Source organism: Saccoglossus kowalevskii, chromosome 18 (assembly GCF_978046115.1).
Source record: "Saccoglossus kowalevskii chromosome 18, keSacKowa6.1, whole genome shotgun sequence".
Classification (NCBI taxonomy): domain Eukaryota; kingdom Metazoa; phylum Hemichordata; class Enteropneusta; family Harrimaniidae; genus Saccoglossus; species Saccoglossus kowalevskii.
Genome location: NC_140658.1, coordinates 5,887,563 through 6,031,741, shown reverse-complemented (window position 1 = coordinate 6,031,741; position 144,179 = coordinate 5,887,563). Strand labels below are relative to the sequence as shown.

The 144,179-nt window shown below is 33.8% G+C and overlaps 2 protein-coding genes across 4 annotated transcripts; one reads left to right on the top strand and one right to left on the bottom strand.

Moving 5' to 3' along the window:
* The first annotated feature begins 23,202 nt into the window (after positions 1 to 23,202).
* On the top strand, positions 23,203 to 27,241 carry tgif1 (TGFB-induced factor homeobox 1). The gene is given in 2 exon segments (NM_001164980.1): positions 23,203 to 23,400; positions 25,704 to 27,241. Coding segments are annotated over 2 exon segments (1,005 nt in total). The 5' UTR covers positions 23,203 to 23,384; the 3' UTR covers positions 26,693 to 27,241.
* A 14,846-nt stretch (positions 27,242 to 42,087) lies between these two features.
* Positions 42,088 to 142,399, bottom strand: LOC100372006 (uncharacterized). Of its 3 annotated transcripts, none has more exons than XM_006812582.3 (5): positions 141,997 to 142,399; positions 141,678 to 141,750; positions 49,516 to 49,685; positions 44,727 to 45,050; positions 42,088 to 44,088 (listed from the first exon to the last, which is right to left on the bottom strand). In XM_006812582.3, exons 1-5 carry the CDS (start codon positions 142,262 to 142,264, stop codon positions 43,943 to 43,945), a joined length of 981 nt encoding a protein of 326 aa, XP_006812645.1. In that variant the 5' UTR covers positions 142,265 to 142,399; the 3' UTR covers positions 42,088 to 43,942. The 3 variants fall into 3 exon arrangements, with proteins under 3 accessions (XP_006812645.1, XP_085348933.1, XP_077861626.1); XM_085492807.1 differs by lacking the exons at positions 141,678 to 141,750; positions 141,997 to 142,399 and adding exons at positions 105,208 to 105,246; positions 114,384 to 114,776; XM_078005500.2 differs by lacking the exons at positions 141,678 to 141,750; positions 141,997 to 142,399 and adding an exon at positions 93,743 to 94,083.
* Positions 142,400 to 144,179: the final 1,780 nt, after the last annotated feature.

The window sequence follows — 144,179 nt, the reverse complement described above, 5'->3', positions numbered from 1 at the left end:
ACTGAGTAACAATGAACACACACTATATGTCTTTATACGTAATGGATTTCTGGTGACTGGTGACTGGTCGTCAAACATTTTTCGTAATCTGGGGGTCAATGTAAAATGATTTTCCGGCAATAATGATTAATAATTCTCGCACACAGCGAAAATAGTTGCATTTTTACCATAGCCATTTTACTCCAATGATTCTGCATCTGTAGATCTTTTTTCTCTGTAATTTATTCATTTATTCGGGAAAAAAACAGATGGTAACCTGCGTCAACACATTTTTGTTGCAAGTTACTGTACCAGTGAAGTGCGCCACACACGGTAGAATCGGGAAATTATTATTTTTTGGGTACAGTCTGAAGACATGTACTAGTATTTCTTTTCGGAGGATGAAAAAAACGCTCGTATTCAGGAGTATTATCTTATGGTATAAAACGTCGAAAATGGACCATTTTATAATCAATAATTCTAACGCAAGAACAAACAAAAAGCGCATCATTTTTCAATTTGTGTTCGGGCGTAAAGCAAAAACTTTTTGTTGCCTTACAAATGTACACCCCCCCCTAAAACAGAGAGCCACGTGGCACGTTCTACCACATGAGATTACTTAATGATTACCGGTTTTATGTGCCTATTCAATGAAAATAAAGACGTTTTACTGGACTCCACTAGAAGCACAGCGTGTGCATGTGTAATGTTGCTTTTTTTAAAAACTAATTATAAAACCCGCGTACACGTTATAACAATGATCGAAGTTCCACAACTAGAGTTGCACTTGGAAAATCCCTTTGTACAAAAAAGCTATTTTCATGTAAATTTTATAATTACAAAAATGACAGCGTGTTATAATATGCAAATGGTCCTTGTTAAAAGGGGTATGGTGCGTATGTTTTTGAGAGGGTTTCAAATTTACGTGACCACAGATCACGTTACCACAAGCTGGTGCATTGAAATTGAACATCACGGATATACATCATTAACGAACGACTGGTTTCCATGACAATCACAGGCAACAGGCGTTTTGTTAGGTTTTGAACTGATGTCGTAAATGCAGTTTTACATAAAAATTGTGTTATGTCATCAATCTGAATAAATATAAGAGAACACATGTTTCTCATTCATTCTAAATCACGTAACGTCAATGGTATTTTCTGAATATGATTTTTTTATCTATCCGGGTGATATGTCGATAATTAGTTATTTTTGGATTTGTGGTTAAATCTCAGTGTCAATATAGTTTGCTGCATATGAGTTATCTGTCCCTTGGATACATTGGACGCCATTTACTTTTCCATTGTTGGAATACCGTCAATATCAGTACAATCTCGGTGACGTTTTTTGCGTTGTAATTCTGGAATCGTTCTTTTGTGTGGTGACACTAATATCATCTCACGCTGTTTTGTCAAATGAGTGTGTGTTTTTTTTCTGGTTGACCGAATAGACATTGAACATAGCCTACTTCAGATTTATATATAATAACAATGAACTCGTTATGTACGTTTGGCAAACTTTACAGTTGACGCAGTATAGTGTCATGCAATGAACTTACACGTGTTGATTTACATATACTTCTTGCGTTAAAATTGCGAAATTTAATTCCCTCGAATTGTCTTTTAGAATAATTACTGTAATCTGTTTAAAACTCCAAGACTTAGCAGACAATGTTAAGCCTTTGTTTCATTTCATCGCATCAATGACCAGAGAACAGATAGCCGCGAGGGCTTGTTTATACACAGACAAAGGAACTGTTTGTTTTATACATTCAGTCAAAAGACTGGGAATAATTTGATTTAAAATGTTCTGCTCAGCTGTTGCCAAATACAAACCTGACGCTAAAAATGGTTTCCAAATTTGCTAAGTTAAGATAATATACTGATACGCCATCCATCCAACTTTATGATGAGAACTCGCATTCCTTGCTTCATAATCGGAAGAATAGATTCACCAATTGTGTGAATTATTAGAATGCACTCACATCTCGTGTACAATTTAGTATATTTTCAATCCTTTGTTTAAAACGAACTCGTTTGTAAATTATTAGAATATACACGCGATTTAAATTTAAATTGAATTGAAGAAATCAGTAAACGTGACAGAAAATTACAAAGTGTTCAGTTTCTGGTTGAGACGGAATTTTAGTATGGTATATATAACATCGTGTAGCGGAACTATCGATGATACGCACGGAGTAATACCCATTATTGATTGAACCAGTGTTTGTACATGTATAGTAGTCTGGCGGCGTGTTTGTATTTATATAACTTATGTGTACAACCAATGTTAAACCATAGAAAGAGAATCATCGATAGTTAAACATCTGCTTAAATTGTTTTTAATTTTTGCAAGTTGATGTTATTGAGTTAAACGACTGTACTGGTTCTCAGGGTTCACAATGAAATGTACATACACTGGTTGTTGACAGCTGCGGTGAATTCGTTCTCGAATACAAAACAAAACAAAACAAAAAGATGATTACTGACTCGGGGTAATCTGCTCAACTTTCACAACACGAACGTAGAGGGAGGTGTTAGCACAGTAACACGTGTTAGTTCGTTGTCTGACATCACTGCACGAACTGTCACTTTTGACAAACGTACTGTATATTTAAAGTGGCTACGTCTATTATTTATATGATTTTGTTCATTATTTGACACAGTGACGTAACAACATCAGTGTCAGCAACACACATAAAAATGATTCAAGAATACGAAAAAAAACGACTGTAATACGTTGCTATGGTGATACGCACGATTGACGCCCAACATTCGCATAGAACAACAAAGACGTTGACGCAAATCATCGACTCATTTCAACATACAATCACATCACATCACACACACACCCCCCATGAAAAAAATATTGATTTCACGTTAGTATTTTGAGGTGAACCACGTGATATCGTAAAATTTGACGATACGTCAGCAGTACACCCATCAGCAATATGTGAGCTGAATTCACGACACCAATTGTTGATTTCAAAATCCGAAATAAATGAAAAAGTACAGAACGCGTGTTGCGTATAATCGTGATGATGGAATTTAGTGGCGCCCATTGATTATGTCCTTGAGTGCGACACTTTCCATGCACCAGCCTGTGATCAGTCTCACCATATTTGACGATTGTATTTGCATAATAATAACATACAGCCATTGTTATGGTAATGTGGTAATATTATTATTATGGTATTATAGGTTTTTTAACAAAAGGGTTTTCCCCACTGGGAGGAACGAAAAGTTGTTTTCACGTGTGCACAGGTGATATAATTTGTCGATATTTAAATTTGCACATGAAGTCCAGTGAAAAATGAAAACCATGAGTGGGGCCATGTGGTTGGGCGTGTCACATGATTCTTGTTCATTTTGCGGGAACAGTTAGCTTTTTTTATAAATACATCACTGAAATATATCTAGTAAAGAAAATTTATTGAAATAAATTGGTCAAAATAACAAAACACAAAATCAAGAAGGGTCACGTGCGACTAATTGTCAGCTTTGTTTTACTCAACATTAAAAATGTTTGACTGAAGAAAACAATTCCCTCAAAAATGTGTACGTAAAATGTATAACAAAAGTTGTCGGTTTCACTTTCACAACGAGAATAAAACGCCTGTATGCTCTAACTTGTACAGCTTCTATGACCCGGAGTGTGACATCCATCGTACGAGTGTTTTCCATAAGAAAAGAACGCACAATAGACTAAACGGGGACATAGCGGAACCACAAAAATACACAGTGATAATGGAATAGCCGTATTATTTCCGCTTTCCCTTTTAGTGTTCCCCTCCCCATGGTGATGTTGTTGATTGATTGGCAGGAAAGATATCAATTTTCACTGGCCATAATTCACTTCTAAGATGTTACATCCGGGCATATCACAATAAGGTATATTGAGGACAGTCTTCATCCCGTTTGATGCTCGTATCATTATTATAAACAATTTAACTCATAATAAATTAGACTTAATTAAAATCTAATAATTTGACAATAGTCACTAATTACAGATACGATTGCAAACAATTAAAGGTTTCATTAACATTGCGCAAAAACGGTCATGACGTCACTAGCATATCGTTTTCCGTGCTACTTTTTTGAAAAAAGTCCGGCCATGGCTGACGGTAATTCCCAACGTAAATTACCGGCGTGTTGCTGTATGTTCAGGAAGTAGACGAACAATGACGGTTTGTCGAACATAATGTCTCATTTAATTTACGAGTGCAAGTTCTTTTCTTTCTTTATCGGGTTTCGCTTCTCTGTAATCAGTCTCCAGAACCCGTCTAAACCTGTTCAACTATTTTATTATATTGATTACAATATACATACAGCATAGAGTAGAATGGTGAGCTTAAACATCATTCCTGTTTTTTCGTGTGTGTGTGTGTGTGTGTGACCCGGATGATGTCTGACGTCATCGTAGACCCACTGAGATCCATGCCGCCGTCCAAATAACACGTACACGCTGTTTTGAGGAATTTGTGAAACTAGTGCTGTACGTAAATGAATGAAACTAAATGAGAAGCAAATCGAGAAGGATTGACAACATAATACTCACTTTGGTCACTATAATACCTACAGTTTGACAATGTATATGGCTTGCTTATATGTCATAAAGTCTGCCCTCTAGAGTTACCGATAGAATTGACTACCATCATCTATTGCTGATCATATTTATATTCGCTTTTGTTTCCTTTTTACAGTTGTCTCATTGAGCAAAATTGGTACTCTCTGTTTATTAAAAAACAAAAGATAAATCGCTTCAAAATGAGCAGCTCAGCTGTTACTAAATACAAACCTGACGCCAAATTTGTTGTTCGAATCCATTCAATTTAAACAAAAATAATAGCGTTAATCTAGTGGGTTAATATATGTCCGTATCTATGGCAACACCACATGAGCCATGACCTATTGCTCTTCTTAACCAGGTGAATAAATTGGGAGAATCATGATATTCAATTTTTAAAGTTTTTTATTTTTAAACAAACTTGCCGATACATTGTGACGTCACAAACCTGCTCTGTGATGTGTATTTGCAAGAGTCAAAGTTCAACATTCCAGTACAAGATTTGGAACCCACTTGGTAGAGGATCGGCAAGGGGTATTTTCGTAAGCTGTAATCAATTGTTTTGTTAATAATGTAATTTAAATAAATAAAAAAACGTGAATTTGTAGACATGGGCAAGGTGTAAAATGTAATCAGCTATTTTATTCGTCCGGCATTTCCTATATTAAATGTCGTAATTCAAACACCCCCCTCCCCGGTATAATTTAGGGCTGTATGCGGGATTGTACATACTGTACGTGTGTATTGTCTCTATGTATACGATTGGTAAGGTTTGATTTTTGTGTAATAACGATTATGATCGATGACATCTGCTGCAATAATGTTGTCTCTCATTATTTCTTCATGAATATGTAAATTACAAATACAATTATTAATTAAAATCAAATACTAATGACAATACAGTGAATTCTTGCAACAGCCGTATGCCGTGTTTTTGGCCATACGAAACGGCCGTGTGACTATATTTCGACCACAATGGCATGATTTAATACTCTAGAGTCCCAGCGCCAACCAGACTCAGTCGGTCGAGCATAATCACCCGTGAATCTCAACCAAGATTCCCCCAAAGTTGCATTCAAGTTCGTTAGAAAAGAATCTCGGCCAGTGGTTCTGGTTTTTCAACTGAGTCGGCACTCACATATAGTTGGGATCGACCATTTTGGGGGTTCAACCGATCATAAGTCTAGAACGACATTCACCATTGATCTAGTCAGAGATTATACGCTGTAAACTTTTCAATTTTCGTTCAGTGCTTGAAATGTTTGCGACTAAAGGATTCTATGGCGTTCTTGAGGACTAACTGAGAATTTCGCGGCGAAACCACGTGTTGTAGGAGTCCAGAGAAATGTATGACTACTACAAAATTTCGCGATGTCCATTGTCTCGCGGAATTCGTGAATATTTGTCTTTCGCGTGATCAACTTGAAAGTGGGTTACAGTATTCAAGACGGGGTGCCCCAGGTCGTAATTATGCAATACGCATGTATTATTTTAACCAATTATTGTACCCGGATGTTGAGATTTCCATGGTATATTATGAAATATTCACAACCAGTATTGATTATTGGCAGTTGTTGTGAGTTCGTTTTATTATTAGGATTATTGAACGACCAAGGAAATCTGCTCAACTTTCACCTAACGTAGAGGGGAGTGTGTACACAAATCAACACGTTTAAATTCGTTGTCTGACAATACTGCACGAACTGTCGCTTTTAACAAATATATTTGAAGTGGTCTACATTCAGTGTTTATATGATAAGCAAAAAATCACTTGTTTGATAAAAAAAATGACAAAATGAAGTGTCACTCTGACAAAAGATTGATTCAAGAATTTGAAAACAGAACGTCAAGAATGAAAACATCACCTGTTCGTTTCTCATGGCGATATACGTTTGTCAAATAATGTTATTGTGGGGGTATTGTTATCAATAAATCACGAGAATAGATTTACAAAAAAAAAAATATTATATTGAAGACAACTGGCAAAAATAACAAAACAGTTCATAATAAAATGAAAATGATCACATGACAGACGAAAGCCATCAACAACCGAGATGAAGAGCCATGCTTTGACAAGCACCATTTTCTTAATTTATTTGTGCCAGACAGGGCTTTGTGACCATCTCTTTTTCCTAATGCCGTTAAGGGAAGTTAAAACGCTATTTCGGTGTCGGCCAGGTTTGAAACACAAGGTTTCCGCTAAGTTGAACTCGTTATTGAATCAATTTCGACCAGCGGCTTTGGGCTGATTATTGAATCTGCGGCACTCTCACCCATACCAGGGTTCAAACCCAGGTAGGATTTTATATGACCCTTTATATGGGGCAGTTATCATTTACGTTTCCTATTAATATTCAATTATTGAAATTTAAATGAATAGACCAAATTAAAACCTAATAATTAAACAATATGAATTAATTTCTGATTGGATTACAATTTTAATGAAAGATTGTGTTCCAACTTTATGAAAACAATGACGTCACTACTCTTTCAAGTTCTTCTGTCATTCTGCATGCATTTTCATGAAAAAAAAAAACGGTCGTGGCTCATGATAATCCCCGACGTGAATTGCCAGCGTGTTGCTGTATGCCCAGGAAGTAGACAAACAATGACGGTATGTCGAACATAATGTCTCATATCGGAGTGCAAGCTCTTTTCTTTCTTTAACAGGTTTCGCTTCAATCTCTGTAATCAGTCTCCGGGACTCGTTCAAACATGTCCCACCGTTTTATTTGTTAATTATAATATATATACAATACAGAATAGAGTTCTGATCTTAAATATCTTTCCCGTTCTGTGGTTAGATTGTTGTGTGAAACACAAGTCCAAGCGTGGTTCATGTCATGTAAATGAATATGAATATGCAAATCGATGCAATCATTGTAGAGTGACTTCTCTGGAGTAATTCATGAATCGTGCTTTTGATAGTGTCATCGAAACCGTGACCGTGTTGAAAAAAATATGTTTACACGAAAGGGGACGGGATATATCGTAAATCTGCCCCTCCAGAGTTTATATTTGAACCAAACTACTATCATCTGTTTTAAGCTAAAAGTACCTTACTGGGCGTATTTATTTTATTAACCGCTGTTTCTTAGTTACTGCCGTAAACGTTCAGACAAAAGACAGAATACAATACCAAATGCAAACCTTTTATCCAAAAGTTTATGTTCCAAGATTATCTATTAAATTTAGAAAATATATACATGTTAATATCATCCGTATCCATGACAACGTCACATGAACCCCAGGTTCTGCTTTTCAGAATTGCTATTCATGGCTAATGCAAACAGTTGTTCAAAACGAACTCGTAGGACATTGTTTGAAGATAATAATATTAAGAATACATTTGATTTGAATCCTCCCAAATAAAAATTATTATTATTATTATTATTTGCAAATGTAAATTTCATCAACATGTCAGCACAAAATTTGATGCAAAATCGGTGCATTTATTACATAAATACGTGAAATACATGACACTTAAGTTACACATCGCGCAATATGCGAGATTACGCCCTAAGTCACTCGAGACAGGGATAAGACCCATCCACTGTTTCCAGTCATACGGGTCTTGATTATAATTAACTGTTTTTTGCTTTGTTTTTGTAGATTTTTTTTTCCATTATGCCAGCGACAGATCCGGGTGTAATATTGGTGGGCATATTGTCTCTTCAAGGTTTACGTGCAAATTACATGTGCATTGTTACCGCAGAAACCATATGGTGGAATCGTAGTAAGATATTATGACGTCTTTTTCAGGCGTCAACCACTGAGTCCCGGCTGAACACACCATTAAGTTATACTGCCCCTTCCGTGTCCCTTCCCCAACACATGCACACACCATCACCACTGCGGTGTCACGTGGATTACTGTCACCCAGTGTCAGTGCTGGTATATCCGTGTGTGCTCAACCCTTGACCTATTGATCATAAACCAAGTGCAACAACCATTATTGATTGAATCAGAAAGTGTTTATTCGTGTAGAAAATGGCAGTGTATCTGTATTTACACAACATATTATGCTAACCATCGTTGAACAATAAAAAGGACATCTCTATGGTTAAAAACCAAAGTGTTTTCAATTATTGTTGATTTTATTGATTTTAACAATTGTACCCGGATGTTAGCGCTCTCATCGTTCACAATGAAATGTACACATTCAACATTGGTTGTTGGCGATTCAGATGAATTCGTTCTCGAACAGACTCGTTCCTTGCCCCAGGGTTCCTTGCGCAACGACACTCATCCGTTTCGGCCAAGTATCTGAAGTATCAACGGCAATATCAGTCAACGAAATGATTTCTTTCTCGCTTCTCCACTATTAATTTGCTGTTGATCGCATCCTAACATATAGTTTGAGAAAATTAATTCACGGTTTCAGAAAAATACGATGACATAATTCATATACAAAAGAGGATTTCGGACCCCTTTTGTTGAATTCCGGTAAATAGTTTTGAATGAATCATTAGGTGTTACACTAAGTAAAGTTGTCGTGTGTTTGTATACTGCGTCCGATAGTTCGATCGAAAACGTATATTTCTCGGGATTAAATCATTGTAAAATAGACTTAAAGTGCCTGTGAAATGCCCACCCACACATTTCCCGTTTCTTCTGAGATAGACAGGTATTGATTTTTTGGTTGAAAATGATTATTCGTATCCGAGTAAATTTGAGATATTTCTCGTGTTGTAACCAGGGTCGTATAAACAAATAAAACATTTATTGTTTTTTTTTAATTTGATGAACTCTTTTTGTGATACCGTGCGAGGTCCATCTGCCAGATCTTAATTTGTGTTGTTAATCAAGACGTTTGTTATCATACGAGCGTTTCATGAGCACCAGAACGGAGTGATGTGTTCCCTTATATACCCCTGCCAGCATTCGAGCACCTCTCCAAAGTGCAACAAGTTGGTAATACGGGAGTTAGTTTTCTAGATAAGAGAGGTCAGCTGTTTCAGTTCAGTGAGAAATACCTTAAATGTTGCGTATAAACAACTATCAATTTGTGCATTTCCTTTATGTGTTCAGGCACTTCGTTTAATTATATTGTCTCATCTTCAGCTTCCCTTCAAATTGCCTGATTGTTCATTTGCTCAATTTCTGGTAGTATTTTTTTCATGATTTTTTTTTTTTTAGATCTGTCTAGTATATGCGTGAGAGCTTTTGTGGAGTGATGACCTAATGTAATCTGGCGAGAAAAAAAAACGCGTGGTCTCTATGTTTTTCCCACTTTGCGTAGCCTAATGTAAATGGATCTACGAATAGAAATGACTAGCTGTGATTTAATGATTCATATCTGATACTCGAGTGACAAATTAGACAACGCCTGTTGCATTTGGTTGTTATGGAAACCAGTCATCCGCTGATGGTGTCGCCGGGTGTTCACTTTCAGTGCACCAGCTTGTGATCACGTGATTTGTTACGTTCAATGCGGGACACAGTTTGGGGCACGATTTACATAACATTACCATACCGGCATTTTTTACGTCAGAGACACCAAATTTACATATCAATAGGTGTTCGCAACAAAAGAATTTTCCCCGTAGAACTGAGAAGTTCATCTTGTCTTCGCGGATGTTATAATTACTTTTTTTTAAATACAGTATTATTAGCGCTCTCGATATTTCTAGTGGAGTTCAGTAAGACGTTTTTATTTAGGGTGAATATCAATCGTAAACCACTAATCATGACATCGTGTGCCTAATCTTATTTTACAACAAAATTTTAAAATGCTAGCCGTTCGATCAGTCGCCCAAAATACTTACGAACAACTGCAGAAAAAAAAATATTTTTCATGCGTTCATAATCTCTTATTTTTCAGTGCAGGCAATGTCACGTGACATCTTCCATGGTCAGTGAGAGGTTGGACGTAATTTGCATTCTAAAGGGCACAGAATATACAAAGAGTAGACCTAACAGAAGGTATCGCAATAGCACAGTAATGGAATACCCGTATTATTTCGGCTTTTACTTTTAGTGTCACCCCACCTTCTATAGTTCCTGTTACATCCGGGCATACAAGATGGTATCGTAGATGTATTGTCGTTAAACATAATAAATTATACATAATTAAATTCCAATATTCATCACTTTCAGACACGATTGCAGTAATAAAATGCTTCGTTCGCATCTGGAAACAATGACACCAAACGCCTTTTTTTCTCTCTCGTCGCATACGTTTTTGTGAAGAAAGATGGGTGGCTAAAGGCGATTCCCGACGTAAATTACCGGCGTGTTGCGGCTGTCTCTTCAGGAAGTAAACGAACAATGACTATATGTCGAACATAATTCCTCATTCAAAAGTAGAAGTTCTTTTTATTACTTTTCTATATCTGGTTTCACATCTAAAAACTGCCCCCAGAACCCGTCTAAACATGCTCTGCCATTCTGTGTATGACACCGCGACTAATAAATAAAAGAATGTCGAATTTTAACATCGTTTCCGTTCAGAGTCTTCCGGTGATATTGCCTGGTTGTACCAAAACGATCGTGGAGTGCATTTGTTCATTTTTTGTAATAATGTACATCGTTGTGAAATGAAATGAAGTTAAGATAATCGTTATTCATGATGTCTCCCGGTAAGAACTTGAAATCGTTCGTTTCATGAAATGAACACACCACGGCTTCTATTGAGAGAAATGAGCTAGCATATGTTATGAGTCTGTTACATAGTTAATTATTACCATCTATCCGTTATTTCCATGTTCTTGATTGTTTTAATGACCACAGACTTTAATGTGATCTGATCAGCTGTTGCCAAATAACAAACGTGACGTCACAATTTTGTCTTCGTATCTACGCAATTGAGATTTGTACCTTGTTTTAGTTGTATGTTAATGTCTGGAATGGCACTGTGAGTTCGCCCGTACCCATGACAACATCAGATAACCCTGGCCACTGTTATGAAAAACACCAGTTTATATTACTGGCATACCAACCAGTACATTATAAATCCTGCCTTTAGTTTTAAATAAAAATAAACTGAAACTGACATACATTGATTAATTCATCTAAATTTAGAGAAAAACAGTAAGTTTCTTGTTATACTTAAAATAGATATGGGGTAAATGTTGTTTCTGATCGATTCAAGGTTCTATTAAATCTATTTGATCACGTGATTTATCATCAACCTAACAATAACTTGAAAATAACGTTTTTAACATTTGTATTACTTGAAAATTTTAACTGCTTGCAACGTGACGTTCAGTCAGTTCAATATCGTAGCTGACACACTGAATAATATTCTCTAATAACATCGCCCTCTATCGGCAAAATTCAACATGTTGAGTCACACTGCAGAATGCATGGTTTCACATATGAAATACGATTAACTCGAACAGTCACGAATTTCTGCACACTGTCACAGATGTTGTGGTACTCGACTATCCCTAAAACAAAATGTATGTTTCTAACTGTTGTTGTTGTTGTTTTTGCATGACACCCCAGTGGGATAGTTTTATTATTTATCTAAGGGTGTGCGAGACATCATGGTAAAACGGTCCTAACATTGCCACGTACTAGTGTCGGACATTGTCCCAAAAAAATCTTTTGATTCCTAAAAATGGCAAATGACCATTTCTCGAAATAGTACCTGCATCACAACAATTCTCCAAATTCATCCGAAGGTTATGTAAAAATCCTAAAACGTGCTTAAAATAAAATAAAATATGCTTGTCAGCGGAACGCATTTGGTAATTCCTAACCAGCGAGATATCGAAACGATACGGGCCATGACACATAAATTGACATAAAATGGAACACTGTGTGAGCTTTGACCTGTGTGCACCATCCGAGTAATCTGATAATCTTGCAGACGATAACTAGACATCACAAGCATTTTACCAACAACCTTGACCACAAATATTGTTTAATCATTTTAACCTCCAGGGCAAAAATCATACAGACCTTTGCTGCAATGTCACCAAAGTGACGAAGGTCATAGGTCAGCAGTAAGAAATAAAACGTATCAAATGAAGTTACAAAAACTTTCATTTTAACATCAATTGCTGAACTCCATGAATAATTACTAATAGATACGGCATTTATTGCTGATATTAAAACATTCTCAACCATATCGGCATTTCAAACCAACTTCTAGTTTTGTTCTTTACTTATGCGCATTGTGCATTCTACTGTATTCTGTGTAATGTATTTTACTTATATCTGTATTCTGTGTAATGTATTTTACTTATATCTGTATTCTGTGTAATGTATTTTACTTACATCTGTATTCTGTGTAATGTATTTTACTTATATCTGTATTCTGTGTAATGTATTTTACTTACATCTGTATTCTGTGTAATGTATTTTACTTACATCTGTATTCTGTGTAATGTATTTTACTTATATCTGTATTCTGTGTAATGTATTTTACTTACATCTGTATTCTGTGTAATGTATTTTACTTATATCTGTATTCTGTGTAATGTATTTTACTTACATCTGTATTCTGTGGATTGTATATTACTTACATCTGTATTCTGTAGAATGTATATTACTTACATCTGTATTCTGTAGAATGTATATTACTTATATCTGTATTCTGTAGAATGTATATTACTTACATCTGTATTCTGTAGAATGTATATTACTTATATCTGTATTCTGTAGAATGTATATTACTTATAGCGATATTCGGTGGAATGTATATTACTTACATCTGTATTCTGTGGAATGTATATTACTTATATCTGTATTCTGTGTAATGTATTTTACTTATATCTGTATTCTGTGTAATGTATTTTACTTACATCTGTATTCTGTGGATTGTATATTACTTACATCTGTATTCTGTAGAATGTATATTACTTACATCTGTATTCTGTAGAATGTATATTACTTACATCTGTATTCTGTGTAATGTATTTTACTTATATCTGTATTCTGTGTAATGTATTTTACTTATATCTGTATTCTGTGTAATGTATTTTACTTACATCTGTATTCTGTGGATTGTATATTACTTACATCTGTATTCTGTAGAATGTATATTACTTACATCTGTATTCTGTAGAATGTATATTACTTATATCTGTATTCTGTAGAATGTATATTACTTACATCTGTATTCTGTAGAATGTATATTACTTATAGCGATATTCGGTGGAATGTATATTACTTACATCTGTATTCTGTGGAATGTATATTACTTACATCTGTATTCTGTGTAATGTATTTTACTTATATCTGTATTCTGTGTAATGTATTTTACTTATATCTGTATTCTGTGTAATGTATTTTACTTACATCTGTATTCTGTGGATTGTATATTACTTACATCTGTATTCTGTAGAATGTATATTACTTACATCTGTATTCTGTAGAATGTATATTACTTATATCTGTATTCTGTAGAATGTATATTACTTACATCTGTATTCTGTAGAATGTATATTACTTATATCTGTATTCTGTAGAATGTATATTACTTACATCTGTATTCTGTAGAATGTATATTACTTATAGCGATATTCGGTGGAATGTATATTACTTACATCTGTATTCTGTGGAATGTATATTACTTACATCTGTATTCTGTGTAATGTATTTTACTTATATCTGTATTCTGTGTAATGTATTTTACTTATATCTGTATTCTGTGTAATGTATTTTACTTACATCTGTATTCTGTGGATTGTATATTACTTACATCTGTATTCTGTAGAATGTATATTACTTACATCTGTATTCTGTAGAATGTATATTACTTATATCTGTATTCTGTAGAATGTATATTACTTACATCTGTATTCTGTAGAATGTATATTACTTATATCTGTATTCTGTAGAATGTATATTACTTATAGCGATATTCGGTGGAATGTATATTACTTACATCTGTATTCTGTGGAATGTATATTACTTATATCTGTATTCTGTGGAATGTATATTACTTACATCTGTCTTCTGTAGAATGTATATTACTTACATCTGTATTCTATGGAATGTATATTACTTATATCTGTATTATATGGAAAGTATACGCTTACCACTATATTATATGGAAAGTATACTGTTTACCATTGTATTATATGGAAAGTATACTGCTTACCACTGTATTATATGGGACGTATACTGCTTACCGCTGTATTATATGGAAAGTATACTGTTTACCATTGTATTATATGGAAAGTATACTGTTTACCATTGTATTATATGGAAAGTATACTGTTTACCATTGTATTATATGGAAAGTATATTGCTTACCATTGTATTATATGGAAAGTGCACTGCTTACCACTGTATTATATGGAAAGTATATTGCTTACCATTGTATTATATGGGAAGTATACTGTTTACCATTGTATTATATGGGAAGTGCACTGCTTGCCATTGTATTGTATGGAATGTATACTGCTTAACACTGTATTATATGGGAAGTATATTGCTTACCATTGTATTATATGGAAAGTATACTGTTTACCACTGTATTATATGGAAAATATATTGCTTACCATTGTATTATATGGAGAGTATACTGCTTACCACTGTATTATATTGGGAAGTATACTGCTTACCATTGTATTATATGGAAAGTATACTGCTTACCATTGTATTATATGGAAAATATATTGCTAACCATTGTATTGTATGGAATGTATACTGCTTAACACTGTATTATATGGGAAGTATATTGCTTACCATTGTATTATATGGAAAGTATACTGTTTACCACTGTATTATATGGAAAATATATTGCTTACCATTGTATTATATGGAGAGTATACTGCTTACCACTGTATTATATTGGGAAGTATACTGCTTACCATTGTATTATATGGAAAGTATACTGCTTACCATTGTATTATATGGAAAATATATTGCTTACCATTGTATTATATGGAGAGTATACTGCTTACCACTGTATTATATGGGAAGTATACTGCTTACCATTGTATTATATGGAAAGTATACTGCTTACCACTGTATTATATGGGAAGTATACTGCTTACCATTGTATTATATGGAAAGTATACAGCTTACCATTGTATTATATAGAAAATATAATGTTTACCACTGTATTATATGGGACGTATATTGCTTACCATTGTATTGTATTATATGGAAAGTATATTGCTTACCATTGTATTATATGGAAAGTATACTGTTTACCATTGTATTATATGGAAAGTATATTGCATATCATTAGATTATATGGCTAGCATATTGCTTACCATTGTATTATATGGAAAGTATATTGCTTACCATTGTATTGTATTATATGGAAAGTATATTGCTTACCATTGTATTATATGGAAATATACTGCTTACCATTGTATTATATGGAAAGTATATTGCATATCATTAGATTATATGGCTAGCATATTGCTTACCATTGTATTATATGGAAAGTATATTGCTTACCATTGTATTGTATTATATGGAAAGTATATTGCTTACCATTGTATTATATGGAAAATATACTGCTTACCATTGTATTATATGGAAAGTATATTGCTTACCATTGTATTATATGGGAAGTATATTGCTTACCATTGTATTATATGGAAAGTATACTGTTTACCACTGTATTATATGGAAAGTATACTGCTTACCATTGTATTATATGGAAAGTATATTGCTTACCATTGTATTATATGGAAAGTATACTGTTTACCATTGTATTATATGGAAAGTATACTGCTTACCATTGTATTATATGGAAAGTATATTGCTTACCATTGTATTGTATTATATGGAAAGTATACAGCTTACCATTGAATTATATGGAAAATATACTGCTTACCATTGTATTATATGGAAAGTATACTGTTTACCATTGTATTATATGGAAAGTATACTGTTTACCATTGTATTATATGGAAAGTATACTGTTTACCATTGTATTATATGGAAAGTATACTGCTTACCATTGTATTATATGGAAATATACTGCTTACCATTGAATTATATGGAAAGTATACTGCTTGTCATTGTATTATATGGAAAGTATACTGCTTACCATTGTATTATATGGAAAGTATACTGCTTACCATTGTATTATATGGAAAGTATACTGCTTACCATTGTATTATATGGAAATATACTGCTTACCATTGAATTATATGGAAAGTATACTGCTTGTCATTGTATTATATGGAAAGTATACTGCTTACCATTGTATTATATGGAAAGTATACTGCTTACCATTGTATTATATGGAAAGTATACTGTTTACCATTGTATTATATGGGAAGTATACTTGTAATTTATTCATTTAGAACAGTACATCCATAAATGGTTTTTCATGCACAGCATATAGATATAAAAATTAACATAGAATTAAACAAACCACTGTAAAAATGACAGAGAACACAATAAAGAAAAGTATAAATAGGGTATAAAATAAAATGACTACGAAATAATATGATAAAATTACAATAAAATAAATGACAATAACATAGCAGTCCGAACAAAACGATAAAATGCATAAATGGGGTAAAATATGAATTGACAACAAAGTAGTAAGATAAAATTAAACAATATTATATAATTAGCAGCTGTAGCTGCGCGATATTTAAAAGAGCGAGTGTGAGATTTTGAAATATGAAATCGGTTTCTGGTGTTGTAGGAATGGATGGCAGAGTTTAAAATGAGAAGGTCAGATACTGCTCACCATTGTATTATATTATATGTAGAACTTATCGGGGAATATTTTCACAACATAATTGTATAGTATCTTTTTCTCTGTTAAAATTAAAAAGATCTATGTCACCCTTTCTGGCAGAGAGTTCTGATCTCTGACATGACGATACTATTGGTGACATAAACGGGTCGGTACTATATGAATTCAGTCAATATAAGGTGTGTTTACCAGGGCATCCATCATCGCCTGGAAGGTCGCCAAGTCAGAAAACAGTTAGTGTGTCTACCATGATAAGATAGAGACATTAATATTCTAAATCAGCATTCATATCAATTGACATAGTACGCGTTGACATTCCGTACACAGTAAGTACAGTGTATACAATACTGGATAAGAGCGATCTCGAGTTGAAGCCGGTGTCCATCGCGCATCGTGCGTTCGAATTCCGAGTAAAAACAATGTAATATTTACGCGCGTTGTAAACAGAGTAGTGGGACACATGTCGAAAGAACACGTCATATCGCGACGTTTATCGCCCGTAAAAAACATTTTTTATATACTAGTACTAGTAAATAATGTTTCTGTGTCGGGACAAAGTGGGGAAAATTTGGATGAACAAAATTCGGTAAAACAAATTTGTCAAGGCATCAGAATAAGAAATGAATGAGATAAATAGTCATTGCAGTAAATAGTGTGCGCAACTGTCCCCTTTATATAGACAAGGGTACGCAATGTTTAACTAAAAATGGGTAGAGGATTCAGCTAGTATTTAAAATTGATTTTTAAAAGTCGGTGATTGTTTTCAATGCGTGGTATTTAAATGCATATAACGCTCTACTGAAATTTGAAAAAAAAGATTCCCTTCAATTTCAAGGGTCAGAAAATGTTGCTCTCCGCTCCACTCCAACCTTTTTTTCAGTCTCGCACACGACACTTATCACCTCTGATAATATTTTTGTTTTGCTATTCAAGTTGAAATTTGAAGTTGTGTCAAATTATACGTAATATAAAGAGTGGACGCAGAAGATATCGCCAATGGGATTTTCCCAGTCATTTATTTATTATTTGTTTGTTTATTTACATACAAATGTTAACGGGTGTTACGGTTCATTGAGGCGATGCGCGCGCATGTCGAGGTGAACTCAGCTCAAATGTATCGGTACAGATAAGGTTGCCTTGACTACGGATACTATATCTGTGCCATACATACTTCATTCATAAAGTCACTAAATGCCGCCTGATGTGTGACGTCTATCTGGTTCTCACATCAGATATGGCCGGGTGATACAACTTTTGAATGACGCAATTTTGGGGTGAATTGCGGAGCTTTTTAGTAAGATGCTCCGCGAAGTGAGCAATCGTGCAACTCTCGCTTCGCTGCGTGGCAAATCTCGCGCAACCTCCCTCGAGAAAGCTGTCAAGTTTCGTATTTTTGAAACGGGTATGGTTGGGCACCCAATCAAAACAACTGTTACATATATCACCTATACGTGCATGAAATGACAGTTGTTGCCTTGACCGCCAGAATGGTACATACGGCGCACTAGATGGGGTATGAGAAAACGCTTCTGGTCTCAGATAAGACTATCAGCTGTCTGAAAGCTGGCATGCTTTTGTCGTTTTTAACACATCTTCATATGGGGCATAGACCCTGCTTCGGCTTGTTTCTTGACGTCGCTCTGTTTACAGTAATTCAGTTTGGGGTGTGTTTAGTGTCTATTATGATAACGTTCACGCTCGCTTCCATGGGCAAAAACGTTCATTAGTTATCATTTTAGTACTAAAAGGTTTTTCAGAAATGTCCAAGTGTTATTCTATTTCAAAACAATGGGTGCGTAGCACACATTAAAATAAGGCCACTCAATGCAGCCGTCGGAATTACTGTGCACTGTGTATTATTTTGTTTTGTTTTTGCAAAGACATTAGAAAGAGATTGTCTTTGGTTTTTGAGACTCAGGGAAAAGTGATCGCTTACTTAATGAACTATTTTTGTTCTCGGAGAACTCTAGCTATATATCGCACACCTTCTCCACCAACATGACCGGCGGGTTGATATACTAGTAATATGCCGGCTGTTTCACTTCAAGTTGTTTAATGTATTCAATCCTTAATGTTACGTCACTGCGGAGTCTTTGTACGCCTCACCATACGGTTCTCGTCCGAGTATCAATTATTCAAATCTTAGTAATGCACGAATGCAGACAACGTATGGTGGCCCACATGTGACAAAAACAAGTATCTTTGTTACTAAAGCAAAAGTGGGCGGACATGCGGGCTATAGCTATTTATTTGGCACAGGTCCGAGTCCGATTATTAGCAAATAGCGTTCAACTTGAAAGGTTGTGTAAATCAGAAGGTGATGGTCTGCTTGATTGATGGCGTGATGTGTAATGTCAACTAAAAGTAACTTAATTTTAAGATAGTTTATGATATAGTCTTCAAGTAAAGAATACGGTCAAAACTAAATTACAACAAATTTTAAAGAAAGATTGAATCGCTTATATTGTAGAATTGGGGTTATTAAAATAAAATCGTAAGACAGTTTAATAAGTTAAGTTACAATCGGGATAGTGATATTAAAGATTATGAAACTGAATTTAATCTTAACTAGACTCACAATTATTTATATTTCATTACAATTGCTTGATAATATCAGCATTTCTCGTATCGTCTAGTTTTATTCAAATCTGTTGCATGCGTGCTCCAGATCTGAAGGAGCATCAGTGTTACTGGCTCCTGACAAACGATCAAAGCTGTCTCCTTGATTTGAGTTACAGCGCAGTTCCACAAAGCGTTAGTGTGCTCATGCACTGTGCGCTATGGCAGTGACGTCATTTTCACAAAATTTGTTTTCAGATGCCTTGTTATCCGTGTGTGGTTGACCACGTGATATGTGTCATATAAATGCATGTCATTGGGTTTTTTTTTCTTTCTTTCATCTCTAGTAGTAAGATACTCTTTTCAGAAATTCACTTTTGGAGTAAAAATGCAATATAAGTCCAAATCCTGGTTGAGAAAGTTTAAAATTAGAAGGGGTTAACAAACAACAAAACAACTCTACAGCTGACACCATCCCGATTTGTTTAGCGCAAAACTATGCGAAGGAAACACAAATAATGTTTCTATCATCTCCCAATTCCAGTGTTTCTAATAGTGAGTTTTCTTGGAGCGCGCTTAATATGCTAATATGCAAGCTACCGTCCTTTGCTTCATTTTTCAGTGTTTTTGAAGAACTAGACCTGTCACTATAATTGAGTTTTCGAATTCCAAGAGACACTTATTATAAGTGTATATCATTTAAGTTGGGTCTGAGTCGGTTTGTTTTGAATATCGAATCCAAATAAACACTCGACACACATAATTGTTTGACAAAAAGGGCGATCTCACAAATATAGAAATGTGATTTTATATTATATGCTGTTTCTTGGTATTTGAAACGAAAACTAGTATGTATCTCTGATGACAACTGTGGTGCTTCTTGTGGCCACGTTTGCAGGTAGCGTCTGGAGTGTCAGCGTACTTATCGTCACCTAGCGCCAAAATACAAAAGTGTTTTTCACGGGTGATTGTGTTGGAAAACTGACGACGCACACTGTGATATCAACACGAAATGAGCTTGGAACAAAGCATTCTCGACTTTAGCCATCAAAAGATAGGCTTTAATCACTAAACAAAGAGCTCAAAGTATGGGCACGCGTCAACCACCCGGAAAGAATCTCCACAATTCGGCATCTCATCTCCATGTCAACGGGTAGTTCATTTTATCCGAAGACGGACTTGAAAACAAAAGAACGATTCTCGCCAAGATGCGGGCACGTGCCAGTGACCAAGATGTTCTGTGTTGACGAATTAATCAAGCGGCTCTTTTATAAAAATAATTTAAATTGTACCTTGAATAAAGAACATACCGGCAACTGTAACGTGACGGAGGCACAACGTGAATTTCTAATACTGATGAAGGGCATGGCAAAGCGGAAAAGAAAATTAATATTATACAATCAGTTTTTTTCTTCACTATTAGCGTACTGCACATAGAAACAACGGCCGGTGCATATTTTACAATGCAGGTTAATATGGTCCGCGTTCTGTTCTGGTGATTAGACTAACTTTCCAGCAGTTATTGACATTTCTCTCAAACGTGTTTATTTATACTGTGGAATTTATTTCATAATACTTTCAAAGTTTACACATGTTTTAGTATTATTCTGGGCGTATGATTGCCTGGGAATTGGGCGGAATTTACGGAAATGTGAGAACAAGCCGTGTGTGTTGTTAACATCAAAGACAGTTAAAAAATGAAAAGGAGTGATTGTACAATCGACGACAGGACCTTGGTGACATCGGGAGTTGACTTCTCCATGGAATTGCCATGTTCATTTCTTTTAAAAGTCTAATTAGTTTTCGGCAAGCTGTTTCGCTCCTTAGAGAGTCGTTGCTTTTGAAAATGAGGGTAATTTGCATATTGGCGTACGACCCACACAATCGCTATTCATAATACGGCATTGTAGCGGGGTTGGAGAAAACAGAGCTCCGTAAACTCAATAGTCCTTATTACAATAGGCGAGAACGAGGCTAATTTGACAAGTGAGTATGTTTCAGTTGTAACAACGTCAGCTGACGCACGCCAACGACCACCCCAACATGACAAGCTGGGTACACTGAACACAATGGAATACAGTTGACAATTCTCGTAAGGTGGTATATACCGTGTTGTTGTCAGCGTTAACTGCGTACTCGATGCTATCTTGAAATACAAAACCAATATCATAATTGTGAGAAGGCGTGCACCCCTAATAGCGGTGTCTGTCGAAAACAAATTGTTGAAAACCTCCTCTCATGCCGACCTGGACTAAATTACGTTTGTGGCGTGGAAATAAAGACAAAAATAACACGTTCAAACTTTTAAAATGGCCGAAAAGGGAATATAACGCCGATAGTCTATTTTAAGGGAATCGAGAATAATCCGCCTCCCTGCTGATACACAAAATAGTTTAAAATATGTCTTACTCATGATAGTCGCCTCTATTCGGTTGGCGTGTTGCCTGTGTACTACATGTTTACTGTTGCTAGTCGTAGTTTGAAAAAATGCTGCACTTAACGTGCTTTTTTTTCGAGTGTGAATGTGTCGATTTCGGCAGGAAAACCGTTGTTTTAAGATGTACGGTTGTATTTATGCCATTAATCCAAAACAATGGAACAATAGATGATATTTTTTGTTAAAAATAGACTTATGACTACCCTCATAATGACTGGCTACTTATCATATGGTGCATCGCTGTCATGGGAGGTAGCTGGCAGGGAGAGGGGGATTTTGTTTTGTTATTGGCAGGAGTTACGGGCATTTTGGAACGTCAAACCGAGTGGCTGTTGATTTACACCGCCTTTAGTTACCACGCTGTTGTGGGAAATCTTTGATCGGGCGCGACACGTCAAATGAAATACGACAGACATTTTTTTACTCGTTTCCACAATTTATTAAACCGTACTCATTGTTTTGTCCTGTTTGTTTTTAATATTACATTGACGATTTCATAAACGATCTCGCGCGTGGTCACTTGACAGTGTTGAATATGTTTTCGTCCGGTGTTTTGGCGAATTCAATGTACCGTTTTGGGGGCTTGTCTTGTTATCATGAGAATGTGATCAAGTTAGCGGACGAATCAAAACCACGAGCCTCGGCTATGTCAACATATCTTGTTGGAGGCCTTGTAAATAATAAACTAGTGTACTAGTATTTCAAATAACGACCATGTTGTCAACAGAGAACTGTCAGTTCCCATCCTTCTAAGCGTTTCTCCCCAAAACGGCGTAATGGATCACTTCCTGGCTGCCTTTACTCAAAATCAACGGAAGTTCCATAAGTTGGAACTTGTTTCTGCATAATTAAGTGGCCGATATGGTCTCCTTTGTGTGTTTATCCGTATCGTTCATTGTTGTCTTTTTGTGTTCGCGTACTACAATCCGTCTTTAGTGGGAGGAGCGTGTGACACGCTGAGGACGCGCGCTGATTGGTCAGAGATCATTTAAATGACCCGTATGTTGTCCCACGTGGAGTAGAGCTGTCAAAATCGACTGCGACAAGCGTCGTGTATCTATTCGCATTGCAGCAGCCATAAGGGTTACTACGAGAACACGCTCATTGCTACCGCTGCTGAAAATCGTACAGGATTTGTCCGGAATCCTTGTGTCAACCCACCAACTGTCAACATACGACGATCCTTTGGATAACCTATCCACGTCCACTACTATGAAGCCAAAGCGAGGTAAGATTTTCTCCCCCTTTTTTTTAAAAGCATGATCGGTAGAGTGTTGACACATTAATGTTCTCCAACTATAGTATATCACTCTTGTACACTAACCTGTCGTACCACGATGGCAAACCACAACAACTGACATACACATGACAGTGTCGACCGAGCCGGGAGTCAGTCTCCAACGGGTGAGGTTGGGAGGCTTAAGGTGATTTGGGGGGAAGAGGGGCGATCTCTTATTTACCACGCGGTCCCCATACCAGCGAATTTGCATTGGTGCATGGATACCTGCCTGACGTGCTTTATAACCCCAAGCTATATTTAGTTGTTATCGACGATATATAGGGGCTATTACGGTACTGACTAAGAAACAGTCGTACAACCATATGTTGTAGCGTGTGTGTACGTTAGGCGCGTGGTCAGTTGCCCTTATTGTCAATGCGCGTGTAAAGTTAATTTAGAGACTACACAGGCAATTCTGCTCCCCATATTGCGGGGTGTAATTATTCGAATTATATATATATATTTATATTATTTTCTATTGATCCTGGAATCGTGGGAATTGAATATAGCATGACAAATGTTTTAATGCGCGGTGGCAATATTTTACCGTCTGTTTATGTTTAGGTTTGTTTTCTGCTCGAGGCAAGGAGACCAAATTCAAAACAACGCATCTAAATCGATCAACACCGTCGCGTTTGGACAATGGACGGATTCCGAGCTAAGTCCTCGTTTCGTTTCGGTGTATTTTAAATACTGACCTTGTCAGTCCATGCATATCGGTTCTTTACAAACAGGACAATTTTGTGTATGGATCTGAAGGAATCCTTGGCAGGCAAACACAACGAGCATCATCCTGCGATACATGCCAGTACACTATCCCCATGGGCTTTAATAACAAATATGCAAAGCGTTAGATTTACGATTTTTGCTTATTTTGTTTTTAATTCGGCCAGATGAGTTTAAAAACGTCGTTTTTAAAGTGAATGGCACCCAGTGCCATGGAAAGTGTGTGTATCTGCGCGGTGCTATTGTTTTGTCCCTGTGTCACGGCACTCCAGTCTCGTAAAAGGCCCCGTATGGTTTATATGGGCTTTGTCCCAGAATTGATACAAATTATTGCGGGCAATTTAAATAGTGATCTGCTGGGGGGGGGGGGGGGGCTGTCATTCACAGCATTCCTCGCACCTTATTGTGTCAAATAACGTGCCAATGTGTTTGTCAGGCTTTGTACCATATTTTTGCTCTTCGCGTTTTTTTTACGGATTCTTGTCTTAGCTTGAAATTTAATCGGTTTTCAGTTTCCCCGTGCTGTATGCCGATAAGCAGTTGTATGAAACATATCTCCCTTCCGGCTAGCTGGACAAGTCTAAGCATTGCTCACAACACAGACTATCACTCAACACTCGAAAGCTCGTCAGAGAAACAGGAAGCGGCGAAGTGATTTTGCTTAAAAAAAAAATACAAAAGATGCTTCAAACCACAGTCTCTCTATACAGGGTGTATTCACAACATTTTGGCAGTGTTTAGAGCGAAAATTGTTTTCACGAGATTTCCCTGGCTGACACAGATGAAATTGTCATTTGCGTACCCACGAGTTCAGTTTAAATTTATCCTTGCAACTTGAGGTTAGATTTTACCGGAGATAGGAAAGTTTTCTATTCATGCGCAGTTACTTTAAAATAATTTTAGTAACCGTGATTCATACGATGGTCACACTGTTAAAAATTGACCAAAGTAATTTGGTTTGTTTGCCCGCTCGTCGGTTTGAATGCTTTGTAAACTATTATAGTATTTACGGGGTTCAGAGTTGATTGGCTGTTGTAATAAGCTTCCAGTCCCCCTTAATCATGGCCACTTGCTTTACAATTATGTTTTTGTCAAAGCGTGTTACTTTCATCGTAGTGGGTCATTTATTGGTCAAGGTGTCGTCAGGTATTAATTAGCCATGACGGGAGTTTTGCCTTGGAGCAGTGTCAATTTGGGAGACATTGTCTGCGTTTTGGCAGTTCTAAACTGCGTCGCCACCCTATCGCGTCGGCATAGACCTGACAGTTATTGCGCGATCTGTCAGAACTTCTTTCACGCATTTCGTTCCATATACGTTGAGTGGTGATTTTTCAAAAAGAGTTTAACAATGGTGTGTGCTGTTATTTAGTGGTCATTTTTATAGGCTAGTAAACATGTCAACGTAGCCTTGACGGAAAGTCATTTGACAGGAAGGTTGTATATTTGAGTAAGAGTTATCTTGCCGATAACGTTTACATTGTATTTTATTTAAAACTTATGTGTTTTTTTTTTGTTATCTTTCTCAGTACGCAGTTCCAAACTCCGTTTCCTTGACAACGAATTTGAGGATTCATACGACACAGACGCCTTCATGTCAAGTAAAAAGCATCGCCTTGATGGTCTCCATCCCAAGAAGCGAAGAGGAAACTTGCCAAAAGAAGCTGTGAACGTCTTGAAAAACTGGCTGTATGAACATAGGTTGAACGCGTATCCTAGCGACCAGGACAAGCTGCTCCTGTCTCGCTCGGCCAACCTGTCTATTCTACAGGTGTGCAACTGGTTCATTAACGCAAGACGCCGAATATTACCGGAGATGATCCGACGTGATGGCAGAGACCCAACAGAATACACAATCAGTAGAAAAAACAACACTGTCAAATCGCATGTGAAAAGAGATAAAGAAAGAGTCAAATGTAGCGTCAAAAAAGAGAAGTCTTACTCTGAAAACTATGATGCAAAACACAATAAAGCTCCAGACACTCCTCCTTATAACCCTACAGATTCCTGTGCCTACGCACCGCCGCCTTATTTCCCGATGTCGTATCCTGCTTCGGAATCAGAGACCGAATGTGCCAAGCATCTTGCGGCGATCAGCAACGGCCAGTATCACCCGTATTACAGCGATAGAGTCAACCCAATATCATACAACAGTACGTGTTACCAGACCGCTGTGAATATGACAGCCCAAGCAAGTTGTAACGACTATGTTGACAATAGTACCCCGACAAACACTGCTCCCAGGCAAACAACTTTGGACTTTGATCACCGCACTGGTTTCCCTGATAACACATCGAACTGTGATCGCTCATCAACCTCGACGCCTCCTCCCCCCGCTGTGACTACGTCACAGACCCCTCCCCCTACGCCTCCAGCCCGTGAAGAAGATGTTTTCTCACGGTTCAAGATACTCGTGGATGTTGCAATCAGTCAAATGAAGGAACTTGAACAGGAAGAACAACTAGTGAAACAACAACAACAGCAACAACAACAACATTTAGTGACAGGAAGAGCGTGACAGTTTTCACCTCACTAGTCAGTACCTTCCATGCTCGTATTGAATTATGGTGATTTTTTTATATTTTGTGTACACATTTAATAAACGTACACACAGAGTATTTATCGACATTTTTATTTCTTTTTACTTTTTTGCAATATCGCTAACTGGCGAGAAACATAGCCCTATATTTTACACATATTGTTTTTAATATGCTTGTCAACTAGGAATTTATATATAGCGTGCGTAGTGACTGGAGTAAGCACTAATACTCCCTATTGTAGATTTATACATTTCATATTTTTTATAGTGCTTTTAAAAAATATTGCCTGTGTAGTTTTATAGTTGTAATATTGTTCAGTTTTGATAAATTTGCCATGTGGTGTTTTCATTAAGCCTGGGCAATACCTCCCCCACCGTATGGCTGCATATTCCCAAAATGAATTTATATATAATATGTGCCGAGTTTAATTTTTTAAACTTCATCACCTTTTGAAATGTAGTATTTTCATTGTGTATATATATTTTTCAATTTTATTTTCTTGAATAATTTTTCGTGTTTTAACACGATTTTTTGTAATCTACACGGCCTCAACCAATGAAATTGGGCCACATACAGAGTGGCGACTTTAACAGATGTTTACTTAATTTGCATAATCACTCTCTAACGAGCGCGACACGGTGGAAATTTACTACAGTTTTTTCTATATTTGTATGGTGCGCGATTGCCCTTGTTATAAAATATTTCCAAATATTGTGTAATATTTGTCTAGTAAAATAAAAAAAAACGCATTACGATTGATAATTACATTTGTGAGTGGCGTATGTTTCTCACGTGGTTGAATGTTGCAATGTTATATTTGTAAGCAATTTTGTAAGCTATCGTACCGCATCGGGCAAGGTACAAGGTTGGACGTGACTAAACAGTGTCTAACAGACTATCGATATTTTGGACGTGTTCTTATCAGTGACCATCAGTAAACACCTTCGTTATCGAGTGGGCCTGGTATGATTGTTGGGCGGCCAGGTATTTGTCTTGTAGACCCGTTAAAAGTGTGTTGCAATGCAATATGTTTTTTTGTTTTATTTTTATCGTTCTATAAATTTCCCGCTTATATTCTGTAAGCGTGAGGCGGTCGGGAGAAGCAACAGGTAGTTAAATTGAACAAACATTCTCTACGTTTCAATCTCTTTTCACGGGGGTGTAGAAACGAGCCTACAGAAGAATTTCATTTTTTGCATTTTAGTGAAGGAGCATTACATATAGTATATACAGTACTAGTATATGAGACCTTGCTACCTTATTTGACCCACACTGCATCGCCTCACAACCCGGCACGGACAGTAGACAACTCACTATCAGACAGCGAGTTGATGCAAATAGATCACGTGATCAAGTCCCACTATTAGCTGTCAAACAGTTTGACAGCAGTCACTAAACCAGTGTATGTGATAGCGTAATTTGCATTAAAAACGATTAAAAAATAAATTCTTATTTTACGCATTGTGCTTTCTCGCGTATTTTATAATTTCCCCCACCAAATCACGATTTGCGTGTTTCGGCGAGCCGACGCCGTGGTAACAGCTGGTTAAGTTTTCCTTTGTTGCTGTTCAAATAGTAATGCTTGAATGGAAAATTGAAATTCTGTTTGGTACTGTATGTTTTATTTCCCATGCTCGAACCGACTCCAGTATCATCATTATCTCCATCTTAAGACCACAGCTTCTGAATAGTTGTATCTTTTATTTAGCAAAACCTTTGCTGGTGCTGAATGTGACACACATATTGAAGTATTTTGCATCGATTCGCCTGTACATTGGAACAGTGTATTCTCTGATTTTGATGGTAAGATTCTGCAGTATCATGGTGCTGCTGCCGGCTCGTTTTAGCAAAAAAAATGCATAACAGAATTGACAACTGACATTTGTCAGGCACTATTTGCGCATGCTCTCCTTCTTTACTGCATTGTATTCTCTCAAAATAAGAAGTACGAGTAAATAAAAAAAAACAACGATGTCACTGATTCTTCGGTCACGTGATCTACACATACATGCGAACTCTGTTAAGCTGTCACCATCGTTCGCTCCCGTCTCCGAGATTAATTATGAAAAAAAAATGCATTTTACATTTATTGTGTCGCTTGAGTAATTTTACCTTTCCAACGAACAAAGAACGGTACGCCAGCTTGCAACATCGTGAATTCATCAAGTAGCTCTCAATGTTTTTTATGAAAAGATAAAAGCTGAAATCGGGCCATTTTTTTGGCAACAGGTGTCACCAGGGGAGTCCGCGAGAGGTGCCAACCCTCCAAAACCGACAATGGACTACAAATACTACTACTTCTGACGCCCAGTGAACAAACTGTAACATGTCTAACATCACAATATCAATCGATTTCTCATATCGTATAAGCGCTACTTTCTGTTATCACAACTCCCACGATCTGCATTGTGATATGTATGTGTATTTGCTATCTATAACATGCTCATTCTAGCCAGAATGAACACGTGCTTCTTCTCATCGCGGGCTCCCCGGGGTCCTGTTTTTTTTTCCTTTTTTTTTGTAAAACTGGAACAGACCGTTGGTTGGGCATAAATTAAAATGTCACTCGAAGTGTTCATATCAGTTGAAATTATAAACTCGTTTCTTATCAGTAATGACAGTTGTTTGACTGATACCTCGTCGCGCTGTGACGTTTTATTTGTTAGCGTGGATACTTATTTCGCGGTTATCGCTCCTTTGTATGGTACCCCCGGTATTTTTTTTATTGGACCCGTATAACGACCAACAGCTAAACCATCAGTCGACTGTAATTTACGGGCTGGATTGACCCCCTCAAATTTAAAAACCTGGATGTGAACTGATTGTCGCCATTAGCCAATGTATCTCACAAGCATACAATTGGTGTAGGTGGCAGGGGGAGGGGTCGCGTCTCTTTCAATTGTCCTGTGCGGCCGCCATTTCAACAACCAAATTAATGTTATTCTCATCAATAAATGTAGTGTGTGATATTACAAACCATACTCCTGTCAGCGTTTAGTAAGGGGACGCTGACGTCCATTAGTAAGCGACTTAATACTGCAGTTAACGAAGCAAATCAACTATACACTACTTGCCTGTGACGACCGAACAGTTTGCACTTTGACCCTAACCATCCGATATAATTTAGCGCGAATATCAAGTGTTTGACCGAGGAATAAAATCACGGGATTGACAGTCACGTTTAGTCGGTACATCGAAGTATATTTCCAACCACATCCAAATTGTCGATCTTTTTTTTTTTCGTAACGCATGATGTATGTGAGGTTATACTCTAGCTTCTCCATCCACACGGATTTGCCAAGCGGAACTACAAACTATTTCAAAGGAAACAAGGTGGTTGTTTTTCCCGTGGTTTGTAGTTCTATGGACTTACATAGCGAAAACGACATTCGTGTAACGGATTACGCAATAGTAAAATAACATGGCGTGCTATCATAATTACTAGTCATATGATATACTGTGTTGTTTTCAGATAAGGTACACATAGCGTGACGCATCGTAATTTCAAGTGTAGATAGAAGTTCTACTGTGTGATATTGTTGACATACATCGTGTGCGTATGAACATATCTCACGATGTTAACACCAGTTTTATTATTATTATAATTTGCGCATCCCTGGACCAAAGTGATATGAGGGGGTGCCATGGTAACATGCCTCATCACTTCTGTACAATGCATATAAAAGTACACCATTATAATGAATATTCTATTAACGAAAAAGCCGATCGTGGTATATATAGACGGCATGGTTCCCCTTGATGTGCCCGGTGCCCGGCATGGAACGCCACGTTTTTTGATGAAATGTAATTATATTTTTTTTGGAAAGAATACGCGTTGACACGTGCTGACTACTGTCACCGTGGTATTTTGTCAATGTGACTGGTCGTCAAATGCCCGACCAGCTACTATACAAGAGGAGGACGGGGGGTGTAGTTGCAGGAGTGACACAGAATAGAGAAATTGTGACATCATTGAAATGCAAATATTAAAATGATCTATAGAATTAAGCCATGCGGTACCGTCATTGTCAAATTCCGTGTACATTCAGTTAAAACTGTCACGTTTCCGCCATTTTTATCGTCGTATTGGATTCATGCCGGAACGTCACAGCTTGGGGTTGGTTGATGTGAATTCATAGCTTTCTCAAGGTCTCGCATGCGAATTTGCTGGTTTGAAGTTGTTTTCACCGGGGGTAACACACTCAACAAAATGTGAATTTTACCTCATACATGTACACACTTCCTACAACCTATAACATTGACACATCCTGTATTACTTTCACCGACATGCACCCCCCCCCACCACCACCACGAGTCGCGCTTTGACAAAATAAAATACCGTAGCCTACTTGCAATTGTTTTCAAAAGCTTTTAAATTGGCCATCAAAGTTATTCTTTTCGAATTCATAATAAATACCGCGATAATGGAGTTATTGACACTTGTTGAAGACAAGGCAACGCTGCACCAGATGCTGCCAGTGTATGTTTTTTAGTCTGTTTGTAATAAATTACAGCCGATGAATTGACGCTCTCGCTCTCGCCCATACTCGCGTTCTAGTCCACACTCGCGTCAAATTACACATTTCAACGCCAAATTCGTCCTTGTCTGTATTTCGAACGATTTCACATTGGTGACTGAATAGGTAACTTCTCTTCGAATATACATACAAATCACAGTTTTCAACATGCAAGCTGACTAACAACTCTCGGCCAATCCAAAGTATTCCATCACCGATTCACGTCACGGTACATTTTTATTTTGCGAAGTGAAGAGTGAAAACCTAACTACTCATGTCGCTACCCTATTCGTGAGAGTTGAGAGGCAAAAAAAAAAAAAAAAAGAACGAGTTTATTTTCTCTTATCCTGCTGTGAGCTTTGGGTGAATAATCACAAAGGGAGGTGAAACTGTAATCGCCTTATTTCCCAGGTAGTTATAGCATGGCACACCAGTGTGTGTGTGTGCGTACAGGCACAGGTATATAGTCTCTGCATATAAGCCGATTTTACGGCTATTTTTGTTATTGATCGATCTAGTCGAATTTACTAGCTTCGTTGTTTTCTTGATGTACGTGCAGTGTTGGAATATATAATTTCAATCACTGTTTAATTAACTTGTCGTTGAAAACTCTGTTCCTCTCCAGACTAAAACGTTTTACGTAATTGTTCTTAGAAATGACTGTTTCTCCACGTGTTTTTGTTTTGTTTGTTTTTTTCATTCAAATGCTCCCGATAAAGGCAATACAATCCAATTGTTATTTGATCAATATGACATATGAGCAACTGGGTAGTTTGTCACCAAAACCCTGTCATCACCGGCAGATGTCACCAAAACCAAGTCATCACCGACATCGTTTCACTGAGCCAAAGGTGAATCGAGGTCCTGTAGTCAGTCAAACGCAGACCGTGCTGTCATTCTAGCAACATGTGTACCGAAATGTATGATGGGTAAAATATTCGTAGCTGTCATGACTCATACTCACGCAGCACACATGGTATAAATATGTAAATATTGATTTCACAGTAAAACGCTTCACAGTGAATGTTAATATTCAATTCACGCTATTGCCGGGTTCAACCTGTATGATGGTTGAATATTTCTACTAAGCGGCCCTGAACGTGAATAAAATGATGTCAACTGCGCACGCTATTTCGTGTCACTGTTAATTACTTTTGTTAATGAGCTATGATTTGATCAAGTTGAACATATACCGTGTAACCACATGGTTAGTACTCTTGGTCTTACATCCTTATTTCGACCTTCATTCTAGCAGCTGCATTTACATACCATTAACCGACAATGCGAATAAAAAAAGGAGGATCAAACTGGACTACTCTTACCAGCAATAAAAATGGCGGACCCGTCACTGGAAACACAGATGTTATGACGGCACTTTGAAAGATCGCCAATGCTAAAGAACACAGTACGGATCACGTAACGCACCACTGTTTCGATTTAATTGAAGAGAGCTTGAATTTACGGTTGATGCATAATTAGGATTTATCGTAAAATGAAATTACTCGTGTATTTTGAATTGATAGTACGTACCATTATTATGTATAGTGTGTATTTGCATCGAGCAAAATTACTGAAAATATTTTCAACCGTCATTACGAAGGGAATGTCACAAACATGATTCATGTGAACCAAAACCGAATCGAAATCCTTCCGACAATCGCGTGAGATTTGACAATCGGTGAAATCACGCCAGAGTTACGAGATTCACATGTGCGTCGGGTTCGCGCGGAGATTTGCGCGGATATAGAAGGTTTCTTTCATGCTTCGAAAAGAAACCTTCTATATCACCACAGGAAAGTGTACTGTTATAGTAAATTATTATTTCAGACAGCCGAAAATGCACTTGCAGTTTATGACGCTTTCTTTAACGACGGATCCCCGCTGCTTTTAATTCCCAAACCTGTTTCTCAGGAAATCGACGACGTTATCATGAAGCGCAGACAATTAACATTCCGTAGTCGGCGCAACATGGTACGCAGGATGCCATTCAAACGCTTTCTATTTCAAACCAATAAACATACAGAGATGTTTTTAGTGGTTCATAACCGCCACGAAACTTAGTCACTGGTCTTAAATTCAATTAACAAGTTAGCTTTAATATTTAGTACTCGAAACCACATTTACATCTGTCATCACTATGGCAACTCCACAGACAATGGAAAGTATGACATTTTATATTTGTTTCAAAGCGTAATTATGTTTTCTATAATTGTATACTAGTAGTTTTTGTAAGAATACGATAATATTGACTCATTGCACCGTCTGCGACACAGTCACGCGTCAGCTGGAAGATTAATCCGAAATATCGAAGGATTGACGGTAAGTTCATGGCACGGTTGACTGAAGTCATTGAATTCATTAATATTTGCCGTGCCTGGTTTGAATGTTTACTAGAAAAGCACACGTTGCGTTTTATGGTGTACGTAGGTGAGAATGATTGAGTTGTTTCGCCCTTTGAACGCCACATTTTGTTTCCCTCCTTAAAGTTTGATGTATCATTTTGTACATTTTTTATATTTTTCTCAAATAACTTTATTAAACATAATTCCCCATCGGATACAGAATTTGATCATTTTTTGTGTGAAAAGAATATGTAAATAATGTTAGAGGTGCCGTGAAAAGTCGGACGTGAATGTTAAAAAGCGGCACCGGCATAACGACCACCGTGATCCCAGTCCTTGAAATATGCTATTTGGAAATGAGTAATCCCCAATAGTATTAAAAGTTATTCGTACTTAATTCGATATGTATTCACTTCAATTCAATACTGATGTTTGGAACTAGTCACACAAAAACAAACGAGAGGTCCCCCACATTGCACCAATTCACCTTCAAGTTGGATGCAACTTGCCACCGTAATCTCGCCGAGTGCGAGAGCGTCACGAGACTCGTTGGTGCTTCTCAAATGGTGTTCCATTCTATTCGCCATCGTGTTTGCTGTTCAAAATACCATGGTTACATCGATCAGGGAATTGTATTGTAAATGATCACCATTTTGTGTTTTAACGCTATGGAGATAGCATGAAAATTGTGACAATTTCTATAGAAACGAGTTCGGTGCGAACTCATCGCTGTTTCACTCGTTTAATATGTGACAGTTTTAGGCGCGACCATTAGAAACATTCAAAAAATACAACTGGGGAATAATATTTTTATGAAAAATAACACATTTGATACACAAAATAATACAGTATATAATTGTTTAAAAATATAGTTGAAAAAGTAAGTGAAGAAAAAATATTACATCATTACTGCTATTTGATATTGGAAGTTCTACTGTTTGTATGTAATATCAATGAGTACTGTTTTTCCCTTCATTCTCCAAAACCTCACACTACTATAGAATGTAGTGGTATGAGCGAATACGCACGTGCATTGGCTGTCGTACGCACAATCACTGCGCATGCGTATTAGACGAATATGTGTATTTTCAGTTAAAAAAATATATAATCCCATTTGGCTCTAAACATGTCAAATAATAATATTAAAAATACACGTTTTCGCCTTTATTGCACCATTAAGAGAAATTAGATACTTAAATACTGGACAATATTTAACAAAAACGAAATTGAATGATGATGAAATGTATGCAGTTATTGAATCACATGCCAACTTCAGTGTTCACACCGAACTTTACACCGACTATTAGGAAGAAGGTGAAGCTTTGCGGTAGGATATTCGCAGTTGACAGTCTGAGTATCGTCCTCGATAAAAGCTCATTATTGGACACGACGAGTAGTAAAGTTCATAAAATTGAAATGTACACCATGTCATGCATGTTTTGGCAAGTCGCATGATTGTCTGATTGTCAATCCTTTAGTCAATTGAACATTGGTTTTCAATTATTGCTGAAAATGTGGAAATAAGTATGAATACAATTATTATCGACAAAAAACGGTGGCGAAGAAAACGTTTCTCGTTATTTTAAATTCAGAAACCTTACCATGGTAACGAATTTGCCTAAAGACGACGGTATTACGCATGTGCGAACTACTTGCATGAAGTCAATGTTAACTGTTTAAACGAATGTCTCAAGGAATTCCACAGTGTACAAGCAAATGCGTAAGATCTTAACGAGTGATATCAGTTTTGTGTTTGTTGTACCGAGAGGAGAACTGAGTAAAGGCTACAAACACTGTTTGTGGCCATTATCAAGAATGCTCGTTGTTTGGTTATTATCGATGCTGGGCCAAGGCCTTTAGCTTTACAGACGTATTTTACAGATAACATTATGAATATATTTCATAGAACGATAACAACATTTACACAACAAGGCTGACATATTCTGAAGTAATTAACTAGAAATTGTTTTTATAATTTGAGATCAATATGTTTCTGAAAATTACAACCGAAAAAAAAGCATGCAATATGCTTCCAGGTGTCGTCCGTACGTTGCCATCTGAATACGATGCAAATGGGGTCGGGTTCGATCACCTGAGAGTTCAAGTTCCTAATCACATGGTTTGTCATAAAACCACAAAGATTAGTAATGTTGTGGGTGATTTTGATAACTCACATCAATACAAAAAAGAGAGATCGTGCAGGTTATATTTGACAGAGAATTTTAATACAAATGGGAGAGAAGTGCTGTCCCGAAGCACGTGATTCTCATTGACCAATCAGAGTCAGGAAAATGCATGTTGACACTTGTTGAGTCAGCGTTGTAAAAATATGAATAAGAACAACTTGAATTATTTCCGTATGACGATAACTTCATTGTTTGGGATGGCAAAATTGCGATATAGACGTATAGTATACGTCGTGTTCCACTCAATACACAGACATCGCCTAAATTGCAATATTATATTTAGTGTTTTCATATAAGTCAACTTACGTAAATACGTTCAGATGTCACCAGATTACTTTTCCGAAGTGATGTAGTTAAAAATTCGGTTTCATCGCCCATTTTGTCAATTTTAGAACAATTTTATCTTTCATTAGTATATATTTTTCCTTTCAGACTGTAAAGTAATTTATTTTCACTTGGAATTTGTTAAGTTTTGCTATTTTCGCCGAATACCCTATATTTTGCATTCAACTCACCAAAAATAGCGAAATTGAACTTTAAACAAGACACCCAAATTGTCTTTTCAGCAAAAAATATTTCCAGCTAAAACAAAAATATCTTACAGTATTATTAAAAAAAACAGAGATTTTAAAAACTTTGACATATGCATTTTATCGGTGAAAACAATTCTTAAAATAGTAAATTTTCATTTATACATGTAGGCAGTTCAAAATATTATGCATTTAGGATTTCTAATCAGAATCACCAAAAACCGCACTTAATCGAACAGTGATGTATGTGCTATTCAGTATTAAATCTCCTAAAGTTTTAAATCGTCTATCCATAAGGTAAATCCACGATCAAATATGGAGGGCTTAGTTTATCTTCCAATTTAATTTATCGATACTATACTAGTAGGTGGCGAGGTCAGGATTATTATACAGTAGCAACGCATCAGTTGATTCAGAAAAGAACCGTATCCCGGGCAACTGACTTTCGGGTTTGTTCAAAGCGCTAGGTCTGTTGTGTTCAAAATCATCGCATTACCATAGCTACACAGCCTGTGCCTTACTAAAATCAGATCATTATGCGAATTGAAAGTGTTATAATGTTATTTTATTTCAATTTCCAGAAATCTAAACCATCGGGTCGCTGTACTGTGTTGGTGTTGTTTGTTTGAGCAACTCGTTATCGCCACTACCACACGGTGAAACTAGCTCCATGAGACCCGTCGATGAGCGTATCATTTGTTGTTTTACTTTCGGCTATTCTGTTACTATAGTAGCAGCCATCACGACACATGGATACTTATCTCCGCCTTACTGGATGTAAACAACATGTCTTCATAACTAAAACATCCTGGAAATGAACACGTGTGGCACCAGTATGTCCAGTCATCCACTGCGCGATATGAACACAACCAAATCTTGAACGTTCATGACGTACTAGTAAGTATGCGATGACATCATCGTAATTAGAAACGTACTAGTGTCTTCGATCTAAAACTCTCTTCACCTGCATTCGTTTGGCAACCTATCTTATCCCAGAAGTCGGGATTATTACGTCAGTTCACCAAGACAACGAGTGTGGTTTTACTTTCGTTATTGTTAACACATTTCTATATACAATTTGACTGGACCGATTCTGACAGATTCTGCTTTCCAGTGACGTCATTTGCTCCTGTACTCCGAGTAACCTCACCCGACACAGTGTTGAAGGGAATGGGAGTCCGGCATCGCCGCCTGGTAAAATCACGCCGATGTTCCAGGCCTCTGCAGAATGGCCGAGCTGTTTTCAGAAAAAAAAAACATATTTGGAAATTAATAACGCATGCATTCAATTCTACAAATGTTCATTTTCATCCAAAATAGAGGTATTGGACCGCGAGCAATCCAGTGACAGCCTGGTTCGGGGCGTAGCGCCCTCTATATGTTCAATCAGGTAACAACGTGAAGCCTAAAAGTCGGCTTATCATGTTATTATTCCAGGGTTACGTTTTAACAGCCATATTATAAGAAAACAGCGAAATCCCTATAAATAAAACGTTTCTGGTGATTACAGTGAAGACAACTTGTCATTAAAACAGTGTATTTTATTATTCTGATACAAGCATTTTATCATTACCTGTTTTTATTTATTTTATGTTTTTTACTTTTAGCTTTTTGTTAAATGTATTAATGTAACTGCTGTTTTTTTCAGAAACAGGCCACACTGTCCAAAATATAACTTTAGCTGACTACATGTGTACGAATATACAGAACCTTGCTTGCACGACACTTAGCGATGGTTTAACAGATAACGAGAGTAACAGTGTTTATTTCGCTACGCCGCTATTTGAAGACCTCTGCATCCACAGCCTTGGATACCATTCATTACTATGCAAATTCGGTGCGTATTCTGACTGAAATAAAACACACTTATTAAATGGGTTGCAATATTGAATCGTGTCCTGTTCTGTCACATCGGAGTGTATTGGTCTCTGATGTGGCTAAAGAGCGAATTTCGTCGTAACGTTCTCCACTTTATATGAAAGAACATTCAGAACTACACATGAGAAAGGGGGGGGGGGCATGCACGAGCGTGGGAATCATCGCCCAGAGATATTTAAATGTAATACATGCAGACAAAAACAGTACCTGTGTATTTACGTCTGCGTTTGTCAGTATACTAAATATAACACACAGTTTGCATGCACACATAACAGAAACAAAAATGATGATTTAAACTTCCGGTATAAACTAGTACTCGGTATCTCAGCATAATGGTACCCGCGCATTCAAATTTGTCAACACTGCGCACGATATGCGCCAGTTTTTAAAACAGCCCACCAGACTCGTCAGTTTGACTCGTACTGGACTGTACGAGAGAGACGATCTATTCCAGAGAAGAAACATGTGGACTTGAGGGCGTACTTTATTCGAGCAGACTGGTAACTTTTTCTTGGTAGAACATTGTCTGTCATACAGTGGCATACACTACGCATACAGTAGTCAGACACATGTTGAAACATGTGACGTCATACGCTGACACACACCATATTAATAGTTACATGTAATTAGTTAGTCTGACACGTGTTCTTTGCAATGCGTCAAACTTGTATTATTATTTTTTTTAAATGACTCGACATGGAAAAAAAATCCCGACCATTTCCGCTTCATTGGTGAATAAATTATTACTCCATTGCAGATCACGATAACAGAGTGGACATAGCGGGTAAAGCAATCATCCGCGCACACTCATTGAAAATACAATTTAAAGAGGACCAGGTTATGAACAGATACATGTGGGTTGATTTACGTTAGTACTGAACCGTTGTTCTCGTGGGGATGTCGGAATTGAAAAGTAAAAAAAAAATGACCTGCACAAAAATTGTTTCAAATAAATAATAATCATAATGAATAACAAGCACAGTACATTTACATAATGTAATGAACGAGGGTGCACTTTGCAATTTGTCAACAACATAGCAATATGCCTGCCCGGGTTAAAAATAAAAAAAAAAACGACCATCGAGAATTATTTTACTGCAAATAAAAAAAAAAAAAACTGGCGCCTTTTCAGAATCGTGTTTATACATGAATTACACGGCTAACAAAAAGGTAATTCTCATTTATCTCACATTTCATACGAACATGCACCATTCAGAAACTAGTGAAGTATATTTTGACACAGTAGGAGACTTTTGTATGTACCTATTTGATTCAAGTCTGGTATTGTCGAGACGCACACGAATAGAAGCACCGTGTCATAATATCCATCACCAAAACAATTAGTTTTAAATAAAAACTCCACGACTCAAATAGAATGAGTATTTTTTGTATAATTCATATTTTTGATCATGCCATGTCATGTTAATACATGTTACTTGACATGCGCATAATGGTTTCCTGCTGGTGAAATAACCGAACTAGGGTCGGACCATTAGAAACTTTGAGGGCGATGGCAGAAAAACGATGCAAAATATTTTTTCCTTCACTCAGTTTTGTGATTTTATTTCAATGATGAATTCGCAGTATTTTTATTTCCTCTGTGTGTAATATTTTCCCCTAATAAATGGGCGTGCAGATTTTTTGTTTTTGTTTTTAAGGCTATGAGACTTTTTTCCACACAAATTAGACACATATTTTGGGACTTTTTCACATAAATTGCACCCTTGTTTAGATCTCTTTTTCACATAAATTGGACATTCATGAGTAAACGTCTTGAAAACAAATGACCTATCTGAGATTTTATTGGAACGGGAGCACGAATCACAAACAACTGCCAAATCGAATTTCTAAGATCTTTTAATACAGACATTTTAAATGTCTCATTTATCATCTTCATCGTCAGTATGTAGTTCCCCAGTTGTTACATCGAACCGAGTAAAGAGTGAAGTTTCGACACGATTGAAAAAACTGCCATGACGCATGCACCCGAAACTACAACATAGAGGGCGTTATCAACATAACAGTTACAGTATGCACGTGTGTTTGTGTTTGTGTTTGGTGAAATAGCAAGCTCGCCCTCATTTAAATTACTTTAGTTAGGCACTTCAACAACTTCAATGATATATCGCCAGCCAATAAAGTGGAACTTAAAGTGTTACAAGTGCTTGCTACCCCTGCTGTCAACGATTCAATTTCTTCTAGTTAGGGATGAACCATTGTTTATAGTAAGGGTGGCCATTTTAGAGTTAATTTATTATTTGTGGATTTATGATAACTGAATTTTTATTAATCAGCTTTTGCATATCACTGTACTAGGTTTTAGATTTAATTTCTTGTTTGTTTTGCAATAACCATCTTTATGCTCTGCATCATGTTTTTTCAGAAAACATTTTTGTATTAATCTTTTAAATCCTACAGCCACAATTTGAATGCAAAACAGAAAATAACTGAAGGTCATACTATAAAATACTGAATTCTATCTGAAATTAACTTTTGCTAAAACATAAAATTTCACTTTATGAGTTGAATGTAAAATATAGGAAAAAAAGGGATTTTTGCTGGAATTTATTTTAACAGGATGTCCTTAAAGCGAAAATAGCAAAAATTAAATCCAACTGAAAATAAAATCTATTACAGTAAATGCAAATGAACCATAATGGTCACAAAAACTGTATTTGCTCTATTAGTAGTACATGTGTTTACGTAAGGTACAGATGTGCTCCTATTGTTTTATGATTCAATATACATTTTGTACAAGTGCGATTTTTGGTTTATCTGTGGCTTTATTGGAGACACACTTTAGAATCACTTAGAGCAGCTATCAAACTTGTGATATATGTGGTATATATTTTAAAACATCTTTTAACTTCTTAAATGCCACAGTTTTTCTTACCAAACAAACATTTGGTTCAACATTTTGTAAATTGTTTTGTATTTTTCTATTACATGTATTTCTTTTGTTAATATTACCGTACACCAAATTAACATTACCGTTATTTTCTAAACGTTTTGCTATTTTCTTTTTAAACATAGAAAAAATTATGTGACATTTTTTTTTACCAAAAATGACAAAGAATGCATTATAGTTACACATGCAATTCATTGTTCTTGAGCTAGAAATATGTATGAGATTTTCACTTAAATAGTTTGACTTTCAGCAGCCACCATTGATTTATGTCACATGTTTATATAAATCTTTGTGCTAAATTATGTTACAGTACTATTGACACAACAAACCCATTTCTTTCATAATAATAGCAGCTGAAAGCATTCCAGTGTTATTCCAATCGATGAATAGAAACCTTACTTTTCATTTTTTTCAATAATAAAAATGAAAGAAGTATATGACATGTAATTATGTAGGATGTTTCACTCTATGTGATACAAAGTTAGTCAGTCCTAGTGGCACAAATAGTAAATTGATCTATAGACATAAAAAGTTACTTTTTAGTAAGAAACTGTGAAAATATTGGGTCAATGTCATCTATAGTTAAGAATTTGATATTAGGCATTCTAAGGTGAAGTCAGACTTCAGGCTTGATTTGTTACCTGTAGTATCTCAGTCACAATGGCCCATAAAATGACTTTAAGTGTCCCATATGGTTTAATGTCTTATAGTGAATAATGTTTCAGTTGACCTTTCTAGAGGTATACCAGGTTGACTTGTTGATAGCAATTTGTATATTATTACTTACTACTCTATGTACAAAATACTCTAAAATACACTACAGGTGCGAAACCTACGCATGCTGCCCACAGGCACCTGTAGTGTATTTTGTGTGGGACAGGTCAGAATAGTAATGACGCTAATCCATCCCTGCCCCTTCTTAAAAAATTACCACTTTCTTGAACCATTTTAGTTCATAAAGGATAATCAAGAATATTTTAAAAAATGATAAAAGAAAATAACATACACAATATAAAGATAAACAATTGTTTATTTTTCTAAATTTACTTAATTTCTTAAAATTCATGTAAAACTGTACAACGTTCCACATGGGGAACAAACATTAGCAAATATAAACAGTGCAAAAACAACAACTTTTGCTCCTACAAATGCTGAAACAACTGAAGATGAATGAACGTTAATTGGCTATAGAAAATAATAACATTGTCAAGTTTTTGGTTATAAATGTAAAATGTTTATCAGGTTTTGGTCATTTTAATGACAATATTGGTTGTAAGAATTTTAGTAATTTATATCAAACATACCATACCAAGGCCAGTATGCAAATACCGTATTAGCTGCATTAGAAGGGCATCTCAATCAGAAGTACACATGTACATATGAACAGAAAATATTAGTGCATTCTCATTTAGGACAGAATCATAATTTACCATACTTCGTATAGAAGTATGATAGGGGCAATCTTATTACATCACCAAATTGACAGCTGAAAGAAACAACCTAGTGTTCATTTCAACTTGTATACACCAACAATAAGGGACCTTGTGCATTAACCCTTATCCTGCCAGCTCCCTGTACTTTCACATTGACTTGACCAGATAAGGGTCAATTGTATGAAAAATCTAGGGGTAATATGACCAATATATTTTACATGGTCATTATTGAAAATAAGGAGAAGAGAAAAATGCCATTTTGTAAATGAGAGCATTCAATACACTTTTAGTGTCAAGTTTAACACCATATGTAATTTGGAGTTTTTACATGGATTTGTGATAGGCTGAAGAATGTGCGTTCCCTCAAAATGTGACAATTTTTAGCAAACATATGCGCTTTAATTAGAAATAACATGGTAATGTGACATCATTATCAAATGTTCTGTTGAGGAGAAATTACTTGTATCTACAGTATGCAACATTTGTTGCACATACAGTTGCACAGTTTTCAACATGTTGCATTTATCATCAAGACTGTGGTTTTGTGTAAACTACAAGCACCTTGATTAGTTCCTGCAAACATGCATTAAACTTGTGCTTCATTTATTGAACTGTAATGTTGGCATTTTTACCACACACATATGAAGATATGTAAATGAAGGATTAGCTTGGTACAGCACTCTTTGCAAAGGGCAAGCTCAGTACAAAAAAAAAGATATTTTTCACGTCTTCACTTGTGAAACTCATGTAGTATTTCTGATGCAGTTCTCATGATGGTGCTCCAAAAAGATTTTCAATATATTACTAAGAAACATGCAAGCCCCTAACTTTATTAACCCTTAATTTATTATTTAAGTTAAGAGGACACTGCTTCTATGCTGGGTTTAACATCAATATTTCTCTCCATAACTCTATTATTAACCATAGGGTGATCCAGTGCCAATACAATCAGTTTGGCTGCTCAGATTTATATCACTAACTTTTTGAAAGTTGTGAATCACTCACTGCAGATCTGTAGAACCAACTGCGCATATCGGCCATTTTCTCAGGTTTTGACTGTCAAACCCTGACATTTTAACCACCATTTAATCACCTGACATGATAAACACCCTTTCACATACTGAACATGCCTATCAGCAGAAAAGTTATTTTAGGAAACAGTTTGGAAACTTCTTCAAAATCAACATTGGTGCAATGAAGTGATGAAAACATGAGCGAATAAAACTGCATGTACTTTAGAATGACATAATGGTTCTTTGTATTCAGCAAACAAACAGAGCAGAGTTGTGTGTAGGACATGTACATGGATTATACTCATGCACATAGCTGGACGGGACTTCTTTATAACAGGCAGCTTTCAAATTCCTTTCTTCCTATAGAGGATGAATTCTATGACAGAAACATCATCTTGCCTAACAATTTCAGTTAAATTATTTAATCTTGTTTAGCTTGTTTTGTTTGTCTTTTAAGTTTTCTAGTTCGTTCATATCGTATGGTTTCACATTCCAATGCTGACAGTTCAGCAAGTCTCTGTGTAAAGCAAGGAGGTGCACCACTGATTGGATCCTGGTATTTGGCCACTGAAAGAAATCAAATAAATACAAATTAGTTATCTATAGTGAAGACATAATTGTATTATGTATAATAATCAATGTGGTATTACAGTAAACTTAATTAAACTACACCATGTGTGAGCTGGAAATCTACATCTAACACCATAAACTTGCATATATATTATAAATTACACCAAATATCTTGATGAAGCCAACCTTTCATGTTCGTTCTTACAAACCTGTTAATGATCATGTTAGAAAAGCTGCATTTAACCTCAGTTAATTGGGCCAATTAAGGAGTTGGACCCATCAATCAGCATTATTGTAAAATCTATTTCAAATTTAAACCAATATAATTTGCTGTCTTATATCACGTGATGGCTTTACTGACAAACATACGCGACTTCATGTTTGATTTTCTATGAAAACATGTGACTTTGTGTTTACCATGGAAACGCATCAAAGCATGCACCATTGTGTTTGCTTTCAGCAACAGTGAATATGACTTATAGTGGGAATAAATTAACATCGACTGGAAAAGCTGTAAACTTTTTTCTCTTCTATCTCATTACAAGATTGTGTATGGATCAATTTTTTGCTTATATGAACTTCTATTAAAGATGAGTGAATAGAGCAAATACGGTATACAAGAGTGTAAACCTTACTTTTGGATCTGTTCTCTGCAGCCATCGGTGATAACGACGTGGACATTACAGCTCCTTTGCTTTTCGTTCTAGGCGGCGGTGATCGTAATCGAGAATTAAAACAGTCCTTTTGTGAATTACTACTGCCGCCACTGTAACTTAATGAACCTCCTCGCGGAGATGGAGATATTGCAAGTGTTCCCATGGCAACTAGACTATCTGCATTTGTATTGTTCACACGAGAGCTTGACACTGTAGCATCCCGTGGGAAGTAGTTATTTCTACCCGTTGGTCGGAAATAGTTCCTACGAGACATCTCCACTGGCGAGCTTTCATCTCGAAGTACTGCAATAGGAGAAAAATAGCAATTACATAGAGATATCACAGTTCAATATATCCTTTACCCTGTTGTACAGAAAAGTTGAACTCACACTGGAGGATATAAATATTTAGATTGAATTTTTTGTTTTAATCTGAAACATATGTCACATTTCTAGCATGCATAGAACAAATACGGTATTTGCTGCTATGAGGTGTCACGCCAAAGAATTCACAGGGGAAATACCTTATTTATTTTCGTAAAATGCTCCATTTATTTTCATATTATTAATACCTCAATGTAATGAAATAATATGAGTTATAATGTTACAATATTTATTAATTACTAATTAATATAACTCTGCAGTGTATTTATTATAAACCATGACATATCATTATCATCAATTCTTCCTCATTATTTTTATACTAAAGAATGTTAAGTGAAATTACATCATAATCAAAACATTTATTTTCACAATATGTTCACCATTGTCATATTGGCTCTATCAGAAACCCACTTTATATAGATGCACATGGGTGGGATTTACATTGACAAAACTTGCCCTGATCCATTTATACAGACTAAGTATAGAGCAAATATATTAGTCATATTCACTAAATTGGAAATTCATTAAATGTATAGGAAAACAAATGTTTTATTGTGTTTTCATAGAATCTTACTTCAATTTAGCAGATTTCACCGATTACCTACACTATGCCATATTCGAACCATGTAAATAAATATGTTTAAGTATATATACTCCATATACAGTGAATAACACATCTTACATATTATCTTTGTACTTGTGTTACTTTGACCACAGACCTGCATAGCTACCCAGTAATGCCATACATGTAGTTGACTCATATCGATCTGATAGTGGGGGCAAAGTGACAACCATTTTGATGGATGAGATACTCAGATCAAGAAACAACTATTTCACATATTTTTGAAATACAATGTACTCAGGTATTTAAATATGGCAGTGTATCAAAGTTACATGGTATTTGTTGCAGATTCTAAAGTAAATATGAAAACAAATTTATCAAACTAAATTTTGTTAAATGATTGCTTCGCAAAAAATATAACTGTTGATTGACATACTGGATGAATTATATTAATTGTGGATTGGATTTTGAGAAATTAAATATTATATTATGCAAAAATTTACTGATAGTTAAATCATATTTGTAAAACCTAGATTTTAAAACTACTTTATTAAATCAATAACTACCATTAAGTCTTACTGTATTACATGTATATGTATGAGAAATAGCAACAGTTTTCCAGCAACAATACAATCAATGCTTGAGGCATTCGAAATAGGCAGGTTTAAGGCAACTCGGAACAACCAAGGCGGTGGGGGGTTAACACTGACATGCGTTATCACTCCACAATTCAAACCAACAGCAAACTGGTGATGTAAACTCATGCAATGTATATTGAATAATTGACAGTGGTTTTGATGACGTACTCTCTGTACCTGCCATATGCTGAAAGACACCATTGTAAGAAGGCAGTAATGGTGGCAACACCATCCTCTTAAATCCTAGCAGTGTAAAAATAAACAAGCCCTCTTCATAAATTGTATTTTAATTATAAATGATATTTAGAAGAATTAAAACAAAATATGGTATCTCTGAAATTCATTATCAGTTGCACTGTCTGGTTATGGTCTCAAAATATCACAAAAAAAAAGAAAGAATTGAGAATTGAGTTTTTGACGCTATTTTTACTGCCTTCTATATGTTTGACATTCAGCTTTTCCTTAATCACATGGAATAGACTCAGTTAAAATATGACTGGTATTTCCTAGTTAACTTATAGAGGAAAATTTGTATCAAGAATTCGGATTGGTTGTTTATAGTCTATTCTGATGAATGAACCAATCAGAACTCCCATAACATTATCCACAGATAGGAAATATATTAATTCAGACCTGATTTCAAATTCTGATGTTAACCTAGTTCATTACTACCAGACAGCACACTGATCTTAACACACACACTCGCCCTGCGATGTAAAAGTGGCCGATGTTCATATTTGATCAGTGATTGTGGAAAAAATTTGTGTACCGGTACATGAATACGTAAAAATATGTATAGCAGTGATAATCCAAACTTTATTATCTATGCACAAGAAGTTTATAAGTTTAAGTAAGATTTCGAAAGATAGATATTGTTTCTATATTAAAACAATCAATTTGCTGTGCATCCACTAATTTTTTTCACAGGAGGAAATAGGCATCAGCCAATGACCGAATATAAATATCGCCCACTCTTATTATAAATGCTGAGAGTCATGCTGACACATATACATTGACACTAATAAAATATTAGTACAACACGGGCATACTAAGAGTTATTGCATCACATAGTGTTTGATATGGACCCATGCAATACAAGGTTTGCTCAAATCAGCATGATGTATACCCTTAAAGATATGGGCATTGTATTTGCTCTGTGGAAACCACACATGTGTTTATCTGATACAGTAAAATACAGTTAAAGCGAGAGGGTCGTCACCTGCGCATACGCGGGAATTGAGTCCCAAACGACGATGACAACACACGCTAAAAACGCAAAGGCTCATGGGTAGACGCTTGTTTGTAAACAATGACACGCTATGGCCATCTATGGTTAACACATGTGCTGGTGACATCTCCCTTGCTTTAACAAGACCACTACAGCATGTTTATTTGATGCCATAAAGTACAGGTAACATGACTGACAGACAAAATTTGAGCAAAATACTAAACATTTCCCCTTGTATGTGGAGAATCAGTGATGTGATTTTTTTTTTGTCATGATGTTGCCATGCACCCACAAAATTAACTTTCACAAGTATTTTCTGGAAGTGATCATGCCAATCACAAATAATTCATACTAAAAGATGATAATATTGTAAATGCTTCTAATAGGCGAATTGTGAAGGGTATTTTCCCAGAAAGAATTCATTAATCATTCATTAAGCATAGTTATCAGTATTCATGGTAGCATGGAGAAGACATACTGTAAAACATGTTATTTTAGCCAATCTGTAATTCCGCTATTTCAAGATGCAGCTAATTTAACAGAAAGTATATTCTCACAGGGAGATAGTCGACACTTTAGCTAAATTTAGATTCTGTTAATTCATGCCAAATCTGCTAAAATTACATGCAGCTATTTCAACATGTTCTACAGTATACTATGTGTGATATAAGAGAACAAACTGCTCTACTGTATGCCAACTTTGACCCTAAGACATCTCAGACTGTTGCCTTGGTGATGGCTGAAAAGCTTTCAAGTAATAATAGAACCCATCATATGAAAAAAAATCATACAATTCAAAGCATTTTGAATCCAATAACTGATATTGATGTGGTTTTTCATAACCTGATTAAAATCTGATATAGGTAGAGGAACTGGTAACCAGTGTACATGCCCTCTACATTTGCATAATGAAAAAACATAGGCAGCTCCTAGAATTTGTGATTGGTGAGAGTTAATTGTAACACAGGCTGTGATTGGTTGCTGGTCCCATAACATTTAAATGCGATTTGCATAGCTAATTAGATAAAGATGGCAATGAATTGACAGAAATTAACAGAGCCTTTACCTACAATCAGGTTGAGTTTTAGAGACATAGACAAATATACGTTCTAGATATTTTCAATACATAGGAGTATATCTCCCAACAAATATTTAAATTTCCCACAGAAAGATTTATTCATGATATACCCTCACTTTTCACTTACAACCTCTAAATAGATTTGTATTTTATCTCCAGCTAGAGTTTTAGTTAATCACAAGAGATCTGCACTGTTACAATTGTGAACAAGATTTGAAATGCTAAATATTCAGTGTGTCTGATGGTAGGAAAGTGTTTGGATGGATGGCATTGCTTCATCATTAGAGAATAAAATTGAATTGGTTGGAGTATACAAAGTACATATTCCATTTGATGATGTTCTTTTCCTTATCAGAATAAACATTATAGAAATAACAATTTTGGGTCATTACCTAATTCATTGGTAGTATAAACTCTGAAAGCAATTACCGTAAAATCTGTTAAAGCTGCGGTTTGTATTAAAATGGTACAATGCAATGGAAGGGATGCGGCTTCTATTAGAGCACCTACACATATGAGAAATGATGAATTTTTGGTTCTCAATTATTCAAAAAGAATGGGTGCGACATCTATTAGGAAAGCGGCTTCTAATACAGATTTTACGATTGCAACTAAGGAATTATCCATAATTGGTCAGTTATAGTCAAATCTTGATACATTTATTTAGACTTTTCGTAGGCAAGCAGGTAATTTGAACACTGATCTGACAAATCTGGGACAGGTTAACAAACCATAATTTCAACTCCTGTCAACTTCTATGAACTGAGTTGTTTTTGTGAATTTTGAATCAGTGTATATTTCACTGAGATCTGCAAATATATCAAATGCAAATTTTTCTGTAATTATTGTGAATCAAACAAAGTAAGATGTTAGCATCACCTTTAGTATGCCCTGGTGGTTCTGTACTAGTTCTTTTTTCTCTTTCCCTTTCCAATCGTCTTTCAAGATTCCTAAAGTCTTCACTAGATATATGCCTATTGACGTCATTATGTGGAGTATATGATGATAGAAACTCTTGTGTTGAAAATGTAGAATTGGGAGCTGTGGCACTGTAACAGAGCATAATCACTTGTTAGTATGTTATAGTCATTAATTAGGTTAGGGAACTATTATGTCATTGTAGCAAAACAGAATCAGTCACAGCATGTCTGAGACTGACAGATAAATGGTATACAGAGGTAGCAGGGTTAACATTACATGAACGACATACATGTAAACAAGTATGTACATTTGTTGTAAAGCACAGGAATTAGCAATTGACTAAGCAAAAAAATAAATAAATTTGATGGAAAAGAATGAGTTACAAGTTACAAGGTATTTGGTTCATCTATCACTTGCACAAATCTTATAATATCCTATCCTACTAGTCTTAACAGGTGATTTTCAGCAATGAAATTAGGGAAAGAATTATCAAGCAGGAACACATTCACTTTTGCCAATTGAGTTGAAGCATATATACAAGTCAGAATTTTATACATTGAAAGAATCTGTTGACCAACAAGTTGCTCTCTATGATTGGTCTGAATGTAAGGTGTAAAGGGTGGGTAGCCAATCAGGTACAATCTTGCAAGTAGCTTTGCAATTACTCACTCTTGCACCCACACACTGGATTTCCTCAATTTAGAATGGCTGTACCTCTCCAGTGAAATTAACATTAACAAATTGTGGTTTATTTTTAGACATTCATTGGTAGCTACCATTAATTAAGTCAATATTGAGGAAAAACTAAAAGGTTACCCACTCAATAGAAAATTAAAATTTTAGAAAAACTCTTAAATAGATTTTATTGCAAATCAAAGTTCATTCTTTGTATTAGGAAATTGAAGTAACTATAAAAAATAAAGTAATACAATGAATAAATGAAGAATATAAGGACCAAACCAAAATTGTATAAAATATGAATGACACTATGGTAGACATAAAATTCAAAGAATAATTGCACAATTGTATAATTGTAAACAAGTATGTACATTAGTTGTGAGGCACAGGAATTAACAATTGACTAATGGAAACAATCACCCAACAAAATAAATAAATTTGATGGAAAAGAATGAGTTACAAGACATTCGGTTCATCTATCACTTGCACAAATCAATACCCAAGAGGGCTGATTATTAATTTCATTTAAAGAGTTATTAATAGCATAACTCCCCGATCATTACTGTCCATGAGAGAAATTTCCATCTCACCAACAATTTTTAAAAGAAAATGCCTGAATTTGTTTCTTTGAATGTAAGAGTTCTGATACAATCAATAATTTCAAAGTTAATGTAATTGAGTATAAATTGGTGCTTTTTATAAAATGATAAAGACATCTCCTGGGGCACTTAACAGTGAGTAAAGGTCATGAAAAGACTGTGGCAAGACAGCCACCTTTGACATGCTAACAATAAGTACTGCCAATAAAGAATATATTTATTAATTATAGTTTAATATCATATTGACAGATATTCAATTGTATTTTAATTTATCAGAGATTTATGTTTAAAATAAACAAAGTGACTCCAGTAATACTGCTAGCATGCAATGTATGTACAATGTTTTCTATGCAGCTAGAATGAAACAGTTGACATTTTAGATTCTGCTAGCATGCAATGTATGTACAATGTTTTCTATGCAGCTAGAATGAAACAGTTGACATTTTAGATTCTGCTAATCAATTTGACATTCAAACAAATTTGCAAAATTAGCATATATATATATATATCTATAGCAACAACAAAAAATCAAAACCAACAATTTAGATGCTAAATGCAAATCAATAAACAAGAATTAATGTTCATTTTAATTATTGTGCTTATTCAAAACAGTAACTTTGTACATAAAGTTCCAGAGCGGCTTATGTAAAGTCTTAATAATATCCCAGCTACTTTAGTGATGATTTTAACCAAACCTGCATGGGGACAAGTATAGTTGATCTGAGGAATAACAGAGAACTGCCAACTTGGAAAGTTGGTAGCATGAAAAACCGCTCAAATGAACAACAGATATTTCTGTGTAATGTATTACCGCTCGTTGTTATGACTGAGCGAATGGCTTCCTTATTCTAAACATTTAGAAGAACTAATGAAATCATTGGTGAATAGCAACACACATACGTGTACACAGGGAGACAGAGGTCACCTATTATAGCATTTAGTGGTAGCCAAGAGACTGGATTCCATGTGACATATATTCGGTTAATACAAGTCTTCGGTTCTCATGACTGTTTTGAACTTATGTAGGGGTCAGTGTGTCCATGTGATAGTTAGAATAAATGGGAGGTCAGCTGTTGTAAATACAGGTGGTCTATGTCTTGGTTTAGTTTATATTTTATGTCTGATTGACATTTATATTATATTTTATTTACACTCATTCTTGCAAAAGTCATAGAAATATTGCCAAAATTAATATTGTGAATTCATTATCGCAGAATGACAATCACTCGAATCTTGCCAAATAACAAATTCTGTGAGAGATGTTGAGTGATTTGAATTGCTAGTAGATGCCATGCTACAATAAATGGTATTTTGAATGCTGTGTGGTTTTACTAGGCACTGTATTACATGTATAAGGAATGTGAATTTTATGAATGTCATTTTCAGACTGGATATTTAAGATGGACACTACAGACAGGTTGTGTAAAAGCTAGAGAAACACAGTAAATATGCATGTTTTATACTGAATCTTATACACAATTGTATTTTTTATTTTTGTTTTATTGATATATACTGATAGAAATGTGCATATTTTATGCACTCAAGTTACGGTATTATTATTACTGCATGAACAACAACACATAAAAAGGAGTAAACTGAGCATTATCTGTGATGAAACAGATCCCGAGTAGAGTTGAACAGTGGAAAAACTCTGATGGACCACAAACAAATACATCTAAGGTATACGAATGAACCTTCTATCATCAGCTTATGTAGAAAACAACAACACATACTTAATATATATTTAAATGCACACCGATGAAAGAAAGTGTTACTATTCAATATGGGCAATAAAACAACACAGTGCATTTTAAAAAACAATCAATATTATTTCCAGCATGCAGACAAACTGCTGCAGCTGCTATGGCAACAGCAGAATTTATATTCCCCCAAATAATCACTGACAATAAGAATCAACTATTTTATCGGTATCTGCAAAGAAAATGGCCTAGTGCATGTAATTGTGAAGCTGACCCAAATAAATATATTGTCAGTGGAAGCAACCAAACTAATTTAGTGTGAAGGTAATGTTATAGAATAGGACAGCTACATTGTCAATTCTCTATAGAAAGGGCAGCTAAATTAATGTAGTGCTTTTTTGTTGACTCAACATTGATGCATGATGTTGACTTAATAGAAATATTGCCACTGTGGACATGTTGGGAGTGAATGGGGAAAAGAGACGTTGTTGATAGGTGATCGGATCAAATACAGATCAACAAACATCCCTATGTTACTGAGTCAATAATTTGCAGTCTATCTACGACTTATTAGTTTGGAGAGAACTCAAACATACCTTCCCATAGCAGCCATGATGTTCAAAATGTCCGACTTTAGAATAAATTATAATAATTATTATACAAGGGTATAATAAATATTTTGTCAGTGTAAACTATTTTACATATTATAGTTTTATTAATATTGTTCATCATTGTATTATTAAACACAATATCAGACGGCACCCCCAAACCACACAATACATTTAAGGGCGTATAAACCTGACTGTCATTTGTATTATGAATAGAGTAAAAGCCGACAGCAGATCTTACATGTACTATAGTACCACAACTAATACTTATAAGACCCTGCAAACAGTAAAGTGCATGGCGATACAAAGTAAATCCATTAAGATTGACTGACATACCTTCTATCCTGGTTATTATTAGTCTGCGGATGACTGTAGTAAAATTTTAAAAAGCGCACAGGGCTTGTGACAGGATACATTTCCACCAGTAGGCAGATGATTATATACACACAAACACTGACTGTTTAGTTAAAATGAGTGGCAAGGTATCGGCAAATAAATCCATATAATAGAAGGCATTCGGAATCTATATAATAGAATGTGGCACTCTGACAATGCAACTGACTAGACTCAAAACATCCTAATAAATGGACATTTAAAAAGCTGCCTTTCATCAACCAAGTTTTTTTTTCACCATCTCCGAGCCATGAACTGTTTGTTGACAGTGTGTTATCCAGTCACTATAGACCACAAAAAGGGAACTTTTTTAATCCTGTTCTTCGCCCTGTCAGGCTAAGTATGGAATGTTCCACATCAAGCACATATGGGATGTGGTCAGCACATTCCATTTCAAAAGGGGGGGGGCAATTAGTATAAAATCAATAGAACACAATACATCAGCAAATTACTTTATATATCATTATATTCAGGGATCACAAGAAATAAAAAAGACTTCAAGCTGTTTATGTTGTCTGGTTCTTTACAACCAACAATTGAGAGACACACAAGGAAGGAACCATTCTGAGTTGAAAGTTGAACTGAACAATTCTTATCCTTGAATGCACAAGGCTGCTGAAGTTCAATGTTCTTATTTTTAAATGCAAGTATAATTCATCAAATGGATATATAATAACACTTACTAAACATATTAACTAGATCAAATTAAATAATTTTCAACAAAGCTTCACAAAGGCGCCAGGTGGTAATCTACGCTCAGTCAATAACGTGACGAAATACAAAATAATGAAACACACTGCACTTTTACCGTAATGAAAACATAAGAAAATTACATGACTCTTTTTTTTTGGTATTACAAAAACAGAATTTGTAATTTCATCAATATTGCACTTTGATCAATTGTAATAATAATAATTAAATTTGCTCTACATATATTAAGCATGCACTCCTGGGAATGGTAAGGTTTGACTGTGGTCAAAAATGACAAAGCCTATACTAGTACAGTTTTTTTAATAAAGGCAATTTTCAAGCCTCTTAGTAGATGTGCTCTTAGCAGTAAAACAAATATAATATCCACATTTATTTCTAGATGTGCGTGTGGAGGTTTTTTATCTATTATCTTGCCTGTCAGTTTAAAACTTGTGCCTAAATCAATTTTGTTTTGCAATTTTGAGTACCAGTGAAGTGCACCACACATATGGTGGAATGGGAAATGTTTTTTTCTGTTTTCAGAAGATGTTTGGTCAATCCAAATTAATCTTTAATACATGTATTTAAAAGCATTATTTAATAGATTTTCTTGTTGATAATTACAGCCACAACTTAGCATCATTTTTCAGTTTACCTTTGGGAGTCTAAAATGACAATATTTATGAGACTAATAGACCCCTAACATGTAACACTAGTTACACAATTAATATGCAAAAAATATTGTGGCTATTATTTTGCAGAATGCAGTAGCTAAACGAATATTATCAGCAAACATTTGTTTTATAACAATCCTCTACAAATGAGTTTTCATATCAAGGAATATCTGTTAGTCATTTCATAATACAAAGAACAGCAATAATAAATCATAGAGGGACAGCTAATATACAGAATATACAGAAAATTAGTAAGTTAAGGTTTTCAAGCAATTATTATTTTTGACCAAGAGGTCAAAGAAGTGAAATTTAAATGAAAAGTAATCACAAACTTTGTTGCAAAACAGCAGATTTCACTGGTTATCCTATACTATAAAAGAATTTATTTTCGCTGATAGGATGAATACTTTGTTCCCGGTATTTTACATTCAACTCATCAAAAATTAGTGAAAATAAATGTCAAACAAAACAGTCGAAATATTTGTTCAACAAAAATTAACTGCAGCAAAATAAAGTATTTTACATTGGTTCATGCATACCGAAGAAGGCACAAGTCTGCTTGAAAATAGGCTTTACTTTTCTATCATGGCGTTTTGTTTTTTATGATTATGAAAAGTTGAGCCAAAATAAATATTGTTTGAGTGAAAATATTAAAGAGTGAATGTTATTCAAATTCCTGTAAATCAGTGAATTTTATAAGCATTATGATACAAGACGTATAAAGTATGATACAATGTAGGGACGCTTTAATGCAACACATAAAATACTCTCCGAGACACCAGGGTCTAGTATCCTAGTTTTTCATAAAATGTTATTGCTACATACTGTACTGATAGAAATTTGTATTTCTAAAAATGCAATAAACTGTATTATTATACATTGTCACCGTAACGCCATAAGTCATCCTAGGAAATACAAACAATTACGTGCGTGAGCGTCCTCTAATAATAAAAACAAACATGGCAGCCCCCAAGGTTTGACTGGACCCCACACAAAGAAGTTTGATAAATCTGTTCTAAACTTTCTGGATTTCAGCATACTCATGACGTATCTTTGGGAGGAAAAGATAGTATAATAAGTATAATAATAATGTTATTATGAGGATACCGCAAACTATGCACTCAGACTGTATGCTGTTGCATCGACCTACATTGTGCGTTAGTCGATAGTCCTATTGTACTGTCTTTTCGGTATCCTCATAATAATCCTCATATTATACTATATTAAATTACCCCAGAAAACAGAAGACACAAGTAAATTCTTCAACACATACCATATAGGAACACGTAGATAGAGGCACAATTGAGCCAAAAACATTGTTTTGGTGGATTTTAAGTTTACCCATGAACTCACTCACACTGAACTACTTATGCTAACTATTTTTTTTAACAGGTCATTTACTTTTACAGCAAATACAGTAGCTGTAAAGAGAAATATATTATTGGGTTGCTGTTTACATTCCATCATCATTACTCTTGTTGACAACTGTGTACTACATACTGGTATACTTACACCGATTCATATCGCATATTTATCACATTTACACATAGAAAAAAAAATACACATGTTCAAATACAACAACTGTTAAGATAATAACTCAAATATACACAATGATGGTCAATTTTGATAGCAGCCTTCCACAAAAAAACATGCATATAAACAACATGCAGTATATTGAAGTAAATGCCAGAGGAGTTCATCTTCTCGTTTAAAACGTTTTATGTCAACTAGTGTAGTAAGTGGATAGCATCTTATGTGAAACAATAATTGATAAGCAAATCAAATGGAATATCAATTTGAGCAGAGCAAATCATTGGGAGTACAGGCAGACTAGAAAGCAGCTGGGGTAAACAAGAGTATAACATTTGGTGGGTGGGATTACACACACAGTATATGGATTGAGGGTAGGGTAGGATGTGATGCACACATCACCTACATCGGCATAGCTTGGATCATACTGAAGACCAAGTTCAAGTCCACCATACTAAGCTTGTCATACATCTGACTTGTGCCACCTTAGTGTTTGCCCACTATTAACACAACAACAAGCTGTAACTAAGCTAAACAGCACAGGTGGTTTAGTGTGGTTACTAAGGAAATGACATCAGGGCAGGTTATGCCGCAAAAAGTCATATGTCAAACCAATACATGTCATTAACATTTGATTGGATATTCAAAATAAATTTCATGACGTTTTTATGGCGGGCTGATGTACGTAGTGGATTCGTGCAACGTGAACAGAGGGTAAAAACACCATAACTAAAAGGGATTTTATGGTGCGACCCATAAATCACAACATAAAGGGCCTATAGATTAGGCTTAACCATATAGGTATATAGGTGCTCTCTAGGCCAGTACTCAACAATAGCACATATACCAAGCTTGTTTAGAAGGCACTGCCAATATTCTCAGTAACCTACAGCATGTGACTTCCCCAAATCCCTCAAAACTACCCTACCAATTCAAATAAAAATAACCTAACAAATGTATTGAGCAAGGAAATAAAAGATTTTTCAAGAAATATAAGCTGATGATGTGTAATATCAATCAACAATTTAATTATTAATTTTCCTTACCATTACGCTTGATTGATTGATTTGACTTTAAAATACAACATACACATTTGTTTATGATTTATTCTATTTTAGTCTATCTTTGCAGTTTTGCTTCTAAATACTAATAAATCATGCGCAATGCCAATAAAATATGAAATAACTAACAATTTTGAAGTAATTTATTCCAAATCAGTGAAATCCAGATATTTTTTTTTTTATTTATTTAGGGTTATGTCCAGTTCTTCAGGCATCATAAATTTTCTGTATCAGACCTGTTTTTTTCAATTATATAGGACTAGTGATGAAATGAGAGAATTTAACAATGATGAAAACTATTGAAGTAAATATTAATATTTTGAATTAAAAATAATTTAAATTTGTTACTGGAACCAACAATTTTGCAGCAGAGATAAGTTGAATTTACAACTCAATTACTGGTCTTGTACTCAGTTGTATGTTTGTCCCGAAGCAAATGTATTCTTAACAATCACAGACAGGTTTGGTTTGACAAACCAGCATTAAATGAGGCAGTGAAGCACAGATGATGACAAACAGACCATAAATAAAACAACTTGTGTGACACAAATAGCAAGTATACTCACAAACAGAAAGGAGTTACATTTCAGGACGTTGGGGGCGATGTTTATCACATCCACCATTTGTAATTACAAGGTACCTGGTCTATTTATAAACTACCACAGCAGATTATATTCTAAACCGTACATCAAATACTGTGCACTAAATATAAATATCTATTAATCATAGTTATCATTTCATGACAATAAATATGCACCTGAACAGGATGTATAAAACTATGAAATTATTTTCATACAATTTTTATAGTATTGCATTTAATCAAGTGATAAAATAAAGAATTAACATTATAATATACAATTTGTGTTTTTTGATTAAAAATCTCACGCCTGAATTGAAGCTCTCATTGAAATGCATGTAAATTACGAGAAATAAATGCCAAAATTTACACATACATGTACCAAATACCTGACCTCATACTGACTACCAGTAACTATAGAATATAAGATTTCAACAGCAGATCAGGTACAATATCCAAGTGTTTTAAAATCACAATTGCTAGTTATGAATGTATCTGGAATGAAGGCAAAATTTATTAACAATATCACACAAATTAAGTTTCAACCAATCATTGCTTCAAAAATTATAACTTTGGTTATCCCTCTATTTTACTTTTGGACCACAATGAGAAAATACAAGTCATTGTCAATGACATGTCCCCGTTCCGTTCATATTTGAGTGACATATACATTCAAAGCAGATCATGACCGAAATGCACCTGCATATGTACAACACATTATGCTAAATCTGAACAAAATCCATCCATGCATGACTGAGATCCGGTTATGGAATTGTGAAAATACGTGATTTTGATGCATTTTCGGCCTTAAAATGGCCATCATTCCGCTATTGTTAAGCAGATCATGAAACAAATGCACATATCTATTTGTGACATGATGTACCATGTGTGTGTGAAGTTTGAACTTGATCAATCCAGACATGTCTTGGATACGGATCCAGAACTGAATTCTTTAACAAAATGGCCGCCAGTCGGCCATTTCGAACTTGATCCCAAAAAAAAAAAGACGTGCATCAAGGTCCTATTATGTTTAATGTATGTACCAAATTTGAACAAAATCCATCCATGCATAACTGAGATACGGGTCCGGAATGGTGAAAATGTGCGATTTCAATGCATTTTCGGCCTTAAAGCGGCCCCCATTTGGCTATCGTTAATGAGATCATGAAACAAATGCACATACATATTTGTGACATGATGTACCTTGTGTGTGTGAAGTTTGAACTTGATCAATCCAGACATGTCTCGGATACGGATCCAGAACTGAATTCTTTAAAACAAAATGGCCGCCAGTCGGCTATTTCGAACTTGATCCGAAAAAAAAAATAACGTGCATCAAGGTCCTATTATGTTTAATGTATGTATCAAATTTGAATGAAATCCGTCCATGCATAACTGAGATCCGTGTCCGGAATGGTGAAAATGTGCAATTTCAATGCATTTTCGGCCTTCAAGTGGCCGCCATTTGGCTATCGTTAATGAGATCATGAAACAAATGCACATACATATTTGTGACATGATGTACCTTGTGTGTGTGAAGTTTGAACTCGATCAATCCAAGTATGTCTCAGATACGGATCCAGAACTGAATTCTTTAAAACAAAATGGCCGCCAGTCGGCCATTTCGAACCCGATCCAAAAAAAAAAATGACGTGCATCAAGGTCCTATTATGTTTAATGTATGTACCAAATTTGAACAAAATCCGTCCATGCATAACTGAGATCCGGGTCCGGAATGGTGTAAATGTGCGATTTTGATGCATTTTCGGCCTTAAAATGGCCGCTATTCGGCTATCGTTAATCGGATCATGAAAAAAATGCATGTGCATATGTCCCATATAATGTGTGATGTATGAGTGAAGTTTGAACTTAATCGGTCCATGCATGTTCGAGATACAGGTGATCACGGACGCACAGACGCACGGACGGACGGACGCACACAGGGCAAAACATAAGTCCTCGTTTTCGGACTGCGTCTGAACGGGGACTAACAAGCCATTGCTACACCAGAAATTAATTCATAGAGAAAATAGGGATTTGTTGAGTTCTTTTTATAACATGCCCGAACACAACTTACAGGTGAGAGACCTAAATCTGTGGATAGAGTTATCAGCTTTATAGCGCCCTCAATAATCTGTTCACAGACAGGGTACAGCTTTCTGATGAAGTTGAATTGCAGCGTACATTCAATTTTTGTCAAACAAACAACGTATTTTATACACATTGTATACGTGGGATGAGACCCAAATGGATATCGATGACTGTAAAATAAATTAAATGTTATTATTAAAAGTAAGGATGGCCCAAGTTTCTAATGAAATGTACCATTGTGTGTAGTGCATTTCATCACCTACCCAGTAATAATAAATGGTGGTCCTGTCATACAGTGTTTGGTGGTGGTTGCATAGTCTAGACACCACAAATCTAACTACAATGCAAGTTATAAACACTTTTGTAAAAAGAATCTATAGCTATTTATAACATAGTAGAAAGAAACAATCAACATTACTATGTATTGCTATAGCAACCAAGAATAACAAAGACAAACTGTAAACATTTGATGAATAGTTGCAACAGTTTCTATTGGAGCTAACAATTCTGATTTATCGAAATTGGAAACATGGATTGAGCCTCACATAATCTAGTATGCTCCCCCTCTCCCAATACAACACATGTTGTTGTAGTGTGTTTGTATTTGTTGTATTCATAATCACCCACAAGTGCACGTAGTACGAAGAGCACAGTCGAAAACAAAAATTACGAAAGAAATATTGATAGATAGACAACTTTTACCTTTTAAATTCAACTCCTGATTAATAATATGAACTTTTATACAACTGAACCACAATTTTGCTGTTATATTATAAAAGTCTTACAAGCCTCCATGAGGGTGCTATTAGTAATTTGTCATGGTCAATCTTTATCAAGTAATATTTTATTAACACAACACTGATGCAGAAAGGTACAGCAGTATGGTCTTATAAATAAGCATTTGTCTATGTACTTTGCTAACACAATATTAAGAAATGTTATACCTAAACTCATGATTGCAGAGAATTTGTTGGTTTTCGTCAAAACAGTGACATTTTCAGCTCCACTGTTGACTTTGTCGAGCGGAGCTTATCATATGAGTGATTGTACATCGTTGTCTGTGTCAATGTTTTACTTTTTCGACTTCTTCTTGAAAACTACAAGCCTGAATGCTTTGATACTTGGTGTATATGTACCTTGGGTAGACCTCTCTTAGATTTGTTCATTTCATGATGATATCTTCAATTCTCTAATTTTGGTGAATATTTTTGTCATTTTTGGTAAAAAGTGATATTTTCGACTTCTTGTTGAAAACCGCAAGTCCAATTGCTTTTATATTACACATATAGGTACTACATGTGGACCTCTCTCAGATTTGTTCATTTTGTAATGATATCTTCAATTCTCTAATTTTGGTGAATATTTTTGTCATTTTTGGTAAAAAGTGATATTTTCGACTTCTTGTTGAAAAACGCAAGTCCAATTGCTTTGATATTACATATATAGGTACTACATGTGGACCTCTCTCAGATTTGTTCATTTTGTAATGATATCTTTAATTATCTAATTTTGGTGAATATTTTTGTCATTTTTGGTAAAAAGTGATATTTTTGACTTCTTGTTAAAAACCTCAAGTCCAATTGCTTTGATATTACATATATAGGTACTACATGTGGACCTCTCTCAGATTTGTTCATTTCGTGATGATGTCTTCAATTCTATAATTTTAGTGAATATTTTTGTAATTTTTGGTAAAAAGTGATATTTTCCATTTCTTGTTGAAAACAGCAAGTCCGATTGCTTTGATACTATACATATTGTTCATTTTCTAATGATATCTTCTGTTCTTTAATTGAAATGTGCATTGCTAACAGCGAAGCTAGCTCAGCCGACAGGCTGCTTGTTAATTACTATGCTGCGTTTTAAACAAGTAAATTTCTTTGCCGTACGTATTTTTTAAATGACATTATGGAGTGTGTCTTGACTTCAATTTCAATAGCAGTACATAAATTGCAAATTCGTTTTATCATAGTTGTGTTTACAAGTCTACTGTATTTTACTGGGTACAGAACAGTTTACAATCAGACAGGTTGTTTATTATTACGATGGTTAATGATCCCTATTTAAATGTAGGTTATGGTCTAGTGGTCTAACTATCTACACAATGGTCTGGCATGCATGTTCCTGTAATATTATCCCAACTATGTTTATGACTACATAAATGCCACAGAATGAATTTATTCCAAATAGCATCCATTGCACTATGAACTATAATCAGACACCTTATCATTATCAGCAATGTCCAACATTATGGTTACTGTTAACATCAATATTTAGACAGTATATTAAATGTATTTATGAGTTCATTTGTGTTCATTTGTTAGCTAGGTAACCGTCAAGTGTTTTGGGTTACCTTGTCAGCACACTATGATATGTGTTTAATGCTATCAGTCAACTAAATAGGGATGGTTCCACTGCCTTGAGTAAAAGATAAGGCAATAATTACAAGGTTACACTCTCATTGAACACTTGGGTCAAACTAAGAGAACCTTTGCTAATATTTCTGATGCCATGCTGAAGAACTATTGGTGATTCAACAATTACAATCAAATGCAGTAGAAAACTTTTTTTGCTTGGAATTACTTTTCACTGAAGGAATGATTCAGTGAAAATAAAATCCAGCGAATATATCTTTTTTTCTATATTTTACATTAAACTTGCCAAAAATCAGTGAAAATAAATTCCACACAAAACACCCAACAATTCTTTTCAGCAAAAATTAATTCCAGCTAAAATAGTATTACATATCATGAGCAGGGGTTCAAATTAAGACATGTTCACCACCTATCCCAGAAAGGTAGATTTTGGCTGGGATAGATCAAATTGAGTCACACTAAGTTACAGATGTTGTCAACAAAATTCAAACATGATGAAGCAAGAATGAAATAACAAGTACGATACACCTTGCTCGTCTGATGCAGATTGGGACAGAAACTTTTATTCTCTAACCTGTGCAATAAGCAAGCAATTTTTTTATTTCAATTTTTCACCCCATGATTAGTACACAAAGTTAAATGGAAGAAATAATCCCATCATTGATTTAAAAGATTAGATTATACCAGCTGAACTTTGATAGTTCTCCCACATATGAGAAGTGCTTATTTTACCCAGTAACTATCAAGTAGCGCCATACTGGACCTGATCCATCCTCTTTTGATAATTAATTGACTGTTAAGTTACTGTTGACATGGTGTCCATCACTTTGTATTCTAAGTAGGGTAGCAACCATGTTTATCAGCCTAAAGACAATATTGAGCTCACTTTGTTCAAATTGTTACTAAGCAAGAAGGGTTACTTAACAGCTTTGTATGTTGTATGATAAACTAGAATGCTCCTGCAAGTATTTTACATGTGTGCATATTTTAGTGCATATACATGTACAAGTAGCAATAATTTGTGTCAAAATCTGTCAATTATTCGTTTCAGTATTACCGGTAGTCAAAAGTATGTGAACTTTCTTAGTTCACTGTTGATCTATTTTTTTTTTATGAGGAAAACAGTAAAATAATATGCATAAAATGCGTTTTAGCAGCGGTTTTCATAGACCACAATGAAAACACATTTCCTTGGTGAGAACCAACTAAAAAATATTGTCAATTCTTTAATACTTATATATCTTTTTTTCACCACATGTCACAGATCAATATTTAGAGAAATTGAAATATATCCTTGCCATAGGAAACAATGGTAAAATGTCCTAAAACAGAGAAAACATTCCATTTCACTGTAATGATAAATTTTCTCTAAATCGAGTACAATGACTCCATATTTTTATTTAATTTTCATAATCCTTTTAACATATATCAAATATGTAACAATAAAGAAAATGACAATATTTTTGCTTTTGTGTAGCGTTGTTTATGAAAATGTCTGAATGGTTGTTTAGTCAAATTTTATGGAATGTAGTCCCTACGGTATGAAAGTCATGTAATTGGCCAGCAACACAAGCTACTCTACATGTATAAAAAAAAAGATTTTTGGGCCATTTTGGAATCAATTATGATCGCCAAGTGGCCATTTTGAATCTAAGAATCTAAAAAAAAATAAGAAATATATGATTTAACAACTATGTACCAAGTTTTGAAAAAATATGGTCCATGAACATTTGAGAAAGAAAATGCAATGGATGAATTATAAGTGGATGGAATTCAATCTATTATCCCAGGACTGTGTCTAGTTGGGGCTAAAAAAACACTTAACGCAAACATTACCTATATCAAAAACTAAACTGCTCATTTGGATAATTTAATATTACTATTGACCTATCTCCTTGAATGAAGCTAAATTGACATATGAATGGATGGCATCACTAAATGAATAGAATTATATTTTGCTGACACTAGATATCCATCCAGCAGTGTCATAACATGAATATACTTTATAGACTTTTACATAGCTACACAATTATTTCAATGAAGAGTCATAACTACAAAAGTAAATATATTTTTCACCTCAAAGTCAATATTTGATCCTAAAATTTGCAACAAAAGTGTTTTTAGTTTAAAATCAATAATAAATATGTATAAAGAACTTGTGTAAAAATGTAGTTAGTTTACTGAGTCTGTATGACATTGTGTGTATGTATTACCATAGTAACCACAAACATGGCTGCTGATAAACAGATGTGATCCAAGGATGTGAATGATGCTTGTATCTATGGAAATGCAACTGAAATAGCATGATAAAAAGCTTGCTGATGTACACCTGCTGGTCAAGAAAAGATGGATCAGATGACTTGAAGTATTAGTTTAAATTTTTTCTATTAACTTCTCAGATATGGAGATTAGAATAAAAAAAAACATCAATCCTTCAACATTTTGTTTTAGATTCAGTCAAGCAAAAGAAAAATCAACTTATTTACTAACATTTAATTGAAAATTGTACTAAAATTAGGTCACATGTCAGAATATTGATCTAATGTTTGAAGGATTGTAAAAAAATTCACAGAGGCCATAGAGGTGTTTACACCTTTGTTGAGGTGTTCACAGAGGTGTTTACCTGACCCCCCCCCCCCCCCACACACACACACCTAAATGTCATCATGTACATGTAATTCATTCATAATTTTAATCAGTCTTCAAAAATGTGTGCCCGGACAATATTTTGTTGTAATAGTTTACTAATAATAATCTGCCAAGCTCTGCCTCACTGTATGGTATTTCAATTTTCAATATATTACTTTGCTAACTGATTTAATTTGCCAAGTTTTGCCTCATTGTATGGTATTTCTGTTCTCAATATGAACATTACTTCACTAACTGATTTAATCTGCCAAGTTCTACCTCACTGTGTGGTATTTTTATTCTCAACTATATGGTGTTCACAAATTGACAAATTTCATAGTATACAAAAGAAGCCTTAATATGACCCTTGAGAAGTCAACCTATTAACCAAATGTCAGTCCAATTCAGTACATGCTCTTTGCATGAAAAATTGAACAGTCAAGACCAGTCAATGTTGTCACCGAAATACATGCCTACTCTTTTCAGTCAAAAAACTAAAAAGGTGCTTTTGCAGACAGAACAATATGGAGGGGCGGAATGGTACACCGGTACTATGGCAACCTGTGTGTGTGTGTGTGTGAAACAAAGACTACCTTCCAGCACTTGGTTTATAATTAAATATCTTTTTATTCACGGCTATTTTCTACACTCTAGTATATGTTTACATGTATTGACTTGACTTACATTGTGAGACTTATAAACAACTTGGCAACATTCCATTTCCCATCTGAATAGGGAGTAATCATGTCGTCTATAGTAAGCTTTACACCTGCTTTCGGAGATAAACACAATAGTGATCGAGTATTTTGCTTTTCAACAAGTTTTTGTCAGGTTAGGGGCAAAAACTATAAGGTTTATCTTATGTCGATTTGAATAGAATGACTGGTGAGTCAATAGTGAGCCACATTTGGTGTCTTTTGAACTGAAAAGCCAAACTGACCCACATTCATATCTCATTAGTTTTGGAGGCTTAAATTTCTAAAAAATGATTTCCCAGAGGTGATGGTGGTGGGACTTTTTCACCTGTACAAATAAGAATGCAAGAAAGATTGATTGAAATCTAGTCACCATAATGTCAATACTTTCACCATGTGTTTAAACCTTGGGAAAAATGAATGGTTGGTTGATTTTATTGATATTAATGATAATATTGTTGTTGACACATTCAAACAAGACTGAAACAAATCTTACTAGTAAATATGTTTTTACACTGAACACTGCCTATACAGATTAAATACAACTTTTAATCTGGCCTTGAGGGGATATAGGGGATATAATTCAACAGGTAGTTACTATCAGCATAGATGCAAACTAACTGATTATTACTGTACATTTATAAGTTAGGAATTCTTCCTTAGTAATGAGATACTAAACACCTGTGAATTCTCAGGCTCATAAATGTGTGTGCCTGCAACATTTCATAAGATCTATGAAAAAGAACAAGTACTGCATCTACAATGCAGTCAAACAAACCTATGTATATTTATAAACCTAAACAACAATTACATTTTGTATGAGCCCGTGCAGTGACTAACTAGATTTGTCAGATTATTTGGCCTTTCAAATTTATGAACATTTCATGAAATGTTGCATCGACAAATTTTCAATGAAAAATTTTTTTTTTGGCTTTATGAAGTTTATAAGTATAAACATGCTTTTGTTGACTTTAGTATAGTATTAAGACAAAACTGTGTATATTTAGATTACCGTAACGGTTTACGTTGACAAATAAAAAACTAATAGTATTATATGGCTGATTATTCTTTCCCTTTCCAGCCAAACAAAGATCATTTTCTATTGTAGAACACCTAATATGTTGATCCTGAAAGTTTGAAAGTCTGTGATCGAAAATACCTTAGATGCAAATGAATGCCAAAATCCATTTGAGAGCAAGGGAACCACATGACGAGTGTTTGTTCCTCAAATAGCGTTCCATTAATTCTCCTCTATGTGATGACAAGCGAGAATATAATGTTAGTTGAGGACCAAGGTAAGTCTTGTGGTTCTCTCGCTCTCAACGAAATCCAGGCAGCCATTTGCTGAACACTGAATTTTGAAGACTAAGAAAAGCTAAAATATGATTACAATACAGTTTATGCATCAAAGGGACTTGCACACCCAAAAATAGAAAATACAGTAATGGGTTCATCCATGGGGAAATCTAAAGTTGTTACTGTCACGGTTTAATATCACAACCAATATGTTGTTATGGAGAAATAAAAGCCAAAAATGATAATTTTAATTACTATTAACATTTTGAGCGGCAAAGCCAACTTTAATTATAGTCTGCTCTGTGTTGATAAAATTTCAATTTTTTGATCAAAAACTAGAAGCAATGTCACAGAAGCAATGTCCTATGTACTTTTACATTGACTTGAGCAGATAAGAGTTAAGATTGAATTAAGTGAAAATTACAGATAATGTGGACAATTTACCCTAACAAATTTGGCACTCAAAGAGGTCAATTAACAAGATGTGGGCAAGACACAGACTTTTTATCAACTTCTCAACAAACTTGTATATCTACTTGTTCATCTTAGCCTGAGTTTGTTAACGACCTCCATTATAACCCAATTCAAACAGGTGAATCAGATTCTTTGCATTAATTCATAAAAGAAAATCCCTTAGGCAATCAGTTTGAATCTCAACACACTACCTGCTGCTAATGTCTTGTGTAGACATTCTTTCAGAAAACAATTAAACCCAACTTCATTTTGAACCTGTGTCAGCATGTGTATAATGTGTAACGCCCGTCACCAGGACAACTGCAAGCGCAGTTTAAACAAATGGATAATATCAGCCTCCAGTTTGAGTCAGTTGTTTATTTACAAGTACTGAACTTGAACTAAAGGAAACTGTACGGTAAGCAGGGTTTGCACTATCCTAAGCGTATCCAATTTTTAAGAAAAAAATTCTAAAAATGCCTTTGACTGAGTAATAGAAATTATGAAGGAAATCCTGGCCAAGAATAAAAAAAATTAATTCCTGTTAACTCTACCTTCTGACTATGATTATGTTTCAGTAGCATTATAAACGGTAATAGTGTTTCAGTGTGTTGAAATAAACAAAGCCTATAAACACATTTGTGTGTGTCCATATTATGGAGAAGGGCAACGAGGCAGTCAGGTGAGGGTATCTAGGCAATAGTCTATAGTGACCTCGTGTTAAGTACCATCAATTTTAAGCCATAGTGTTGAAAAAGGTCAAAACACTAGAATAAACTGAAAGAAGCTAGTTAATATGATACTACAGTGTACATTTATGTAATGTTTAAAGTTTAAAGATGTTTATTAATTAAACAATTCAAATCACATCTGCATATCAGACCAAGAACAGTTTAGGACAGTTATCTTTCAACTATACACACAGTTTAGATTTAACAGTGAGACACAAAATAAAAATAGAAATTTTCACTTAATATTATAATAAACTATGGATGAATCAGGGGGAGATTTTGTTGAGGAATGGTTTTGAGGCTCCAAAGTGACACTGACTGGTAAATTTGACTTCTTTATTTCAACTATGACCTGAGAAATTAAACCGCAATTCTAGACAATATACAAACTATACAGTAATTTGTATAATAATTATTGGCAATTTACTTTTCCAGGTACCGCAGATTGTCAAATTCACCAAAAAAAAAAAAGCAAAATCTCATTATAAACCCATCTTAATTTAACACAATACATGGGAATGCCTGCACATAACTTACAGAGTGAAAAAAAAACGTGTGGATAACATTGTGTTATGGGTTAGCTACTTCACAGTGATCACAAACTTTGTTTTATCTGTAACACATCTCCCACCTACACCACTGCAATATGTACTACCAATACCTCCCTATGGATGAATAGTGTGTCCCTGACTGAAATATAAAATGATAAATATTTTATGATACTAGGTCACTGGGATTGTCAGTCAGAAGGAAATGTGAATGTATTGTGAGTAGTGTTTCTATTTATATTTAACTACATGTGACTTATAATCTAGTTCATTCTCATCAGAAGACTACAAAAACAAAAAAATATTATTTAAAATAAAAGAACCAACATGTTGAAAATGACAAAAAAAAACAGAACAAGAGCAAAAAAGCATACTTTTCATGTTCAGTATGTGAGCTGTATTACATCATCAAAGCTTGATATTGCTTTTTCATGAGAGTGTGTGTAAAGGCAATATATTAGATAGTCACATGGGGTAATTATTGGGTAGTGCAGTCTTGTATAAAACTGTGTTTATTTATTCTTTCCTTAAATTGTTGTAACTAAGACGTCCCAATAAACTTCAAAATGTTAATGTCAAAAGAAAAATCCACATTTTCTGCAATGTAGAATAACTTTAGCATTCCATACAAAGTTTATAATGAGTCCCCTCCATATTATACTGATTTGCTACAATTATTCCAACAAATAGGTGTAATCAATTTTTAAAGCATTTAACATTTTCATAAAAAATGCTGCCAGTTTATAATTGGTAATTTATTTGAGCCCTTTGAAAACCACCGCTCAATAGCCATTGTAAAAGACAACACCCTTCACCAGGGAGGTTCTCAGGCCAATCAATAACTATTTCACAAGGCCAGTCAAGATATAAAAACAACAAAATTAAGTATTACAATATAACCCTGTTATGGATATCATGGCAGGAAGCAGTGTGAAATATTAATAAGTTCACCGCGTGGTGGAAGTTTCATTAGTGACAATATAAGTAATGTGGTAAGATGAGTCCATGTTGTTTCTATTAACAGACTGTGTACTTAAGGTCACAGTACATGATCTCTAAATTACATGCAAATGACCAATTACAGAATTGATATTCACACTTGTATGTATAGCTATTCACAGCAGTAATGAGTGTTGGTAATTGCTATGGTCTCAACAAGACAACTAAAAGTAAACACATTAACAACTACCGGTACAAGGAAAAGTAAAATATAACTACCATAGAGCTACCACTGCCAATACATTTTACATTCCCTTCAATGATTCTAAAAGGGAGAAGAATTAAAAATGAACATCGTACCGTTTCTGTCTTGCCCTTTCCCTGCATTCATAGTACTCCTTCTCAAGAGCGTCCATGTACAGTTTGCGACGAATGAGTGGAAGCCATAATTTTCCATCCGACATTTCAAAGTCCACACACTATAGCGTGCAATCATGCACACTTATAACCGTGCAATCTTAATTCCTATTCATAGTGAAGGATTCTAACAGCAGACATAACCAGAGTAAACTTGAGATACCGAGGTTGTGTCCCTATAAACTCGGATTACCTTTTATTAATGAGATTTACCTACTAGAGTTGTGACGTAGACCAACTAATGTTTTATTAATGTCCTATTGTATTAACCTTTGTGCTGAACAACAATACCACCCCTAGCTTTGTTCAACCAAGTGTAACGCAGAGCATTATTTTTAGAGATACAAAAAAAATGTATTATTCATTACAAATTGGTTGGTTTCATTGTTTAGTTGTTTGTTTTACCAGAGGTTTTATCAGCGGGGCATCACCAGGAAAATGTGACCCTCTCCAAACTCTTCCAGGGATTTGACAGTGCCTGTTAAAATGTGGTAGTTGCTACATGTCAAGTATTTATGGCTTTTTAACTTTGTTTAGTTTAAGTTTCTCCGCCTGAGTAAAACTGTACAATATAAGGGTGACAGAGGAGAAAAATATACTGAAAGACACCTGTCTGAGTGTTTTTAAAACCAATTCAAAATATCAAAATCATCAAGCAACGAACCAAACCAAACCAAAAAATAAACTGATAAAGAATAATGATTTGATTAACATTCAAAGTAATTTACCCACTGAAAATTATGTTTGAAGCAATTTAAAAAAGTTCAATTTTTAAAATAATTCGAAAGAGTTCTACATACACACTTTTTTTGCAACATGTGCTTGACAACACAGAAACAATGTGTTTATTTTCAAGAACGACAAATCAAAATGCAATCAGTGAGTGTACAAGAGATTATCACTTTGCAGAACTGTAATTTCAATAATGCTATTTATGTAATTATATCAGGCAATAATTTGATAAAGAATGTAACAGTCAATTCTTGGTATGTATTATTTATTTCAATGTAATGTTATACCATAGTACTCAGATTGGATAAAATATCTACATACCAATAAACACAACTACTGTGTTTGCACTATTAGAAGTACATGTACATATACACTAACATTTGCATTAAATTTTAGTATATGCTGAATCATTGAAAAAACTATTTAATTTCACCATAGACATGCACTGCATGCACTATTAATAGCGCAAATGTGGTAATATAGATTCAAACTTAAGAAAGCACTGAATATATTGGTTTCACCATTCATTACATTGAAGCATTTATATTAATTTTAGCAACCGCAAATGACTGCCTAAAGGATTTCAGAAATTAATTTCCTGTTGTGTACTATAATTTGTGAAAAGATAATTTTCTGAAAATATAAATCAAAAATGAAATGTCAGTTTATCTCATTGTTTATTTTTTTGGTTGATAAATGCCAAGAGTTTCAAGTTTCGATTGTGTTTATAATGTCGCCCTCTAGTGGTCATTCTTTGAGAGGTATCTAAGGATACATGTAAACTGACCCATGTGGTTGTGTTCACAGTACCATACGTATAGCATGGGATTGAGTGACCGGGCATGAACCAAGTGCACACAAAATGTCTATATTAAACAAAGCTGTGTTAAAATTTACACAGAAACAAGGACTATTAATGGAATTCTGCCAATGTGATGAATAGGTGTTCAGAATACCGTAAATGTGGTCAATAGAAATGACATTTTATATGCATAGCCAATGATGCATGTTGACACCTCTAAACAGTTTACAGACTTTTAAAATACATTTTAAGTTCTAGAAACACTTTGTCAGACTCCATATATAAATTCTCTACTCTGTTACTTGTGCAGAAAAATGGTGAAATCTACTGAAATCTCATTACCACAAGAACATGAACATGATAAAAAATAACAAATTTATGAAAACTATATCATATATGTTTGATGAAAACATCATTATTTTGAATTAATTAACATACACAAGCAAGACAAATAAAAATTAATTTGACCACAGAAGCCAAAAATACAAATATTTTCCATGACATTTCAGACATTTTCTCACAAAATTGTCTGGTGACCTCAATTTGTTTTAAATGTACTGTATCCTAGTAGCATTAACCAATAATAATAGTTTAAGTTGTAGTAACTTAATACTGTTTTTATAGAATACCGGTAGTCCATTCTTAGACAAGTTTAATCAGTACAGTATAATAGGACACCCTCTAGAGTTCAATTCAAAGAACTGCAAGTACTAGTAGAACGCCCTCATGAGACCTACTCAAAGATACTGTTTTACACCATATTTTAGTTGAGCGCCCTCAAAGGACTAGCATCAAGTGTTAATTTAAACATGTATTCTCCTTTATAGAATTGAGTCATCTTGAATGTACTGTATTTGTTTTAGAAGTACATGCTTAGCATTAACCTAAGGATGTGTAGCTGATTAAGCAAATATATGATTCCATTAAGCTTTGATTGAGACTGATTGATCTATTAATATCTGAAAAATGATTGCTACCATATACAAAAATATGTTTGGATATTTAGAGTACTAACAAATTCCCACTTCCGGTCCGGTTAGACTTAAAATACACCACGAATATTCTTTTTTGAGATATCATTTTTGGTATGTGTTGGTTCTTGGATATTTCAGCTTCGTCGTCCTGAACTTCATTTAGTAATTCAAACTTCCCAGATTGTGTAAAAATGGAGAATTTTGCGATTTTGACATTGAAAATGCCTTGGCTTAATTATTTGCTGAGGAGCGACCGCTTTAATAGGTACATGCTCTGTAACTTGCAGCACATGAACCTAAAAACGTTAGGTAATCAAATTCAGAAGAAGTTGACTATCTGATACGGGTATTGTTAAATCACCAGCTGTGAACTTTATCAGGATTCCCATATGAAGTTATTCCAGTTTCAACAGTAAAATATATCTGACATGAATCAGTAGTTACACAAATAATAAAACGCTGTGGAGCTAATTCTGATAGATGTTAAATTCAACAAATTAGTACTGTAAACTGCTGTAATTTTGTGACAAACAAATCTTTAATTCATAATTAAGTGAAAAACACTAAATTTTGGTAAGTAATGAAAATGTCTCTAAAGTCCTATGTCATGTAGGCTTTTGTTGCCATGAATGCCATAAAATTCTGAATTCGCAGAAAAAATATAGCAGTGAAAACAAATGGTTTAATAATTATTATAATTATTACATGTATAATTATTACAAATAATATAAAATCAGTTCTGCTCAAAAGAATAAAAGACGATACACAAAAATAAACTTGTAACTTTGTCTACAATGTTCTAAGGTAGTGTTTCACCCGAATCATGTACAATATCAGGTTGACAAGGCACTCATTTTCAAAGCCAAAATTTGTAAAATGGTCTTAGCATATAGAAATAATGTATAGAAAGGACACCATGGCAAACTTCTTGGGCATCAAAACAATTATTTGCATTCAATGTCTGTGAAGTTTAAGCCCTGCATTATTTTGGCTTCATCAGAATACAAATTCATCCCTCAGAAACCAATCTAAACTGACACAATTGCTTGCTTTATAGTGTCCTAAAAATTAGTACAAGCGAAGTGACTGGAAAAGGTGGTCAGCTTAAACAGGTCAATCGTTTTATACTGTGTTCCATTCACATGCAATGCTCAACTTGACAGCGACAATGGTTGCTGAGATGGCAACCATGACACAAATTAACCATATGTTATTTCACATGCGATTATGAACGAGATAAATGCATCATTAGTGTCATTCACTGATTCTGGAGTTACCTGGTAACAATATTGTTACAATGGGAGTGGTGAAAATCATTAAATATATTGAACTGGGTAACCAGTAATTGCAACATCCAAATATGCTTATTACTGAGGTTAAGGTCATTATGAGCTGGTATGTCCATGTGTGTTTGACAGCAAATTGAGTCTAAAGCTTTTGTTGCTGTAACTAAGCTGTAGTTTACATTACACTGTAACTACATCATAGTTACATACAATTGGAGATGGTAGTTGATAAGAATTGAAAATCAAAGTTCAATAGAGCTGTTTTAGATTCCAAGATGGAGTGTTACCATAGCAACATTTGGATGTCACAAATGATGGAAGAGTTTTCATAGAAAAAGTGATTTATTCAAATGTCAAGTAGACATCATATTGGTATTTCTTGACAGTCTATACATTATAAGGGTTCCTAAAGCACACCAACCAAACTAGGTTGAAAAAAGACACTTTCATTTTATGCTAATTTTTTGGACAAACAGAGCAAATACAGAAGGTAGGTTGGCCAAATGTTAGATTAAATTTGACAGTTACCAGGGTATCTGCAAATAATTATGGCCATGTGCCACAGTAGGCACAAATAAGCAAGTTTTGTGAGATCGGTATGAAACATGGTATACTGATGCGCGGACATCTGCGCATTTTCACTGCCTGGCAACCATCATGGTGAAAATAAAGGCCGAAAACTTTCAGCAAATGGTACTTTGGAATAGTAGGCGAGACTCAACCGAACAATGTAACAAAGTTACATGTACAAGTGCAAATTTGGTTGTTCGGGACTGTCTTATAGTTGAGTTTGTGCCGATTTCTTGACTTAACCTGTGTTCAACGGGCGTTCCACAACAGCTTGTGCAGAACCCTCAGAAATACACAGTACAGAGGTGTGCGTCTTAGCAACGTAGACCATTCTTTGAGGTAGCCCACCCACACCATTAGTTTTCTAATCAGAAGGGACCATTTAGATAATTACCTGCACATGTTTAGAAATAAACTACTAGTCAGAAAAAAAAAGGAAATAACCCCCCCCCCCAACAAATAAACTAAGAAACTTTTTAGATATGTTTATGAGAACTTTTATGACTATACCGTTAAGTCAATATTTCAATATTTATAATGATTTAATGTATGCAAGCTCTGATTTTCAATTATTTTGACAGAGTACTGGATCAACAGGTGGGCGGGTAGAAATTATATTCAAAACTGTATGAATTTGTAAAGATTAATTGGTAGTCATTTGAAAATTATTTCACTCCTCAACTATAAATTTACCTAGAAAAAACTAATTTTCAGTCCAGTGTCTCAACGTTGACTATAACCGACAATAGATGTATGATATAAACCAAATTTATACATACGTTTTTATTCTGAATTCCTTAGAACAATCTGAACGAAATAACAAATGCTTTCAAGATTATGATCAAAGTTTCTATGTCAAAGTGATCTATAAAAGCGACAACAGCTAAACATGTGATCTTTATCAGCACATAGTGTAAACCATGACAATGTTACAAGAAAGTGTACAGACTTCACATAGCAGACAGGCAGGCAGACAGGTCAGAAAGTATTCATCTACCGTATAATATATCCAAATCAAATGCATTTACAATGTAGTTGTTAGGTAACCTGAAACTGACTTACTTTATATACATTAGTTGCTAGGCAACAGAATTTGCCATTTTAAAGCAGCTTAACATCTATCAGTCTCGATGTCTCCATATGCTGTTGACTTGTCATGATTTATTTGTGAGTGCTTAATATCCAATTTGGTTTCAAAGTGGAAACTACTGTTTTACCATCATTATTTAAGTGCATGTATAAATTTCTTCTTTCTACCATAATTTACGTTCATTTGTATCACATTTTAGTCTTCATTTTTGCTTCTCATGAAAACACAATTTACATCCTAGGACAATTATTTGTTTTTGTAGCAGAGTAAAGAAATCATTGTTTTTTATACAGGAAATCGCATTGACTTTTGTTATTAAATGCTAAAAAATGAAATGATTCACAGTATTTTCCAAAGTTTAAACATAAAACATCATAATGACAACAAAATATTTTGTCCATAAACTATTGATGATTTGCTAGCCAGTGAGTTAATACCCCGGTATTTACATAAGTACACACACACTTCAGGGGGAATACCGTATCAGCCAGGATGACTTGTCGGGTTACCATTAAAGGTCTAATTTAGGATAATTTAAATTTAAGGTTAGAAACATACACTGTGACACAGACTGATATATATTACCATGTTCCCACTATTGCAAGTATACAGAATTTAGATGTTACACACATTTTAAGTCTCTTACCTGTTCTTTTTTTAGGCTGGCAAATATTTGTTCTTATTGTTTATAGGAATACATTTTTTTTAGTGCATTGTTTATTGAGTATATTTAAATTTGTTCAGAGTCATGGAGGGGGGGGGGTTGTTTTTGCACAAAAGCACTCGCATAAAATCAAATCAATTGTCATAAATTAAAATCTCAGAACTGTCACCATAGATATTTACTATTTCACTCTAAACAATGTTCAGCCTTTCTTACTGATCAACTAGAAGCTTTCTGTGTCACTAAACAAACATTAACAATCATAGCATTATTGGACAGACTGTTGGCAGAATGAAATGATCAGACGGATCACAACGATTGATTCGCTTAAAGCAAATAGACAAAGTGTGATGGATAAGTTAGCATTCAACTCCCTACAAGAACTTCTCGCATAATTTGCTGTGGTCACAAACACTTTTAAACACAGACTTCACCAAAGTAATACAAAACTAATGCCTATAAAAGTGTGTGTGCTGACGTGAATGAAATCAACAATGGTTCTGAGCATAAAAAATTGCTTGCTATTAGAGTAACCCTCGGAGCACCCTCTGATGCAGGTCAATCAATGTTGTCTTGTTTACTGTACACAAGTACAACGCAGTTATAGACAGGTGGTAACTAAAGCAGATTCAGCCATGATGAAAGCTGGAATGAATACATTGCTTTCAATTTTAACAACTAAGAGGGTTTTATCAGTACAGTGTTAGCAATTGTATACCAACACATAGAAATGCAAGTCACATTTCAATTTTCTATCACACGGTATGTCAGTGTTTACTTCACATATTACAATGGTGAACTCACCTTGCAGAGTGCAAGTCAAAAAAGTTTCATGTTTTTGTCAAACCCCCAAGTAGCACTTTAAGTAACATGTGGACATTTGTTTCCCCTTCCCTTGTATTGAGTTAAATTTGTGTTCAAATTTGTTGTGTTGTGGTGAAATTGTTGTTTTCATCTATCTCATAGTAGTGTATATGCTTACATAAATGAGAGAGGTTTGTCTATGATCAAAATAAGTAATATTTGAATAATCCAGCATACAGTTAATGCAATTGTTTATTTACATGTGTTTCTATTAGAAATGTGCTTATATTTCTCTCTCAATAAAAGACCATGCATGCCTAAGCAACTTATAAGATTATTGAACAATGTAACATTGATTTATATATATTGCCAGTGTTATGGTACACAAGTGTTGAACTGGTCAAAGTCTGTATTCAGAGATGGTCACTGAGCATAATATGGGGACTTCGGAACACCTGCCGTAGGGTATGGCGGATAAGACAAATTACTACCTATTGAAACTCTGAACAATTCATGGTTAGTTACAGGAAAGATGCCAACAAAAATTACAACACAGTCCACAATCAACAAGTGGATAGTCAACTGGTGTGACAAAGTCAGACAGCAACACACAAGATTTGTTTATAAAAGAAATACAACTTTTGCCATCTTACACAAAATAGACCCGCATAATTCTTTTTTTTTTATATTTGAAAACAAAAATAGATCAAGACCTGTAGGCAATTATGTCAATTTGGGTGAAAATAAAGGTTCAAAGGTTCTGTAAAATTCGATATCAATTAATTGGTTTGACTATATCAGGTGTACTGGGATGTAGAATAAAATGTTAAGTGTTTCTATTTAATACAGGTGATCAATCACATGATAAAGTCAGTAAATAATGACATATAATGGCAATAGTTTAGTCATTAACTAATTTATAGGCAACTGGTGGCCACTGAAGGGTACATAATAATAATGTCACAGTTTAACAGGGATTGAAATAAAAAATAAAGGTGCCCCTTAAACTCCAAAGTTTTACTACCCACATGTGGAATTTCAAAAATTCTACAGCAACTTGTGACCTACCAACCATCTGGCATTATTAAGTTAATAGTGACAAGTTCAAATATGTATTCATCTTATTTTCCTGTCAGTGGTAAAGCTGACAAATATTGCAGTTTAGGGAAATCACAGTGATTTTACATAAATCTTGTCTTATTCAAGGTCTTGGCATCCTTCAAATATTTCATTTATAATTTCACTAAGTATTTTATAAACTCTGGCCATGAATTAGACACCCCTTGAATCTCAATCAAGCACTGGTATTGTATTTCTAAATTTAAATAGCATAAAATAAAGTTTCAGTTCATGGTGCAATACTTGGAGAATGTATATAGACTGGTTACTTTGAAAAGGTTATTGATGCAGAGGAATGCTTGGTTCATAAAACAATATCTTAACACAAAACTATAGTACCGGTACTTACCCCGGTACTGAATATTTGAAACATAAAGCAATCAGTGATCACACCACAACAGTACATGGCAATCTGCAGATTTAAATATTATTTGACTTTAAGGAAAGTGTACATTATGTGTACTGATTTTTGATTATAAGCTACAGCCTAACCACATCAAAGCCTGGATAAGAGTTTTAGTGTTAGGGACAAGTAACCACCTGAGGCTAAATTAAACATAATTAATTGGTGGATTAGGTTTAAAGGATTGTAAATTGGTGGTTTTGGTTTAAAGGATTGTGAATTGTGTTGGCCATTTACTACTATAGTAATAGCTTTCATAGAGTATCAAAGGTCAATATATTAATTAATTCAACATGCTTTCGCATCTACATTGTAAATTGGATTATGATTGATTGGCTGTATATTGCACAATTTATGACAACCATGTTTAAATTATACAACAATTAATCTATATTACAGACTTTGATAGGATACAATTAAGCAACATTATAAAGTGTCAGACGCAATGAGAAAATATTAAGAATTGAAATTTATACTACGTATTTATTTATATCAAAATCACAGATGGAACCCCAACTTTGGCCAAAATAAGGGTCAGTTCAATAACATTATTGGAGCGCAGGACAGAATTTGTGGTTAACCCATTGAAGTAAACTTATGTCACCTTTCAGAAATAAAAAAACTGCTGAATTTTTTGCAGATTTTCTTTTTAAATTGTCGATCAAGATGAGTAGTCCATGAGAAAATATATTAATTTTGTCCAAAAAACACACACAAAAAAAAAAATGTGCAAAATTACGCACCAACATTAGGGTGAGAAAAACAAAATGTGCTGCATGGGTTGAATGAGTCCCTGTTTAAAAACCAATGACATAGATAAAATTTCAAGATGCTAGTATATATATATATATATATATATATATATATATATATATATATATATCACAAGATATTCAATAAGTTAAGATATTGATTTAGAAGCCATTAAATTTGAATTGGAAAACTACTAATGCTGGATACATTAGATATATCACGTACTCTACACTGACTGTACACACACACACACATTCAGTGAGTACAACAATGGATAGACTGTAAGATGCACTCATTGTATGACGCTGCCTATAGAGAATAGACTTGAAAACAATTGTATTTATGCCTAGAGGCAAGTCCCTCATTTCATAGATGGTAGTCTTGTGTACAAGAGCAACAGGTGTCAATCTCAAGATACAAATCTTTAGTGTAGTATTGTATCCATACCATAAACGTCACTTCTGCACAACATAAAATATTTAGATTGTACTATACAGAAGCGGTCTGTGTGGTTTTTAATTTTTACGTATTCGGAGACACTCTTGACTTGTATGCAAAGATAGTAGTACTTCAAGAATTTTTTTTGCCAGGGCTTGGAATTAATAAAAGTGATCACTTATATGCCCCACCAAAATCGGTACAAGTCAAAAATAGTCAAATGTTTTCCAAATTTCACAATTTCAATCAGTCAATAAAAAGCATTTTTAGAAATTTGGGTCTTGAAATTGGGTGCTTTCAGAACACAGATATTGTAGAATTATTAATTCCCAGTGGATAGGTATAACGAAAGACTGTAATTATACTCTCCAACTTTAAAAAGCTGTTGTTTCTCATTGTCAATGGCATAGACTGCAATGTTGGACATAGTATAGCTACCTTTACAATGGTTATATTCTTAAGAAAGACACAATAAATTGTATACCATACAGACAGCAGAAATACTTTTCTTTCAAACATTTGTTTTTTATATTTTGCCTAGTGTACATCGTTAGCATGTTCTATATGAACTGTATCTTTTTTGTATATTTGACATCCCATGTTTTTTGGGGAGAACCAGTATGCCCTCTAAACCGAAATGACACTACAGGGTACAAAATGTAGTTGTTGTTGGCATGTCATTGATGCAGCAGAGAATCATACATTGTATAATGATCACGAAAAACATCATTCGTGTTATTGTATTTTTTTGTGTATGATTATTGACCATGGTTAATGTATTTCCAATTCATTAATTTGAGTCAAATAAAATATACTATACTACACTAATTTGGTAAAATGAAATTCCCATTTTATAAACAAAATATTAAGAGTTTTAATACAAAGGAAATCAAGGATCTCAAAATTTTTGTTTGTGCCTCACTTATATAGTCGGATACAAGTTAATATTTTCTTGAAGACTGACCTTCCCAGCAGTCAACTTTTGGTGGATTTCATTTTGAATCAGTCCCGTTAGAGGACACAATGGGGAGAACCTTGCTTTTATTATTAATTCGTGTTATAAACTGAAGTCAAAGTTGTCAGTGTTTCTTTTCTAAAAGGTGGATTTGAACTTGGCACATTAACGAGGCACTAAATACTCTTCTGGAAGTAAATTCTCCTAAACATACAAGCGTTAATGAATCTTGGAGTAAGTTATTGTAGTAGTGTTATGAGGGTCACATGTGAAAGATCCCAAATGAAAGAATTCAGGCGGCATGGAAACATGACAGTTATTGCGTCCAGGATTTCAATATCTTTAAAAGGTGTATATATCTGTTAACAATGCACTATACACTGGTACGGGTAGCTTATTCATGGTGGTGACTTTCATAAAGTTAATTATTGAAAGTTTTTTGTGGTGAGATAATGACGCTGAATAATATACAACAACCAACATGTATGAAGCAATGCCATATTTAGAAGTTACAGTTTTTAGATGAAAATTTTGTGAAATCAAGTTTCGTTTATAAGTCTCATTATTGTATTGATGCAAAGCAATGGGTAATACCAAGGACATGATTAAATTGCCACAAAACTGACACATTTTCTGTTTGATCAAAGTTTGCTTGGTAGAAACACAAATACAATTTGCAGTAACTGTCAAATAGAGACCATTAAAGTTGTACTATCACAAAATTTAGTTTGATGCCCTTCGCCAAAAATAAAATCTGACAGTTAATACGGTTTACGAGTTATATTGATCAAAACCTGATATATTGTACCATTTATCATCTATTTTGAAGTTATTCAATTGTCTTCAATAAATTATGCATTCCTGTTTGAAATCTGAGTTAAATAGTCTGCCTAAAAATTATAATGTTTCACAAAGAATATAAATTTTGTGGTGCTGGTCCAACACCAATAATGTCTTGATTACACCCTAAGATGTTAAAACATATACATGTAGAAAAGTTTAAAAATGCTTGGTGATAAAAATAAAAGTTCATGAAATAGAGTGACAACACTTTCTAAATCATTCACAAAACATGGGATGATTGTGTGTAATTATGGTTCTGTGTAAAAACGCACGTCCACATAAAATAATTGCAGAATTATCTAAATACAAAGTACAATTTTACAAATTGATGACGAGATTGAAATATCCAACCCACGCATGTCTGATTAAGTTAAACTGGTAATTGTGAAAGAATTAAAAAACTAATGGGTAGTGGTCATCACGCTGTGTCATGTTTGCTATGGGTTCCATTAGCAACACGTGTAAAATTTAAACATGAACTGCGTGACAACCACCACTCTTCAAGACATCCTGCTAATGCTGTTTTGGCTATCCATAGTGGCTTTCAGCAGATGACGTCTAATGAGGAACATGTATTCTGTCACATGTTTATCTATTCAATCATAGAACTGTTTTGATTTTAATGTAAGTACTGAATTAACAGACTTTATAAAACTACTAAAATATTTGCTACTATTAGTCAAATTGAAGAAGTCCCTGTGACTAAGTAACACAGTATTATAAATGCGAAATATTCACCTCGACAAGATGAGCTTAATTAGGAGATTGGATACAGGCCTGAATGAAGAATACCCCAAGCAAGAAAGCTGACATTTAACCAAAAGCTGTCGAAGGTCTTTAAAAATAATTAACTACTAGAATTCTTTGAAGGTGCATTAAAAATGAACAATTGTTCAAATCTATCTGGTGCCTTTAATTTTGTTTTGCATTACGACTGACCTTCACATGTTCAAGTTCAATTGTCCACTCCTTCCACTAAATTACCTTATGACATGAAGAATGAACTGGTCAATAATTGGGAAACTAAATTACATTAATAGTATGAAGTTGTTCGCCAATATCAATGTTTTCAGTAGTTTTTTTAATTTCAGAACTATCAAGTATAGAGGAACTAATACGTACATTACTGTAGTCACTAAAAATCAGGAAGTCACACTTCTGAGTTTGCAGAGAAAATTTTAATGCAATTTACCTCCACATAAGATATGAAACTTATATATAGAGTTGATGGAGTACAATATAAAATTCTTGCAAAGCAAAAATATGAGCTCAATTACTTGGCATATAACACACAGTGACATTTATTACTTTTTATCACTATTTAGACCAGTGAAAACAATATTTTGTTAGGTTCACACGTTATATGATGTAAATGAAGAAATCATTGCTTACATTTGTAAAATTTGACTATTTTAATCCAACTTTCAGGTGTACGAAATAAATCAAATGAACAATACAGGTACATGTTGCCATAACCCTCAAACTCAAGTTTAACTCACATATTGTGGATTACAAGTTTTCTCAACATGTAGTCCTATTATTTTCTCATCAAGGATTACTGCAAAATTTCTTTAGATAATTTAGTGTAATAAATAAAGAACGTGCACACATATTGTCAGTTAATTGTAGCCTATAACAATACACTATTGAAAGTGCAGTCTTCAATGAAGACGCACTGGGACGGCTTGAAGCACGTCGTCAATTTTCCTGTATAGATAACTTTTACTGTCAAAGAGAAATTAACCTATATAGGCAGTAAAAATGGAATTGTTATGATTGGAACCCGAGCATGTGTTGTGCACTTAAAACAACCTGAGCTAAAAACCGAGCATAGCCATACATAACATATAAATGCTTACCCTTGTATTTTACTCAGACTTGTCACATACATTGTCTAATCAGCAGCACCTTTACTAGCACTGGTGTAGGTGGTGGTGCAGAATTCACTATTATCCAGGACAAGTAAGTTGTTTCTACTCCAGGTTACATGTTGAGGTCGACTAGTTTAGCCCCTTCCATGTTTATTCAACAACACAGGGAGGCCATATCCACTTCACCCCTACACCAACAGTACTGAACTCAATACTGGCTGTTCCAAGAAGCATCACTCCCCAGAGAGATAAGCTTGATACAAATTGGCACATAACAATGGGATTTGAAGTATAGCGCATATTTTAAATTCCACACATAAGATAATGTAAATTTAATGATTTTCTAATCTAGTTATTTAATTTACCTCATATTTGTTCAGTTGGCAAATAAAAAAAATATTTTATATAACAATACTGGGCTTCACAACACCCGTATTTGATTTCTGAAAGTGATTTCTAGAAATAAAAACATGACTATAGGACGATAATTTTTATGTACTAGTGAAATAAGGAATAGCAGAAACATTAATGTGAATTTCTGTACTGTGTTTCATTTAGTGTGTTTCTATTTTGATATCATTAGTCATATTTGCTGATAGCGTAATCTTCAGTTTGATTATTACTGTAGACCTAGGGTTTTAAATACAAAGACCACAGATGCACTACTTTCATTTCCGTGAATGAGAACAAATACAAAAGCTGCTGATTTTTTCAAGTAAGCAATCTCAGTCTATGACATTAAGAACTACTCAATGGATTTTATTTTAAGACATTTGTTTTTGAATAGCTAGTAGATTTATCATTTAATGCAGGAAACACAATAATTATTTCTATTGGTTTCACCCATTTTGTAAATCTCAGATTATAAAGTGCCTTCAACAGTACCGTACAAGAGTGGCAGGAAAAGACAAATTATCCGATGAATAATAAATTCTATAAATTAATTCACACTGTACATGGCTTTGATTTCAACTTCAAGTTATGTATTACCATTTAAAATATAAAATGTTCCCCATTAATATTTTTCATTATATCTGACTTTTGAGTACCATCCTTCCTCCACCACACATACATTTAGATAGAAAACAGTGAAGTGATATAACAATACCCACCACTAGAGGGCATGCTTCACTTAAAATAAGGTCATTCTTTTTACAGACTGCTTGCAATGCTACAAGTGCAGCCTTGGTTACAAGACTAAGTTACCTTTTTCAAAACAAACAATCGATGGCAGATGAATAGCCTGTACATAACATCCAACATACACTGACTAGCACACATACATGACTTGTTTCTCTTAACATCTGTCTTACCGGTAGAACACAAACAAAATCATTTCATTTTCACTGCTATCAAATTCAGTAGAGATATTTTTGAATATGAACAAAATTTCACGGAAGTGACTCAATATTGGATCTCAATAAATTGTTGGTTACTGCAAAATTGAGAGGTTTTCTAGACTTGTGCAATGTGCAAATATTTGTCACTTAAGTGGTATACAATATTAGGAGATGGGCATAAGTAAGTTCTTAAATATTCCAGAATGACTCTTATGTTATTCCCAGTAAAACATTTGTGGACAAAGCTTAGGGACTTTATGGCTAACTTGACAATCGGGGAAAAAGACAATAGCACAGCATGATAGTGCAGACATAACTGACCTAAAAATTATTGTTTCCACAAACTTGGGATATCCTATGATTTATTTAATATTTAGACGGGTAAGAAGATAAGTTACACTTTTTACTATGTTAATTTTCTTCTTGCGATGTTGAACAAATTAAACATTCTGTCAACATAATACAATTTTAAAGGGGGCGAGGGGTCTGAGGTTAAAAGTATATTGAGTTTGTTATCTAACATTAGATTTTTTATGTTGCCCCATAATATACACGCAGTATTAGACTTTTCACCACCAGACTTTCCCATCCAAATTTGTCTGCACTTTTTTTTTATATTCTTCAATATTTCTGGAAATAAACCGTAATTTTGAAGCCAACAAACAAAATCTAATCTCAGTTTTGGGGGTATATTCAATCATTCATTCATTTAATTTTAATATTTATTTAATTTACTATTTAATACTTACATTAATGTGCACAGTAAATATCAGGAGGGAGGATGCATCCGGTGGAGACACTTTCCAATACTATAAATGATTCTTGTTAAATGCCAGACACGAATGATAACGTACAAACAGTATAAATGTTTATGGTTTTTTTGTTTTGTTTTTATTTATTTCCAAACAATGATATGTGTGGTGGTAGTTACTTCTCAAGAATAGCCAGCTATACTCATACATAACAGAAAGTAGGTCCTTCATGTACATTTGTAGAATGTGAACGGATAATTCCCAATGCCAATATGTCTATACTGGCTTATTATCAATGACAATACTACATTATTCAGCATGCAATAAGCATTTATAAAGTGACTACACTGTACATTGTGTTCTGTCATATAGCATACTGTCACAAAAGTATTGCCTCAGGGTCTCTACACAAACCTTTCTTCAGGGCCTCTATGATCAATTGCTTCTTGATTTTCATGTCATTACTGATGTGTTTTTTTTTACTTTTTTATACCTGCTAGTACCACCTAATGTTTTATGCTGCTTGGAACTAAAGCAATAGTTGGAGTTATCATTATAAATAGGTTAAATATTAAAATTTCTCTTTGGTCCTAATTTCCCCCCCCCCCCCAAAGCACCCCTTAATTTTTGAACACATGTGCACACTGGCCATAAATAAATAATTTTTGTCTTGACCTTACTATGGGATATTATTCTTGACTTGATGTGAATAATTTAAACAGATAATGTTGATAACTAAGCAATTTTTTATATTCACATCATATTTGTATTTAGGAAGGCATCGTGAGAAAACATGTTAAATAAAATGCAAAAATAATGGTTAAAATCCTACATTATGGTCAAACTGAATGCGTCAACTTTGCTACTAAGACCAACTGTGAACAAATTATGTAATCAACAGGTAATTGTAAACATTGTGGTATACTGTAGAAGACTTTATTTTAGCTGGAAATAATTTTCGTTATGTATGGCATTTATAATGTTATGTATAGCATTTATTTTCACTGAATTTTGATGAGTTGAATGTGAAATATAGGAAAAAAAGTATATTTTATTTTCACTGAAGCATTCCTTCAGCAAAAATAACTAAAAATAAATTCCAAGCGAGAATAAAGTATTCTACAGTGGTAGGAGTTGTCAATAATAATGTAGTTTTTTTATTTTATTTGCACAGCGGGTACATGTGTTCTTGCAAGAGTTTACAGCCTGTGATATTGAATGATAACATGTTTGTTCTGTTACCAAATAAAAACTATTTTTCCATGTAGATACATCTGGATATACTAATACAGTGATATAAAGTGTACTACAAGATTACTTTTCGCAGTCACATATAAAATTCCTACTCCATCACAAAATATCAATATCAAAGTTATTAATTTATTTGTGGGGTACTAAAAGCTGTTCATGGAGGGTGCCTGTTGTACGGTGATTCTTCTAATTTTTGTATTTTAATTCCTGTTAACTAGTTTTCGCCTTTATTTAAAAACAGGGAGTGTAATTATTATTATTATACATCTGTCACAGTAACGCCATAAGTTACGGGGTATTTTACGGGACATTTTCATCCTACCATATAAGTAAATGCGAATTCCAAATATGGATTACGCACGTAAGCATCCTCTAATAATAAAAACAAACATGGCTGCCACCAGGGTTTGACCGGACTCCACACAAAGAAGTTCGCTGATTCTGTTCTAAACTTTTTGAATTTTGGCATTTCCATGATGTATCCTTGGAAGAAAAAGATGTATAATAACATTATTATTACGAGGATACCTCAAAGTATGCACTCAGACAGTACGCCACACATCGACCTCCGCTGCGCGTCAGTCGTTACTTCCGCTGTACTGTCTTCGTGCATACTTTGAGGTATCATCGTAATGATATATATAATAATATTATATTATACTTGGAACATGTGATTTCTTTGATCCGATAGTACCGGTACAATTTTATCAAGATTCAATGACTTATCAAATACGCAAAGTATTTTTACTGTGTCACCTGAACTGTTTATTTGTAATCACTATGCACATTAACAACTCAACCATGGTGTGTTTCAATGTTGTTTATGATTATTGGTCAACATCTGTGTATTTTGTGCTCTTACCATGTTCTGACTGGCGTTTCAAGGTCGACTTAGAACGCGTATTAAAACAGAAATCATGGCAGTTTGCGGAAGTTGAAAATTGAACAGTACACACTACAGCATAACAATTGGAAAGTAATGTTATATTGTTGTATCCACTTTCATCCAGACATTCTATTATTGACACAGGTATATCTAAATCACATATTGACGAACGGAGAGTTTGTTTCAGACCAAGATAACACTTTATAAAGCTGATATGAAAATAATTTGCTAAACGTTATAAGCAGTAACGAGAGGTAGTCAATATTGCATGGCTAGTTGAGCTTATGCAATATCATGGTTCCACCATCAGCTATAAAGTATTCAACGAACTTTGACCAAGATGGAGCATGTCGTTCTCAGTATGCTGAGTGCACGCATATAGTGGGGCATCTATTAAAACCAAAAGAATTTGAAATCATCTGTGTTTGTCCTACAGAACATGTAGATCATGATGAAACCATGTATGATAAAGTGGTTATTAGTTGACACCCCTGTGGTATTGGGCCATTTTACTCGTGATCTGGTATTTAGGCATGTCAAACTAAACATGATCACTTGTGAATACAACAGTAATTGCCGTGTGATGACCTCTACGCATTGGAAACCACATAGATCTTACTCAATACAATAGTAGTTTCTATATATTTTGACAAAGATCTGTAGAACATATGTTCATTTGGTCTAAAAAATTAATAATAAAATTATGATTAAAAAAAAAAAATGCACCAAAATTTGTGAGGGAAAATGATGTTTTTGTTTGCAGTATTCCCCAGACAGCATGTATAATAATCAAAAGTTCAGCTCAGCAGGAGAGAACTGTTATCATTGCAGTCACGATATCCAAGTGACCTAACATGGCATAACCAATACATCCACAGTGCCCTCCAGATTGACATGCAAATACTGGATCGAATAGCTGTTTATCAATTGACATGTAAACAAAGTACACTATGAATGCAATTGGAAATCATCTGTCTATAACCACCTTATAGTATTTAACCACCTATTTGGACAAGTCACTAGTTTTTAAATTCTAATGGTGTTGTGCACACACAAAAAAAAAGGAAAAGGAGGGGGGGGGGTAATATCAAATGTAGGAAACAAAACTGAGGTCAGTGCAAAATTAAGTGACAATGTTTTGTTAACACGGCATCTGTGTGGGAATACTTTTCAACAATTCTTGATGCAATACAATAGTAGGATTTTATAAATATGATAAACCTAGAATGAAATCATATTGAGTGAGCTTGAGACTAAAGATATTGAGGTAGACAGGCTGAAAGCCGGCAGACACAAACATAGGAGGAAAGATCCAATTCATATTAAATACAATACAGTGTTATTAAGGAATGGTGGTGTGATAGTTACAGAACAACAAGGATTGCTATTTTTCACCACCTAACTCAGTGTTAACAAAGCATACAATCAGAGCAGTTGTTATTGGTGTATAAAGCAAGTGATATATCACAGAGGCATTAAAGATAAATATCTTGATGCCCAATGAGTTGGCCTTAGTGCCCTTTGAAAAATACAGATTTACACTATATTATCCATATATGCTGGGTCAATTTTATTAAATTTGCCATTTATACTGGGTGCCCTTTCAACTCTGAAGGTCAAGCCCCATGTTTTGCATTCACTGTATACAATAGTAAAAATAAACCACAATGCATCATGGGTGAAATACTGCAAATTCATTAGAAAGTCTCTAAATTATATGACAAGTAGTAATAAATTTGTAACAATATTATGATACATACACATGTATTGACACAAATATACAAGTTTTATTTCAGAACATGTCATTGTGCAAAATTTAAAAAAAAAATTATGAAATACTTTCACTATTTAAACCAATGCAAAGCTATTACCGATAATATTAAAGATACAATGAATATCTGGAAATTTGTCGCAAGAGTTTTTTCAAAAGTTTTCTGTTTTTTTTTGTTTTATTTCTGTGTTTCATAGCATAAACCAACTAATGAAATGTACGGAATAATTTTGAAATCAATCTCAACTTCCTTAATAGACAGACTAATCCAAGAATGTTGTCTATATCCCACTTTTATGTCACTGCCACTTTTTTTTTTAAATATTAAAAATCAAAAAAGTTCAAAATCAAATTTCATAATTTCAATATCAATATTATTATTTATTTATTTGCCATAGATTACAGGTAGTACAAAGAACTAAAAACATACGACAAGAGAGAGAGTACATTGCAAAATAATAAATATTAAAAAAAAAGAAAAAAAAATTAGCAAGTGATCCATGGCTGGGGTAACAGAAGATACAAGTCTGTTCCCCTGTATACAATTATTTCAATGGAAAAAAAAAATACAAGGGCGTAGTATTCACCTAACAAAAATGATTATTACAAAAAATGCTACAAAGACTAGTTATAACAGTAAGTAAATAATACATAGAACTAAACATAGAAATACAGAGTAAATAAATAAGGAAATAAATAAATTAATTAATTAATCAAACTAATAAATTAACCAATCAATCAATTAACCACCCAATTCACAAGTGCAAAATCTCAAACTGAGCAGAAAATCACCTTCCACAAAACAAATCCATAGTAACATTCTAAACATAGTTATACACTCTCATTGTGGATGGATCTAGGTGAATTGATATAACAGTAAACAGACATCTTATAACAGACACCTTTATACAAACAAATCACCTACATTATTGTGCAGTGAAAGGTATTGTATGTAACTAAGGTAGATATACTGCTTATGTAAGATCAATCTATGGTCTAGACAGATCTTTTTTCTGAAGGAATTGTTCAGCATAAATCAAACTATTAACAACCTGTCTCAGTTGGTTTTTTGGTGCCAGACAACAGACATTCTGAAGTTACCATTTTATTGCCTTTATCAAGTATGAGGTGAAAAAATAAACAAGTCATTGTAAATAGTTTTGCTGTAGACATTATATCACTGAGATAAAAATTAACGTAAAAGTTTGACATAATAACTTTGATCAAGATCATTCACATATAGCAATGAATATAATATAATATTAGAAGTGGAAATATTTTATTCAACCAAGACTCACTTTTTATTCAAATTCCAAAAAGATGCTTTCATTGGCTATAGAAGTCGCTTGGTAATGATAATTACCCATGAGTCTTTGCAAGTTTGCTCCAAACATTGGTAGAAGTACTACCATGCAAAAGATATTCTGCATGGGATGTGTAAATCTGCTTAGGCATTGTAAGTTGTTTTCAACCATCATTTGAAATTTATAAAATGTTTATAAATATTTTATATAAAAAAAAAATCATGCTTCATAGAACAAAAATTTCAGAGAGTTGTTTTTGAAAAAAAGAAGCCAGCTGTGATTCTCTCAATTCTGATTTAGCAAGTGATTGGCAAGGATTTCATAAATGCATTTAATAGCAGACCATCATCCTGTAACAACAGGTCAAAAAATAAATAAAAAAGCTCTCGGCAGTGGGAAGCGCTACAGCGAGACTGGCGTAGGCGGTCGGGGTCAGAGTAGACGGCCAATTTGGGCTTGTAGCAAGCCATATGGCCGCCGGACGGCTCTCAACGAAACCCCTGGATTACTGTCTATGAGATAAGTAATTGCTGTAACCACCTGTTGCAGGTCAAATCCATCTGGTTTAAGTGTAGATTTTCAACACTCTAGTCACTGATGCGTATATTATACGTTTACTGCTGACTATTTTAATTTCATAAACTGTATATTTCTCTTGAATCTTTTGAGAATCACAATGACTTTTGTTAAATTTACTTGTTGCAAATTGCCTCAAATTATCTGGCTGTCAGCATTATATAAATTAATTTTGGTTAATGTGTTAATGGATTACAGTACAGTAGCTATATATAAAGTGATATGCCTAATTTTATGATACCTATTAGCGTATCTCATTTTCCACTGTGATTAAGTTGTTAGGTGATTTGAATCAACATGACTCAAACTCGTTGAAAACAAATTGAATATTTTACATTAGGGATAGTACAGGTTCGCTATATGATATACACACAGACTTCATATAACTGTAGCTGTATCCATCCACAAAAGTTGACTGATCTAAATGTTGAACAGACAAGACTAGACATGTGGATGTAACTCATTGGATTAAATGTAGTCAAGTAACAGCATGGGGAAACCCACTGTAAGTCATGCTGCTAAGAAAGTATAGAATGTGTGTGGTGTTTTTATTAAACAAACTGAGAGGAAAAACATAACAGAGGGTTGATATTGAAAATAAATGTTGTCTGCTCATTAGACATGTTGAGAATAAAATTGTCTTAATAAGTATTTTTTCACAAAAAAAAGACCATTCTTGATTTATACTTAAGAACAACTTGCAATTAGAAATTTTAAAAAGGATTTTTACTGAGTCTTAATTTTAATATCAATTAAAGAGTAAAAGTTTTTATTTATTTTGATAATTCAATATTAAAGCTAAATTCTATCTGGCTACATGACTTGGGACACTAGCCATTATTTTGACCTCTGATCGCCATTATAATATCAATATTCTGACAAACATTTACTGCAGAACTGGAGCCATGGATGTCACAATGACACTACAAAGAATGTTCACATATGAACACTGCAGTATATGATAATATACACCAAGGTATCACTGTGTGGTATGTATAGCAATCAGCTGTAGCACCACAGGCTAGGATAATGCTATATTTTCAGGGTTAATCCTACTCGCACCTGATACTACTTATTCGTACAATGTCTACACAGTACTCGCCAAACAAATAAAATATAACTGTGCGTGTTGCAACCAACAATAGCAACAGCAGCAGCCCACACACACTAGATGATTTACACACAACATTTCTTATATAAAATGTAGAGCTAATTATCATTAATAAATTCAAAAAGGGTGGGGGACACATTACTTCACAAAACATTTGAAAATAAATTAAATGTGTAAACCCGATTTTTGGTTTTCGGAGAAAATAAAATCCTGTTAAAATATAGTAATCCATATTATTACATTTAAACAAGAATAATAAGCTATGTTGTTCAGAATGTCTTTTGCTATCATATGTTAAGCCTATTCCTGTTGTTATCAAATTTTATGTCAAAAGAAATCAAGCTATAAAGACACATCAATATTTACATTTTACTGCAAATTCCAACAATTAATTTATTATTCAACATGTATGTCAAGCTAAATGTCAATTTAATATATCAATCCTATCATATGTTGTTTCTATTGATATTTTTAAATGTAGGAAAACAATGGCACAGGTATCATGGGGAATATAATATTGTGTACATTAGGTAGTACACAATGACTGTTGTGTTGCCAGGTATTGGAACAAAATGTACACGACCATACACTGGAAAATAATGTGAATGGCATGCACGTTAGTGAATTCTATAAAGAAAAATTGCCATGTTAAATATTTTTAGGGGGTGCTGCAGACAAACAAGATTGTTTGTGCCATCCTCACCACCTGTTTAATGTATAATCTTCAAAAAATACTTTAGTCTTTTCACCCCTCCCCAAACAAAATTTAACATGTACCATGGAAATGATGAATTAGCTAGGGGCATGCAATAACCTCACCTTGGTATATAGGTGCATACAACAACAGAATAATCTCAACACCTAGCTTGCAGTGAGAGAAATCTATTAAATTTGATGGTGCAACACACAATCAGTGGACATGTACAATGACTTTATATCCTTGACGGCAAATGTTGTCAGGTGTAATCAAGTGTGTTTGTTGTGTTCTGTCATTCTATAGCATTGCCTTACAATGACTGTCTCATCATGGTAGGTACCTAAAGCTGTAGTACTAGTAGCTCTATCTCTATACCAGATAAGACAGTACATGTTCATTATCTCACACCCTACACACCACAATAGAATGACATTCACGCCAAATACTGGAGATGTGCAACCTGTGGTGAACTCAGCTGATTAATAACAACAACAAGAGTTGAGTGTTTACCTTCTACTACGAGCGGCAAAATTCCGGTCTTCCTTTAGACGATTCAAAATGCTCCCACGTAATGAGTACGCGCTCATAGCAGCGTGCGACGACAACCCGTCACCTAGGCGCCATATCTTTTTAGTGGAGGCTGGTTTGAGGGTGAAGCTGTACGACATGAGTACACGCTGAGTGTGTGATTTGCACTATTGTAAACTGATTACAAATCCAGACATGCATTTCTTTAACAGCGCAGCATGAAATCAACCTCAGCTCATTTAAATAACAATAAGCATTTCCCAATGCTGTTAATCATTCAAGTTTCTCGGTGTTCGACAATGAAATAGGAATCACTGTGATATACACCAGTTTGTTAGGCCCCTCTAGCCATCAAATCATTGGAACATTATTGGTATTTATGTTGGCATACTGACAATGTACTCAGCTGAAGCAGGGTAAATAGAAATCTGCGAATTACAAGATAATGCAAAGTAATAAAAATAACATGGCCTCATATTAGGTAGATACTGGTATAAACAGCAATGAATGCTTTTACAGTGATTACAATAAAATACCATCGCTATATATGCAAACCTGAAGGTTAAGTAAAGTGATATACTATATATTGACAATGCAACAGACGTCAGCCAAAGTTGCTACTCATTGTCATTCTTATTTAAACCTGCTCTTGAACTTTTATCTTGGGAAGTAACAGAAATGTGAGATAAACAGATATACCTAATTCAGAGATACCTAATTGTATATATCGTTCTTGTTGAACTCTTCTGTGTTCAAAGCTCAAATGAGAAAATGAGGTGAATGATTTTGAAACTTTTAAATAAATAATAACAAAAATAATTTTAAACAGTTTTAAAATGAAAAAATAGCATGCCCACATAGAATTTGAAAAAATTGAAAATTGGCTATTGTCTATGTGATCCAAATATTAACAAAGATTTTGTTGAAAAATACAAAGTTGCCACTGGCTGGGGGAAAAAATGTGACATTGGTAAGGTTAAATTAAAATTCACCCAGGTAACACAAGTAACTAAGGGAGGTAATATTAAAGACATGAGTGACAAGGATAGGCAATATTTACCTTTTTCCCTTCTTCTTCTTCTTTAAAAAATATATTTTTTTTTATTGACATTTTTATATGGAAGTTAATAAAATGTAGATAACAGATATGTACTTAAATAAATATTAAAATAAATATTTTAATGTACAAACTATAACAGAATATAAATTAAGTATACCCATGGTCAATATATTATAGTAAGTTAATAGTATTATACTAAATTTTATGTATCTATATCTTGAAATAAACTAATAAAATTAAATGATACTAAATAAAATCCTCTAAATAGGGTTTGCCAAATTGTTATTAAAGTCAGTATTTCCCAGTCGGATTCTGGCCTGAAATAGATATTATAAATCCTATCATTTGCCAATTGACAAAAATCGACAAACTGGAAAGTGGGTTAAAATAGACGTGATTACAATTCTCCATATAGGTACTAGTGCTTTATATTTTCATTTTTTGTTTTGTTGTCTACATATTACAATGTATTGTTATTAACTGAGAAAAAATTCAATTAATATTATTGTTATCATAATTTTATATAATTTTGTATTATTAACTGAAAATTGCAACAAAATGCTGTTAACGTAATTCTATATTCTATAAATGTCTGACATTTTATATTATTCTATAATGATACAATATATTCTATTTTAAATTTATGGAATAATGATCTATTACATTCTACATAATTCTAGGCTAGTATAATTTTGTTGAATAATGACAACTTTTGATAAACTGCCATTTTATAAAATCTGTTTCCAATACAATAATAATAGCTGAATAAAGGTTCAAAGGTCATTTTATATACATTTTGTATTAATTTAATTTTCACAAGTAGACAGGTGTTATAAGCAGCCATTGCAAGGGTGTTTCCTTCTTATTCAAGTCTCACACTAAATATAGTCTGCCATTTCCTTCGACTACCAAAGCACATGCACTGTTTACAGTTGCCCGGCAACAGTGACCTTTCTAGGTTGACCTGAGGTCACATAGCATATTCATCATCAGTAAGCAGGCATGACAAATATCATAAAACACCGCTCCTTCGTCAGCACCAGGTAACTTATCAATTTTGTGTAATGTGATTGCGCTCAAATTTTAAATTGGTAAAAGCTGCTAGAACGGATAAATATAAAATATAGGAAATGGTAGTGGGCAGCGTAATAGCCAGAAAATAGAAAGTGCCTGTCTAAAATTTTTTTTATTGAAATGAAAAATAGCAGTTTTAGCCATAGACTTTTTTTCTATTTTTTGTTGATTATTTAGCAATATTTTGTAACTTACAGATAATTTTCAATGAATATTAGACAGGTTTGTAAAGATTTTGCCTGTCAAATGAATTTTTTTACCTGTCTAAAATGTGTAGTGCATGTCTAAAATAGTTCTTGGTAATTATTCAGTTATTTAGGATTGCAATTAACATTAGAGACACCTTCATGAGGTCATTACGAGGATACCTCAAAATATGCATGAAGTCAGTACAGTGAGAGTATCAACTGACACGCAGATCGATGTGACAGAGTACTGTCTGAGTGCATACTTTGAGGTATCCTCATAATAACCTTATTAATATACATCTTTTCCTTCCAAGGATACATCATGGAAATGCCGAAATCCAAAAAATTTAGAACAGAATCAGCGAACTTTGTGTGGAGTCCAGTCAAACCCTGGTGGCAGCCATGCATAATCATTCCATATTTGGAATTCACATTTCCTAATATGGTAGGATGAAAATACCCTGTAAAATACCGCAAAATTACAGAGCGCTGTAATTTATGGCGCTACGTTGACAGATGTATAATAATATATGTTATCAAATATGCCTATAGCTTCCATTCAATTTTGTCAGATAAGAAATACAGTTTTTCTTTGGTGGGATGTGTGTCACATTTGTTTTAGGGCTCAACTTTTTTTATCCAGTAAACAACCGATCAAACTAATGTATAATCTATAATGTGATATCTATAGTTATTTCACCTTATAATGTGATGGGTTCTTCTGTTAGAGAAAACTATAATCTTATAATCTTGGGGCAATGACAGTGATGATTATAATCTTAGGTCAATAATTATGATGATTATAATCTTAGGTCAATAATTATGATGATTATAATCTTAGGTCAATGATTATGATGATTATAATCTTAGGTCAATAATTATGATGATTATAATCTTAGGTCAATTATTATGATGATTATAAATCTTGGGTAAATTATTGCGATGAGTAGAATTTTGGGCCAATGATCATGATGATTATAATCTTAGGTCAATGATTATGATGATTATGATCTTGGGTCAATAATTATGATGATTATAATCTTAGGTCAATGATTATGATGATTATAATCTTAGGTCAATAATTATGATGATTATAATCTTAGGTCAATGATTATGATGATTATAATCTTGGGTCAATGATCATGATGATAATAATTTTGGGTCAATGATTGTGATGATTATAATCTGTATTGCAACATCTCAGATACAGTATTTTGGACCAGTGAAAATTTTACTAGGCCCTACAAACATGGGATTTCAAAAGAATGTCTTAATTCATCAAATGGTAAAAATCCCTAGCAGCAAAATTGAACAGTTTATAGTATTTTCCAAGGGAGGCTCTTTGGCTGACTCCCGCCTCAAGTGTTATGGCGTACCAAGCCACGAGAGGCCGGTAACTAGTAAAGGTTCTGGCATCTTGAAAAGTCAATCATGGTCTCATCCTTTGTTCTATTTACCATGATTACATGATGTCAGCGAATATATAACTGGGACCAACGAAGAGAGGTTCCAAGCCCACTGAGTCATGGCTTGGTTACAAAGAGCGCCCTCAGTCCTAATAAATCATTTCTTCTCCACTATGAAATCATTATTTATAGATGATGATAAATAATCTTATTTTTTTAACCAAGTCCCTGAAGTCAGCAAAAGCATGTTTATTCTTATCAATACAAATTTATAAAGAGAGTTCATTTGAAGTCTGTTTTATACAAATTCAAATAAAACAATTGGATTGGCTAGGAGCAGGCGCCACCCTCCATTCGGTGAGGTGCATCAATCAGACACAAATTAGAAAAATCAACGTCACTACACAATTCTGTGTAAATGTCACTTGAGTTCATAAATATGTAAGTGTATAAATAATTTATAACGTACATAATTTCACAAGTGACAGATTTTTTTGTGAGTGAGGGAAAATAGCAAAATTTGAAAGCATTGCATTTATCTTGTTAATGCCATCAAATTATAAAAATTTCTAGTAGTGAAGAACTAGAGTAGTTACATATCGATTGAATTAATATGTAAATTGTGTTTGCATAGGACCATGTAGAAATATTGGCAGTAGCCAAAGTACATTTCACTATTAATGTAATGCAGAAATAATACATACACACCAAACTATATATGTTACTGTAAAACCAGTTATTTTCAATGACATTTAATTTCGCAATTTTGATGTTTTGAGCATATTCACTGTCTTTTAATTTCATGAATTTGTCAGTTTTATTGTTATTTTACATATTCACATGGATTTAAGTTAGTGGATTTTACTATTCAGTGAAAATAGCGGAATTAAAACCCAGTGAATAATTAATGCATTTACAGTACAATTTTGCAGGATTACTGCATATAATAAATATATTGAATACAATATTGAGCAAAACTGTTAGAAGAACACAGCTATAATGGAGAATTCTAGTCTAGCCATGGTGGTGGCTAGATTATTTTTCCCAGACAATTGTTAAAACAATTACTATTGCCAATTTGTTTAGCCAGATTGCAAACAAGAAGATGATCTTCGTGTTTCAATTAAGAGAAATCACAAATGTTGCAATTGAACTACTATAATGTAACATATTTTTTATATTAGCAATAAGTTTTTCTTGTGCTTATCTTATATTTTTGCCGATGATGACCATGGTATTGACCATCTTATTTTCAATTTGATAGTGATGATGTTTTCTGACCTATGATTGTGATTACTGATCATATTAAAAAGTGACAGTCTGATGGATTTGAGAGAAATTCACAGAACTCATCAGAATACGTTTTGTTTCCATTTTCAATTACTTTGTTTTTATTGTTCATCTATAGAGGGCGGTGTTTAATTTGCTTCAATTTTTTGGGACACACTAATTAAAAACTTTTCAAAGTGAATTTTTTAAATTTCTTTATTCAATATAGGGAAGTTATAAATTTATAAAAAAGCTGCTTTCCTGTGAGGCCCTGTAAAATAAAACTCACATACAGAAAATGTGTTACAAAATAGTATACAAATTAAGTTAAGAATAAAAACAAAATATACCCATATTCACATATAAAGAGGCAATATATTTTTTTTTAAATTGCATTTTAAAATTTGTTAAATTACAAATACTCTGGTAGGACATTCTATAGTTTAGCACTTTGACATTTAAAAGCCTTTTTCATTTATTGAATATATTTTTGACGTTGAAATGCAGAAGCTATCAGTAGTAGCTTACATAGTATATAGCTATGTGACACAAATTTCAAAATTTAAATAATATTTTATAGCATACTTAATTAAATTAATATAATGTATATACAAATAACTATTTTTAGTTAACAATATCTATATGTTTAATTGACCATAACTAAAAGTGATTTCTTTCATGGAATTAAATTATTTTTTTTTAAGAAAGAAAATTATAATAATAGACAATAGAATTAAAATAAACGAGCCAGGAGATATAAATAGAAAATGCATAATTAGTTTACAATTTTAAGAGACAGTCTGAAGTCACGAGAAAGTACCTCATTAGATTCCCCTATCTACAATACAGTTTCATCAATTACTGTCAGTGCATTTTAGATATCTATCTTTAAATGACATAAAAATCAGACAGTATTTTATTTTTAAATCATACATGTAGCATAAAAAGCAATATAATTAGCCAGTCCATTAAAAGATGTATCTGCACTCATATTGCAATCTTTCTCATATATGGAATGAACTACGTCACCAACATTAAACACATTACAAAGTATTGACGTCATATTCAAACACTTTTCTTTGTTAACAGTGGATGCATTATAAGCGAGTGATGGAAATAGAATTCCATCACTAAACAGGAACGTTTACACATCGCAAAATTTTAAAATGTTTTTCATTGGTATATTTGACTGTTATCTTTTATTAAAGTAGTGCTGAAAACGAAAAGAAGAAAATATCTATAATACTAACGTTATCCATAAGTACCACAAAGTATGCATAAAAGCAGTATGGAATGCCATCGACCTCTGCTATACATTGGTTGGTACAGTTGACATGCACATATTACTTTATGGTACATGTATTATCATAATGTAATTATATATAATCCCAAGACAACATAGGTTAACATCATAGTTTTGTATCAATCTTACCAACATACCAAGTACACTGTTTTGTAATTCTTACCGATTGTGATATTTGCCACAATTTGACAGATACTGTGAAATACTTTATTTTCGCTGGAATTTATTTTCGCTGAAAAGACTTTTTGGGTGTTTTGCATAGAATTTATTTTCACTGATTTTTGATGGGTTTAATGTAAAATATAGGAAAAAAGGTATATTCGCTGGATTTTATTTTCACTGAATCATTCCTTCAGCGAAAATAGCGAAAATTAATTCCAAGCGAAAATAAAGTATTCTACAGTACTTTATAATCTCAAACGGTTTGGATTTGGATTGGTGAGTACGTATTATGCATAGACAGATAGAGGAAGCAATTGCCCAATCCGAAAACATGATCTTATATCAACACACTATCAGAATACTGATGATCAGCCCTAACAAAGATTATGCAAGATGAATGCTTCAGTGAATTTTAATGAACTAGTCATAGAATTCTAGTAACCATTGTCATCATCAACGTTTTGAGTGGGATCAGATGTAAAGAGTAGATAGCTTATAAAAGATAATTTCACTCCATATATTGGGACAGTTATGCAGTCAAAGTAGGCAGCCAGTCATGCTAAGTTGACAGCTATGTACCAAAATTAAATAGCACAACAACAAGGTAATTTTCTTCATATTTTGATTATTACAGGTTCGTACCATTAGGCTACAGCAAATCAAATAACAAATTAGAGCCACTGTTCTGGAACCAAAAGTTCGAAATGTCATGGAAAAAAACATTTAGTTTTTTAATGAAAGAATTTTTCTGTGCTTAAAAATTTGGTTCAGTGATAACATCAGGTGTTATTGATATCCTAATACTGTTTGAAAATTTCAAAAAAATTACATTTCATTATTTAAATGCCAGTGCTACAAAATGTATAACAATGGGAATGCCATGTAGCTTCAGTTCCTTCAAGGTGCATAAAAGAGAGTGCAAGAATTTATAAATTATTTTAAATTTCATAATAGCTATAGTTTTAAATATTTACAACCTATAATTGTTATAATCACAAAACTTATGAATTTCTGATTTTTATTCTGACATGATCAAACTCTTATGCATTTGAAAACTTATTAATGCCACCTTGTATTTTTTCAGAAATTATCAGTTTTCGTTTAGCCACAAGCTATTAGAATATTACTGAATGTTCTAATTCCAATCAGTTGCTTTTCTAAGAATAACTGCAACCAAGGGTTATAGTAGGAATATTGACAATTGACATTTTTCGTCCATTTTAAAAAACATGAAGTGCATGTCTGAAAGACAGGCAGTAGACAGATGGCTAAAAAACCTGCTACAGATTGCACTACAATCCATAATTGGGACTCAATCATTGGAACCATTTCAAGCAGACTAAGGTTATTCAAGGGCATATTTCATTAAGTTTATCATTATTCATAGCTCTATCAGAATTGTAATAAATTGTTATAGCTTGCAGCAAGGAAATCTCCCACTGTTACAAACTAAAGTAACATTCAACAAGATTAAACCAAGAATTTATAACAGCATGACTTGATTGGTCAAGTGACTTTTTAGTTTCAATCAATAATCGTCAATCACTATTTCATTGAGAAGGTATAAATTTCAAATTGCTGCTACAGTAGTAGTATTAAAATCCTTTTTTTTTCAACTGATATCAGATTTTGCAGCAATTTCTAAACTGTTATGGAAAAGTTCGAATTATCCCCAAACGGATAAAATAATAGGTGAAATCATCTCTGATTTGATCAATTTGTGTGTTCAGAAAGCTGAAACTGTCAGAGAAATATTATTCATGAGTAAACCAAAAAAGGTATTTGTAACCTTGGCAACTCTCATTTTATGATATTTTTAATAAATTGCGGTAATATTCAAGCTTTGAACTAATACATAGCAGCATCGGATAAAAACCATTGAATACATACATGCATTATATACATGCATTCTATATTCTGACTTATTACTTGAAAATAGAGCAGTGATTACAAGGAAATTTTCTTTGTTAATATGTGTGTGCGATGTCTTTGAGAATTCATTTGATTCCTAATATGTTTTAAATGAATGGCACTCTACCGGACTACTTAACTGTTCATGACAGGCAGGCAGTATATTTGGGGTTACATATTACCTATTGCAAAACTATCAGCATTTTAGCTGGCAATTAAGTCTAAATTGGGTGCAATAAATGGAAAGCATGCAATAAAACAAAAATAATTTGAATGGATTGTTTGTGTGGGCAGTTTTATTGCTAGACTGAATACTTTGATGATGTTTGATGTCACCTTTGACCTTAGGTTGTCAATCAACTGATGTACTGCCAAGATTTGTTATGTACAGTACTTTAGTGTACTTACATATAGGCCGTTGTAGTGTGACGTCATGTGACGTTATGTGATTACATTCTTGCTAACCAGCATGCGAATGTAAGATAACAAATATGCCTCACTGATTATCACCCAATCGGAATCTGCAGTTGTTTTATTGATAGACCAATACATGTATGTTAAAGCGGGAGGGTCTCCACCTGTGCACGCGCGGGAATTGAGGCCCAAGGGACGATAACAACACAAAGGCTCATGGGTAGATTCTTGTTTGTAAAAAACGACATACTATGGCCATCTAACTAAAGCACCACTTTATTATATTCGGGTGTGACTGGTCCCTACCAACCAGTCACATCGCTTTAATACGTATGCGCAAAACATCAACATATCTGACTGTAGTATACAAAATGTATAGTCAAATTTCTGCACAGTACTAGTAGCCAAAATAGTTTTTCCAACTGAAATGTTTGTGCAATTATTTTAATATTTTCAGAGTTAATTTTAGTGTTAACAAACAGACAGAATATGTTATTGTTTGTGAATTTTGGTCAGACTTTTCAAATTTCAATCAAAATTTTGTATAGAAAAAAGCAGATTTTGAACAGATGACAATGACTTTGGCAGTGAAAAGGATACAGAAATTAGCATTTATAAATAGGTGAGTGTTGGTGATTAATTGCCCATTGTCCAAAATGAACAATGAAATTGCGGAAAAATACATAAAATGGTCCAAAATTGTGTACAAAGATGTACAGATATCCAAAGATGGGAATATGCTTGTTTGCATGAATGCAGAGTAAGGTGAAAACGCCAGTGTTAAACTCTATTGCATGCATCATTAGGAATGCACAAGTAATTTACATGTAAAGTACATTGGGACTGCTCAATTGATGGCAACTGTAAGCAGGTGGTGTATTACATGTGTCAGGTAGGTACTGACATGAGCATGATAATAATCTTGCTTAGGCTGCCTATAACTTATAATTTACGATATTGATCAGTACAATGATGCAAGTCTGTTTTATAATATTACCACACATTAAATTCAATACAAGCACATTTGCTGTCAGGGCAACAGAAGACCACACAACCTAGCAGACAAATAAAACTTGGCTTCACAAAGAAACATCTATTTCCTTGCATTCACTATATGATATCAGAAATACGATACTGCATCATTTTTTACAATAAAACCTGTCTAAAATTACATGTAAAAGACATCTCTGTAAAAGTCTATTTGAACAGAATTGAGCTTAGACAACTCAGTTTACTCTTTGCACTGGACTTTAGTTCAGTTTTCAAAGATTTGAACATGAATGATAAAGAAAAAGTTACGACCTTGCAAAAAAAATTGCATTAGCATATCTACGGTACATGCCAATAGACAGTAATAGTAAAATATTAAAATAATTGATATAATTTTGACATTCACCTGTATATATCATTTATTATAGAGTATTCTATACACTACACTACAAAGCCAGTCAGCATGCAGCAACACAGCAAGAGTGGGATACATGCAAGTCATATGGGAGAGTAATGAAACAGTGTGAAAAGAAAATTGCCAATTCAAGTGATAAGAATAATGCTGAAGAAATGTGCAGCTATAATCTCTTCAGCTGTCTGCCAGTAATTGGGAGTCCTACTAGTGATCATTAATACTGTCTGAAACCATACAAAATGTGGTGGATTCAGTGAGTCTCAATATAAATTTGTCTTCATATTATAAATTCCCATACTTTTTTGGCTGAAACTTACATTTTGAATGATTGATCGCCACATCTCAAACCAGACAACATGTTTATGTAAAGCTATTTTTGATTATTTGTTAGCATTTGGACTAGAAGAACTATTTTCTTCCTATATTACAGTATGATATAGCGGTAGTAATTGTAATTTGACAATAGTGTACAGTGCTAACATGATAGTGTGTATCATAGAAAAGTTGAGTGAGTGATACAGGAAAGGGTATTTAAGTACTAATGGATTTAAATCACAGGATTAACAAATGGGATTAAAATCATATAGGAAGTCAACTAGATTATCTTAATTATCTATAATGGTTTGTTCTACACATATTTTACAGTATAACCTAAAACTTGGTCCATGTAGATGCTATCTTGAGACTGACCATAATAGTGTCAGGATTCAAAATTATCAGTAGACAAAGCCCCTACTTTCAACAATTTTAACAGAGTTCTGCCACTACCATTAAAACATCAACCCTTTTCTTTTTAGTCTGAAGAAAAAAACGACAAGCACTGTTTTTTTAAAATGATAAAATTCCTGAAATATTCTGTCACAATTTGATCTAAATATAGGTATATATTGTTTTACGATTGCCCTACCTAAGGCTACTATGTTACAATTGCCACAGGACTACCAGCTTTCAAAACTGGTGGCCAAGCATGCTTTTGAACCCTGAGCACCAACTGAAAAAATTGCATATTATTTCTAAGGTGTATTTAATTAAGTACCGATACTACAAGAATAATACATGGCAGAGTGCAAACTATATATATAAAGGATTCCCATTGAACTAGTACTATCTATATTAAGCAACTACGGTAGATAACATAGTGTAGGAAAAGTTGGGGATTAGGTAAATCTGTAAACTATCACAGGATGAGTATTGGATAAGCAGTATTGGTTGGTTGTTTCATGCGAACATTAACGCAGCACATAGGGATACTTACCATCTAGAAGCTGGCCTGGAAGGATTTATCCCATATTGGCTAGAGATAGCATGGAAAAAGTCAAGAGAGAACAGAGTATTAAATGATAACTAAATTGTTAAGAGATTAGATAAATAGTGTGCATAAAGAATACAGCTATATTTACCCATGATGCATTGCGACAAACAGGATGCGGCACTGAAATGACCTAAGTCTTCAAATGGCTCCCGTCTGCCAAACCAATGTGTTCGAAATTGCATATATAATTACATGCAAATTCTGTCATATTCACATAACTTTTTTCGATGAAAACAACTCATACAACGAAGTAAAGAACAGAATTGTATGAAAAATATTTAAATTATGAATTGTGTTGAAAAAAACATTTCTTAATATTACATCACATGAGCACTATATCATCAAATTGGGATGGGGGATGATACATTATTCAAACATAACTGTATAATACCTGCACCCATCACGAATTTTGATCTAAATAATTCACTTCTAATGTCTTTTGTTGTTTACATTGCAAGGTTAATTATGTTGTTTTTAATGGCTGATACATACTAAAGATTCTCTTAATTGAAACTAGTAAATATAGAAATATACTATTTAATACTAAAATATATAGGCATGATTATTATTGAAATAATGCTTATATCACTTGAGATTACAAAAGTATTAATCGTGACAAACCACCAAATGTTCTTAACCTTTTCACCACCAGACTTTCTCTCCCAAATTTGTTTGCTCTTTTTCTTATATTCTTAAATATTTCTGGAAATGAACGCTAATTTTGGAGCCAACAAGCTAAATTTAAGTCAATTTTCAGTTTTTACTCAAAAAAATTTGGCTATTTTTGTCTCAATCTTCTGAAGGAAAGTGCAGACTATAAACAGGACTAATTTGTGAATTTGTGATTAAAAGAGGGAACTGGTGTTGAAAAGGCTAAATACACTCCAGCAAGTATATTTGACACCAATGGTGGTTATAAACTGTCAAAATTGGTTCAGTTTGTGAGTGGCAACATCTTGTATGAAATAAATGTCATCTTTTTTACAGAAATAAGAGTATTTATAAATATAAACTAATTTTACTTTGGGGCATAGTGGTGATGGTAATAAACAGGCATGTTAACTACAACCAACAAAACCTCAGTCTTCTATGCCAAAATACCCAGCTGTCCAGCTAGCACAGGTTACACATTTAACTGATAGCTACAATTTCTGAAACATATTGCTCTTTACGAGTAATTTGAACAGTTCTATAAGGTTTAATTTCCTATACCTTCACATTAAGAGTTTCCTCAAATAAAGTACCAATACAGATATTTTGTTCAGAATCTGAGTCAGACAGACATGATTGAAATAAATCTGTATCTTTAGCTGAAAGTTAACAATTGTTCACTTTGTGCTAAGACCCCAAAAATAAATGTCCTGTAATTTGTTTTTGGTCAGTGTATAAATAAATTCAAAAAGGGACCCTTGCAACAATTTTGGAAGACCTCAGGACCAGAAATCTTTTTTTTTAAGCCTTAGTATAACACTGTTCACAATAACTTCTTAAAATGTCTTGCTACCTGTCATTTTAGAATTAAAAATATAATTTTAATATTTCAGAACACAAACCAATTTAATAGTTGATTAAAGCAATTGGCAGTGTGCTGTTTTTAAATGTTTTTTAATATATATCCTAAACTTGCACTGGAATATCAAAAATTTCAAGCAACTAGAAACATTAATTTGAATATTTCAGCAATAAACTAGGCTGTTAAACTTCATGACGATATACGTAGCAGGTTTAATTTCAACACAACAATGAATTGATCATTTCAATTAGTATCCATTGTGAATGTGTCAAAAATACTGAACTGTGAATAAAGCATTGATTGGTGAACGAGACAATTGGTCATCATCACTATCATCATCAAATCCACACAAGGAAGCAAACATGATTGTCACGACGTTTCATAATTGCTCAAGATCGCAATGTCATTTTGACAGCACTAGGCTACAAAAGCTAGAACAGATCATTGACAGATTACCAGAGATAGAGAAAGCAATATAAACTAATGGAATGCCTACACAAATGATGGATGTTTTATATTATTCACCAGAAAAGTACAATTTTGACAAAAAATTTCCAACTTTCGCAGTTTTTCTGCCAGACACACAACTACATGTGTTCCAGTCAAAAAAAAAAGGACATTCCAATCAATATATATTTTAACAATTATTATGCATTTCTCTCTACTGCACCATATTGGATGAGGAGAAGGGTCTTTGCCAAGATAATGCGCAAGGCGAAGGCAGACTCACTAGCGTATCAAGACCCTACTCCAAATCTAATATGACCATGTGAGCAATTCATTATTTTTGTTATAAATCACCACCATCAGAATTATACAAATTTAGTTAAATTTTGTTGAAATAAATTTACTTGCGAATGGAGGTTTCCATTATCATATGATAATAAAAAGCTATGACGTCATAAAAAACCTTCAACTTTGATAGTAGTGATGTATAACAGTCAGTGTGCTTGTGCTGAAACCTGAACATTGATTTAATATATTAGACCATACCAAATTTTCTTTTTTAAAACTGTCTCAACTAATATTAGTCACAGATGTATTAAAGTGAATTCACAAGACTTAAGTCTTACCACTATATACATGTATGTATACTAGTACTGTACATGTTAAATTAGTAGCATTATTAAGGTGTATCTATGGTTAAAATGTACAATAAATGAAATGTTTGGTTTATACACACTATTATTTAGAGATGCACTACTAATAGAGCTACAATATACCCATCAAGTTTGAACAAAATCTATCTCAGAAAATCTAATAAACAGTTGTCATCTGAATTGGAATTAATAATCAGCAGCTGAGAACATGTCACTTTATTCAAGCAATTTGGGTTAATCATAGGCTGAGTGTCTGCTTATGCACCTGGGGTATGTTATCCCCTGGATTAACAAATACGTCATGTAAGGAATTGGACATACATGATGATGTGACTGTGTTAAACATTTGTATTTTCCTGCAGCTGTACTTTACTCTAGTTATCACTCTGTTTCTAATCCATCATTAGTAAATGCATTCTATTACTGTAAAGTAATTTATTTTCACTTGAAATTTATTTATTGCTAGTTTTGCTGAAGGAATGAAACAAAAATAAAATCTATTGAAAATATCTTTTTTAATATTTTTCATACAACTCAGCAGAATCATGGAAAATAAATTGTATACATACAACAAATCGGCCAATATGTTTTTTCAGCAAAAATTAATTCTACAAATTTCACAGCAGTTAATTTGTATTGCTTTCACTATTGTTTGTGTCATTTACACTATCAATCAGTCTTTTGTTTTCCATTGTAATATATTTTATTTAACTCTCTGTCATTAGTAAATTTAAATTTATTTTCAAAATTATTCAAAATGATTTAGTAAAAATTACATTTTGATTTAGAAGATGGGAATATTTATTGTTTTGTGTTCTCAATTATCACATTCTAATGCTATAAGGTTCCATATATAAAATTAACGACAAGTTTTACACAAAGTTACCCCATTATTAAGCTGTAAGATTTAGGGACTATAACAATACTGCAGTATCACCACATCACTGTGGTAGGGGATACTGTGACAAGCGGATGTACCAACAAAGTGAGTAATTCAACACTTCACAGATGTCAGGATTACAGCAAGAATAATGTAATTTATTATTTAGTTAGTTAGTTAATATTGGTAAAGAGCTGCTGCTCTATGTGTATAAAGGGAAGATGGCAACCAGATTTCAGTATCACACTCCATGGTGATTTTTCTGGTCAGAGTTTGATATTTTCGATAATCAGAATGCATAAAGTACTTTTTTTGTTGTTGCATACAACCATGATTATTTATATCACTATTAATTTACTAGTTGGGCAAGGTTGGAGCACAGTTTTTGTCTAAAAATTGAGGAGAAGGCAAGTTTTAAACAGCCGTGAAGGTTTTCCCAATGACTGTCAATCAAAGGTTTATTCAAAACAAGTGTTAATTCAAACTATTAGTGACAATACCTTCTTTCATGGCAGACAATGGTGAAATGTTGTTAGCACATAGGCAACACCCCTGATAACATTTATATACATAGTGAATGATGGGTGGGCCATTCAAACTACATTTCCCGTGATGCAGCGGTGAAACCGAAATTACAAACTTGGCAACCCAGCTCAGAATTCTGGTAATGATATATGCTATCAAAAGAATATGGTATCATAGTAGTCATTAGAGTTATAGTAAGAAAATGAAAAACGTCTATCTAAAAACTAAAATGAAAGATTGTAGTCACTATTGCCTGTAGCAGCAGATAGCAGTCTATTTTTTTTGAATAATAAAGGTTATTTTTGTAATTACAGGACATTTTCAATCAAAATTGTACAGGTTTGTTGAAATTTAGCTTATTAAATGAATTTTTTACCTGTCTAAAATGTGGAGTGCCTGTCTAAGCTAAATCAACAGGTAGCTGGCTAAAAGCCTGGTGGGCCTTGGAAAAGCTATTAAATATTAAATACTTATAGACACATTTCATGCAGACACATAAAGGATGTAACTACAAAATGTATTTTTAACTACCGGTATATGAAAGGCTGCATTTTGGTCCACTGGGATGAAAATGATGCTACTGCTAATTACATCAAGCACTACAGTGTACATCAAAGCAGGCGAGTCGTCGCCTGCGCATGCGTAAGAAGGCCATAGCATGTCATTATTGACAAGCAAGCATCTACCTATGAGCCTTGGCATTTTAGCGTGTGTTATCGTCGCTTGGGACTCAATTCCCGTGCGTGCACAGGTAACGACCTTCTCACTTTAAAGTGCTTCTGAATCACTAGTTTGTACTTCAATTCCATTCTGAACTCATTTATTTCTAAATTACATGCCCACCTTCGCAATCTCTGAGAATAAATATTTTCTACAACACATATCAACATTGATTGCATGGTTTAATAATAATGACAGCAATCATGAATATTTAATTTAAACTACAACTAGTTTGACCTTGGTCTGAGCTGGGGCAGGTGATGATGAGAAATAAAGAGGAAATAATACTATAATAATACTATTCATAAACAGTCTACGCTATAACCATCATTTATCAAGTTTGAAAAAAATTTATCCATGATTCTCAGAGAAAATACAGCAGATGGACAAATGGGTAAATGTAAATATGAAGAGAATGACGTTTAATACTCAATTTCAGTTTAATTTTCTTTAATTTGTTTATATCAACATACAGTGTAGTCGTGATAAGGTTCAATTTTTACCTCTCATTAGAAGGCAATTTTAAAGCTATAAGTCTTACAAGATTATAAGCAATTCCAAAGACCAGAAAGCTGCAGGACCTCAATCGCAAGTGTTCAGTGTTTTATAAACCAGTGACAAATGACTGGCTTATTCAATGTTTCCATTACTTTCTACATATTGTACATAATTAAAGAACATGCAAGATGGGCATATATGTTCAAACTTTTGACAAAAAAAAAATCTGACAAACAACATTTTTATTTTGTCTGGCCTAATCTGAACAAATCTAGGCAAATCAAATTGTACAAAGTGTGTTTCCAGTTAAAAACACAAATGAATTGATGTTTGAATAGGTATTAACACTTTCCAAAGAAATTCCACATGAAAATATTGTTGTCCAAAAATGTTTGTGCATTTACATGTGTAGCCCTTATTTATGAATGCAAGACAAATTCTTAGTGACAAAAATTTGGGTACTACATGCTTGTTACTGAGTAGTATTTTATTGGACTATGTGATATTGTTTTCATCGGTGTCACAGTGTGTAACAAGTTTTCTTATTTGATTGCCTTAAAATAAAAGTGGTTGTCAGGGACAACCAGACAACTTCCAGATTCAATCCATGGATAAAATTGTGTAAAATACATGAATTGTTTAATTATAGCAGTACGTTTGTTCACACCAAAATACTTAATTCATCCCTGCCCTATATATTATTTTAAATGATAGAATTTTCAAAATACAAATACATTGTAATGGCAATGGATCACTAGACCATATTGCTTTGTATATTTATTGACAACCATCTACAAGATGAATGTACTAAAAGATGCTTTGTAAATGTGAACTTGCTTTTAATTGTCGTTTTGAATTGATAATCGTTCACAATGTTAAGGTAAAACACTAATCAATATTATAATCTATATAATCCACAGGATTAAGTTTTTACACTCCTCCCTTCACCTAACTAGATGGTATATATATATATACTCGAGAAGGGGGGGGGGGTTCTCATTTTTTTTTCAAATCTACATCGTAAGTAGTTGTCAAGTTCAAAAATAGTGTAACACAGCAAAAATTCAGGTATATTATTTGAAATCATGACTGAAGTGTGACCTTCAGCTGTCAGACATAAGGCATATTAACTACTGTTACAGTTACCGTAATATTTTATGATTCAAAGCAAGTTGTATTGAAAAGAAAGACAATATAAAGGGATGAAAATAACAAAATTCATTTTTATGTTTGAAACATTTGTATTAGTATGGCATTTTATCAGAATTGTTATCAATGTGTTATTACATTATATGGTTTTTAATTCTGATTATACAAACTATCTGGTAACTTTTTAGACCTGTAATTTCCATGAAACGATATTACCCTAACCCTCCTGCCATTTGTGACAGCACTAATACACAAACTATTTCATCATGTTACTGTTACTTGTTTTCCAAGTATATATAAAATAATTTAATAAATAAATTAGAGTTACAATTATTTTCAACACTTATTAATTATTGATTCCATGCTTAATCTTAATACAATTAGAATGTCAGAAAAATAATCTTACTTCCTTTATGTTCAAAACTGTCATTTTTAGCACTACTGGTATTTTAAAATAATATTGGGATTATATTTATTATGAATTAATAATTAAATAATTGAAACTATTCACTGAAACAATAACACTGTACATTTTCTATGATGCTTTCATTAAAGAAGAGACAGCTTATCTTTTGCTTGGTGATATGGTCTGTAAAAAGTAGTATTTGGTTATTGACATAAATTTCTAATGTTACAACTTTACAAAATAATGTCACACATTTCTAATGAGACATTTTACTGTTATAATGAGAAGGTTCAGATTGAATTGAAGAGTATATTGTCATTTTATTTACCCTTTCATTATTATGAATTCAAGTCAAAACGAAAAAAGAAATTGAAAACAAAAACTGGGGTTATCTGGTAACTTTTTGAGAAAAGACTTCAAAATGTCATGAACAATTGACTGAAGTTTATTGGAGATGCTCTTCTAATAGAGCAAATACAGTACATATTTATTTAAATTTAATATCAACTTATCACCTGATTATGTTTATGGAGCTCATGTTCTTGGAATGACAGATATATATATAGCTACAATCCCAAGTGAGTTCTGAAGCGAAAAATTTGATCAATTTAACATGTCATGGATCATTTGGACTGCATGGACAGATGAAAACATTTGTCTTCTTTTGTTTTTTATGTTATGTTTTGTTTTTTTATGTTATGTTGTGAAATTGAATTTACTTTATTTTATTATATCGGTAATTATTTTTTTTTCTATCTAATACTCTTGTGCTCATCAGTAGCATACCTCCTCAACTGGCAATGTGTGACTTATAGGTACAAGTTGTCAAAGAAGTACTGAGAATGAACACACAATATTATCAACTCTTATTTCAATACTTAAATTAGTACACTATTCTTACAATGGTAAAAGAAATTACCACAACATCTCTATAGTAAGCACACTATACAACATTTAGATAAGCCTTAGTGTAGGGTACTGGTGTATTACACTTCAAGTGTAATAGTTTTGTCATAGAAATGTCATTTTTTAACTGCATATAAGGAACTAGGGGGTTTTGGTTAAGTTTCAGCATGGTTTGGGGTTTGAACCATATTGTTAATAATACAATTATTTACCAGCGTAATATTCAAAATGGCGACGTCTAACAAACTCCACACCCCTGTTGTACACGAATGCCCTACAAACCAATCTTTTGTCACTGTGAACTTGCCAGAATCATATCACCACAGAGACTCACCGACGCAAGTGAGAATGAAAATGCATTCTCACTTACGGTATGAAAGTGACAAAATTCTGGCAATCCTTCTCTATAGTAAAATTATCATGGTGATTCTGATCTATCCTCAGGCATTTTAGATGAAACTTTAGAAACCATTAGAAAAAAACAACTATTTAGTAAATGCTCAATTTACCGCAGACAGAGACATAGAGGAAAATTTCACTTTAATTCATGAATAGAACTGCACATGGAAAATCACGTTTGGAATAAAACATTTTTAACGCATCAAATAACAGCCATTCAAGCACTTTCGATCTATGACCACTGATGTGTTATTTATTTTAAATGCATACCTTTCTCATTCACATAGGCATAGAAAATATGCGTTGAATAAAAGATAAACTGTTAATGTGACCTCAGTTTTACCTGGGAATTGTTAAGTGCGTTTATGAAAACGGGATGTATTGATTTCCGTCGTATAAAATAGTGCTTATCAAACTGGGTTATTATTTGACATTGTAACTAAGTTACACTGAAATCATGCAAAAATAATACATTTAGCTGAATTTGAATACATGTACATGTATCTATGGTAGCGCAAAATGGCTCACAATTCACTGCCTTTCATATTGCTGAATGTTAAGCATTCACACCATTTTAATTTTATTTTGCTACGTAATTGCCTAGAAGTTCAAATATTTGAGATTTGATATATTGACACAGCAGTGAATCAGTGATAGAAATCTGACCATGTATGTATAAAATAGAATATGTTAAAAACGGAAATATCTATGAGAATTTTTTATAAGCTCAGATCGAACAAAAAATAAAATACTGTAATATTTCACACCAAATATGAGACATTGAATATAAATGATAAAATGATCTCAAGTGTCTTTTACATAGTTACCAGATTATCTGTATAATATGTGAGGCGGGGGCACGAAAGAATATAGCTTTTACTAAGGAGTTAATGCAGTGTACAATGTACATATGAAAACAGATAAGTTTTAAAGTATTTTGAAAGTGATGTCAAGTGCTCAATAATATATCCAACATTTCATTTATCATTTTTGATCAAAATTAAAATAGAATGAAATAATTACCATTCAGCAACAGCACTTCTCAATCTTCCAAGCGGTCTTCCCTTGATATACATTTTAATGCGTGGTTTCTCACCAGGTGAAATGTTTGGTGATGAGTGCGGCCTCTCCAGTCCGAGACTGGTATGCGGCCGAGAATCAGTTTTGTTGTTATCGTTATTGTTATTTGGATCAAACATTTGTTTACGCCTTTCCCGGTGGCGGGATGAGATACGATAGAGAACTGAGCTGGCCATGATGTCAGCAGTGGTCACAGTAGTTGCCATGATAGATCCAACAGTTGAATTCAGATATATTTCCCGCATTAAGCAGATCAAACGTGGATCTGAAATCAGTCACTGCAAACTCGCACAGAGCGAAAGGATTAATGCAGCATTCCTCTATTATAATCATGGTCAGCATTTAATGAGGACCTCAACAAAGTTCAAAGCTTCAGACAATAAACACCTTGCTCCCGTTCGCAGCTAATAAAAACGCTATTATCTAGAGTTCTTCTCTCAATGTACAGATACGAGTGAAAGTCTATGTGTACATCAATGAACACATAACAATACAATACAATGCATTGTGATATACATTACCCAGCAGACGAGGTTAACTTGTAAAACCTCATGTTGTAGTAAAAAATTTGACGACCGGCTTTTGAGAGTCCATGCGTTCTCAGTTGGGTGATCTTAACAACAGCACATGTCAGTCAACAGCGGTAAGCTCAGCTGCCTCACACAGGTGTTCCTCAATATGTATTCGCAACTACATCTCTGAAGAATCACAGCGTTTACAGTAATTAATTAAGTCATTCACCGAATAAAACAACAGTTTGGCTGCATTTACAATTCAACTACACACACTCTCTGTACGGATGCCCCAGTAACAGCGTAGTGTAAACAAGCCAGCTGATGGTGACTTAGAAATTAAATTACTTGTAACAGAATATATTATTCATAATGTTATAGGAAGGTTAGATTCCTAGTGAGGGGTGGACTGGCACCAGCAATTAAAACTGTGTCTGACTATACTAATTTCCAGTCACCACGACACAGTAATATACTAATATGCAAAGTAGACTTAGTAATAAAATATTAATAAGCAGTTCTCAATTGGCTGTATGTGTATTTATTTAATGCATGGTCAGCATGGATGTTTTATACGAGAATTGCCTGACAGCTGTAGTTTCATATAAAATTGCAAATTCTAGATTCCACTTCATCGCAGAGCAATCAAATAACATTAGAGTTCATATAGCATCTTAACTTTTCAAAATCGCCATAAATAATATCAGCAAATATGGCAGCCAGCATGCAGGTGCATGTGCCACCACAATGAGTTCACTTGCTTACCGGTACTAGCAGTTTGGTTATTAAAGAGCACCGGGTGGCTACTGTGAGTTATGTAGTCTGAAAGACTGTAGCTTCCTGAAGCTGTTAAAACTTGTGATGCGCAATACTCGATGCTGTATCTCACAGCAACCCTTTAATTATCATTAGGGTAGATTTTAGAGTAATTGATAGCTACAACAGGTTTACATTTGTAGATTACAGTGGGACAATAGATATTTAGGTGGTATATACAAGTCTTAATTTGAGTTTAGATTACATAATGATGACCAATAGTCAGCATGTCTACCTATTCATCCAACATAAAACTCTCCTAAATACGTTTATCACAGTACAGCGCTGAGCAGATCACTTCACTTGGTGGCATGGCAACGTTTTGAGAAACTGACATAACTGGAATTGGTGAACTGAGTCGACATGTCTAAATACAAAAGCTTTCCAGCGTTAACTGTAATGCAATTAAGATGAAGTGTCTGTAACTCCCAATAAAGCAGTACACGTATAACAACGTCAAAGAATTACAGGTGCATATCATTTATTGTAATTGCAGAGTCGGCTTTCTAGTGTAATTGTTTAATCACCATCACAAACACAATCTACACAAGACGTACGGGACACAAGAATTCCTTTTTACGCTCACGATTAATGGAATGAAAATCATTTCCTTAACAGAGAAGGCAACGTCAGGTCAATATAACTTGTAAATAAAGGAGTTGTCATGGTTACATGGCTTTTAATTGCGGAATAACTCTCGCGAAAATGCGACTAAGAATAGAACAAAAGATTCTAATGAAAAGACTAATTACGTGAGATGTACCATCCATTTCAGGATTGCTATTATATTTGTTACTATTTAATGTTCATCACAGTTGGCTTCCCATACGTTGCTTCACTCTCCTAATATTTCTCTGGCTTAGAAAAACAAGTTTCCCGCTGGTTTGCATATAATGCAGCTACAAGGGAGGTCACTCATTTGGAGACAAATAAAGGTAGTGAGTTAAGTTGTAGTTACCATAGTTCACAAATCTTCTTTTTTCCTCACTTAGTATTTGCACAATTGTGCACCAAATCTGTACACTAAAATCAATTTGTTAATATTCGAATATTTCGAGTAACACTAATTTTAGCTACAGCTGAATATAAGTAAGATTAAAATTTCTCTTATGTCTGTAGTTCCGATAGTATTTTTATTATAAGTGAGAAAATTTGTTAAGATTTTGAAATATTTGTTACACCTACATCCAAATATTAAAATGCAAGGATTAAATCATTCAGTTATCTTTAATTTTTAAGAATGTTTATTAGAATTTTTTTATTATTAGTTTAAAATGTTTGTATTGAACTGCCAATTTTTTTGAGTACCATTTATATCTGAACACGATATTATGAATAATTTTGAATACATTATTATTCATAAGGTCTGAACAGATTCCTGGCAGTAAAACATTAAAGTTGATAGTATTTAAAGGGTGGTGGTCGACTTGCAGCCAATGTTTGAATTTTGTATAAGTGCCAACAAAATGCATTTATAAAGTGCATTGATTGAAATCACAGTTTTTTTACTTATACTGACACAAAAATTTATATAAAAATACAATACAAATAAAATGAAATTATTGTTTATACGCACAGGCTGTTCCAATCATATTCTACCACCTATTTAATTACAATAAGGAACACCAAGTTTTTTTCACTTGCAAATTAAGAAGAGCTTTTTGCATATTGGCTACCAAGTCCTAACACCATTTGCCAATTAGAGAATTTCTTCTCTCGGTATGGCAAACCTAAAATGCTGACATAAAAAAAGTACACAGACGCATAGGTATGATATATAACACTTTCAATAAACTGTTTAATTAATTATGATTAATTAATTTATATGTCAAGGAAAAAAGGTTGATGAGATACTTTTATTAATGATTTTCCTTTGTCTGCAAGATGAAAAGCTTAATTGGCAATCCACAATCATTTCCACTTCCTGACACTAGAGGGTGCACAGACATTCTTGGGACTGCTTTATTTTGCGCAAATGAAAGATTTTCATGAATGAAAAATATGAAGTAATTCTATTGATTGATATATTTTATGATATAATGCTAATCATTACAAAAAATCTCATATTAGTAAAAGTAAGACTATATAGAAATGTGATACTGACTGACTGACTGGCTTGCTGGCAAAATAGAAACAAATATTATTCTCTTTTTCTAAACATTATTATTATTATCCATGTTTTTATTTACAGTCAATGCACAGATTAATGTTTACTTTTAATAACAAGCATAGTTGTCGACAACCATGCTGTTTCTGCTCCAATGGGTTGATTCATTGTAATTAAAATATCATAATGGGAAAATATGTTTTAACTAAATTAAATAAAAATAAAAATAAAAATAACTGTACCTGTATAAACATGACAATATTGCATTTAATAAAATATCTTTTCACTATGAAAAAAGAGAAAACACAACACAATTATTTACAGAAATTAGGATCATTAATTTATACAATGTGTACTGTTTTAAATGCATGTTTTCATGCGTATAATCAATCGTGAATTGTTAAATTTCTGTTGCCAGAACTGTTTGTGAGAAATTTCAATATAGTCACTGTGACTAAGAAAAGTTCTATGATGCATAATTTCAGATTTGAACTTAATTCTGAGGACACCCAATTTCATGGTAAAATTTTCTAAAAATGTTTTTGACTCATTGAAATTGAAATATTTGATTATTTTAAATTGAATGCAGACATTCATGTGTGGCATCTTGGCAATCATCTCAGTGCCTTTCATGAATTCTCAGCCTAGTTGTCCACATCAATATAACTTTACTAAAGGACAGATGGAGTCTGAGGATGACATGGAATTCAAACCTCCTGAAGTAAACATATTTAAATTTAATCTGTATTATGTAGTGTAACAGAGCGTTATATTTTGTAATTATATTTAGATAAAAAATTGTTTAATAAATATAAATTCCAAGTTATATCTTATTTTTTTTTAGATTTTCCATTTCCACTCATCCTTTTGTTATCCTTAAGACCTTGAGAATTTGTAATATTCTGAGACTCATTGATAAACATTTATTTGGGTCTTGAGACCATAATGTGAAATATTATACATGATGGTGCATGTCTCAATCTAATGTTAAGTTGCTGTCTGTCTATCTTGTATGTAAACATTTTAATTTGTAATGTTTCTCAATATTTGATAACAGTGCATTATTTTGTTTTGTTCTTTTCTTGACAGAACCCACTGCTCATCAACAGGTGGCTATACCATGGTGACACTTACAAGAAAAACATGAAATTTTGGTCATGGTTCATTTTAGAAATGACATTTTCCATCAATTAATGAGTTATGCCAGCATAATCAATCAGCCAGCCATAGTTAATACCGGATGTAACAATGACATGCATATATTATTACATGGTATATACAATGTTGGTTGAAACATTGGAATTGTATCACTAAAATGTGGTCCAGAGAAAAGTCTAGCTAAGAAAAATAACACAGACAGACTGAAACCAATAGTAGTTAATATATACAGTATTTGGCTTAGGTAACTTAAGTGATGCATCCATTTGAACACCAAGGTCAACTTTGGTTACCATTCACAAATTCTTGTTTCAGAAAATTTCAAAATATTGATCAAGACCTGTAGCAAATGATCAAAACAATTATAGAAAATAATAAAACAAATAGATGAAATATTGCACCAAAATGTTGGCAAAAATACTCCCATGGTCTTATATGACAGAAGTACTCAAGCATTAAAATGACACAATATTTAATAATAATTTTCATTTAACCATACATTGATATTTTGAATATTTTCGCTTGGAATTAATTTTTTGCTATTTTCGCTGAAGGTATGATTCAGTGAAAATAAAATCCAGGGAATATACCGTTGTTCCTTATAGTTTACATTCAATTCACCAAAAATCAGTGAAAATAAACTCCATACAAAACACTCAAAAAGTCTATTCCAGCTAAAATAAAGTATTTTACAGTAAACGGCTTATTTTGGTCATATATATGGTACCAAATTGACATCTATGATTACTACTGTGATGATGACATTTCAAACTTCACCAAAAAAACCTGTACATCGATCCATGCATGTACGCATGATTATATATGGATACAGTTTCAGTTAAAATAAACAACAATTTTGGCATATGTTCACGTTGACAGCAGTGTGCTACCTCCAGCACTAGCAATGGTACTCTGAGAATCTAGCACAAAACATCACAATTTAGTTGAGAAATTTTTAAAATATATGAAAATAAAACTCAATTAATATTAAGCCGTATATAGTATTAAGTCAGTTACACTAAAGTTTGTGTTATCATGATAGCAAGTATTCATTGCACACAGAAACAAGGGAAACTCATTACTGATTAAAAGACGGCCACTAAAATATACATAGAAAATATATCACATGTATTAAACATACTAGCAATAAAGTACATTTTAATGGACAGTCACTGTTGCTATTAGACATGACACACTGACATCATATTTAGGAGCGGTAACTATAAAAACTGGTATACTTGAAAACTACTCACTGCTGCCTCAAGACGCCAAGAATACGAGTATGTCTGTATTTATTTCGAAACATCATCATCAACATCCTCCCTCCATCACACTCAACGAGTCACCGGAGATCTGAACCACATATATCAAATTTATGGAGACTGACTACCGGTAAATACAAGTGCAGGCTATTTATACACCGATAAGATTAAGATGTTTATAATACACCAACAACATTCTTACGAATGATTAAAATAATTACTGAAGTATAAATGATAAGGCCATCCATATTTAATCACAAAATATGATTGAACTATAAATTCTACTGAAGTTATTACTCTCATATTTTATTAACCCTCTGATCATCTACATTTTCTGACAAATACAGATGGAGACTTTTGTTCACATTCTTTAATTAGAACCAGAACCAGATTTGGCCAAAACTTATTTGTACAGCTCAAAATGAAAAGTGCTGACCTGATTCACCAAAAAAAAAAAAAACGGTAAAAACTCCTGTTTAATACAGATTATCCAAAGAACAGAAATATTTAAAGTTAATGTTATTTACTGTTCCACAAAGTCCCTCTAGTTATACTACTGTAGACAGGCACTGAGTGATAGCGCCAAACTCAATATAAAAATTAAAGAAATAATTTGTAATCACCATAATAATCAAACAACTTTTTTAGTCAATTGTCTGTCTGTAGCAAAACACTGTTCAAGCAAAAAAATAAATAAATCCAGGGGTGGGAGTCAATGGACAAACTCCAGAAAACTATTAGTATTAAAAGAGATTTTATATTTTGATTTTATGTGTTTCACCTTACAGTGATAGCTTATAGATCACTGTATCATATAAACATATTCAAATTTTAGTTTTATCTTATATCGACTATTGGGGGCGCTTTCCATCATTCTTTGTTACAAGTCAGAAACTTGCAAATAAACCAGAATCACAATTTCACTGCAAAAAAAAAATTCTGATTTGTTCCAAAGATACATTTATATTATATATCTAATTCATTAGATAATATACTGGTATATTGAAGGCATTGGACATGAGAAATGGCAAACATATTCAATGACCATATATGGTCATGGAACTCATTAAATATGCATGTCTCTAATATCTCGAGCAGTATTTCATGTACAAACATGGAACTAATGCTATATTGAAGGCATTGGACAAGAGAATTGGCTAAACTACCAGTATCCATTGACCATATAAAATCATGGAACTCATTAAATATGCATGGCTCTAATATCTCTAGCACTATCGCATATACAAACATGGAATCAACCTATCCTCGGGGGCGGAGCTACGTCACCAGACGTTCCACGTTGCTAAGACGCGCACCACGGTACATGCATTTGTATGGGCTCTGTGCGCGCTGCTTGGAACGCCGGTCAAGCCGGTGAAAATTCGATAAAACAACACAAACTCAACTTTGAAATATTCACGAACAACCGAATTTATATATGTTACACACGTAGGGCTAATCTTGTTACACTGTTCAGGGGAGTCTCAACAACCATCCCAAAGTACCGTTTTTTTTGCGAGGGTTGCAAGGCGGTGAAAATGCCCGGATGTCCGCCCGAGGATATTTTGAGGGCTGTTGCAAATAATTATGCATGGTCATGCATTGCATGTGACTTGGCCATGTGCAATGGTCTTGAAAACTGTTGATATTTTCTTGTTGTTATTATCACTATTTTTTTCAATAGTAGTTTTTTTGTTTGTTTTTTCAAATCATCGTCATGCTTTAGATAGTAATTTTTGTAAAATTTGTATGTTTTAAATATGTGTTCTAGTAGTTAGTGTAACCATTTTAATTCCTTCTGAGGAATTTTAAATGTTTCCATTAACAATATATAATTAGTTTTAGTAAGGGTGAAAACAACATTTTGTATTACTAGTATTCACGAAACCCTCTTAAAACTTTGACAATTTGTTCTGATCACAAAGCAAACTGATGAGTATCTGTATGCCATCACATACTGTCTTTAATTAACCAATTCCTGTTTACAAACTTCACTTGGCCGAATGACAAATACTGCATCCATTTCAAAATAACATAAATATAGTAATGTTTGGTTTTCAGTGGATGCCCCGACACCTGGTGACTAATTAACTCGAGGAGCATGGACCACCTAAGTGTGAAGTATGTGTTCAGAGTTATTGGTCGCGGTCTAAAACGAACAATGGGAATTTATATACAAACACAGAATAACACAAAGTATGCATGAAGCCAGTACAGGGCTCCTTTTTTTCCCTCGTGGTAATAATATTGAGTGACAATAACCCAAAATACCAGCCAACACTATTTTACAAGATTAAGGTTTCCTGCTAAAAATTACAATTGTGACATAACTACTCCCGGTAGGTGATGGCGTATAAGGTTCCTTAACTCTGCAGGAAAATGTAGTCTTTTTAGTTGCTCACCTAGGTAGACATAAAGTCATAACCAAGTCAAGCTTAGTTCAACAAAAGTGTTTGTTTTTTTGCATGTGCAAATTTAACTGCTATAGAGATGCAGTAACTGGGAAATTACAGTCATTAGCAACAGAGCAGAACTAATAACTGAAATGTCTGACCATATACAACATGTCAGCGTTTGTAAACAAACCAAACATAATGTAAACATAATAGTTTAATTGTAAAACCATGTAGCGCTAGTTTAATTTCATGCATTTTAGTTTTTACATTGTTAATTTTAACAAGGACTATGGTTTCTCCATGGAAACAAATGGGTCATCGAACAAGTCTATTTTTACACAGCCACTACAGTGAATACAAATTACCATACAGTACAGAAAAGCTAAGAAGTTGTAACAGCAGACAACTGGAATAAGAAAACAACAGGTTTTTTTTTTATGAATTTAAAAAAAAAAAACATCTTCAACATTTTACTAATGTACATGAAAAAAATATTTACAACGTGAAACACTGGATTCAAAACCACAATCCTAGCAATGGCATCACCACTGCAGGTAGACATGCTACATTCACTGCGTTGAAAAATATAGTTTGGAATGAGGTCTAGTAAACACAGCAACTAGATGGTTATGAACAAGTCGAATCCAGGACATCACAACAACCAAGTTTTATAATGGTTTGAATCTAATCTAAGCAGGATATAATAAAGTGAAGTATATTTCTCTACAGAATGAGTTAACAAAATGTGTTTTAAATAGTTTATATGTACATACATTTGTACACTTAGACAACCACAATCTTGGTAGCTCTTTGTTGATCAGTTGATACATAATGATAAATTATGATAAATCATACAAATAATAATCAATATTTTATATTTCACAATCTGTTTTGCGTTTAGAGAGTATACTGGTTTGTAGGACAACACACTAGGCAACTACAAAGAAAAGTCAATTTAAGCCACGACTTACCTGAATGGACATCACTTAATGCAACACACATATGGAACAACTGTTGCAAGAGTGTACATTTTTGGCACAGTACCATAGTAACAGCCATTGCCAGGGTCAGTATTTGATATTATAGACATGGAGCAACAAAATAAATGTTGGCCCTACACCTAGAGAATTACGCTGGCCATTTCTAGGTCAGTATTTGATATTATAGACATGGATCAACAAAATAAATGTTGGCCCTACACCTAGAGAATTATGCTGGCCATTCCTAGGTCAGTATTTGATATTATAGACATGGATCAACAAAATAAATGTTGGCCCTACACCTGGAGAATTACGCTGGCCATTTCTAGGTCAGTATTTGATATTATAGACATGGATCAACAAAATAAATGTTGGCCCTACACCTAGAGAATTATGCTGGCCATTCCTAGGTCAGTATTTGATATTATAGACATGGATCAACAAAATAAATGTTGGCCCTACACCTGGAGAATTACGCTGGCCATTTCTAGGTCAGTATTTGATATTATAGACATGGATCAACAAAATAAATGTTGGCCCTACACCTGGAGAATTACGCTGGCCATTCCTAGGTCAGTATTTGATATTATAGACATGGATCAACAAAATAAATGTTGGCCCTACACCTAGAGAATTATGCTGGCCATTCCTAGGTCAGTATTTGATATTACAGACATGGATCAACAAAATAAATGTTGGCCCTACACCTAGAGAATTATGCTGGCCATTCCTAGGTCAGTATTTGATATTATAGACATGGATCAACAAAATAAATGTTGGCCCTACACCTAGAGAATTATGCTGGCCATTCCTAGGTCAGTATTTGATATTATAGACATGGATCAACAAAATAAATGTTGGCCCTACACCTGGAGAATTACGCTGGCCATTTCTAGGTCAGTATTTGATATTATAGACATGGATCAACAAAATAAATGTTGGCCCTACACCTAGAGAATTACGCTGGCCATTTCTAGGTCAGTATTTGATATTATAGACATGGATCAACAAAATAAATGTTGGCCCTACACCTGGAGAATTACGCTGGCCATTTCTAGGTCAGTATTTGATATTATAGACATGGATCAACAAAATAAATGTTGGCCCTACACCTAGAGAATTATGCTGGCCATTTCTAGGTCAGTATTTGATATTATAGACATGGATCAACAAAATAAATGTTGGCCCTACACCTGGAGAATTACGCTGGCCATTTCTAGGTCAGTATTTGATATTATAGACATGGATCAACAAAATAAATGTTGGCCCTACACCTAGAGAATTACGCTGGCCATTTCTAGGTCAGTATTTGATATTATAGACATGGATCAACAAAATAAATGTTGGCCCTACCTAGAGAATTATGCTGGCCATTTCTAGGTCAGTATTTGATATTACAGACATGGATCAACAAAATAAATGTTGGCCCTACACCTGGAGAATTACGCTGGCCATTTCTAGGTCAGTATTTGATATTATAGACATGGATCAACAAAATAAATGTTGGCCCTACACCTGGAGAATTACGCTGGCCATTTCTAGGTCAGTATTTGATATTATAGACATGGATCAACAAAATAAATGTTGGCCCTACACCTGGAGAATTACGCTGGCCATTTCTAGGTCAGTATTTGATATTATAGACATGGATCAACAAAATAAATGTTGGCCCTACACCTGGAGAATTACGCTGGCCATTTCTAGGTCAGTATTTGATATTATAGACATGGATCAACAAAATAAATGTTGGCCCTACACCTGGAGAATTACGCTGGCCATTTCTAGGTCAGTATTTGATATTATAGACATGGATCAACAAAATAAATGTTGGCCCTACACCTGGAGAATTATGCTGGCCATTTCTAGGTCAGTATTTGATATTATAGACATGGATCAACAAAATAAATGTTGGCCCTACACCTGGAGAATTACGCTGGCCATTTCTAGGTCAGTATTTGATATTATAGACATGGATCAACAAAATAAATGTTGGCCCTACACCTAGAGAATTACGCTGGCCATTCTTAGGTAAGTATTTGATATTATAGACATAGAGCAACAAAATAAACGTTGGCCCTACCTAGAGAATTACGCTGGCCATTCCTAGGTCAGTATTTGATATTATAGACATGGATCAACAAAATAAATGTTGGCCCTACCTAGAGAATTATGCTGGCCATTCCTAGGTCAGTATTTGATATTATAGACATGGATCAACAAAATAAATGTTGGCCCTACCTAGAGAATTACGCTGGCCATTCCTAGGTCAGTATTTGATATTATAGACATGGATCAACACATTAAATGTTGGTCCTACCTAGAGAATTACGCAAGCCATTCCTAGGTCAGTATTTGATATTATAGACATGGATCAACAAATTAAATGTTGTTAATAACTAGAGATGATGTCTGTAAAATAAATGAGTAACACCACAAACCTAGGTCAATTGAACCCCATACTCACATGCAATAATACAGGGCAATATATTTATATAAACTTACGAAGGATGCTGACGATCCAGTAAGCTGGAAGGATGCTGACGATCCAGTAAGCTGGAACGGTTAGATGGTAGAAGGGCAGCAAGGCGTTTACGAGGATGAAGTCTTGGCTTGAGAAATGGTAAATCTCTTCCTGGTTCCTTAGGAGAGTATGTTCTCTTGAAGGTTATATGGTCATCATCATCCATATGTGCAACAAATCCTCTAAAGTACATCATATTGCAAGGACGTTTTAATGATACACTGCTTGTGATGAATGTTGATAGATGTAATCACACTGACGACATTTCTGAAAGATTAGTCATATGACTACGGTAACTGCATCACGGATGTCAGTGAGGTGTAACTATGGAATAGAAGTTGGTTTGTGATGTGTCAAAGAATCAGTGACTTTGTATGAACACAGCGATTGCTGAAAATATTCCGGTAGAAATCTGGACGAACTGTTCAGGCAATGCAGACAAGTGTTCTTCCGAGTGGTGCGACAGATTTGTTCTTAGTCTGAGAATGAATAGGTTTGATATTGCAGCATAAGAATAGCTTGAAGACACCCAATGTGAAGGTACAAGGTCAGCAATTCATGAAGTCACAAGTAACTGCTAGAAGCAAATAGCCCGATTACAGAGTCAGCAAACAGCATTAAAACACAACCGCTGTGCCTACATCAAAGAGGTGACTGGTTTGAGATGTTATCTTGACAACCGTATTAGCACTTCTGAGTTGGCTTCAGAACAGCACTGGAGCACGCACACACGTAAGGCTTATTCACGCTAAAGACAGCAGAAAACCAGCACACAGCGTTCTATACAAAAAGATGACAGCAAGGACAATTCCTAAAGTCAAGCATTAAAGTAGACTTAGTAGAAACTTTTATGGTGTTCATTTATTAGACACCCTTTCTATTGTACACGTCTGTGTTTATCTCTTCAGAACAAAAATATCTTGACGATAAAATTTGTAAAGAAAGTGACACGAAATGAATGTATTGTGAAAAACAAATAGAAGAGTGGCTTTTAACTAATGCTAAGCTGCTTTTCTATCAGTGATTATTAACCTGGCCCTAGGTGAAGAAATTTCCTCTATTGACCCACACTAGGCTAGGCACTCATTTCCTACTTGTTTTGTAAGTTTAACTGCCTACAAATTAACAAAGAGTCCTCATAGTAATAAATCGGTTCAATCGCACAGTTAAATTATAATGCAGAACGATAACAATGTCCTTCACACATTCACTGAAACTGATTTTCTCCTGCACTGATTTGTCCTTAAAATCTGGTTTTGCTTTCTCAGTCTCACTCAAATTTATAAAATAAAATAAAATAAAGATTTCAGTGAAAAATCGCAGGAATATAAAATAAAACTAAGCCACTTGAAACAATTTGAAGGAATATTTTTGTTTCTAATGTGATCTAGATAATAAATAAATTTTGTCATAATCACTTAATTAATTTAAATTGTGACATCCCTTGGTAGTCAAATTAATTATCTTCAAACTGTGGCCACAGTATTTATATAGGCTGTATCCCTATAGATGTAAAAACTACAATCTTCGAACCCCGATAACTATTTCATTCAGTGGACAATAATGCATGCATGACCCAGTTTGGCTGCATAGCATGTACACTATTCAGCAACACATGTACAACAATTCCCTGCAGTGTTCTTTGAACAACTCACATCATAACAATATGAAACGCACATACCAGCCAGTAGAAAGTTTAGCAGCTTAGTGACGGCAGATTAAAATGAGGCTGGAATCAAATCAGACACAGTCTATGCAGTGAACCATTTTATGAAAGTGGTGTTGTCAAATCCAAGTTAAGGTGAACGAAAAGAATGAAAAAAAAAAGCTGTCCTGAAGATAGAGTTTGAAGTGCGTACTTGATTTTGTTATCACAGGCTGAATCAACAGGTTGTAGGTAGTTTCACTGTGAGGTAATAAATCAATAACTCTCCTCCACACTTTGTGTTTATCTTCTTACTACAGTGTTACTTCCAATTAGGCACGAGGTGTTACTCAAATTCCTAATTTGGCACTCTGCAGTACAGCGGTCATAAGCTGGTCAATTTGGATATTAAACAGTCCTCATTATGGATTCAATATTCGGATGATAAAAGAAATTTGAACAAAACCAGAAACATCGTGAGTAATAAATCAGCAGATTTCAATGTTGGGTTGATGACAGCTAGCAGATTCTGTTCATATACATAATGAGAGTGCTGTAGACGTCATATAGCTTCTCTGTGATTTCACACACTGGCTAGTGACGTCTCAAGAGGTAGTAATTCAAAAGTAAACAACTACTCGACATCAATCTATCGTTCTCTGTGTAATTCAAGTATACAGAAGGAATGTTTTAATTTGAAATGCATAATCTCAGTAGCATTACAAATGTTAAACTGTTCCTAAGTTACACACATAATAATATATGATAAATTATCTTCAACGCTTGCCACAAATTTAAGCAAATATTTTATATGTTAATAGTAAGCCTTCAATGCGAAATCCAAATACAAGATTATTAATTCAAGTCAGAGTTAACTAGCAAATGTAACAAGAATGTTTCTCAAAAATGTGTGTAGAATACATGAAATATCATAGACCAAAATCTCTGGATTCATAGCTCTGTCTTTGAAAGTATGGTCAAATATCTTTATTAAAATGATCTCGGCTGATCAAGGCAATTCAATGTACAAGAATAACGCTAGTTTGAGGAATAACAATTGTTGAGAATGGAATTCTATAGAAATCAAGGAGTCTCCCAATTTAGTTTGCTTTTTTTTTCTTCAAACTAATTTACGACTATTGTATTTCAAGTGAAAACACATTAAACTTTGGGTGGTGTGGCAAATATCTGTGTAAAATTAGAATCATATGTTTCTAGTTAAAACCAATCATGCACTATATTGTTATAGGCATAGTATAAGAATTTATAACTCATTAAATCTATTTCAGTGCTTACACAAATTACTTTAAACGAAATAAACCCTAAACTGCTTGTTGCTATGGTTACAATATAAACATTGACATATTAATTATTTGATTAAGTAACAGTAATTTGATTACATATTGATATTAGTCTTTTTGAATTCCTAGCTACTGAAGTCATCACCTAATATTAATCTTTTGAACACCAAGGATAACTTCTATCACTTTTTATTTCTAACTTAATCAAGCTTAATTATAGCTTGAAGTAAATTATGTTCATTGACATAGCTCAGAATTAATAAAGAAATTAGGGAAAACACATAAAAATGTACAAAACTTTAAAGGAAAAGATAAAATACAACAATAAACATTGAATCAATATGGGTACATACTATCATTGTAGACCATAGAGGTATCAAGTTTTACTGGGAATTTCACCAAGGTTATGTATGATGTACGCAAACTAGGTGGACCCACTGGTGAATTATTACTGCCAGTATGTCAACAATAGATTGAATCAACAACAGCACAGGAATTTTGAATTAAGTACAAAATAATAACGTCGCTAGGTATTTTTTTACTGTAGTACTTAGAAACATTAAATTTTGAAATATGGATTAATCGTAATTCCATCCACTAAAATATTGCATAGTGCCACATTTTGCACATTTGTATACATGCATTTTTGATAATTTTATTGTGTATTTTGGTCCAAATGGATATACTGTAATTGTCAATTGCTTACATTTCTCGTAGAATAAGGACAAAATTGTAAAGATTCATTTCGTGAAAAGTAACAAAGTAGACTTTGGTGTTCAAAAGATTGACTGAATATTGTTCTCTCAGTGACAATGCTGCCAAGTCTAAATTTGTTTAGGTGAGTTTTATTCCACATGTATTCTATGTATCTGATTGTAAACATTGACACTGTAAAATACTAGCCTGACTATGTAAACCATACAACAAGTCTTTGAAGCTTCCTGAATGCATGTACAAGCAGAAATAACACTGATATATAAACTAATTTTAGATATTAAGTGTCATTTTTATGTATTCAATTTAATTTGTAAATAGCAATATTAATAAAAGACAGAAAATAATATTATTCAACTCATTGAAAAGAAAGAAATTTAGAGTAATTTTTTTTTATTTTTGCAAGAGATGAATTCGCCAGACATTATATTGGGATCTTTAAGACAACAATAACAGTGGTGATCATGAAATTGCATCCCTGAATAATATAGTCAAATTATCGTATCGCGAAAAATTATAGCAACAAAAATTGAATGGTTTACAGTAATTCACTGAAAATATTGAAAATAGATGGCACTGAGCAAGCGTTCAGATTACATACTGAACTGAAGCATCAGCCAACAATGATACATTTTGATTGTCACTGAATTATCACCACACATACATGCATAGAAACTGTAATGTAAATTGATCTGATCAAAACATACTGTGATCTAATCTGATGTGATATTAACTCTCCTAGATAACACACAGCTGCACATTGAAGATTGGTAATAACATTATCCAACATTGTCACAGTTCAAGATTATAATAATAATAATTTACCTTGACTGAAAATGTCTAAGCTTCGCTGATATACAGGCAAGACGAATATTACACACCATGCATTACAATATGGAGTCTGCAAATGAAACAGCTGATGGCTAATACAACAACCTACTTCGTCATGCCGCGTATTGTGAGTTGACCATCAGTCATGACTGTTATTTAAATTAAAATCTCAGTCACTCTGGTTTAATAACAATAGCAACGTATAAGTGGTGATTAACCTAGTTGACAAGTCCCTGAAGACAGCCTATATGGATAGATAAGCAGTCAAATTCAATACTTAATAATATGAATGTGGCTACTTTAATGTTATTGTATAGCTATAACCCTGTCAGGTCAAGCAATTTGTGTATTGTGTTGAAATTTGAAATTGATACTCACTTTCAATAGAGCCTGGCGTTTCAGTGTGATGTCAAGTCTTGATGTGAATATTCCCAACTGACCTCATGTAAGAAATACTACAAGACTAAATTATTTTTGCATCAGGTGGTGGCATGTGTTACAAGGTGTGCACAGAGTGGAGAACATCAACAGAGCTACGGTGCTTCCACACACACAAAAGTTGGATTCTATGATCACTTTCTATTGAGAAAATCCTTGTATGGTAAAAGATACCAATATCCAACAGAGTAAAATTGCAATGTTTTTGTATATTTGAAAACTGATGGGAACCCTTTTGATTTCCGACTGTACTCCATTTAATAGACCTACAATAAAAAGGCCAAGCAAAACGCAGGAAGGGTAATTAGTTTGAGTGTAATCCGTGTGTGAACCAGTGTGAAAAAAACTGAACTAGAATTCAAGACAGCATACTAGTGAGAAGATGCACTTATAAGCAGTATGTGAAGCATTAATATTTCAACACTGTATTGTCATAAAAAGAATAATATCCCCTTTATGAACAAAGGGAAGCCATAAATTCAACCATATTACTTACAAACAGCTGTTATATCACCACGTCTATCTTGACATTACGATTGCACACTCCAAGTAAGTGGCTTTATAGTTGCTATGGGAACCATTTGACCAAAATGATAGCGATGACAGGAATAAGAGGTTTAGTGAGAAATTGAATCACAAAACCTACTTATAAAGCAAGCTAGCTAGTTATAATGACAATGATGACGACATAGACCGGTTGTTGTACGTATGATGAATGGAGTTTGCATTTATTGAATAAGAACTCACTGAATACAGACTCAATTGGCACGTCGGAAATATCAGTAACAATCAATAAGTGTGAAAGGGGATTAAACGACAGGTGGAATTATACCTGCAGCAAAGTAGTGTGAAAATCAGCAAAAAGTAAGGTTACTAGAGATTAATATGAAAACTTAATATATGTAAATTTTTTTTTTTTTTATATTTGATGTGTCAAGTCACAACATTGAATGTCTCCTGACACTGTTATGTGTTCACACTTATATGCAGTGAATTTTTATATATTTATATTCCATGTAAGATCACCTACCCAGGAGGCAACCATTTGAAATCATTGGGGGGGGGGGTGGCTTGAAGAGTGTGACCAGTACAATTTTCACCGTGTCTTATCTGTACATTTTTATTTTACTTGAATGTGCCATTTTTCCCTGTAACACTTCAAATGTAAGTTTTATTTTTTCTCGGTGCCTAGCTTGCAAATTTTTAATTAACTCTCCCCATGATTTCAAATGGTTGACCCCTATCATTTGCATCAAAATGGGTTTTCAATGCACTATCCCAGTGTTAAACAGTACAGGTTGAAGAAGTACCTAAAGACCTAACCTTACATGTAGTTTCTCCAAAATCCATATGTGCTTCTCAATTGAGTCACAGTGGTTATAGGTCCATCCTTTTCTGGTACACAACCTTGAGGACTTTGTGCTATAACCACTTCGCTACCAAAATTATTCACCCTTTTCAATGCCCTTAACCCCCCACCCCACCCCCCCACCCCCCAAAAAAAATTTTGTGGAAAATTTTATTCATGTATTATTTAATAATTTCTCTGCAAATACATAAAATTTCCCATTTTTCCCAAGTCAAGATTTTCTGAAAATAATTGATGAAGGTTTATACTGTAAAAGGTAATGGAAGTTGCCTTTGGCATTTAGAAGATTAACAACATTTTTTTTTTCCAGCTATCCTTTATTGAATACAATAGAAATTAGGTTACAGTACAATATTAAGATACAACAAATGTCACAGCTATGATAATTAACAACAAACATAAACATTATTGTATTCTATTGTTTTTATTTAATATTTTATTTTAATTTTTTTTATTAATTTGATACTTTGAAGTGTTAAGTGAAACTTGAAGTGAAGAATATTATACAAAAAGTCAGCCATGGTTATGATTCATAAGACAAGACAAAGCATGAATCTAAAACAATTATGAAACTGTTTTCACATTACAAGTATGAGGTTATGAAATTAAAATGTTTGGTTCAGCCACACCTTATTAGAGGTGTGTTACTAATACAGTAGGCATAATAAATCTTATACTAGTAGCAAAGATAAATGTTATTTTGATAAAACATATGTAGTTGTGATATATAGAAATTATTATTATTCTAAGCATTGTCAAAACATACAAGAGTCAAACAAGGTACATTTTACAGAGTGAGACCTTTGACACCTGGTTGGTATTTTCACACGTAGTATAGCACGGAGATGACTTTACCAACACATGCTATGGTGTAACCAAGGATCCACATACACATGTTAGGGATACGATAACCAGACTTGAAATTGCAGCTGTTGGATTTGAGTACTTAATATTGAAAGAACATTTCATGCATGCACATTGAAGTGTGTATTGTTTGCAAACATCAGCAAGGAGTGACGTCAACTAGTCATAGTCTGAGGTATACCGGTAGATAGGAAATCAATGCAATATACTGGACTTCATGCTCTCTAGTCTATTTTAAGTTTTTAATTACATTGGTGGCCGACAATTCACGTCACAGATGCCAGCTTTTTGTTCGATCATGTTAATAAGTTATGAGTTACTATGACAACACAACTCAAATTTTTCTATAATTTATTGAGTTGTGTAACCTAGGATATTCTAATAAACAGATAATGCCATATGAAATTTGGTAATTATAAAAGCACAATTATATATACATGTATACATACAAACATTTTACTAATTTTCTCAGAATGTAACACTCAAAGGCATCAGTGACTTGTCAGCTAAAATAAATTCACATCATCAGTGAACAAGGATATCCACTCAACTAATTGTAGCAGATGTAATTATTTATTATAATAGATCAACAGGGAAAGAGTGCAATCTAGATATCTGGAATCCCCAGATTACGAACATGATAGAAGGCATACTACTGTAAAATCTGTATTAGATGCTGCGGCTTCTATTAAAATGGTACAATGCAACAGAGGGGATGCAGCCTCTATTACAGCATCTACACATATGAGAAATGGTGAATTTTTGGGGGCGACTTCTATTAGGGATACTACAGATTTTACGGTAGTATATACATATTTCATTTAGTTTTTTCTAAGTTAGGAATTTTAGTACAAATGTATTTGATTTCCTTTAACCATCTAAAGTTGTCGGTGGAAAGTTACTATACTCTGAGCAGTTTATGATATATCAAGAGTTCACAATCTGAATCAGTGATATGACCCAGCCGTAGCTCGTTAGCCAATAAGTGTGGTGATGCAACCCTAGGAGTGACGGTCTGAAATGGAACTGGCTTGACAGACTGACAAGCTCTACTAAACAGTTCTTGGCACCAGGCCCACCATATAAGTTCTAAACACATGCTTTATAGAATCATTGCAGTAGATTCTATTACAAATAGAATGATATCTTTCGATAATGCTAGTGTTACTTTACAAGAAACATGGACACAAATCAATTAACAATTGAAACTGGTCAGTATCCTAGTCAATTTAAATGTGAAACCACAAAACCTATGATCAAAGAAACTCTGCTCAGATCAACGATTAACATTTTTCTGAAGACACTAAAAAATACTCAATAGAAGCACATCCAAGGGGAATACAGGGATTTTGTTGAGGAGATAGATGGCAAAATACCTGTTTACTTGGCATGGCTGGCTTCCTATATTTTACAAGTAGTCACATACTACACATAGTATATGGAGAGAAAGTGAAGTGACAGGAGGAAAAAAATCTGTCTACATGGTAAGTCTGCCAACCAATGTTAGTCACATACAGTATGCAAAATAACAGTGTACTTTGTAATTCTGGATATCTACTTGAAAAGTTGGTAAAAGTTTTTTATTGAAATGTAACACAAATTCTAAATTCTACCATTGAATAAAAAGAAGGCACTAGAAATACAATGACGCCCTCTAGTGGCAATTGTATTTACATACTTTGTTTTTTCTCACTTTAATCATTAATTAAATTTCTGCAATAACACCCAATGTTTTTTTTTATGGCTGTGTTACAACAGTTGATTTGTTATTGCAAAAAAATCTTACTTTAAAAATTTATGATCAGGAAATTACATTTATTGAAAATCACAGTTCGCAATGTCCTAGATTGAAATTATCTGCATTCACAATGAGGGGGGAGGAACCAATTTGTACAAGCCTGTTTTGGGTTAATTTACTAGCAAATAAATTATGAGTAGAAAAAAAACTTAACATAAATTACTATGTTGCAGTGCATTTCAAATGTGATAAGAGGCGTCACCTTGAAAAGGCAAGATGCATGTAACTATGTCATTAGGGCATTAAGGTTCTAAAGCATGTATCAAGAAGGCCGAACATAAAAGAGATAATGTATTGTGAAATGTATTTTAACCTAACTTTCAGAATGTTAGTGTTGATAGTCTATTACCCAGTACCGGGGGTATACATTTTATTTACAAATTACACATTTTAATATAAAATTGCTATTACAGGTAATAAAGCTAGATTCATACTAGAAATATGTATAATGCAACATTTCCCAGTTTAAGGCCAGACTTTTATTATCCCTTGTTTCGTGAACCCGCCGAATGAACAGGAGCCGAAAATTAAATAAAAATTAAATTTTATTTCAGCGTAATTTCTCGCGCCCGTAATTTCTTGCTAAAAAAAACTTCATTCTTCATTTTTTTTACGCCCGCCGCATAACAAACCTAAGTTGCATTTTGGTTGGAGTATCATGATCAAAGTACCGAAGTCTAGTGCAGATGAGAAACAAGGTTATACATGGAATAAAATTTCATTTCTTCTCTCCAATCAATGATCTTACTTACAATTCTTTGAGAATCACACAAATCTAATGGAAAAAAAGAATTAATTTTTTTTTTTTCCCACCCTCCTCAAAAAAATTGCCGTATAAAAACTCAAGAAACAAGGAATAAAAAAAGTCTGGCCTAAGCAACTATAAAATAAATCGAAAATAAATTGACAGAGAATGAGGAAAAATACTACTGGTAGTCTATATAATTGGCAAATCAGTGACATCATTTTTTAGACATTGGATTTGTGTGGAAGACCTGAGGAATAGTGTTCCCTCTAACAGAACTGATTTTGTAGGATTCCTGGGTCAAAATGGAACCCTAAAAATCAGGTTGAGTCAGCTTATTGACTGATGCCCAGGTCGACCTTAATATTGTTTCGTATTGGTGACTTGAGGCACAAAAATGTTATTATAACTCAGATTTCCTTATTTTGTTTATTTTACCAAGTTACAAATTCCACAACTAAAGTAAGATGTTTATCAACATCACTATATCAATGTATGATTCTCTATTTCGTCAATGACATGCCAGTGAATAGACCATTTTCCGTACAATTGTGAGATCTCGCGAGATGCATGAAAGACGCGCGTCGAACGTCTGCTGCAAAAATCGAACGATTTGATTTTGAACTAGAATTTCTTTATTTCGCAGCTTACATTGACCGGCCGATCTTCGACAGAGGAATATTGCTTCCGAATACCCTTACTTAATCGAAATTGCCTATCATCAAATGTGGACAGCACATTATTAAGCATGGAAATGTCCCCGAAATACTTTCGCGTTTGTCGGATCCCACGCGATGTTTGACGCGACTACAACACTATGACCTTTGTTTGTCCTGTTTTTACGTTCGATTTCACGCATAACACGTGATTCTCGCAGTGAACGGAAAATGATCTATTGGTACTAGTTGTGTCACGCAAATCTCTGTGTCAGAGGCGCGTCATACTGACTGAGAAGCACACTGACTGTATAAATATTTGCAATGATATACACCATCAATTGCTAAAGTTTTGCTACTATCCCATAATTTGATGGTGTTAAATTTCGTAAAAGTCACTGTGACTCGCTCTCTAAAGAAATCAAGCGAAATGTTCACAACTGTAACATTGTTTTCCCAAGAGTCATGACATAACTAGATTAGCTTCATATATTTATCATTGAGAGTTGATTCTCTTATCTAGTCACTAGATCTGTTTATTTGTTTGTACTAAGGGAATATACAAAACATGAACAAATAGCAATTTTGCAGTGCTGTAAGTAATTTTTTGAGTAGCCAGTTATTACAAAATAGTTTTACAACAATAAGAAATAACATATACGATTACAATAAAAACATATGGGAAAATCAGAAAGCAGTCAACCAATTTTGCCAATTGCCTAAAACATTTTGAATAAAAAAATGTAACTATAAGATCATCTTCAACAGCAATAAGATCAAAAGTTCTCAAAATATTACGCAATATGCAGAAATGATAATAATGTTATGATAAAGTATATTAATTAAAGTATTTTAGTTTGCATCAGATATATCACAGGGGTGATTAGAGGTGACCTAGCCTGATAACAAAACAACCAGTCAATATGGTACGGTTCATCATGTTCTGGGTCGCAGGTCTTTAATGACGGGCTACCCGCAAATCACAAAGTAAACAATCAACAAGGTCCGGGCAAGTCTTGCATTGAATATGTGAATCAGGGAAACCATACCCTGCATTACATCTATGTACCCTAGTCAATACTCATGTTTACACAATACAATAACATTGTTGTTGTCAACCAGACCAACACAAAACAGTTGTTACCCAATTTACCAGCTTCATTTTCCATAGAAAGTTGATCCAATGTCAGTACCAAGTTGCTTAGATGTTTCTCAGGTGGTGCACTTCAAGTGAGAGCTATAACTATTTTATTGTTCGACAAATAAAATTAAAGTACATGTTACAAGAACACTTATGTACAAACTTGGCAATCAATTTTCATTAACAACGAACTTAAAGTCAAATATGACTGCTAAATAAATTCTCTCTGACCAAGAACACACGATTGAGTGAGAACTTTACAAATATAACAGCTCAATAGATATAGATTTCAAAAATAGATAAATTATTTTAAAGTAAAATCTAGTGTACTTTTACTTTCATTCTCATGTACTCACAGTACATGAGAATACAGTCCACAAACACAAGTGACAGTATTCTTGATAGAAACATTTACCAATTATTATTCTCCTCAGATTGCTTTTCAAACAAACATTCTTGCTACCATAGCAATGTTTGAGAAGCTGAAACACAGTGCAGGTAATGTTGGTAAGTTGTATTGTTGTATTGTTCAGTTCAGAGATGAAACCACACAAAACTATTGAGATTTATTCTCTTAACAAAGAAGTTGTACAAACACCGTCAGAGAAAGTAAACATACCTACAGTATGTTACGCCTTGCAGTGATGAACAAGGGAGGCTTGGAAAATTGCATTTTGAACAAATAGAAAAAAGCTTCTGATAAACTATAATCAGTCTGCTGAGAAAATTATCAGTTGAATTTGACTTTGATCATCCACAATAAAACAAGGCAGGTTTGCTACCGGGCTAGTTAAATTAACCAGTTTCTTGAATAATTTCATCTTGTGAGTGACAAACAAAACCAAAAGTGTATGCATTATGGGTGTTATTTTCTCAAGTCAAGGAAGTTATTTTTTGTTTGTTATTTCAAATCAATTAATTTTGTGATTTGATTTTTGACTAATTATCAAAAAAAAAAAAGTATGTGTACTGAATAATAAATATGTTAATAATTAAACACTGTCACTTTGTCATTCAAAAAGTCAGTGTTACACACCTACTATTAAAATAAACGAAAAATAAAGTGCTTATTATTAAAATGAATTAAACTACATGTAGGTAGTTGATATTTTCAAGTCCCAATCACAGATTACAAGAATATTATATAGCTGATCCTTCTTGTTTTATTTGGTAAGTCACACTTATCAACATTTTGATTTCGATCAAAAGTTTGAAGATTTATTTTTATCATGAAAACAGCTTTGAGAAATGTGACAAATAGTTAACAACAGTGGAATAAGGGGTGTGTGCAAACCAATAACCAAGTAAAAGGCAGGCAAACTATTCAATCACAAACAATGCCTCCTTCAATGTCAATACCTGTTACTCATGTCACAGTACAATAAACAACTTTATTGAAAACAAATTTCCCAGCTACCTATACACGTACACTGCTGCAACGTATCTGAAAATCAACTCCTTTGTTCCAACTATCTATATAAAAAACTGTTATTTAGTGAAATTAAGCTCAATAATTGGAAAATGAAAATACCAAGAAATGTGTACCTCTGAGGTAATATACTTCTAAGGATTTAAGCATACAAAAAAGTTGCCGGGTCACCTGCATTATTTTTCGTCTATTTTCAAGTTTTTGCAACTTTTTATCATTGGTTTGTATTGTCACCTCAAATTTCATATTTTGGCATGATGACATAGGATGAAAAAATTGCACTGATTGTATAAAAATGACTCCATTTTATACCCAATCATTTACCTGAATGCATATACTACTAATAAAAATAATAGGATATATTGGTAGTGTACTTTTTTATGTCTGGATTTACTAGTATTTCTAACATTCAAGTTTCCGAGAAAATTTAAAAATGAAATAATGCTTTATCATTAATCATCATCATCATCATCATCACTTTCCTCACAAAATAGCAATTTATTTGCATATTTGGTTCATTTATTCAAAATATTGTTTTCAATGAGAAGATGTAATGTTCACTGTTGACTAAGACCCCAACAAATAACACTTATATTAAAATTGCCAAGCCATTTGTCCAATTTTACTTACCAATTGTGAAATATAGAATGCAGTTATAACAAACAATATATCATCTCGTTACAAAACCTAGAAGCCACATCCCTAATAATAAGATGTACCTGGGCCTTTAAACAATTAAGAACCAAAAATTTACCATTCCTTGTACAGGTAAATGCTTTAATAGAAGCCGCATTTGTTGCATTGTAACATTTTAATAGAAGCCGGTTTCTAATACAAATTTTACAGTAGTGTACTTTTTATGAAACCTTTATCAATACAATCTTAAATGCCTCACAGGCATAGCCATGAGCACTGTGGGAAGCCAATTTACTATGTTTACAGTTATCAACATAGACATTGTTAAAATTCCACCAGCAAACAATTCATACCAGTCAATGACTGGAATAACAGTACACTGGCCAGTCACAGGTAAATTTGAATACACCTAATGAATACAAAAAAACCCCACTATTGTATCTCATTAAAGTCTATATACGTTTGTGTCTCCTGTGTATATGAAAGAACAAATCAACAATAGGAGGAACCGATTTCAATACGCCAAACCCTCTGAGGTATTCACTCAACGGGAAACCTCTCAACAGTTCTGCTTTTATTTGGAGACACAATAGTAATACAAGTGCCCTGGAATCTACTGGTCAAATGGTACCCTACAAAGATAACAGTTATCCAAAATAATTTTGTTTCAAAAAATGGCATGATAGAGAGAATTACTCAATGACATAAAAACTGACACGGAAATTTGAGTGTATCTGAAAGGAGTAAAAGTAAATTAACTATTTTAAAAATTTTAATTTTTAATGAGACTGTTACTTTTAATACAGGTGCTATGCTGTAGTATATATTCCTTTCAAAAAATATGTTTTCCTGTCTGTACACTGTGTTTATTAATTCAACTCAAATGTATGTCAAATGCCACTGATGATTAAAAAAAAGACAATAGAGACAGTAGAGGGACACCAGTTCAACATAAATAAGCTATATGTTTGATTATAATTCCACATGGCTTTGTGTTATACGTTTTTTATCACTATAAACTGAATTAATTTCATACTTGAGTGAATTTGTGTCAGAGCAAAGTCAAAACTTGCTGCTTTATATATGTTTAAGCGCTGTTTTGAAAAAAGACAACATTAAACAGTTCTACAACACCACCATATCTTTTTTGCTTTTAAATTCAAACAAGATGCCTGGGGAGAGAGATTCATCAAATATTCACAAACTAAAGAAGAAAACAAGTGGGGCATGTAAATGATGTATTGTGTACAGCTGAAAAAATAAAACACACCACAATACCTGTTCTGATACAGGTGATCTATCCTGAAAAAACAGAGCCAGACATTGCTTTTAGTACATGGTTCACTGGTGAAACCATGCCAAATGCCCTGGCTGGTGGCGAAATACACACATTTCACTGGAGCATCCCTGATGACATGGTTACCTAATAGACGTTAAACAATACTGCATGGCTAGTTCATAGACCAACCTAAAAATCCATTTGTAACATAATTTTGACGCGAGACTTTACGAGTTCAGCTGCAGCAGTAACATATTCATGTATTTTTAATCACATGCATGTTTGTTTATAAAATTAAAATCATGTACATGTATGTTTGGTGTTGAGATATTACACAAGAATAAAGTCATAAATAAATTATTATTTAGGGTTAATTCACAGTGGCAGATCCAGAGGGGGGGGCCAGTGGGGCCATGGCCCCCCAAATGCATGACGATTCATATCATCTGGATTACGCATAGCTTCTCTGCGATTTTTGCTCCGTATATCTTAAGCGAAGCTTTCCCCCCCCCCCCCCATACATTTTGCTGGATCCGCCACTGTTAATTCATAAGTATGAAATTATGTTATTTATATCACTTTATAAACATTTTTGCAAAGGACGAAAGGTAGCAACAGAGAGAGGGAAACTTGACCTACCCATACAAGACTTGTCTTTCTAGGTAATGTGAGAATCCCACACTGGGCTTCACTTGTTCCATGGTTATTGGTCCTGTACATGGGAAAACAATAAATCAGTTCAGTTCATAATTGTTGATAATTTAATTTAAATATTTAATCATTTAATAAATGCCCCTTCTATACCCCGAATATAGTTTTGTTCGTACACATTCTCACATTGTATAAAAACTAAACTGTTATACACTAAATTTCTAAATATTTATTGAAATTTAATTATCTCTTTTTTTACCAACAGAAGCGTGCAACATGTTTTTAAAAAGAATGGATTTGTACATACTTAGAAAGTACTTTTGTACATGCTGAGCAGGCGGTCGCCGTCGACGTTGATGTGCCAGAAACTTTTCAACAGAAGAAATTTGAGCTCGTTGAGTCACAACTGCAATATCTGGTTCGACGTTAGCGCTCGGCTGGACATTCAAGGTAACGACATTCGGAGATGCTGTGGTCCGATTGTTGTTGCCCAACGTTACACACGGCACTTGGGCTTCATCTCCGGTGTCTCGAGGATTCCGTTGCGCTCCTTGTAGCCACCAATCTCCTTGCATGTTGAAAAGTGGGTCTAATTTTACAAACTATTTGAAAATTCATTCAATTTTCCAACTGTGGGATGCCAACACACGTACTTCGAAGCGGCCATCTTGAAAGTGACAGGACCGGGAGCTTCAAATCGACGTGTCCCATCGCCCAATCATATTTCGAAATTGCCGCCATCGATCAAAACGGGATTATTCTTGTTCTAAAAAAATACATAGATGACATTCGCTTTTTTATTATGATATTTTTTCAATCTTTATTTCTACGTATTTACGCAAAATTAATTAAGTTACGGAAACACAACTGACGGTGAAGCAGACGACTGCGGTTTCCATGGACAACAGGGGAAGCTTATTGCAATATTCGTGCGAGTCGCGATTTCAAAGCAATACCCACAACACCAGTACAAAAAGCAACAAATACCCTCAGGCGGTCTTCGCTTATTCGGTTTTATCCAGGAGCTCCATTGTTTTGTTACTTGTATGTGTAATAGTATGATAAGTGTGCGAGAACTTGACAAATAACCAGGAACAGTGGTAGACTTTATCACAGTGGTGAAGGAATGTTATACTTTCGTTTTTATCCGCGTACGGATTTATTTTTGAGGGTCGGCAAGGAGTATTTTCGTATTAAAGCTGTAATCAATTGTTTTTATTTTCGTAATAATGTAGTTTAAATAAAAACAAACATAATTTCGAGACATGGGCAAGGTGTAAAATGTAATCAGCTATTTTTTTTGTCTGTAATTTGTACAAAGATATTATTTTTTGCAAGCGTATAAATTTCCAATCTTGATTTTCAAACACAACTTTCATTTTATTTCCTGTAAAATGCCGTTTTTATTTCCTGTAACCTGTAAACCATTTTTATATTGCCCGACAGTACTATTTATTGCAAAATAAATAAAATTCTGGGTATTTGCATTCATGAGTAGGCTTCTATCTTAATAACAGCTTAGAAAGAAAGAACTCATGCCTGCTGAGAGAATTTGAGGCACATAAAAGTAAAAATAGGGAATATTTAAAATTAAAAACTCACATATCATGGAGAATAATATACATCTGCAAATTGAGATTAACCTATTAAATTTAACAGTTTCAAATCCTAAACTTACCACTTCTATAGATAGCCCCAGAGCACCTACATGTACTAGTATGTACTGAAATTGATGAGTTATTGAGATATCTATGGAGAAGCCAAAAATAAGCTAATTTATGCAAATTAGATAATCAATATACACAGATTTCAACCAAAAACCTAAACAGGTCTGTGGAGTATTCCCCGACATATTCAAAAGTTTGATTAAAATCGGATTTCAAGACATTAATGAAAAAATATGAAAATTGGCTGATTATGCAAATGAGGATAATCAGTTGAACTCCAAACTAATCAGGTGCTTCGCAAGGCCCTTGGCACATAAATACTAAGTTTCATTGAAATGCAATGACTGATTTTGATACATCAGTAGAATAGCTAAAATTTGCTAACTATGTACATTAGCTAATTAGTATTCACAAATTTCAATCCAAAACCAATCAGGCTTCAGCATTATCCTCAAGCATGTACATATACCAAGTTTTTGTGAACAGCAATAATTGGTTCTAGAAATATTGATGGAAAAGCTGAAAATTACTATGCAAATATTTCAACAGATTAAGTTATTTGTATTGTATCTGGGCACCTATTTTCAAAATTTGTTTGAAATACAATTATTGAATAAAATAAACATATGGAAATGGCAGGGTGTGCTTTGAACAAAGGAGTCAACTATTTATAATGGATGAACCTTTAAAATTAGTCAACAATTACAAGAAATTCTATATACACCTTTTTTTATTTTTTAATTTGATTTCTGCAAAAACAAGTTTCTACAGTAAAATTAATATCATTTTTTTTTTAAATATTTTTTTGCACCAGGCGACAGTG

Coding starts and splice junctions, on each gene's coding strand:
- LOC100372006 (XM_006812582.3), bottom strand. CDS start 142,264: ATGCAAGGAGATTGGTGGCTACAAGGAGCGCAACGGAATCCTCGAGAC. Junction 141,751..141,996: donor TGTACAAAAGTACTTTCTAA/GTATGTACAAAT, acceptor TCCCATGTACAG/GACCAATAACCATGGAACAA. Junction 49,686..141,677: donor GAAAGACAAGTCTTGTATGG/GTAGGTCAAGTT, acceptor GCTCTGTTACAG/TGCCACAGCTCCCAATTCTA.